Source organism: Phacochoerus africanus, chromosome 5, assembly GCF_016906955.1.
Source record: "Phacochoerus africanus isolate WHEZ1 chromosome 5, ROS_Pafr_v1, whole genome shotgun sequence".
Classification (NCBI taxonomy): domain Eukaryota; kingdom Metazoa; phylum Chordata; class Mammalia; order Artiodactyla; family Suidae; genus Phacochoerus; species Phacochoerus africanus.
The window spans coordinates 3,551,441-3,659,816 of NC_062548.1; the positions used below are offsets into that span (position 1 = coordinate 3,551,441).

The 108,376-nt window shown below is 58.4% G+C and overlaps 3 protein-coding genes and 1 long non-coding RNA gene across 7 annotated transcripts; 2 read left to right on the forward strand and 2 right to left on the reverse strand.

Annotated features, from left to right (window-relative positions):
* Positions 1-6,126: 6,126 nt before the first annotated feature.
* TTYH3 (tweety family member 3) lies at positions 6,127-33,339 on the reverse strand. Of its 2 annotated transcripts, XM_047779435.1 has the most exons (15): positions 33,030-33,339; positions 19,499-19,668; positions 19,187-19,298; positions 18,846-19,066; positions 18,445-18,540; positions 18,236-18,308; positions 17,920-17,995; positions 15,615-15,670; positions 14,836-14,928; positions 14,165-14,257; positions 13,768-13,904; positions 12,088-12,261; positions 11,557-11,632; positions 10,792-10,890; positions 6,127-9,239 (listed from the first exon to the last, which is right to left on the reverse strand). In XM_047779435.1, exons 1-14 carry the CDS (start codon positions 33,150-33,152, stop codon positions 10,822-10,824), a joined length of 1,569 nt encoding a protein of 522 aa, XP_047635391.1. In that variant the 5' UTR covers positions 33,153-33,339; the 3' UTR covers positions 6,127-9,239; positions 10,792-10,821. The 2 variants fall into 2 exon arrangements, with proteins under 2 accessions (XP_047635391.1, XP_047635390.1); XM_047779434.1 differs by lacking the exon at positions 10,792-10,890 and having other exon boundaries at positions 33,030-33,337.
* An 8,624-nt stretch (positions 33,340-41,963) lies between these two features.
* IQCE (IQ motif containing E) lies at positions 41,964-83,663 on the reverse strand. Of its 2 annotated transcripts, XM_047779436.1 has the most exons (22): positions 83,507-83,663; positions 78,711-78,758; positions 77,392-77,437; positions 74,398-74,526; positions 73,777-73,911; positions 72,534-72,604; positions 67,324-67,437; positions 67,147-67,197; positions 64,481-64,551; positions 63,048-63,120; positions 62,788-62,837; positions 60,573-60,736; positions 59,247-59,302; positions 58,090-58,289; positions 55,801-55,905; positions 54,385-54,475; positions 50,678-50,848; positions 50,286-50,309; positions 49,083-49,193; positions 48,239-48,360; positions 47,048-47,148; positions 41,964-44,404 (listed from the first exon to the last, which is right to left on the reverse strand). In XM_047779436.1, exons 1-22 carry the CDS (start codon positions 83,540-83,542, stop codon positions 44,277-44,279), a joined length of 2,097 nt encoding a protein of 698 aa, XP_047635392.1. In that variant the 5' UTR covers positions 83,543-83,663; the 3' UTR covers positions 41,964-44,276. The 2 variants fall into 2 exon arrangements, with proteins under 2 accessions (XP_047635392.1, XP_047635393.1); XM_047779437.1 differs by lacking the exon at positions 73,777-73,911.
* On the forward strand, positions 49,715-50,333 carry LOC125126997 (uncharacterized). Its single transcript, XR_007134841.1, has 2 exons — positions 49,715-49,844; positions 50,190-50,333. It is a non-coding gene; the product is annotated as an uncharacterized LOC125126997 (long non-coding RNA).
* A 2,539-nt stretch (positions 83,664-86,202) lies between the features above and the next one.
* Positions 86,203-98,900, forward strand: BRAT1 (BRCA1 associated ATM activator 1). Of its 2 annotated transcripts, XM_047779439.1 has the most exons (14): positions 86,203-86,451; positions 87,258-87,400; positions 90,779-90,936; positions 92,869-93,016; positions 93,462-93,834; positions 94,087-94,203; positions 95,195-95,286; positions 95,597-95,715; positions 95,792-95,978; positions 96,205-96,278; positions 96,976-97,078; positions 97,196-97,294; positions 97,453-97,628; positions 97,986-98,900. In XM_047779439.1, exons 2-14 carry the CDS (start codon positions 87,274-87,276, stop codon positions 98,682-98,684), a joined length of 2,472 nt encoding a protein of 823 aa, XP_047635395.1. In that variant the 5' UTR covers positions 86,203-86,451; positions 87,258-87,273; the 3' UTR covers positions 98,685-98,900. The 2 variants fall into 2 exon arrangements, with proteins under 2 accessions (XP_047635395.1, XP_047635396.1); XM_047779440.1 differs by lacking the exon at positions 92,869-93,016 and having other exon boundaries at positions 93,491-93,834.
* Positions 98,901-108,376: the final 9,476 nt, after the last annotated feature.

Sequence of the window (108,376 nt, forward strand, 5' to 3'; positions counted from 1 at the left end):
AGTCTGTGCCAGCCTGGCCCTGGAAAGCTGCCAGGGAGTCCAGCCCTTCCTGCAGGAGGACAGGGGCTGGCAGCGGCTTGGCCTGGCACCTCCTTGCCTGGCTTCTTCCCGCTCCCAAGCCCATACTCTTACCCCACTTTACAGAGGAGGAAACTGAGGCTCAGAGCGGGTGATGCCCAAGCTTGAGCCTCTGGGCTGGCGGAGAGTCCAAACGCTGAGGCCAGGGGGCCCTGGGTCCCAGGCTCACCCCACCCCCACGCCTTCGGCTCTGGACGAGGATTCGTTCTGCCCTGTTTTCTGAACCCAGCTCGAGGCCCTTTCTTCCTCAAATCCAGCCTTTGTGACAGTGGGAGTGGGGAGGGGCCGCTGGGGAATCCCCACCCCCACCCGGTGGCCGCAGGGGGCGGTGTGGGGGGGGAGCCCTCACTTCCTCTTCCTCAAACCAAGCCCACACACCACCCCCTCCTCCCTGCTCCCTCCGGCTGCCCCCCCCCCCCCAGGGGACGTGCCAGGACCCGGGGCTCCCTCTGCTCCAAGCTTAGCCCTCTCCACACGGCCCAAGGCCCAGTGGTTTGAAGAGTGCCTTCCCCTTCCTGCCCCACCCCCACCAGACACCCACACACTCAGCACCCCCAAAGGGGCGGCAGAGGGCCTCTTCCTCACTGGGGCCTGACCCGGCCAGCTTTGCATGCCCTGAGTCAGCAGCGCGGTTTCCACGGCAGTGCCCCGGAGGGGTGGGCAGTGACTGGGACCGTGGGGGAGAGGGAGTGCCCCTCGCCATCACACAGCCTGGCTCCCCCAGACTCGCCTCAGCACCCCGCTGTGTGCCAGGCTGGGTGGAGGCATGGGGGGCGTATGGCAGCAGAACTGCTGCCACCTGTGGGCAGAGGCCGTGGGCCTCCTTCCTGCCTGCCTGAGTCACAGGGGCCTCTGCCCCTGGCAGTGTGTGGACCCAGGGCCCCAGAGCCGCCCCCAGCGCCTGGCATCACCTCCCCACAGGGCTGGCGGGGCCCTGGGACACAGGTGTGACCACAGCAGGTGGAGCCCGCGTCGGAGTTGGGACCGTCGCTTGATCACAGCTGGGCCAAACCGTCCCCACACGGGGCAGGGCCAGAGCAGAGACAGCAGAGCCGAGGAGCTCACGGTGGGGTGGGGCGGAGGCCTCCATCTGAGCGAGGGGGAGCCCGGGGTGGGCAGGGGGGCATCAGGAGAGGCCCGGCCAGCAGCACCTCGACCTTTCCTCTAGCGCAGCTGAGGGAGGAGGACGTTCTGCTGCCGCAGAAGAGGAAGCAGGTCCAGGAGGCCTTACGGGAACTGGGCAGCCCCGAGCCCTCCATCCGCTGCCCTGGGTGCTGTAAGGAAGGGGGCCCTCCCCCCAGAAGATGAGTCACGGGGCAGAAGAGGTGGCCTCCCTTCTGGAGGCATGACGGGGTGGGGGCGGGGCAGCCATACCCCGTCCTCTGGTGGCATCGCCCTCCCCCCCCCCCCGGCACTCCCCCCACCCCAACACCAGGCCAGTGGCTGGCTGCACAGGGTCCTGGCTGGCTCCACGGGCTCCCCATTCCCCAGCCTGGCCTCCCAAACTGCCAGCCACTCAGGGGCTTTCAAAAATAAAAAGTAAAACTGCACCCTGGGACTGCTGGGCACGCAGCACCCCCCACCCCACCCCGCCTTGGCTTCTGTGCTACCAGGCTGGTGACGGAACAGAGGCAGAGCCAGGTCCTGGAGGAGCCAGAGCCAGCCCATTTTTTGTCTGTCAGATCCACTGGCTGGTCCTGCTGCCACCCCAGGCCCATCTGCCCGCCAGACCCCAGCCTCACCAAACATTCTTGGAGGTGACGCCTTCCCCAAGTCCTTTCTGAGCCCAGGGCTGGACACCCACAAGGCACTGGTCCACTCCTAGAAGGGGACCCCGGGACCAGGGGGCTCCTTGGCTAGGCCCCTGGAGGGTGCCCAGATTACGTCGCCACGCTGAATCTGGGGCTGAGTTGAGGCTGCCTCCTCCCCTATGCCTCCTACTGCCTCTGGCGGGGACACCCCCGTGTGACCCCCCGCAGCCCTTGTGCGCCGCCTGGTGGTTTGTCTCCCACCCTCATCCGCCTTTCTCAGGGTCTCTACCTGGGAGTCGCTGTGGGCAGGGAGGCCAGCCCTCTTTGAAGCCCCTTGCTTGCTCTTAAAGGCTCGCACCACAAATCTTTGGTATCAGCACCATTTGGTGCATGCTGTATGGTGATGGCAAAAGGCAAGCTTGAGCTGGCCACCGCAGGCCACTCCTGCCACCGTCCTGGCCCCCGACTCGGGTGTGGGGCTGGCTGCTGCTGCATCCGCCCACAGCCCACCCAGGTGGAATCCCCAGGTCCTGGCCAAGGGACCACTCACTTCCTGTTTTAACGAGGTGGTCACAGCAGAGCCTTAGAGGGGCAGCCTGCAGTCACTGGGAACTTGGTGGTAATGCAGATTCCGGGGCTGCCCCGGCTCACTGGGGGCTCCCCATGGGTCCTCTGAGAGTGTCGGTCTGGCCCTGCCCGGAATCTTCTGTCCTCCGAGGACCTGGCGCCCCCTGCCGGCCATCTGCCATCCCTGCACCTCCTGGAGATGGTCCTGCCGCGCTGACGACGCCCCTCCTCGGCCCTGGCCCGCCCCGCCTTCTCCCCCCTCCCCCCTTAACGGGATCACACCTGCCGCCCCTCCACGCAGGTACGCACAGGCGCCTCCTCCTGGTATGATGTTGACTCGACTCCTGGCTCACGGCCACTCCCACACTGCTCTAGTGACTTGGCGTCCTGACCCTGCCACACTCCTGGCGTCTGCTTCCCCAAGACCCCGCCCCCTCCACGGTCACTCCCCAAACCTTGGCCACCCCGTGGCAGCAGGAGGCCGCTCTGCCTGCATCTGCTGTTATCCAGCTCATTGCCTCCGATTTCCTGAGTCCGCTGGGCCCCTGGTCCCCTACCCCTGGAGGGCTTGTCCCCCCCGCTGTCTGAAACCCCAGGGTCTGGTCACCCGCTGCAAGTCACCGTCACCTCCCTTGGCCTCTCTCACCTCCACACCTGTAGTCTCTGACCTGCTGCTTTCAGCCTGCTGCCCACTCACCACCCACACCTGGGCGGCTGGAGGGCCTGCCTCCCCGCCTGGTGAGTCTCACCTGTGCCAGACCAAGCATCGCGGGGACCTCTGAGCAGACCCACCGTCTCTGCCCCCCACCCCCGCTCTCCCACAGCACCCCACTTCCCCTCTGATTCAGAGACCTGCCACCCCAGCCCCCGTTTGAACTGTTCTTCTCTGAAGGCGTCCAGGTCACCAAATGGCCGGTCATTTCCTAGTCCTCGTGGAACCCGGCCATCAGCAGCATCCGCTGGGGTCCCTCATCCCACCACACTGTCACAGCTCCCAGGACACCCACTGTCCTGGGCTTCCTCAGGCCTCCCTGGTCACCCCTCCACCTCTTAAACGCCAGATTGGAGGCCCCCAGCCCGGTCCTTGGCCCTGCCATCTCCTCGTCCACACTCACTCCCTGGGAGATGTCACCCAGGCTTGTGGCTTTCAACACAGGTCCAAGCCAGACTCCACCCGACTGTCTCCACCCAGTGCTCTCCCAGAATCCCAGACGCGTTCATCCCGCCACCTCTCCCGTCGGCTGCACCCCGCAGGCCTACAAGGCCTTGTGCTGGCCTGGCTACAAGACTGAAGAAAGCCTGGAGTCAGCGACACATACGGCAGTGGTGTCATGGATGGGGGAGCTTACATGTCTGCAGCAACGTCCTGGAGCGACGAGCCACCGCGGGCGTGGGCAGGACAGGGCAGTGGCACTGCTCTGCTCCAGAGAGGAAGGGGAGCCTGCCAGTCAGAGGCGGAATTGACTTCAGGTTAGCGTGCCAGTTAGCAGAGAAACCAGCAAGGCACGCCCCTCACAGCCCGCTGATAAAAACAATCAGCAGCTGGGGCCTGTGCAGGTCTGCAGGTAGGTCAGTCCTGAGCGCGGGTATGGGTGAAGCAGGTACAGGTCGGGCAGCGGATGTAGAGAGAGCAAGAGAAGAGCCATCTTGAGTGGCCTGACCATACGTCTCCAAGCCTCCCCTGGGTTATTTCAGGAACACCTCGGGCTCCACATCTCCAACACTGGACCTTCCCCAATCCCGTGTCTTTGTGACAATACCTCCCCGTCAGCTGCTCAACCCAAAGCCCACACCTACACGCAGTCTGCCAGGAAGTCCTGCTGGTGTCACTTTCCCAAGCCCAGTCCCTTTTCACTGGCCTGGGCCGCCCTCGGCTCTCACCTGCATCACTTCTGCCCCTGCTCCTGTCTCGGCTCAGCAGGCAGGGCCATCCTTTAAAGTGAGTGTTAGGTCACGTCAGTCTGCTCAGACCCTCCGTGGCCTAACCCTGAGTCAAGGTCAAAGTCCTTACAAGGCCTACAAGCCCTTGGCAGTCCCCACCCGCTGCTTCATTTCTAACCACTCTCCCCCTTGCTGCTTCCGCTCCGGTCACCTTCACCTCCCTGCTCGGACATGCTGGGCGTGTAGCTGCCTCAGGGCCTTTGCTCACTCTGCCTGGAATGCTCTTCTCAGATAGTCTCCAGATCTTCCCACAGTAGGCAGAATAATGGCCCCCAAAGATGTCCAAGGGCTAATCCCTGGGATCTATGACTTTGTCGCCTTAGGGGGCAAAAGGATTTTGTAGGTCTGAGAAAATTAAGGCTCTCAAGATGGGAAGAACATCCTGGATGACCTAGGTAGGCCCGATGCTCAGAGAGGTCCTTTAAAGAGGGAGGCAGGGAGTTCCCGTTGTGGTGCAGTGGTTAACGAATCCAGCTGGGAACCATGAGGTTGAGGGTTCCATCCCTGCCCTTGCTCAGTGGGTTAAGGATCTAGCGTTGCTGTGAGCTGTGGTGAAGGTCGCAGACGCAGCTCGGATCCCCCGTTGCCGTGGCTCTGGCATAGGCTGGTGGCTCCAGCTCCGATTCGACCCCTAGCCTGGGAACCTCCATATGCCGTGGGAGCAGCCCAAGAAATGGCAAAAAAAGACTGGAAAAAAACAAAACAAAACAAAAAAAACAGTAAAAAAAAAAAAAAAAAAGAGGGAGGCCAGGGTCAGAACAAAAATGACCTGAAGGTGCTGCGTTGCTGGCCAGGAGGATGCAGGAAGGGGCCGTTAGCCAAGGAGTGTGGCAGCCTCGAGAGGCAGGACGCCACTGTGCCTGCCCTGATATGCAGGCAGGAAGCTGAGGCCTCAGAGGGCCAGGGTCTTTGCCTCTTGGCCCCTGGCTCTCACTCCAAGCCTGGGGCTCGCTCGCCTTTTTTGGCTCCTAGGCCCAAAGGTCCCCAGTTCACTCTCTTCCCCCCATGGCACCACGGCAGCACAGAGCCCCAAACGTCTCCACCCCTGGGTGCTCAGCGTCTCCCCTTCAGAGATTACGTATCCTGGGCCCCCTTCCTCAGAAACCAGTCAAATCTGAACCACTGGACCAGGCTGCTGGCATGTGCCCAGTGCCCCTGCAATGCCACGGGAGCCTGGTGTCCTCCGCGGGGACTCACAGTCCCCTCCCCACCTGTGCACCCCGCGTGGGAGAACATGCCTCCTCCAAGCTCGCCGCCTTCAGGTCTCCCTGGGTGGTGAGTGGTAGGCCTCCCCCTCCCTAGGGTGATGTGCTGGGTTCCGTGGCCTCAGACAACACAGCCCCTTCCCGACGGGAACACCTGGGAGCGCCGGGCTGGGCTCCAGCGCAGATCACTATACGGGCTCCGCGGAGGCCCGTCGGGGGGGTGGGGGTGGCCCCGGAAGCCCGCCTCGGGGGCTCGGGGATGCCCATTCTCCCATTTGGCCTCTCTGCCCCCTCTCCTGGGCCAGGTCTGTCACCTCTCCTGGTGGCTGGAGAAGGGAGCCCTCCGCACCGCAACCCGCACCTCGTTAGGTCCCTTCGGCGCAAGCGCAGGCTGCACACCGGCCTTTTACGACGCCGCGGAGACCGTCGCTCCGCGCGCCTGCCGCCCGGCCAGGCCCCGCCCGGCTCGCCCTCCCGCGAGACCCCGCCCACCGGGGCCAACCCGGCCCTAGTGGCTCCCGGCACGTGGCCGCCCTGCCCACAGACTTGGGTGGGAGCCAAAACAATTCAGTGAAAAAGGCCTGTTCTTTAAAATTTGTTTATTTTAAAACATGAGACCCAGGCTGAATAGAAACCACAGAAATTACATTGACGAGATTTTTAGTATTTGCCAAGAAAAATAAAGGCCCCAGGGAAATAAAAATCAAACCCCAAACCCAGTTTAAAAAGAAAAAAAAAACAAAAAAACAAAAAACTCCCCCCAAAACAGAAACACAGCGACAGCACATACAGCCATGGCCCTAGAGAGGTTGGAGAATGCCTAGCGGTTCAGGCCTCAGTTCCCCGGTATGGACGCTGAATCACGTTGGAGGGGAGGGTGCAAGGGCCAGGAGGGGAACCCGTGGGGGGGGGTTGGTCTTAACAAAATTACTCGGAGAGATATATCATATTAAACAAATATAAAGTGGGGTGGCACACAACCATTATGGTTAAAGAAAAAAATCCCACACAAGAAGCCCTGGTCGCCGCCCGGCACAGCAGTTGGGGCTGCCACCCACGCACCCCTCCCGGGTGGGAGGGGGCTCTGGGGTAGGGGGGAAGGAACGGTGGAGATCGGTCTGGAATTGCATAGTGAGATGGGGTGGGCGTGGAGGGGGACATAGGGTCAGGGGAGCCTAGGGGACGCACACCCGCGCTGCAACTCCTCCTGTCCGCCTAGCCCGGCAGGGGGTCCCGGGGCCTCTCCCTCCCATCCACGTGGTCAAGGACCACCTCCCAGGATGCTGCGGGGCCTGCGGGGAGCAAGGCCCACAGGTGCAGGGGTGGGAGCAGACGTGGAGAGGTCGCCGGGACGGGGCTGGTTAGCAGAGGGCCTGAAAACTTGGAACACAAGGAAAACCGAGGGCGGATGCGCGCCCCTCCAGGGCCAAGGCCGTTCTTGCCCCCCTTTTCCTTTGTTCAGCCTCGGTGAGCGGAAGGAGCTCTGCGGAGTCACAGACAGGTGGCCACACACGCACACGAGGCACGGGGGGCTCCGAGCGGCGCGGGCCCGCAGCCCGGCTCTCACGCTATGTACATTCACATTTCGGCGGCCGCGCGGCGGGGCAGCCGCTTGTGCTTCTGAGCGCTGGCAAAGGGCTCGGCGCCCGGGCGGCACTGCCCGCGCTGTCTCTCCCCAGGCAGGAATGCTCCGCCCCGGGTGGGGGGCGGGGGCGGGGCCCAGAGACACTGGGCAGGTGGGCCGTGGCTCCGCCCCTCGCTGAGGTTTGGCCATGTGCTAGGGCTCAGACGCAGGCTGGGGGCCTGCAGGCCGACCTGGGGCACCCTCGTGTTTGCCCACGCACTCCCCTCCCGTCCCAGGCCCCAGGAGTGGGGTGGGCGTGGCCTAGTTCCAAGACCACGCCCCCGTTTGGTCCCAGCTACCAGCACAAAGAAGGGATCACGGAGGGAGGTGGCCTCTCCCAGGCCACCCCGGGGAGGGGGCGCTGCCCTGCTGCTCTGGGAGAAAGAGCCCATGTCTGTAAACTGCTGGGCCAGCGGCCGCCTGCCCCTGGGGCCTCGGCCTGGGCCCATACGTGGCTGCCGAGAGACCCTCTGCTGCCGCTGGACTGACAGGCCAGAGCCCACCCCTGGCCCCTCCACCTCAGGCTGGCTGGGCGGGCCTGGGGCTGGCAGGGGGCTTCTCATCGTGATTTGGGGGCAGCCCTACCCTCTGTGGCAGGAAACAGCAAACATTGTACACGAAGCCATAAGCACCTTGGGGAACCCTTGTTCCCACTTCACAGGTAGAGAGACTGAGGCCGCAGGGACCTCGGTCCTACAGCCCAAAGGACGTTCCTTCCTGAGGACACCGTCCCCCTGGGGTACTGCCTGCCCAGAGAGGGGTCTCCAGGCCCTTGAGCTGCCTCTCAGTCTATGACACCCCCTGGCAGTGCCCCCCGAGAAGAAACGCCTTCTCCAGCCCAACTCCCAGCTGGCTATCCTGGGCCTCGTCTCTGGCCTGGACTCGGTGTCACCCTCGCTGGCTTTGGGTCGGCCAGGGGCACTCACGGAGGCTGGAGAGAGGTTAGTGGTTAGTCCCAAGAGGGGCCACAGGGGCCGAGGGCACAGTCACAGCCAGCTCAGGTCCAGCCCCCAGGCCAGCTCTGGGACACTGTGCCTATCCGGGATGAAAGAGACCGAGAAGGGGTGGCACTCGGCCCGCAGCCCCGCCTGCCCTAGAGATGACAAGTGTAGTTAGTGCAAAAAATGAACCGGACGAAGCTGCCAAGTCTCTGGGGTGGGGGAGGAGGTTTTGGCACCAAGAAGGCGGCCAGCACTGGGTGAGCAGCCTCGGCTCAGCATGGCACCTGCTGTCTCCTGCTGCCACGGAGGGCTGGGTGCCACAGGCAGGGTGGGCGCTGAGGGAGAGAGCGATGAGGGGAGGGAAGCGGACAAAGCAGGGCCCTCCCCAGGAGGCTTCTGGCAACTGCTGCAGAGGAGCCTGGGGGCGGGGACGAGAGAAGGGGCTACAGGTGCTGCAGAGGGTGTGATGGTGCCACGAGGGGTCTCCACACGTGGGAGACGAGCAGGTGGGCGCACCCAGCTGGCCCTCCAGGTGCCCGGCAGAAAGGGGCACCGCGTTGCCTGTGAACTAAGAGGTGACACGTGGGAGCATCGCGGGAGCAGGAAAAGCGGCGGAGCTGCGGGAGGGAAGGGGGCGGGGCAGGTGGGTCCAGCCGGGGAGACTGCAGGCGTCCGCGGGGGCAGCGCGGGAGCGGCAGGGACCCAGCACCAGCACGACACATCTGGCCCAGAGCAGGGCTCTGCATACCCCCAAGTCCTCGGAGGCAGAGGGGCGTGGGCGTGGGGAGGCCGGGAGGGCCTGGGCCACGGTAGCACACCCCCATGTGTCCAGGTGTGTGACCCGAGGGGCCCCGAGCCCCCACGTCTCCATGGCAGGAGCATGCTGGGCATGTCCTCGCCCCTGCAGGAAGGGAGGAGGGGCGCGTGGCCAGAGGTGCCTGCCGCGGGCCTGGCATATGTGTGGAGGGGCCGGCAGGCGGCCACGGGTGTAAGCAGCAAGGCTGGCGCGGGGAAGAGCAGGGCGATTGGCACGTGGGGCGGGTGGCTGCCGGGCAGTCTAGTGCCCGCTGCTGCTGGAGTCAGGGCGAGGCTGGCTCGTGGCGAGGTACTTGGCTCTCATGCTGGAAGTGTACTGGAGGGAGACAAGGGGAGGCAGGCGGTCAGCGGGCACTGGGTGTGGCTGGGCACCCCCAGGGTGGGGCAGGGCAGGGCAGGACCACAGCGGACTCGCCCTGGGAGAAGCCCCCCGACAGCTGATCCGGGGCCTGGACGCCTGTGTCCTGGCTGGGGCCGGGACGGCACCGTCCCAGAGAGCCCCGTTCTCCAGGCTCAGGATGGGGCCAGCGCCCTCTCCCAGCGAGATAAGCACACCAGCCCCTACTCCCATTTCGGCACGTGGGTGTTCGCCAGGCAGAGCTCTGTCCCCAGCAAGAGCCGGGGCATGGAAGCTCCCCACTGTGTGCCCCACACGCCCAGGACCTGAAGGCCACACACAGCTGCTTCCTCCTCCCGCTGCGGGATGCTGGCCGGGTGGTCAGGAGGAGGGTGTTGGGCAAAGGTGGGGTCAAGTTGTGTCCAAAGGAGGGCCATTCGGTCCCCGAGGCCCCAGACCATCAGGGCCGCAGGTCACAGGAGTAAGGAGGCTGAATGGCCGCTCTGCCCTGCCGCCCAGGGAAAGGAGGGCCCTAGAAGCCACACGGGCCCCTCAGGGTGGGGTAATGCTGTCACCCACTCCAGCGGGAACCCAACTGTGGGCTCCTTACAGGTCTAAGGACAGAGGTGGCTGGGGGCGGGGATGGCTCGCACATCTGGGCACCCTTGTCCAAGCTGAAGCATGAAGGCCTCGCTTGGTGCACACACGTGTGCACGTGTGCTCACAAGGCACCCCTATGGAAGAGATGTGTGCTCAGGCCAGGCGGTGTGCACAGGGCCTTATGCCCACGTGGGGACAAAAGCCAAGGACTGTGCTGAGGGTCACTAGTGGGAAGGAGCCTGGCCGGCTGCCCCACAGCCACACACCCCCACCAATCCCTGGGGGCTCCAGGACCAATGGCCAGATCAGGGGGGCCCCGCGAGCTCTCCCGGAGCTCCCAGCGGGAGGAAGGCCTTGAGCACCTGTCAGTGGGCACAGAGGCGAGCTGAAGGGAAAGCAGCGGGCACTGGGAGCCAAGTCATTCCGGGGACATGCGGAGGGGGTGGGGGCGGCAGGCAGCAGCCCAGACCCCCAAGGGAGCCGAGCAGGCGCGCAGCACAGTGTCGGCACGGCTGCAGCAGCTTGCACGTTTGTCTGCAGCCCCCGTGTGCATTTTCAGACCACAGGGCGGCACCTCAAGGGCTGGGCCTGCCGGCTGCACCCCCAGGGCCCCAGCTCACCCGTGCTCTGCCTCCAACCCCAGCCACTGGGTGCAGGCATGCACAGGGACAGGGGTCTGGGTCCTCACTGGGAGGTGACCGGAGGGACAGGGGCCACCTGCTGCTGAGCCAGGGCTGAGGGGGGCACTCTGTGGAGGGGCTCCCTGCCTCTGATGTGAGGGTGACAGCCCAGGGCCCAGGTCTCTGGCTGCTGGGGGCCACAAGGCCCACACGGCTGCACGGGCACCAAGCTGGGGGAGCAGTGAGCAAAGGGTGGCATGGAGGTACGGGTGGCAGGCAGTGCAGGGCAGGGGACCCAGGTGGGTCAGTACCTGTCACTCTGAGAACACGGCCACCAGTGTTCAGGCATTGTTCATGGGCTTAAACTGCCAGCCCGTGTGGCTGCCAGAGTCCAGGGCAGCCAGATAGCGCTAGGAGGGCCCAGGGTGGGAGAGGTGCAGGAAAGAGAGAGAGAGAGAGAGGGTGGCCTCAACGCCAGGGCGAGGGCCAGGCTCAGAGAAGGCCTCAGGGACCAGACCAGAGTGCTGACAGGAGGGACAGCCTGAGTGTGACGACGGCCTGGGAGCCAGTACCGCCCAGGACTGGGGCCAGGTCCCCCCAGGCCAGCTCCGTGCTGCAGGGCACAATGTGGCTGGCAGGTGTTTCTGAAGCAAGGTGACCCTCAGCCCCTCCAGCCCTGTTCTCTGAGGCCCACCACCTCCGGGAAGCCCACCAGGGCCTCTGGCTTCTCTGCAGGCTCCTTTCCCTGTCCTTATCTCCCTGTCTCCCTCCCAAGACCCGAGGGGACACCAGGCCCAGCTGGAAGAGCCAGGCCGAGTTCAGGAAATTGAGGAAGGAAAGTAAGAGGAAGCGGGGCTGAGGTGGGAAAGAGGCCAGGGCTCCTGGAGGACCTGGAAGCTCAGCAGCCTCGTCTATGCAGGCAGATGCCTGCCCCGGCTGGGAAGACCCCCGTGGTCCCGGCACTGAAGGCTCAGGGCAGCGCACAGGACCTGCACCCCTTCAGACACAAGGCAGCAGGGGGCGCCCCCCCCCCAAGCCTCGGGGTTCCCCACTCACCCTCCTGCCCCCAGACTTACCGACGGTGGCGGGGACTCACGTCCGATGAGGGGGGTGTTCTCACAGCGGGGGTTCTGGAAATTGGCATTCTGGCTCCTGAGGGGAGAGGAGACAGGGCTGTGAGGGACCCCCGGCCGGGCCCGTGGGCTGGTTCTGGAGCCAGGCAGGTCCCAGGGTCCCCGAACCCTGCACAGCAGTGAAAGGCTCTGAGCGGGTCCGTGGCCACCACTGCCCACCATGGCATCCCGTGTCCCCAACAGAGACCCTCTACCTGCCAAAGTGGCTTCCCTGTGGCCTCAGGCCAGGAATATGGGCGCAGCCGGCACTTGATGCCAGGCCAAGGCCACCCAGCGCCCGGAGAGGCCAGACCTGCAGCCGCCTTCCCACCACCACAACCCCACTCCCTTCCTGGCCAGTCGCCCTGGGGCCACATCCGCACTCCAAGCCACACAAGCCAGGCCTGCCAGCCCCCGGAGCCCCAGGCACGCACCCCAGGGCTTGGCTCTTCGGTCCCCACCTGGGCCGCCCGCCCCACCCCCAGCACGACTCACATGTACTCAGTGACCGGGGCGTTGCTGACAGTGTGGGCAGCGGCCGGGATGCTGGTCTCGCTGCCGTAGCTGCTCCCGCAGCTGTACAGGCTGGGCATGTGGACGCGGTAGAGGCTGTCGTGCGCCTGCCGCGGCCCCGGGGCGGCCTCCTCCTCCCCCTCCTCGTCAGGGCCCCTGCGGGGAGGGACGCCCAGTACAGGTGCAGGCTCCCACCAGGGGCTCAGCTCCGGGGCAGGCACGCCTGCCTCCAGTCCTGGCTCAGTCACCTACTTATGATGGCACTGCCAGCGAGTCATCCGCCTGCGCACGGGGACCCTGACTGCCTGTGCGAAGAGGGGACGGCCCCCCTGCCCCAGGGAGCGGAAGCTGGGGTGCTCTTCGGGCCCTGCCATTCCAGCCTGCCCCCGGAGGCCCCAGCCCAGTCCTCAGGGAACCAGGAGCCAGGCCTCTGCTGCCCTCGTGGCTCATCGCGCTCCGTGTGGCCTTGACAGGACCTGGAGCTCGATTGTCCGGGCGTGAGGGTGCAGGCCAGCCGGGCCTGGGCTCCCGTCCCACCTCCCTCCCCCGGCAGCGTGACCTCGAGCACGGGGTCCCTCTGCCGTGCTCCTCGTGGTGAGATGAGCGGGGTGGCGGTAGCAAGTGCCAAGGGCTGATTCCCGGCCCCCGAGGAGCCCTTCCGTGCCGTGCTTCTCAGCCGATGCTGAGAGGAGGTACCTGTACAACCCCCATCCCACAGGCAGGGACGCCGAGCCCCGGGGGCTTAAGGGGCTTGCCTGTGGTCACCCAGTAGGTAAGGGTAGACCCAGGGTCTGAATCCAGGCCATCGGGTTCCAGGAAGGTGCTCTCAGCCACCCCTGCTCCCACCCCCTTTATCACCGCCCCCGCCGGCATCACTCCCGTCGGACCCATCATCGCCACCAGCAGCGGTCCCCGCATCACCTCCACCCCCACCCTCACCTCCACCACCCCCACCAGCGTCACTCCCGTCAGTCCTGCCACCAGCAGCAGCGTCATCTTTACTGTCACGGTCACCACCCCCACCACCACCATCGCCATCCAACAAAAAATAACGGCGCAGAAATCCAGACAGAGGGAAGCGATGGGAGCTGGGTCACTCTGCATCCAAGCTGGGCCACCAAGAAACAGCCACAGCCCAAGTGGCCTAGGGGATGTACCCCGGGGGCCCAAGCAAGGGGGCCCGGCACTGGCTGGGGAGACTGCGGCAGGGGCCACCAGGACCCCCGCTTCAAAGAGAAAGTCAGGGCAGCCCATGGGAGGCGGCTGCCACCCTGGTCACCGAGCTGAGGGAGCCACGGAGGCCAGGGCCACGGGCACTCCCTGCAGAAGCTCCACGTGCCCTGGTCAGTTGCTCTCCCCTCAACGGCCCTGCACGCCTGCACCCAGGGGTGGGGGGACGGACGAGCGCTTCTGAGCCCGGCCAGTTGGACGTACAGAGGGGTGGGGGCAGAGCCGGCACCAGGAGGCAGGGGACCGGGTTCTCCCTGTTTGCTCCCCGCCTGCGAAGCGAGGGTGCCCGTCTCGGGCCCGCCAGCCTCACAGTCACCACAGAGGCTCAGGAGGTGAGGAGGGCTCTGTCCCTGTCGCTGGACCAGGACATGCGGGGTCCCTTGTGTGCCGTGTGGCCTGGGGCAGGTTCCAGGACCTCCCTGCGCCCCTCACCTCTTCTGCTGCCAGGTGTGCGGGACGCTGCAGACGATGGAGCTGAACATGAGGGCTGTGGCGAAGGAGAACAGCGCCAGGTAGATGAGGCCCTCGACGCCGTCGTAGCAGAAGCCTGTGAGGGCCTGCACGTAGTCCTGAGGCCGGGCCCAGAGGCGGGGAGGGAGACGGGGAAGCACAGGCTGGGATGGAGCACCCCTGGCAGCCTGGACTGCCCGACTGTGGCTGCGCAGAGCCCCCCCGGCCCCCTGCTCCTTGCTGCTCCACCTGCCTCCCCCGCTCCCCCCACCCCCCCACCCCTGCTCCTCACTCCTCCACCTACCCCCCGACCCCACTGCTTCTGGCTGCTCCCTATGCCCCTCCAGCCACACGCCGGGCTCCAGGCGGCGGTTCTCACCAGATGCAGGCTGCGGCAGTCCACCAGGGCAGTGAGGTGCTGCAGGTTCACCTCCGTGCCGTTCAGCACCTCCTGGACACGCAGCAGGGGGTCCTGGGGGGCACGCACCACACAAGGTCAGCACAACACGCCCCCTGCCGTCCAGACCTCCCCCCCGCCCCCCCCCCGCGGTCTCAGCGTAGCCCCTGAGGACCCTGGGCTTGGAGGAAGGGTCCCCCTCCAGGCTGCGCGCCGGCCTCAGGGGGCTGCCAAGGCTGCAAGGATGGCGAGGAGAGTGGGCCCCACGGTGCCCGTCCGACATGGGCCTCCTGTGGTCCCTTCGCCATAAGGGGAGAAACAGCAAACGGCTGGGCTTCTCCTGACACGAGCGTGGGTCTTTTAAAGACCCATTTTAAGGAACACTCGGACACCAAGGAAGCGCTCCCAGTGTTTTAAGGGCCAAAGCATGGGCCAAACCAAGCTGAAGAGGGAGCCGGCCGCGCGGTGTGTGCGTGCGTGTCTGCGCTGCGAGACCCGCCCGAAGCCCTCTGGGCCACGAGCAAGGACGGCGAGCGGGAGAAGGGGGGCCGGGCCCCCGGGAGGAGGCAGCCTGAGCAGCGGCCGCGCCGCGCCCCGCTTTGGTGGTGACAGAGGGGATCCCCCCGGCTCCAGGGCCCCCCCAGCCCCCTCACCTTGGTGGCCGGGTCCTCCCGCGGGACGGTCCTCAGGAGCTCGGCCACGAGGTCCTGCATCTCCACCAGCGCCTTGTGGCTGCCTGACAGCTTCTGCTCCACAGAGAGGCCGGCTGACTCCAGGGGGAGCCGGGCAGCCCAGCTCCCCCTCCCCAGGTGCCCACCCTCGCACGGGGCGGGCCGTGCTGGTGCCCCCGGTTTCTGCCGGCCCGAGGAGCCTCCAGCCTGAGAGGCCACGAGCTCCAGATGGGATGGCTGTGCCCGGGCCAGAGGGGCGCCCGGTCATCTGCTCTGTGGGTCTGTGGGCCACCTCTGCTGCATGGCCTCCGGAATGACCACACCCCCCGGAGACAGCACGGGTCACCCCAAGTCGTGCTTTTAAGGCAGATAAACGGTCTGGGGACCAGAGGCCACACAGACACGCGGAATGACAGGCAGCGAGCCACACACTTTCCAACTCCACTGCGACACTACCCTCCAGGCCCTCTGCAGGGTGGACCCAGGACGCCTCCCGCAAGGCCACCCCGGGTTCCTCCCATGCCTGCCGGACAATCGGCTTGGCCCACGGAATGAAGGGGCACGAAGTGCGCCACCCCGCAAAGCTTGCGTGAGGGCTCAGGGTGCCAAGCCCAGGGCCAGCCAGCACGGTCAACAGGATGTCGGCCCACCCCCACCCCCCGATGGCTCCTGGGCCTGACGAGGTGTGAGAGTGGGCCCTGTGGGCTGCGGCTGGGGACCAGACGCCTTGCGGGGGCAGGAGCGGCCGAGCTCTCTCTCACCTGCTGGAAGGGGTTGGTGGCATAGGGCGAGCAGGTCACATAGTACTGCAGGATGTCTGCGGAGAGAGGTCAGGCGCTGAGCGACTCGGCCACGCGTGCGCCTGTGTGTGCTCGTGTCTCCACCCCACGTGGATGGGGAGTGTGTGTGAGTTTGCTTGCAGCCATGTACGCCTGTATCTGTACCTGTGCACACACACTCTGTACACGTGTGCCTGTGTCTGCACGTTCGTGTGTAGGAGCACCTGTGAACACGTGCACGGTTGTATACACGGGTGCCTGCGTGTGCATGTCTGCGTGTGCACACATGTGTACACATGTCTGTGTGAGTGTGCACAGGGGAGCAGGACGTGGGCGCAGGCCCTTCTGCTCTGGGCCGTGTCCCGAAATGTGCCCAGCCTCTGTCCTGTGGAGCAGCAGCCAGGGCACTGGGGGTGGGCAAGGGGTCAGAGGTCACCTGGACAGGCATCCGCTCACGGGCCCCAATGGGCCAAACGGTTCTTAAGCCAGAGTGTCCCCCCAAAGAGGGGGAACAGAGCCCAGAGGGTGCAGGTGCCCTGCTGGGCCCATGGAAGCAGGTGCTGACGGGGCCAGGGTTGGACAGTGGGGACGCACTCACGATTCTGACAGAACAGCTAGGAGATCAAGCTGGGCCAGAGCTGAGGGAGAAGCCTTAGACCTCGGACCCCACCCCTACCCTGGCCTGTGCTCTCTGGCCCTGGCCTGGGGGCTCCCTGGGCCCCAGTGCAGGGCGGGGGGCCAGGAGCAAGAGCTTGTGGGCCGGGCCCCTCGGCACCACATCTCGCCTGGCCCCTGAGGTCTGGGCTCCCGTGGAGCTTATGCTGGAAAACGTAAGACAGCAGCACACCCGACCGCAGCCACCTTAAATGGAGCCAGCACGCTGCCTGACCCTGACGGCCTGCGGCCGCAGGCAGAAGCTGGCACTCGCGTGGCTGGGACTGCTCAAGCTCGCTGAGGTCCCGAGTGCCCCAGGGAACAGGGCCAGGCTGATGGCACCAAGGCCAAGGGCAGTGGCGGGGACAGCCCCCTCCTGGGGCTCCTCGGGCTTAGGTACACATGGTCCCTTCAACAAAATAAGCTAAAAGCAGCTCACGCGCTCACCCCCTGCGCTTCCTCGGGCAAAGGGGACAGGGCAGCCCCACAGGGGTCGGCACTTCAACCTGCGGGGAGATCCCAGCTTTCTCTCAGGCAATGTGCAGTCCTTGGATCAGGGGAGACTGACACGCTCAGTGTCCCCCAACTTCATTGCATCCTGAGCCCCAAAGTCCACCTCCACCTGTCTGCCAGCCCCAGCCCCGCTCTGCCTCCCCCTGGGTCCAGGGCCCCTGTGACGACAGCGGCTCAGACCACAGCAGGGAGCCGGCAGCTCCTGGCTCCTCCACGCCCACCTCCTTAGAGGCCGCCAGCGGCCCCCTAGCAGCACGGCCGGCCCACTCCTCATGCTGCCGGCTCAAAGCACCGCTGTCTCCTGCCAGCGGGAATACAGCCACCTGCCCCTTCCCCCCCGGCCGCTCCAGCGGCCCAAAGCCCCGAAGAGGAAACTGAATCATGGGCCACGTCTGCCGCGGGCTTCCCACCCCGACAGCCCCCCCTAGAATAAAGCCTGAATTTCTGCCGCCTGGCCCTGCGGTCTCCCTACTCTCTCCTGTCCCGACTGCTCGGTTTGCTGTCTCGTGAGCATGCAAGTGTGTGTCTGCCTCAGGGCCTCTGCACAACCTGCACAGCCTCCCTGGATCAATTTTCTTTTCTTTCTTTCTTTTTAGGGCTGCACCAGTGGCACATGGAAGTTCCCGGGCTAGGGGGCAAATCAGAGCTGGAGCTGCTGGCCTACGCCCCAGTCACAGCAATGCCAGATCCAAGCCACATCTGCGACCTACACCACAGCTCCCGGCACTGCCGGGTCCCTAACCCACTGAGCGTGGTCAGGGCTAGAACCCGTGTCCTCAAGGATACCAGTCAGGTTTGTACTGTTGAGCCATGACAGGAACTCCCTTCCCTGACTCCACTTTCATGTCACTTCTTTAGCAGGCCACCCTGATCGCCAGCTCTGAAGCAGGTGTCACCTGCTGCCCTGCTCCCCGGCTCCCCGCCACGCCAGCCTCACGGCCTGTGCTCATCCTCCCCAGAGCCTTCTACTCACAGGACCTGCTCCCTCATGAGCTTCCTGGCCGGGGTCCTGCCGGCCCCACAACAGGACCCAGGAGGGTGGGGACACCTTGGCCTGGCCGGCTTAGGTCCCCCAAGCCTGGCCCCAGGGGCGCCAGCCGGGAAGCAACGGTAGACTCACCCCCGCTCAGCACCGAGTGCTCCTCCACCATCCTGGTCACATAGGTGTCGGGGTCCACGCAGAAGTCGCTGGAGCCCTGGGGTGGGTGTGGGCAAGGAAGGTCGGATGACCAAGCTGGGCCCCCAGACCTCTCAGCCCTCGGGGGGAAAGCCTGGTCCCCCAGGGTCTGCATTTGGCTCAGGAAGGTGGTGTGAATCTGGGGTGCTGTGTGCCCAGGATGGATGCCCAGGGAAGATGGGAGGGGAGGGGACCGTGGTGTCCCCCACGCCAGGCCTTGGTCCAGCAGTCAGGTTTCCCTGTCCTCTCGGTCACTTACCACAGACACGGCCAGCTCCAAGCCCAGGGCACCCCAGCTGATAATCAGGGCCAGGACACCCAGGAGGCAGACCCTTGGGGCAAAGAGAGCCAGCTGGTCAGCTATGACCCAAGCCACATGGGACCCGAAGACAGGAGGCTGGGACAGGGCGGACGTAGAGGACACGAGGCTCCAGGTGCGGCATCCCCTCCCCCGGCCCCCAGACTCACCCAACCAAGATGCCCTTGGAGCTGCGGATGAGGCCGACCAGTACCAGAAGACAGATGGCAACGTCGAGCAGCAGCAGGCCCAGGTAGCCCAGCCACCTGTGGGTACACCGTGCATGTGGGCCAGGCCCTGACACCCAGGCCCAGGGCAGGAGAAAGGGGTGCTGCGGCAGGCCAGGCATCAGGACCCCAGGTGCGGCAGGGCCAGACAAACAGCCCCGGATCCAGAGGGACATCCACAGGCACTTCTGGGATGGGAGACTGGCCTCAGCTCTTGCCACAGGCACCCTGACGGCCACTCCTGCTGCAGCAGCACCCCCCCACCCCCCACCCATGAGACCTCAGGCCCTGGGAGCTGACCGGCCCATTGAGAGGAGTGGGGCGGGCAGGAAAGAGGACCGCACCTGTACCAGTCGTAGAGATCCACCTGCTCAGCCAGCACCTCCAGGGACACAGCTGGGTTCCTCCAGAACGGGATGGCGGCTGCATAGCCCAGCAGCGTCTTGAGCAGGCCCTGCAGCCGCTGGACCGCCCGCAGAGGGTCGGGCCGAGTCGCCAGCTGCCTTTCCAGGCTCTGCAGGCTGGGCTCCGCCGTGAGGTTCAGGGCCGTAGCGGTATCCCACACCTGCGACAGGTTGGGGGTGGCGTCAACGGAGGCAGGGAGCCGCTCCCGCACACGCCCACCCCTCGCACACACGCGGCTTAGGAGCAGGAAGCGAGGCCCCTCTCCCACGTGGCCACTCACGCGGTCCTGGACCCCCGCCACCGTACGGTTGGCGTGGCGGAGCGAGTAGGTCGCCCGATGGATGCCGTCGCTGGTTTCCCCGTTGCCATAGAATCCCACGGCGATGCCGGCACTGGGACAGGGCGAGGCCGCATGAGGGCACAGGCCTGGCAGCCCCCGCGGGCCCCCTGCCTGCCCGGGCCCCAGCCCGCCCGGCCCGTCCCGTCTCCTCCCAGTTACGCGTCCATCAAGCCAGCCCCTTCCGCCGGGCCCCGCCCCGCCCCGCCGGCCCCGCCCCCGGCCCCGCCCGCTGGCCCCGCCCCGCGCGCTCACCTGCAGACCAGAGTGGCGATGATGACGCACCAGGCGGTGCAGCAGCAGTCGGCATCCAGGTGCTCCTCGCTTTTGCGGCGCCGGCAGCACAGCCAGAAGGAGTAGAAGAGCAGGAAGAGGAGGTCCAGGGCGAGGCAGGCCAGCGCTGCGGCCCCCAGCAGCAGCAGCGCCTAAGGGACATTGGGAAGTGGGGCTGGGGCTGTGGACTCCCGGCCCAGCTCTGCGCCCAACTCCAGGACCGGCAAATCCCACCTGCGCCTGGGACCAAGGGACACAGACTCCCACAAAACCCTCCCTCCGCCCCGGGGGACGGAGGCTCCCAACACCTGAGTGATGTGCCTGTGGTCACCCAGAGACCCTCTACCCAAACCCCACCTGGAGGGGCCAGGTGGGCAAGGCCACGGGATCGCTTCTCCGAAACCCTCCCCTCCCTCATCGACCGCCTCCCGGCCCCAGAGCCCAAGGCAGATGTTTGAACAGGGGTCTCGCACCCAGCCCTGTTGCGGAGGTGCTGGGTGGGTGGGGGCTCCTGGGCAGGGTCAGCACAGTGGCTAAGTGGCCACCCACTGGTCACGTGGCCAAGGAAGGCCCTTACTCTCCCTGCATCTCAGTTTCCTCTTTTGTGCTGACTCCCGGGGAAGAGGGAGGCGCAGTCTCAGTGAAGGCCACACCTGCTGCAGGGGCCGGCACACAGCAGGCCCCTCGGAGCTGAGACGGCTCTGGATGTGACGACTTTCGTGAGCCCTGGGCCAGCTATGCCCCAGGAGGCACCAGTGGAGGAAGTGCGCCCAGCACCCTTCTGCCACTGAGGTCAGCATCCCCCACGGGAAGCCGCTGACGTGACCCAGCAGCGACATCCGCCCTGGGCTGGGGAGCGATGGCCTGAGCCTTCATCTGTCCACAACGGCACCAAGCCAGCCTCCCCTGGGCGCCGTAGCCTGCAGTTGGCCTGGCCTAGTGCTTCATCCTCACTTCAGGGATTAGAAAACTGGCTTCAGAAGAAGTAGACACGTGCCCACGTCACGGCCCTCTGGGAACTCAGCCCGTGTCCTTTGTCAGGGTGGGTGCGGCCGCTGACACAGGGCTGCAGGGCAGCGGGCTGCCTCTGCCCATGTGCATCTCTGGGACGGGGAGTGGGGTGGGGGGCGGCGCCAGGACCAAATAAATACCACCCAGAGGTGCCCACCCACGGGGGTGCGGCCATGGGACACCCTTAGCTGCACTGCTGTGGAGGCAGTCACCTCAGAGGGACCTCGCCACGTCTTCACTCTCAGTGATGTGGCCAGGAGCCTGGGGGGGGGGGGCCCTGGCTGGGGATGGAATGCTCCAGGCACACCTGTCCCCTGCGGGGCTCCCTTGGGACCAGAGGCTCAGCCACAGAGGCACTGGGACTGCCTGATCACAGCCCCCAGCGCCCAGCAGCTGTCTCCTGGGAGACGGTTGCCAGGCAGCAGAGGCAGGATGGCACTCCCTGCCCTCCCAGGAAGGAGGCCACCGGCCCCAAAGGCCTCCTGCCCAGCCCGCCAGCCCCTGCTGATGCCACACCTGAGGCAGGGCTCGCCCCCTTCCACCTGACTAGGGTCCGCTGCCCCAGCTATGGTCCAAAGCCACACTGGTTCCCTGGGGGCTGACGTGCGGTTTGCAGGCTGGGCCTGTGCCCTCCCCCATGAGGCACAGGGTGGGGCCCCCTCTTGGGAACGGCCAGGGCACCACCATGAGGCGGGAGGGGCCGAGAGCACCCGACCACCCCGCTCACCGGCTGGGTGGGGGACGGGAGCCACCGCATCAGGTAAGGCTCCCTGGAGGCGCAGGTGCTCACATCAGAGGGGGCTCTAAGGTCACGCAGGGAGCTGGGCCAAGCCCCGGTCATGCGGGAGGCCGCTCACCCCGAGAGGCCTGGAGTGGGCCACACCCCCACGATGCCCTCCACAGCATCCGGGTGCTTAGACCCGCATCAGGGCACAAGCCGAACACCAACGACAGGGGCCACAGGCCCTGCGGGTCCCCTCCTCTCAGGTCAGAGGCAAAGGGCCGAAGAAACCACGCTGCCCGCAGGCTCCTCCCCTAAACTCTCAACCAGACCGCACCACACGCTGCCTACGTCTCGGTCGCCACGGGAGCGAGCCCCACTTGGACGCCCTGTCCCAAGGGTCTGTGTGCCTTGTCGACATGCCCCAACTCGGCCCCGTGCTGGCAGCAATGACCCTGGCCTCACTCACAGGGGGAGGCCACCGTCTGGTAGCCAGCACTTGCATTGCACCCGGGGACATCTCCTCCCCTGCCTGGGGGCCCCGGCCCCCAGCCCAGAACACAGCTTGCTTGGGGCCGATGCTTCAGTCAGTGCAGCTACACACCACATCCTCTCAAGGAATCCTTCCTGGGGCCAGGAGGCCGGGGCCCTGGGCCCACCTGGCCTGGCGCTGATGGAGGCTGGTGCGCACACACCCTGTCACCAGGACTCATTAAAGAACTGGCAGGCCTAGGCCACAGCCTAGTTGGCGCCAGGGCCACCCACTCCCGTTGCCAGATGAGAAAACAGAGGCAAGATAAGCATCACTGGCCAAGCAAGATCCTAGCGCCTGGGCGAGGCTGGGGAGGGGGCAGCTGGGCTCGTGCTTGTTTGTGTTAGATGCCAGGGCCTGGCAGGCACCCAACAGACATAGCTCCCATCCTTGGGGCCACGAGGCCTGCAGGACCCGAGCCGGGCCCCGAAAAACAGAAAAAGCGGAGCGGGCGGGAGCACCAGGGCAAGTCTGCGAGGGCACACCCTCCTCCAGCAGGTCAGGGAGCCGCGCTCTGGGCAGAGGCCAGCACAGCTGACAGTGCCCAGAAGGCGCCGTGCCAGGCCCCGGCCCCCGGGAGGTGCACGTGGATGTCCCACAGCTTTGATTTGGTTTGTTTTTTTGTTGTTGGGGTGTTATTTTTTGCCCCTTTATTGGTGTTCCTGAAAAAAACAAACCAACCATGAACCGTACCACCTTTATAATTAAAACACAAAACCAGAAACCTGTTCGTAGCTCTTTTCAGCCAGGCGTGGGAGGCTCCTGGCCTGCACCCAGCTCTGCCGCCTGAGGGCCTGCTTGCCCTGCCCTGCCGTCTCCCGCAGGCCCTGCTGCCCCTGCCGTGGGACGTGACATCCCAGCCCCTCCCGGCTGTCACGTGGGAGAAGGGCCCTGGCAGCCACAGAGACCAGGTTCGGCCCCTCCTGGTTCCTGGTGATGTTACACAGTTCCTGCCAGTGCCCGGCGCCCGGTGCCCGGGAGGGGCGGAGCCTGAGACGAGGGACACCCAGGTGTCACCCCCAGGAGAAGCGCCTGCTGCAGGGCAGAGGTGCGGGGGAGGGACGGCCCGGCTGGAGGGGAGCCAGAACCGGAGTGCTGGGCTCCAGACGCTGCTCTGCCTGGTTCCAGAATGTGAGCCAGTGACTCTAACCTCCGTGCCTGAGTGTCCCCACGGGCGCAGCAGTGCCATCACTCTTGCACGCCTCGGGGGGCTCCTGTGAGATGAAATGAACCAGCACCTGCCAAGGCTTAAAGCAGTGCCCCCGTGGGGAGCCCCGAGGGGGTGCTCCCCAGGCCAGCTCTACCCCCAGCCCCGTGGGCTGGGGACGGACGGGCGCCGGTGTCCTGGCTGCCGCAGGGGACACCAGGACGCTCACGCCCACACACGCGTATCCCCGCATTTACATACATGTTCACATGCTCACGTACCCACACACACGGATATCTCCACACACGCATGTGCGTGAAGGTGTCCCGCCGAGTTCCCAGCAGCAGTGGTAATGGTGGTGGCAGTGCTGCTCATGGGCAGGTGGGTGGCGAGCAGAGAAGGGCGCCGGGCAACTGAGGGCAGCCTCACCCGCAGGCACAGCCACCTGCCCGGGGCCCCGAAGAGCCACAGCCCTGGGGGAGGGGGGACCTCCCACCCCAGCCCTGCCTTGCGGGGCTGAGCCAAGTCACGGGCAGTCGCAAGGCTGGCCCAGCACCGGAAACGCCAGGTCCAAGGTCTTGAGAGCATGTCCTGGGGCTCAGAGAGGGGTACCTGAGGACAAGAGAACTACCTCCAGAAGCTTCCCTGGAGGCAGCGACAGGTGGAGGCCCAGGAGCCATAAGTGCCCCCTTAGCCTGATGCACAGGAGGTCAGGTGTCCGGGCAGTTGGGTTCTGCCCCCTCCACTCCCATCTGTCTACTCAGCTCCAGAAAGCCCTTCCTGACTGTGAGGTCAGGGGTCTACTTCCACCACCTATGGGCCAGGTCTGTCTGTCCCCACGCCCCTGGTGGCTGCTGGAATGGCCCCGCCAAGCCCATCCACTTAGCAGGGGTGGTGCCCCCTGGCTCTGAGACCTGGCCCACGGTGGACGCTCAGAAACACGGGCCCCTGGCTCCCTACCCCAAGTTCTGGGCCAGCCTTCTCTGGCAGGATGGCTTCTTCCTGGACGGGGCTGGCCTGAAACAGCGACCACACTGGGTTGCTGGTGGGGCCCTGGCACGGCCCCCAAGGCAGGTTGTGGGGCCTCCACCACGACTGCCTCGCTTAGACCCCCGGAGAAGTGACAGCACCCTCCTGCTTTACATGAGGAGGCTGGCACAGGGGGCACAGGGTCCTGGCCCACTGCTGCAAATAAGCAGAGCCCGTGCCCGTGCGGCTGCATGAGCCGGGCATGGGCGCCTGGCACCGGGCAGCTGCTTCCTCCTGCCCAACAGCCTGGGTGCCTGAGGCCAGGTTCCCAGAGAGCAGCTTTGCTCTGGCACTGCCGTGCTGGTCCCGCCTCTTTTCAATGGCCTGGCGTCCCCTCTGAATGGGAAATGTTTGATCAGCATCTGGGCTCTGACCAGATGGAATTTTCCACTTGTGATGGAAGTGATGTCAGCACGCGGCCGGGCAGGCGAGACGCCGGGGCCCATATCCCGACCACGGGCCCCAGTGCTGGCCACCAGCCACCTGCAGCGCTCCTCAAGCACGCATGCTCTGAGGACTCAGCACGGACACGCGTGCGTGGAGATGGGGGGACACTGGGTCCACCCACCCCTCCTGGCCCTGTGGCTGCCGTCCCTCAGCCCCGGACCACCCCATCCTTCCCAAGGCCCTGCAGCCCCGCCGTGGAGAGTATCCCCTGAGGTGGCCCCGGCTCAGCCCTGCTACAGGGGGAGCCCAGGCCAGGCCTGGAAGGAGAGGGCCACGGCGTGCCACCAATCTGCTAACAGAAGCCCGCTCCATGCAGAGGGGAGGCCATGCGTGAGCGCTCGAGGCTGCAGACCTGTCCCGTCTCGATGCGCCGCTGGCCTTCGGCTCCGTCAGCGCAGCCTGGACACGGCCTGTCAGCGCCCAGGCACATGCACCACACACAGTGCCAGCCACCAGGCAGGGAGGCCCACGCGTGACCCTGGGGCAGCACATCCACGTGCCACCTGCACAGGCGGCTCCTGCTAGGTGTCCTGGCAGCATGGGGTCCTGCGAGGGAGCATGGCACATGCGGTGGGCATGGATCCACAGACACTCTGCCTACTGGACACGCGCCCCACCCAGGAGAGTGCCACCGTGCCATTAGCAACAGACCCTGAGAGCCGGCCGCTCCACTCAGCCCCTCTGCAGCCACCGCAGCCCTCGGCCAGGCCGGGAGCTCCTCAAAGAACTTCTGATGGGGAGCGTGGGCCTACAGCCGCCTTCGACCACAACCCCAGAGGCCATATCCCAGCCGTCCCCCTGGACGGCCTACTCGTGGGAAATCACAGGTACCCAAGCCCCGGGAGATGTGGGACCAGCGGTCCAGGGGTGACTCGGGGAGGCTCCGGGGGCTTGGGGACTTCCTTGCCATCATGTGACTGGTGGGGTGGAACCCGGATCCCAGCCCAGGGGCGTGACCGCAGCCTGAGGTCCCACCACTGCCGTGAGGCGAGAGGGACCAGGGAGGCCTGCGAGCCTGCCAGGATGGGAGCCACGGGGAAGGCGGCAGCAGCTCGGTCCTGGCCTCTGCGTGCCACCTCTCGCAGGAGCCGGCCTGGCCAAGTGGCAAAGGGCAAGGCTCCAAAGAGGAGGCAAGTCCAGATTCCACCAGGGGTCTGGGGACCTCGCCACCCTGCACTCACGGAGAACAGGCCGGCTCAGCACACACGGGGCCCTCAGCCCAAGACTGACCCACGGTGTCTGTGCTCACAGCGGGCCTTGCCCTGAGCATGGGGTCCAGGGGATGGGAGGGCATGGGACCAACAAACACAGCTCCTGCCTGCTGGGCTGGCACCTCCCGCGTCCTGAGGGACCCTGGCAGCGCGACCGGGAGGGGATCAGGTCTGAGCCTGGAACCCCTGACAGCAGAGTGAGGCTCTGGTGGACAGAGCTGCGGCACGCGGGCGAGGTGGGAGGGGAAGCCATGGCCCCTGTGGGAACCCACATGTCCTGGCTGGAGCCCTGGGCCTGGGAGAAGAAACGGGGGGCAGGAGCACCGGGCTGAGTTGCTGCCATGGCTCCTGTGTCCTGGGTCCCCACTGGGAAGGACGCACAGCATGAGGCGCTGCCCACTCCCCTGGGGCTGGGCCCCTGCTTCAGCACCCGCTGTGGTCCGGCTTCACACATGGCCTCGTTGGTCCCCAAACCACCTGGCACAGGGGTGGCACCCATCCTCCAGGCCAGGGGCCACAGGCTTGAAGGGACACCTGGGACTCCCACACCAAAGTCGCAGAGGCGGGGTCTGAGCCAGCCCAGGCCCCCCTCACCTCCCGGGGCCAGGCTGGGTGGGTGCTGAGGGCCGGGGCCGAGGAGCTGAGCTGGCTGTACAGCCTGCAGCCCCCCACCCCCCTGCACTTGGCTGTGGCTCCCAGATGCCGGCCAGAAATTAAGAACAGATTTCCCATCAAGCCGGGCTTGGGTTTCACGAATTCCATGATGGTGAGCTCGTGGCCGAGCCTGGGGGAGGCAGAGCCTGCGGCCAGCGTGCAGGAGCCCAGGAGCGGCCCAGCTCTGCATTCAAGGCCCCGCCCTAAGGTCCTGGGTCCAGGCCACCAGGCTGCACACGGACACGCAGCAGCTACACCTCGCATCCTCACAGGCACGTGCCACGGTGCCCCCCAGGAATCACCGTGACAGAGGCCAGCGAGGCGGGGCTTGGGCTGAAGCCCTTGCCCTGGAGGAAAGCCATCATGGGCCACGCCCAGGCCTGTGGGCCACGTGGAAGGAGACAGAGATCCGCCACGGCTCACAGAGGGAACAGACACCAAAGCACATGGCACCGCAGCTGCCCTCGAAGCTGCAGGTGTGTCTACTTTGGCCCCAGCGCCCTAACAGGTCTCCCAGCTCGACACCCAGAAAACTCCTTCCCCAGGCCGGCTGCAAGCACCTCTTCACTGGCCACCCCTGGGGGTGCAGGCGACAGGCCTCAGATGTCACCAAGAGCCACTAGACAGGCCTGGTCACATCGCCAGGCTGAACCGGAGCCACGTCCCAGGGCCTGCCTTCACTGGGGACATGTGGCCCCAGGGGCAGAGCCCAAGCCCAGACTCTGGGGCCGCACTTCTGCAGTGCCCCTCGCAACGGTCAGGACCGCAGCCCAGAGGGCATGGCCCAGGGCAGGGGAGCCAGGCAGGGTGGCACCCCGCCTGGCACTCTCCTCGGAGACAGAAGGAAGTGGTCACTCACGCTGTGGTCACCCAGTCCCACCCCACAGCCTCGGCCAACACAAGACAGGCCCAGCCACAAAGGCTGCCTGGGGACAAAACCAAGCCTCCTTTGGCAGGCCGGCCCCTCAGAGCCCGCCTGCCCCACTGTGGGGACCCAGGCCTCAAGGGCACAGCAAGGGGGCGGCGGCCTGCGCACCTGCCCGCCTGGCACACGAAGAGCCCTGTGCAGCCCCCTCCCGCAGCCTGTGCAGCCCCCTCCTGCAGCCCGCCCAGCCCACGCAGACCCTGACTCGCCTCGGCTCCACCGCCCGGCCCACCTGGCCCTGCTCCCCAGAGGGCACACCTCCCTCTGGGGGCCTGCCCCTGGCTCTGGACAGGAACACGGGCAGCCTCGCGGCCAGCTGGCACCAAGTGCAGGCCCCATCCTGCCTGACACTGGGCTGGTGGCCTGGCCTTGACCAAGGCCCATGGCCGCCTTCGCAGCCCCGACCACGGCGTGAAGGCCACCGGCTCCCTCGGCAGATGTCCACTGAGCCTGAGCCCTGCCGGGCCGGGGGCAGACGCAATTCTGGGGGCATCTGCTAGCCCACCTCCAGCCTCCCTGGGACCTGAGCCCCCTCTGGTGGCATGTGGCTCCCTGCTCTGGGTGACAGCGCCCAGCGTGCCCATCAGAGCCTCGCCATGCTGAGGCGGCCACAGCCTGACAGTAGGGCTGGGTCCTCACCCTCCCCAAGAGCCTACAAAGCCCCCGAGAGCCACCCGCGGGCCACGTCTGTGTCCTGGTCCAGCACAGGGCTGAGGGTGGACTCCTGGCAGAGACCGGAGGCAGCCTGGGCACAGCCAAGCGCTCCTGGGGTCCTCCCGTACCCACACCCGCGCTCTGTCACGCGCCCCAATTCCTCAGGGGCCACGTGGGGCACTTTCCATGTTCATGACCCAGTCCCCGGGCTGCAGATTCAGTTCCTCTTCTCTAGACAAGGACTCAGCAGAGCTGCCTTGGAGGGTGGGGAGCCTGCTCCCCACATCCTCTGAGGCTTCCGCAACTCTGGCACCTGCCGGAGGACCCAGGAAGATCCCGACCAGATTGGGGACTGGCTCTGGGGCTGCGTCTGCAGGCGGGGGGTGCTGGGCTGGAGCTGGAGGCTGCCTGTGGCACCCGGCCCGAGGAGGCTCACTGGGCAGCGGCCTCACTTTCGCTTCTGCAGGGGCAGCGGTGCCCACCTCCCAGGGCCGCTGCGAGGTTTCCCAGGAAAATGCTTACAAAACACACAGCATGAGCCTCTGCGGGAGAGCAGCTGGAGCTCCGGGGCCAGAGCCATGGCCAGAGCCAAAACAGCTGGTGTCCCCTCCTCGAAGGTCCCCTGACAGAGCAGTACAGTGCTGGGGACAGAGCTCATCACCACATCCTCAGGCCCAAGAAAGCCAGGAGCCTCCAAAAGGCCCAACACTGGGGCCCGGTGGCGTAGACCTCACACCACGGCAGAGTTTGGTCCCAAGACCTCCCCCTCGAGGGTGTAGACCCGTGGGAGAGGCAGCCCGCAGCCACCCCTCCCCAGCCACAGGCATGCGCAGGGTCGGATTCTCCCCAGCACCGCGACACTGGCCAGAGGGCAAAAAACCAGGGCTGATTTGGCCTAGCAGGGGCTTCCCTCCCGGCACCCACAATCAATGCATGGGCCCTGCACCCCCAGAGCCCAGCGCACAGCTGCTCTCCATGCAGAGGGCGCTCTGTCACTTGCAGCCTCAGAATCCCGACTGGCGCTGTGGGATGCCGAGCACACACCGAGAACCAAGGGCCAAGGACGCGGTGCAAATTCGAGTCTTAGGTGGCACCCCTCCCCCAGGTCTAAGCACACGGATAGACTCCAGCTGGAGGGACTTCCGTCCTCCAAGCCACATGTCCCATGGACTGCACCACTTTCATAAACCACAAGAGAGGTAATAAGACGCTGTTTTTACTCGGACTGGACTTCCTTCTGACTGTGGACAGGATGACAACAGGGCAGCCTCACCCCCAGGCACGCGCTGACCCTGCTTGAGTCTCAGCAGGAAACCACGCTTTCTTCCAGGAGCCTGTTGGTCCTGTGGGTTCTGGGACCCGGGCTTCTCTCTGCCTCAGGGCCTTTGCACGTGCAGGTCCCCCACTGGGGACCCTCTTTCCCAGCGTCTCTGCACAGATACCTCAGCCGGATCTGAGGGTCTCGACGGAAACATGTGAACACTCGGGGCGCTAGTGGGAAAACAGGCCTCACACACTGGGCTGAGCTGGAAGGCGAGCTGGTTTACCGGCCAGGCTCCAGGCAAGTCCTCGCCCTCTGGGTGCTCACAGCCAGCCCACAGCCTCCCTGGCAGCACCTCCTCCAAGAAGCCGTCCCTGACTGTTGGGTTCCCGCAGGCCTTGTCCTGACCACACCACTCCCGTAGGAGGATCTGACGATGCTCCAGCCTCCCCTGAACTGGCAGAGACAGTGGGCGAGACTGAGAGACAGGGCAGAGAGAGGGAACTGACCTCTGCCTCAGGATGCCAGGAGTGTGGGAGGCTTGGGAGCGGGCGTCGGGCAGGGCTGGGAGCAGACCCTCCCGGCTGAAGCCCAGAGAGGTGGATGGACTCACCCAAGCTCACACAGGTGTGAAGCTACAAGCTACAAGCTACACTTGCACCTGCAGGGAAGGCTCTGTGACCCCCGCCCGCAGCCATGACAGCCCCGACCTTCACCGCAGAGCAAAGACTGGCCTCAGGCCACATCAGGTCGGCGGCCAGGCAACCACCAGGGAGACTCCTTCCTCCAGGGACCTGCAACCCCTCCCCTGTAAAACGAGCACCCCACTCATCAGCTGCCCCTGGCTGGGGCGCTCCTGGGAGGCGGGCAGCAGCCCAGCTCCAGGGGACAGGCAGCTAGACGAGCAGCCAGGCAGGCGGGTGGTGCGGCAGAGAGCAGACCCCAGAAGCCCCTCTGCCTCCTCCCAGCACCCGCCTGCCCACCAAGGCCATCAGGCCCCACAGAAGCACCCTCCTGCAGCCTGTCCATTCAGCAAACATCACCGGCCCCCGTGAGACACGTGTGATGGCCAGGGCACCCTCCTCTCTGGGACGAAGGCCTTGGGAATATGGGAGCCTGAGACCCTCAGTCCCAGGAGAAATCACAAGCCTGTAGGATGCAAAATCCCACCCCCAGTCTTGCAGAGGCTCCAAGCCCCCAGCACTGGGCCAGCCAGGACTCTGGGATCCTTCAGAACAGCCCCCATCAGTTCCTAAGTCCTGCGGTCACAGCCCTGCAGGGGGCTCAGGAAGCCCCTGCCCCACACGGCTGACCCTGACTCCTCGTGGGGCAGGGGCTAGAGGCCTGAAGCAGCATTCTGGCCCTACCACCCACTCCCTAAGTGACTCTGAGCCCATCTCCCCTTTGGGCCCCCGTTTGCTAATCTGCACAATGGGGACAACTGCCCTCCTCGGCCAGGCTCGTGTGAGAAAAGGCTAGTGAGAGCCCCAAACGGTGCCCCACGGCTGGGCCTGGCCCATGGCGTTCCTGGTGGGTTTCACTGGGCTCCCAGCAGTGGCTGGTGGGGGCAGGAAACAGCAAAACCCTGGTGTGCCCAGGCCGCACCACCCCCTCCTCCTGCACCCCCTCCTCCCCTCGACAGCCTAGGAAGCGGAAGCCCCCTCCCCAGCTGGGCCCAGCCCACGTGTGGGGAGAAGCCAGCCAGGCCCCTGGTGGGCGCCAGACACGGACAGGCTGCCAGGCCAAGAGGGGCGCCTCGAGTGAGGAGGGTAAGGGTCCACACACCAGGGCGATGAGGGCAACCGCCCTCCCTCCGCCCCCTCCCCGCTAGGAATGCTCCGCTGGGGAGGCAGGAGCCCCGAAACCGTTGCCGCCCCTCCAGAAAGGGAGCGCGGTGGGCGGCACAGCCAACACGGAGCGGGAGCACGGGGCCCTCGCTTCCCCACCAACCCTGCAACGACCCCCAGAACGAGGCAGTGAGGGCTCACGGAGGCTGAGCACCTGCCCACGAGCACGGGCGCGGGGGACCGGGCAGGAGGCACCCGGGTCCAGCTCACGCCACAGCCCGGAGCCAGCAGCGGAGGTGGCGGGGGATGGAGAAAGGCTGGTTGCCACACCGTGAATTATTCAGCAGCTAATTCTGCTCCTCGGAGAGGAGGCAGGAGAGAGAGTGAGTCAGAGCCTCCCGCGGCTGCGGAGGAGGTACGGTGCTCTCTCGGAGGTGGCCAGGGTCCTCCCAGCAGGCCAGGCTGAGCCGAGGGGCCTTGGCCACCACTCCCGACGCCTCCCCGGGCCACAGGCATCGGCCCCTCTCTCACCTCCCACCATGCGTCCAGGGGCCCCGGAGGGCAGAGGGAGGCAGCCGGGTCAACGGGCAGCAGGTTGTCTGTGTGGGTCACAGACGCCCTGCGGCTTCAGAACTGACAAGTGGCACAGAACTTCCTACGGGAAGGCACGCTCTCCTGTTCTGTGGAAGCAGAGCCCCGCAGACAGGTGTGGCAGAGCCACCACAGGTGAGGTTCCTGGGCCCACGGAGGAGTGGCGCTGCCCCGGCCCTGGTCAGCCCCCCGGGGCTGGGCTTCTAAAACATGGGTGTCTGGTTTTATAAGAATCTGGCTGTCCCTGGGCGTGCCTGGGCCCATCCCCTGCCCCCTCTATAATCTGCTTAGAAACAGATCAGCGGACAGCCTGTGAGGGCAGGCTCCCCTGCAGAGCTGGGGTGCCTCAGGACCTCCTCTTCCAGATAAGGGAGGCCCCGAAGGCCAGAACCCTGAATTGGTGAGGGGTGACACAGTCCATGGATACTGGACCCCAGGCTATCTTACGAGCAAAGCTGTCCCCACCCACCACCACCCACCCCAGGGCTCTGTGTTCATCACCAGAGAGAAACCCAGGGGTGTTCTAGGTGACAGGGCACCCCAGGCATGGGGCTTCTGGAATCCAGATCCCACAGCCTGGTCCCCTGCCCTATACTCCAACGGCTGTGGCTCAGGGACAGGGGTGGCCCTGAGGCTTGGCATGACCCCAGACCTAGGGCTCCGCTGGGAGACCCCGGTCACTTGGGGAGATGACGGTGAGGGTCGGTACCGCCCCCAGCCCTGCCCAGGCTCAGCCCCTTTCCAGCCTTCCAGACTGAGGCCCATCCTGCGGCCGGGCCTCCGTCCCTCGGGGCTACAGCCCGCCAGGTCTCTGGGCAGGCACCGTGTGTACATCCCACAGCCTGGCTGCCCAGGAGGGAGTCAGTACCAGCCAAGGCGGGCTGGCGTGTACCCAGACCACTCACCCCCAAAAGCATGGCAGTGAGTGGGATTCCCCGGCTGGGGGTGAAGAGCAAGGGATCCCCTCCTGGCTGCACCCAGTAGGCTCAGGCACTAGCTGTGGTCTCAGAGCCCTGGAGTTCTCTGGGTGGGGGGCTCTGCCCGGCAACACTCCAAGAGCTGCCCCTGGTTAGGGGCCCTGGCAGGCACTGACAGGTGGCAGAGGGGTCTCCATGGAGGGGAGTGACGTGGCCCCTCCTAACCCCAGAGAGGAGGGTCTCAGTGACTCCAGAGAAGGCTAGCATGTGCAGAAGGGCTGGGGGCCCTCCATGGGGGCGGGGGGCCTTCAACTGTCCAGCAGGGGAGACTCCTGACCCAGGAGATTCTCCGGAAGGAGGGCTGTGACCCACGAGGAGGAGTGGGCAGTAATCCTCAATGCAGGGTGGGGTCTTTAAATCCTCCAGGAGGACGGCCCCCCACCCTCGGGGAGGAGGGTTCAAGACCCACGGAGGAAGAGGGGGCTGGGAGTCTTTAGACCTTGAGGAAAGAGGGGGCCGTGTTCCTGGTCAGGGGGATCGTGAGCCGCCGGGAGGGGGGCCCCGACCCTCGGAATGGAGGGGCTGTGACCCGGAATCTGACCCCCAACCCAGGGGGCCCGTGTTACCTGCTGGTAGTCCGTGTCCTCGGGCCGGAACTGGCTGCTGGTGGTCTCCCAGTGCAGGTCGAAGTGGGGCAGCCGGTGCAGGAGGCTCACCCACCAGGGCGCCGCGTAGCTGACCCCGGCCATGGCGGGCGGGCCGGCCGCTGGGGCGCGCGGCCGCCGCAGGGCTCCCTGGCTGGCCTGGGGCGCGGGGATCAGGGGCCCGCCGACCCCGGCCTGGCGGCCCGCATCGCCCGCGCGCTCCTGGGCCTGGCCCGGCCCGGCTCGGCCCGGCTCGGCCCGGCTCGGCTGCACTCGGCTCCGCTCGGCCGCCCGCGCCCGCCGCCTCTTTGTTCGCCGCCGCGGCCGCCGCCGCCACCGCCGCCTCCGCGCGCCCCCGCCCACCGCCCGTCGTCCCGCCCCAGCGTCGCCATTGGTGAGTCGCTCTCCGGCTCCGCCCTTCGCACCTCGTCCCCGCCCCCGCTCCTCCGTCGGCATCCTGGGAGAAGCTCCGCCCACCAAGGCCCCTCCTCGCCCCGCCGTGGGGCGCCGGGAGGGGAAGGCTGGGAGGGCCCGCGAGCTCCTCCGCCGTTTCCAACGCAGATAGGCCGAGGGTCGGCAGCCTGCCTGCACCTGGGCGCGCGCTCTTTGGTTCAACCATTGCACGTTCCCTGAGCTTCTGCGGGGACTGCCTGGAGGGGCTGCGCTGCGCTGCCCGCCCCCCGACCCCGCCTGTAGCCACGGCTCACACTTAGACCTCAGCGCCTCGCAAGGGACCCAGTGGCCTGTCTGTAGAATAAGGGTGATTCGAAGGCAGAGCCTGGCTTGGTGACCCAGAGGTTTGTGGTCCTGAGCTCTGAGCACCAGTGTCCGCACCTGTAAAGCGCTCAGAACATCGGAGTGTGACCCAGTACAAGTGGGGGTGGAAGGTGGGGATCAATTTCCGTTTCTCCCGAGCCTTTGTGGAACGTTGCGTCTTTTGTCAAGATCTAGGAGAGAGACTGTGCTCTCTCCTGGCATCCTCGGGCCTGGAAATTCAGGCAGCTGCCAGAGAGGGCCGAGCATGTACTTCGAAGCCACATAGCCGCACTTCCTAGTGGAATATCCTCACGGCTATTATAGGGGTGGGGACTCCCCACCCCCACGACAGACAGGGGAGGCTGGAAACCCTCTGGTGCTTGGCCTCAGCACACTCCTCTCTACACAGCCCAGGGGCAATAGAGGCATCCTCTTGGCTCTGGCTTGGTATCGCCGTGGGCCGTTGTTTCTGGGCCTCCTGCATTCTGAGAAACAGGTTTCCACACCCAGGGCTATGGTGTCTGCCATGCTTGGGCTCAGCCAGCTCTGTGGCTGGGCTGGGTCCTTGCAGGCAGGGACAGCTCTGGGCCATGGCCTCCCAAGCCTGTCCATCTGCTCATCCGACTGCCCTCATTTGCCCAGTTTCCTGCGATACGTCCACGGAACCCCAGTGAGTCTCCTGCAAAGAGGCAACCACAGGACACGTGGGAAAAGTGGCCTCTGCATTGCTGTGGTTTCCACTTCCGGGTGATTCGGACACCGTCCAGCTGAGGGATAACAGCCGGGCAGCAGATTGCACAGTCACCAAGTCCTGGCTTTGCGGTGATTCCCGTGCCCCCAGCACAAGCGTGGCAGGCGTACCAGAGTCCCCATATGGAGGCCTGAGGTCCCTGAGCTCCTTTCCATGTCCCCAGAGACCTCACAGAATTGTGCATTGCCCTCTGGTAAGGCCAAACTTTATATGACGTGGTAACTCCAGTGTAAGGTGTCGAATCCTGTCCCCACCAAAGACAGGTCCAGGTCCCAAAGCTTGGTCCCTGTGACTATGATTTTATTTGGAAGTAGGGTCATTGCAGATGTGATCAAGGTAAGATTACAGAGGGCCCTGTCCAGGGGTCCCCATCCGTATGAGAGGGAAACTTGAACGTACTGCTCCGGAGATTCAGACAAGGGGAGAGAACACCATACAGACACAGAGGCAGAGCTGGGGGGTGGAGCCGGAGCCTAGAAACAACGACTGCTTGAGGTCCCGGTGTTGGTGAGAAAATCCCCGTGGAACCGAAAAGCCCCTGTAGAAGCACGCTTTCCCGGGGGTCAGGAGGACCCAGGGCTTCTGGAGTCCGACATGCGCAGCTGTTGGAGCTCAGCATCTTCACTCTTGTCTTTTAACCTGCAAAATGGGGTCCCGGTACCCAGGAGGGGAAGGGATGGAGACTGCCAGGTGGCAGGGGCAGGGCACAAGGGAGACCCGCCCTCACCCTGCCCTCCTTTTGCCTGGCACACACTAGCTGGGGCTGCAGTGGCTCTTCCTGTCTGTCCTGGGATCACTGCTGCTGGACGTTAGCCCCATTCTACAGATGGGGCAACTGAGGCCTATGGGTCAGGGGAATCACCATCCAGGCAGGGAACCCAATTCAGCCTTGTGCTGTTGGCCGCAGACCAAACAACCAGCAATACGCATCCAAGGGGCCCTAGCGGCCAGAGAAATCAGAGAGGACTCAGTCTGCAGGGCGGGCCACTGACTGGGACACCTAAGGTCATGCCCTCAATGACTGGCCGGTGACTCAGGAGGAAGCAGCTGATGGGGAAACCGCTGGTCTTGCCCCAGCTGAGGAAGCAGGCCAGACAGCGATAAGGAGCCACAGCCTCCCATCCCCCACGCTCTGGGGACCTGCAGCCGGGGAGCCCGGAAGGACCCAGCAGGGCCCAGCCCTCATGGGCAGGAAGGACCAGCGGAGGCCCCCTGAGCACCCACACCCACGATCTCGTCCAGCCCCCGGCCAGGCCGTCACATCACAGAGCGGATGTAAGGGGGTTTTCGAGGCTCAGAAATGCAGACACTTGCCCCTAATGCAAGCGGCAAACAGTTGGGCCTCAGTTTCATTTCTGTGAAATGGAACGAAAAACGGCCCCACCTCCCAGGGAGGCTGTGGGCCCAGGCTCCCTGCGGCTCCACCTTTGGGGACCATTCTTTTCTCGCACTCACCAGAGCTTCTCAGCTCCAATGCCCTGGTCTTTCATTTCTTTTTAAATTAACTACCTCCTACTCCAAGTCACAGGTCCTCTGAGCCTAGCCTTTTCATGGCTAAAAGGGGTAGAGTCCTACTTAGCTCCCAGGGATGGGTGACATATATATGGAATAACGTGACACCGCAGCGCCATTCACAACAGCCAGACGATGAGACAACCCAAAGGGCCCTCCGCCGGCGGACGGGAACAGTATTCGGCTCTAAAAAGGAATGAAACTCTGACTATGCTGACACCCTGGAGAGAGCTTGAAAACCTGGTGCACAGGGAAAGAAGCCGGTCACAAAAGGCCACCAAGGGTACGATTCTCTTCACAGGCAGGATCCAGAAGAGGCAAATCCATAGCGACCTCGGGAAGGGGATTAGCTGTTGCCAGGTGCCGGGAGAGGGCGCGGGAGGGACTGCTTCACGGGTGAGGCGTTTCCCTTCCGGGCGAGGGGAAAATTTGAAAAGAGTTATGGTGGCACACATCGTGGACATACTTAATGCCACGGAATTGCACCCTTAAAAGGGGATGAAACTGGGGGTTCCTGCGTGGCTCAGCAGGTGAAGGATCTGGAGTCGTGACCGCTGTGGCGCTGGTCACAGCTGTGGCACGGGTTGGATCCCTGGCCTGGAGACTTCCGCATGCTGCTGGTGCAACCGAAAAAAAGAAAAAGATTAAACTGGATTATGTGTATGTATTACCTTCACAAGTCCCCAAGGTGGGTTGCCGCTCCTGGGGCGCCCTGGAGGCCTCCACTCCCCAGGGAAATGGGATGCCAGCCTTTGTCGGGACTCCTTGTCCGCGTCACCAGGAGCTTGGCCCAGAAGGGCTGTGCCCTTTGCACTGAGCTTCCCCTCCCCGCCCCCCGGGTCTCTGTGAAGGAATCTCCTACCAGCCTCTCCCTGGCTCCCAGGCCTCAGAACCATGTCCAAAGTTGTCCACATGTGCTACCCCTCTCTCCAGGAGAGGGGCAAGGCCGTGACGGTGACATATCACAGCCAAGCCCTTGTTTCTGAAACACATGCCAGGGTGGTCTCAGAGAGCAGCCCTGGCAGGCACAGGCCACCCTGGCCACTGCCTCACAGCCACCAGAGACGTGGCCGCTGACACGCCCTGTTTACAGATGCGGAAACTGAGGCTTGCCCCCAGTCACCAGCCAGGATGACCTTGGCCTGGACTCTTGTGCCTCAGGCCCAGGGACCCTTCCCCCGTCCCAGACACCCCAGCTTTTCTGCAGCGTGGGGGAGGGGGGAACGTGAAGGAGCAGGGGGTCCCACCAGGCTTGCCTCCTCCTCTGCCCAGGGCTGCAGCCTGGCTCTGTGGGCACCCTTGGCTCTGCAGATGCCCTGCATCCCTGCTCTGCTGAGGGCCTGGGGGTGTGCAGGGCCCCTGATGGAGGGCTGGCTGGACATGTGCTCTCCATGTGAGGCTCCCCGCCCCGACCCCGGGGGATGCACTGAGTGCTGTCCTTTTGGCGGGGGTGGCTGGGGTGGGGGGCTGGCTTCACTGGGCTCCGGTGGGCACCAGGGGTGGGCGGCATTCGCAGAGTTCCGCCCCAGCCCATGGGGCCATTGTGTGCCCTCCCAGCTGCCAGTCCTTCCACCTTCTGAAATGCAAATCTGACCCCGTCATTCTCCTGCCAACAGCCCTTCCCTGTTCCCACGGCTCCTGGGGTGAGGGCCAAACGCCTCCGCAGAATGTGCGACACCCCCAGCCTCTGCTCCCTCCTGAGCTCCGTGCCCCCGCCTCGGCCCCAGCTGCCTTGGTGCCACTTCCATCTCTGGGGTGGGGTGGGGGGGGGGGCTGATGGTTCCCTATCGGGTAGAGGGGTGGGGCGGTGGGCAGCGTGTTCCTGACCCGGGGGCCATGGCCCCCTGCACGCCATGCCCCTGGGCCTCTCCCGCCTGGGCCTGGCGAGGAACCTCAGCCGGAGTTCAGCCCACGTGGGGCCCCACACCTGGGCAGGTGGGCTATCCGGTGGCAGAGGAGGAATTTACTCCAGGGCTACAGAGCCCAGCCTGGCTGAGAGACAGACTCACAAACAGAAGAAACACACCTTGATCTCGTGCCCCCTGCCTTTCTCCCTCCGTGCCTGGCACGCTGCAAACGTGCAGCAAATCTTAAAACACACGAGCGGGTTTTGCAAGAACACAAAGAAAGGAGAGAGGGGTCCCAACGAGTGCCTCAGCGGCGGGGCTGGCTTGGCGGGAGACCATTCCTGGCTGGGAAACAGCTTGTGTGAGGGGCCAGCTGAGGTAGGGGCTCCTGTTTCTGGAAACGGCGGCAGTGTCTGGCTGGAGAGGGGACAGCGGGCCACGCTGGGGCGTGGAGGGCATCCAGGGGGCCACGTGCAATCTAAGCGAGTCTGTTGAGTGAGGGGCAAAGGTGTATGTTTCCCAGGCTGGTGATGCAATTCGAGCTGCAGCTGCGACCGATGCCACAGCTGCAACACCACCAGATCCTTAAACCACTGCACTGGGGTGGGGATGGAACTTGGGCCACTACAGAGACTGTGCTGGATCCTTAACCTCCTGCACCACAGTGGGAACTCCTGTTTCCACTGATTCTAAACCAAGGACCACGGAGGCAGTAGGGGGAGGAGGACCAAAGGGCCTGATGCTGGAGGGAGATGAGGAACAGGGAGGAGAAGGCGGGCCATCCCACTGGGTCTATCCTCTTCTTCCCTAGTAACTGGATCTCCCATTTTTCTTGAAAGTATGCCCATCTAGAATAAAAGACATTGCTAAGCTTCCTTGTAGTTGCTTGTGCAACCAACTCTGTTCTGACCAATGGGATATGGGTGGAGCTGTCCTCAAGGGAAGACACGCCCTTTTCTTCCTTCCTTCCTGTGGGCTGGAATGTAGATGTTGTGACTGGAGCTCAAGCAGCCACTTTGGACCATGAGGTCTTGTGTTCAGGAGGGGACGAAACACTAAGAGCACAGATCTCTGAACATCATCCGTTGCCCCATACCGTACCTGCACTGCTTTCCTCGGGACTTTGGAAACTTCCAACTTGTTTGGGATGTTGTTATTTTGGGTGTTCTCACACTCCGGCCAGACCTAAGTCTAACAAACAGAAGGAGGGGCTGGAGAAGGGACTAGGCTGTAGAGGGACCAGCTGTCACCAGGCTGAGTGGGCGAGGCCCTCCAAGACGGGACGGCAGCGGAGGAGCTATTAGCAGCGGCTCCCCACCGTTTCTAGGAGCTGCCCCAGCCCACCTACCCCCGGGCTTTCTGGCTTTCATTCCCTCTACGTGGGGCCCCGGCCGGAAGGGAAAGGCTTGGGGAGGCGGACTGAATGGAAGCCCAGGAGCCCTGGCACACATCGGCCCCTCTGCTTTGAGTCCCAGGCTGTTCTGGGCTTAATTAACGAATAGCTCGGGGCACCCCCCCTCCCTGTATTCAGAAAGGACACGGCACCATGGAAACGTCCCCCAGGTCCCCTGGGCAGGCCCCGTCTAATGGGGCCACCCTTGTGGGTTGTAGCTGCCGGGCGGTTCCGGGATAATGGAAGGCGCTGGCCAAAGGCCATTAGCTGGCGCCCAAGCAAAGTGAAACAGACCCGTTCCCCATGCCCACATTCATGTTCTGAAACCAACAGCAGCTAGAAGAAGCCAGAGATTTAGATTCTGACGTTTTTTTTCCCCCATATGCCCCTGTGATTTTGAGGAATCTCATATTTAAAATCATCTTATCAGGGACTGGGGGGGGGTTACTCCCCATTGTCAGCCTTTAAAAGCTCACACGCTCCTTGCAGGCCAGGCTGGGCTCCACTTCAAAGTGTTTGGATGGAGTTCCCTTCACGGCTCAGCAGTTAACGAACCTGACTAGCATCCATGAGGGTGCAGGTTCAATCCCTGGCCTCGTTCCGTGGGTTAAGCATCCGGCGTTGCCCTGAGCTGTGGTGTAGGTGTCGCAGACGAGGCTCGGATCCTGCGTGGCTGTGGCTCTGGTGTAGGCCGGCAGCTGTAGCTCCTATTCAACCCCTGGCCTGGGAACCTCCATATGCTGCAGGTGCGGCCCTAAAAAGCAAAAAAAAAAAAAAAAGTTTGTGCACGTGTGTATGCACGTGTCCACGCGTGCGTGCCTTCCTGCCAGCTTTCCCTCTGCTGGGTGGAGGCTGGGGGCATGGCGGGTGCATATACTCTGGTCTCCTCTCAGCAGCTCCAGCTAAGACCACCTCCCGCCGCCCCCAAAGGCAACATCCCAGGACAGCAGGTGGCAGCAGGCTTGCGGCCGGGCTAAGCGTCTGAGGAACTCTGCTCACCACTGTCACAGCCTCCTCCAGGCCAACCAGCTCCTCTGAAAGCGCCGAGCCTTCCAGAGGAACCGTTCGCCAGGGATACACACAGAGATCAGGGCGCAGAGAGGGGCTCGGGCAAGTGCTGGAGCCAACACACCCGTCCCTGTAAGGGCTTCAGCCAAGTTCAAGGGCCCGGCAAGCAGCCACATGCACGCAAAGCCAGAGGTGCACCTTGCGCTACAAACCATGGGGAAACAATAGTTTTGCAGAAGTTGGGAGTTCCCATTGTGGCGCAGCAGAAGCGAATCCAACTAGGAACCATGATGTTGCGGGTTTGATCCCTGGCCTCGCTTAGTGGGTTCAGGACCCAGCGTTGCCATGAGCTGTGGTGTAGATGGCAGATGTGGCTCGGATCTGGCGTTGCTGTGGCTCTGGCATAAGCTGGTGGCCACAGCTCCGATTAGACCCCTAGACTGGAAACCTCCATATGCCATGGGTGCAGTCCTAAAAGGACAGAAAAACCAAAAAATATGCATATGTTTGCAGGTCAACTTTTTGGGGGGTCACTGGCATCTGTTTGACTCCTAATTATTTCCTCCCTGCTCCAATCCCAAATTAAGTAGCATTGGGGGAAACACCCCTCCCCCATTTCCCTTTCTTTCTTTTTTCTTTTTCATCTTACTTTTAGGGCCACACCCACAGCATGTGGAGGTTCCAGGATAGCGGTGGAATCAGAGCTGTAGCCACCGTCCCTACACCACAGCCAGAGCAATGCGGGATCTGAGCCGCGTCTGCAACCTACACCACAGCTCATGGGAACGCCGGATGCTTAATGCACTGAGCGAGGCCTGGGATCGAACCTGCATCCTCATGGATGCTAGTCAGATTCGTTTCTGCTGAGCCACGACGGGAACTCCCCCATTTCCCTTTCTTGAGCCTCAAGAAAGGGCATCAAGACAGATACCCTGAAAAACAACTTTTATTTACAAAGGCCAATAGGGAGTAGCACAGGGGGAAGACCTTATCCCTTCTGAGATTCATGTACGAGTCACGCATAAGGCGAGAACATTACTAAACACACACGTGGAAGACCAGCGAGTCCATCACCTCCGACCACGGCCACCCGATGGTTCTCATTTCAACTCCGAGATGCGCATTCTTTCAAGGAGGCTCATTCTGCAGGAGCAGCTGCCAAAAGACCCGTGGGAACTCTGGAGGTCAGCACCTGGAGAAGTCGCCCGAGACCCCTGGCAGGTTTGTGTGTCCACTCTCCCGTCCTCGGAATCTCTGAGCCACACGAGAGCAAACCCTGCTTCCAAAACCACAGGAGGGGTTTGACTTGGCCCACACGGGTTCTAATGGAATTGAAATTTTATCCTGATCTTATAGGTGCATAGGGCTTTCTGCAGAGGGTTCTTTCTTTCTTTCTTTTTAAAATGTTTAGTCTTTTCTAGGCCCGCAACTGCAGCATATGGAGGTTCCCAGGTTAGGGGTCTAATCGGAGCTGTAGCTGCCGGCCTACACCACAGCAACAAGCAACGCGGGATCCGAGCCGCATCTGCAACCTACACCACAGCTCACGGCAACGCCAGATCCTTAACCCACGGAGCGAGGCCAGGGATCAAACCCGCAACCTCATGGTTCCCAGTCGGATACATTAACCATTGAGCCATGACGGGAACTCCTGCAGAGGGTATTTATTTCTTAAAAAATGAAGCAGAGCCCTGCAGCCTCGCCCCGTAGATGGGAGCTTGGTGGCTGACCGTTTCCTGGTGCAACTGGTGTTTTTGGCTGGGATGAGCCTTCTGGTCTGTCCGGTGGGGTAGCGCCACAGAGACAGGCGCAGGGGAAGGGGCCTCTCGGCCCCAGGCCCCTCTCCCGTCCCTCCCTGTGCTGCTCCTGCAGCCGCGGGCCCTGCACGCAGGCCGGGCACCTGGCCTTCTCCAGGGAACAGATCACACAAGTGAGGGTCGCAGAGCTGCCGCAAAGGGCGTGCGACCTTGGGCATCGGACATCAGCCGAGGTCGCCGCCTCGAGGGGCGTCATCTCCCGAGGGGGCTTCAGTTCACTTTTCCCGATCGGCCCTGCCGGAGCCAACAAGCAGAGGCAGACAAATGCTCACCTGTATACTTCTCGGGGGTACCTGCTTGGAAACGTCAGGTCCACGAACCGACCTAGCCGTTCTCAGCGCTGCCTGTGGCCCGGCCCCTGCAGGTCGCAGTGCACAGGGCACTTCCCCCAGGCCCAGGCAGGGTGGCCCTGCCTGGGATCTACTGGCCGAAGGACCCAGACAGCAAGGAGGAATGCAGAAAGGCCAGTTTTTGAATGGGGGTGGGGAGGGAGAAGCGGCCCCCTGGGGACATGCAGGCCCAAGGTCATGGCCCCCTGGGTGCCTTACTGGGTGGAAGGGTGTCTACAGGCCTTGGGCTGAGCCAACAGCCCGAAGAGGAACAGACTCAGTGCAGGAGACAGGGATCAGCAAGGAACTCAGGCAAGTTAGCACTCAGGCCCGAGGGAGACGAGAGAAGAACAGACGGACCTGGCAGCTCACAGACCAAATAAAGAACAACCCCCACAAGCCTGGCCCCCCGGCCGAACTTTTTTCCGCTCCCTGTATGAAGAGCAGCTGTGTGGAGAGGCGCTGGGTGGGACCCAGCGAGACTCAGGCTGGGGGACCCCTCCCTCTCCCACAGGACAGGGCCCCCCTTCCCGGCCACGCGCCTCATGAGTGCCGAGCCAGAAGCTTCTGATCACTGTGAGGAGGGCCCGGGAGCCGCCGAAAGGACGAGTCTGAGCTGGGCTCCCTGAGTTTCAACATCAGAAGGGCCGCCGCACTGCCAGGGCTCTGGGGTCCCCCTGTGGGGGAGGGGGAGGGGTCACCCAGCGAGTGAACCATCCCTAGAGTTCAGGCCACAAGCGAGCTTTGCACCCTCGGCTCTCCCCTGTGATGCCAGCCGTCCCGGGATGCTCAGGGGACGGTCCGGCACCAGACCTGGGGTGGGGGTGGGGTCTAGGTGCCCTTAGGCTGCCACCCAAGCCTGGGCTCTTCCTTTCCACCCATCAGGAAGGGCTAACCTCAGACAGAGAACCAGAACCAGCTGCTGAAGGACCTCTGTGCCACACCCGTGGGGCTGGGCCTGCACCCAGCGAAGGTGGGGGGCCTTTCCCTCCCTTCACCCCCTGGGCCGCCCCGCAGGGGCCGTAGCACCTGCCCCTGGGCTTGGGGAACAACCTCGTGCTGCATGTTTCCAAAGCAGACCTGATGCTGCTTCTGTGATTATAATTGGGTGTTTTGTTGACTTCATCTACTCAGTGACAAAATCCATCACCAGACTCCTTGCTGGAACAGCAGCTCTCGGGGACAGTGCCCCCAGGGGTTGGGGAGGATGACGGAAGACAGATCTGTGTGGTGAGGGGCAGGAGGGGGAGCCCCAGGAACCCGAACCCGTTTGGGGACCCCGACAGCATTCATCTCGTAGCTTCTGAAACGGCCAAGTTTTGTCTCGGGGCTGCGGGGGCCCACCCACTGCAGGCCTGGGTGCTCGCCCTTCCCAAAGGCACAACTTCCAAAAAGAGTGGCTGGCTTGCCTGCCGGGCTGCAGCCAGAGCAGGTGCCAGCTGGGCGGGGGGGGGTGTCGAGGAGCGGGGGGAGGGGGGAAGGGGCACCACCATCCAGGTGAAGCTGCTCCGCCCAGTCTCGGCCAAAGGCCCCAGGAGAAGGTGTTTCTGTGGGGCTCCCTGGCGGGCCCCCCCCCCCAGTCTGTCTGGCACTAAAGACCATGGGGTGCGGACAAGGCGACCACTTTCCAAAGAGAAAGGCCTCTGGGACGCTAAACAAACAAGCAAACAGGTACAACCCAAGAGAACCCCGGGGGAGGGTTAAACGGGTGGTGTTCTTTCCCTCACTGGGTAAGTTCCTTTCCAATGGTGGTTACTTGTCCTCTAGCCTAACCTGACAGAGCACCGCCGCACCGGGGCAACGAGCAGAGGGAGGCCTAGGGCCGGGAGGCGCTTCTCTTCGCGGGCAGAGACACGGCTAAGACGATCTCGTCCGAGTCGTCGGAGTTCACTTCCTCGGCGGCAGGGGGAGGCCCTGCGGGCGGCTGCCCCGGGGGAGGGGGCTCTGTGGAAACAGAAAGGAAGCAGAGACAGGGAGGGAGGTCACAGCTCCGGAGCCACCTGACGCCGTGCCCCAACGCCAGCATCGTGACACCTGCCTCCGCCTCGAAGCTCAGCACCAGCATGCTGGCCTTTTTCCAAAAGCAAAGCACCTGCAACAGGGGAAGGCTGGCCAGCACCGAGGAGACTCAGGCCCGGGGCGGGAATTCTCCATCACGCTCCCAGCAGCGTCCGGGAGGCTGGGCCCGGGGGGCCGGCTGTGATTCGTGGGCGCCAGCTTCCTTGGGGGGACACGCGACCTTTCAGAGTGCATGCCTCCCACAGTGGGCCGGGGGCTGGGGGCCGGGCCTTGACACGCCAGCACCCAGTGACCCCCTACCAGCTTTCCAACAGTGGACTCCGCACCGCCCCCAGGCCCCGCAACGCTCTTCTCACACAACCAAACTCTCCAAATCCCATAATCAATGCTGGTTGGGATGCCACCTCCAGACCCAGCATCACCCCAAGGGGCCACGGGGACAAGAAGCAGGTCCCCGCTGGGCCTGGGGCCGGGAAGAGGGCTCTGCTCTTACTGTTTCAGAGAGTTAAAAAAAAAAAAAAAAAGAGAACCAATCACTGATTCAAGATAAAAGAGGGAAGGAAATTATGACTCTGTGCTGCTGATATTGTAACTGTGTCAGCTTTTTTTTTTTTTTCTGTTACTTTCATGAAAATTATGAAAGGGGAACCTTATGAAATTAAAAACATCAGTTTTCAAGGATAGCTTCAGTGTTTTCCCTTTAAAAACACTTCCGCAATCAGCTCCAACAAGGGCTTGATGGCCCCTTGTCACAGAGACCGGTTCCTTGTGTAGACAAGAGCTGAGGGTCTGAACACCTTTGATGGTCCCTTCTGGGCAGGAGGACGGGCTGCCCCTTTAAAATGACATGCATTTCACGAGAGCAGGAAAAGGTGGCGTAAACAGACATTTAGCCCTGCTCAGAGAATCTAAAGGTCACCAAACAGAGCGTCTGGTGAAATCAGAGTGAAACGGGTTTTTGGAGAATAATGTGCAGCCTTTGGGGAGCTGGAACGTTCTAGGGCGGCCCCTGCGCTCCCCGCAGCCGCCCGTCTTTCCTTTAAATCCCAGGGCTGCTGATCGCTCTTTGCTGGGCTTTGCAAGTGAAAGTGGAGCTTTTGGAGAGAAGAGCAAAGTTCAAAGTTCGCCAGCTCCGACAAAGCGAGAGAAGGCGGTGAATTGGAGACAGTGCAGTTTCCCACGCGGTGATGACTTCAGGTCAGAAGGGCGGTGACCCCCACACCCCCCAGGGCAGGGCGGCGGGGCTGCCAGCTTCCCGGGCCCCCACGGCCTGGGCGCTTCATCCTCAGGGGCCAGCCCCTCCCTGGCCTCGGCGCTGCTCCCTTCACTGTGGTCCTGCCCTGAAATGACAGGCCAGCCAGAGGCTCCCGCCTGCGCAGGCTCGCCCACTCACGCGTCTTCCCATCCTCACACCTTTGGTTCAGAAAAACTGCTTTCTCCTGGGGTTTCTCCTTGATCTGAAGCCCCAGTCCCTGCCCGTACCTGCCCTTCTCTGACTCCGTCTTTGCAGCCTCAGCCCTGCAAGCCCTTGCCTGCAAGGTTCTCCAGGGCCAAGTGCAACCGTGTTGAGCCTGCCCGCCACGCTCACGACCGCGCTTCCTGCTCTAGGGACAGTCCAAGAGCTCAGAACACATCTCGGGCCCTACACACACAGTCCGGGCAAGTGCAGATGGCTTCCCAGGTACCCTTTGGGGTAGGAAGGGCCTGAAGCACAGTCAGACCCACAGATGTCAGGACTGAAAGCGAAGCTCAAGGGACCTCTCTCCATGCTCCGTCTTACACGTGAGGAGTTGAGGCCCGGAGGGGCCCCCCCCCCCCCCCCCCCCCGTCCACAGTGGGCACGGCTGGACCCGGGCCACACCTGGGGTTGTGGCAGCCCTGCCCATTCCAGGGCTTCTCCACAGACTGTTACTGGATCTTAATGAAGCAGAAAAGGAAACACAAGCAAAATTTCACTTAAAACCAACAAACAGGAGAAATACTGGCGCAAGGGTGGGCAACCATCTCGCTGCAATGAGAGTGAAAATAAAACTCAGAGCCACAAAGCTCCAACTGCACGGCCTGTGGAAATGATGGCACAGGCCGCTGTCACCCACCCTGGCGCTAGGTCCAGCTTGTTGAGTGCCAGGGGGTGCCTTAGGGCCCATCTCTTTTCCCCACAACCCACGGGACAAAGGACAAAGCTGTGACAGGGAGGCTTGGCCATGGCACCTCCCGGCTGAAGCACTACTCAGCTTGCAGGGGGTTGCATGGGACAAGCTCCTTTGGCTCAAACCTTGGAAGGCCAGCGGCCCCTCATGTGAAATCCAAAATGAAATGGGGAGCTCCCGTCCCAGCACAGCGGAAATGAACCTGACTCGTACCCATGAGGTTGCAGGTTGGCTCCCTGGCCTCGCTCAGTGGGTTAAGGACCCGGCGTTGCCGTGAGCTGGGGTGTAGGTCACAGATCTAGCGTGGCTGTGGCTGTGGCCGGCAGCTGTGGCTCCAATTCGACCCCTAGCCTGGGAACCTCCATATGCTGTGGGTGCGGCCCTAAAAAACTAAAAAAAAAAAAAGAAATGAAATTACCGGGAGAAGCCTCAGGAAAGGGTGGAGCGGAGGGCTCGTCCTGCAGGGTCCATGCGGATCTCTCAGTAAACGTGGCGGTGGTAGTTCTTGGACCGGCAGCACTGGGAAAAAGAGAGAAACGAGCTGATTCTGATCTAAGTGAAGGCTACTGCTGGGCTCACTGATTTGCTAAAGGCACCTGCCCTGGGGAGGTGTCTGGCACCGCCAGCCACACGCCAGATGCGGGCTGGCTCCTGAGACAGGCTGGCTGGGAGGGGCCTGGGTGTGTCCTTTCCACCCCCTGGCCACGGCTGGCTGTGCCAGGGCCGGCCCCTGACCTGAGCTCAGCCCCTGACCCCTCCCAGGTTACATGGAGTCCAGACCCCGAGATCCTGACTCAGTCTCTTTCTTTCTCTCTTTCTTTGCTGTGCTTGGGACATGATGAAGTTCCCAGGTCAGGGACTGACCCTGCACCACAGCAGTGACGTGAGCCACAGCAGTGACAATGCCAGATCCTTAATCCACTGAGCCACCAGGGAGCTCCAGTCCGGCTCTCCTTTTGCAGAGAGAAATATGGAGACGTCACAGCAACGGGTGGCTGCCGCTTCTGCTGCACGGACCAAGCAGCAGGTGTCTGCGCGAGAGGGGGGCTGCGGCTGGAGGGCAGAGAACAGCCCCAGGGCAGGGGGAAGAGGGAAGGGAAGCCTGGCTCTGGCCCCTCCTGGACCCCTGTCCCCTGGGAGGGGCTCTCTCAGCCTCGCTGCAAATCCCACTCTGCCTGAGGGCTTCTGAACTGCTGCAGCCAGGACGCTGTCACGACTAAGCTGCGGGATACCCAGCAGGAATGGTGCCGCTGACAGTGAGGGTGTGGCTGCAGGAAGGCCTCTGATAACACCCTGAACACCTGAACACGTGTCACAGTCCTGTTTCCTTCAGGAAGGGGCAGGGCTCAGGACAGGCGGAGGAGAGCCAGTGCGCAGACGGATGGTGCCGGAACTGCGCAGGTCTCACCGGCTCCGTGTCCTCCCAGCCACAGGAGAACGGTTCTAAAAAGGCCTCGTCCCGGGGACCAGAACCTGTGGCCCACCCCACCTGTGTGGTGGGGGTGTCACTTACGTTCTGGCGTCGCGCCTGGGGCCTGGGTGCGCGCTACGGCCTGTCTGGCACTGCCCTGTGATGCAGAACAGAGAGGGGCCCGCCAGGTGCGCTTACCTGTGCCTGGCCCGTGCCAGGTGTGCCCGGAAGACAGACTGGATGATGGTAATGGCCTCTTCTTGCCCTGGGTCACCCCCGGCCTGGACGTCGGGGCTCGGGCTGAGAGGCTGTGGAGGGTTCTGTGGCACAGAGACCGCGGGGAGGACAAACCGTCTGAGGCTCTGCCACCTTCCACATGCGGCACGAACGCCGCCCTGGCCCCTCAGTCCAGGGGGGAGAGCACGGTTCCCGTTCAGGTTGCCCTCGTTACTACCGTCAGCAGTTTCCGAGGGCAGGGTGTCTCTTAGACCCCAGAGATTCTGGAAGTGTCTTTGCTATATTTTATTTTATTTTTGTCTTTTCATACCCATGGCACATGGAGGTTCCCAGGCTAGGGGCTGAATTGGAACTACAGCTGCCGGCCTACGCCACAGCCAGAGCAACGCGGGATCCGAGCCGCATCCGAGACCCACACCACAGCTCACGGCAATGCCGGATCCTTAACCCACGGAGCAAGGCCAGGGATCGAACCCACATCCTCACACATGCTAGTCGGGTTCGTTGCTGCTACGCCACAGCGGGAACCCCGCCTTGGCTGTGTTTAAGGCCGTGTCTACACTGCGAGGTGGACAGAGTGCTTGATGTTTCTCAACATCCACACCATCTGCCCTAAGCGAAACCCAGATGGAGCCACGCTAGCTGCAGCCTGGCCGGTAGGCGCTGCACAACAGGGGGCAGGCAGACCTGGGCAAGGCGGGGCATGCGGAGCCAGGGGTGCAGCACTCGACCTGGGGCTTAGACGTGAGAAGAAACGGAGAGAGGGCACCAGAACTTAGGATGCGTGCAGCCCTCTGAGGGTTACCTGGCGGGGAGGGCTTGGCACGCTGGGGGCTTCCGAGCTGCACGCTCTGCTCGACAACAGCTTCACCCGCGCTAGATGCCCCCTGAAAGCCGCCTGCAGCACCACAGCCGCCTGGCAGGAGACGAGAGAGGGGTGGGTGTCAGTGGATTAACAGGATTCCAGAGGGAAAAGCTCCAGCAGGGGAGAGGGTGACTTCCCTTCGTCCTGCACAGGCCCGGGGACGCCGCACCTCCCACGGTGAGAAACACGCCAGTCACGCCCAACCTCGGGGACAAACGGGCCCCAAGCCACCGTGAGCCAAATCTTGGAATAAATGAATTGTCTGTTAAATGCTCTTACACTGAGCCGCTGACTTTACCCTGCATTAACGCACAGTTCCGTTTTCATGTTGAGATGGTTATTCTATGTCGGGATAGTAATTCCATGCTTTCCAAGTTTGTCTTCCAAAATCAAGCGGGGTAAAGCAGAATCTCAAACTATCACCAAGGATTATTTGTCCTTCAACCTTGATCTAAAATGATTTTCTTTTATTTTTTGTCTGTCTTTTCACCCGTGGCATATGGAGGTTCCCAGGCTAGGGGTCTAATTGGACCTACAGCTGCCGGCCTCCACCACAGCCACAGCCATGCCAGATCTGAGCCTGGAGGCACTGGGGCAGCAAGTGCAAAGGCCCTGTGGCAGGAATGGCCTGGACAGTTTCAAGGATGCCAGAGATGCTCCCAAACCGAGCAAGGCTGGAGAAGGGCCCCAGGAGCGTCTCAGGTAGGGCTTTGGGGAATAACCCTGGGTTTTGTTCTGCGCGTGAGAGGGGGTCATCGTGGAGTGATGTGGTTTAACATTTAAGAATGTCAGCCTGCGGCTGTGTGGGGAAGAGGCCGTCACGGGCAGAGCAGAAGCAGGGCGGCCGGCAGCTTAGGTCTGCACCGGCAGCTCTTCGGCGTTGGCAACACACCAGCTGGCCCTCCGCTCTGCCGTGCCCTCCTTTCCCGGGGGAGCCATACCATCTCCCTCCCCCAGGATTTCCTTCCTCTCTCTCCAGTCCAGTCCTTAACTGGCTGAGCCACCAGGGAACTCCCGGCTTGTCTGTCTTAATGTCTGTCTCCCAAGGGCCCACACTTGCTTGACCCAGAACTGATGACCAAGAGAAGCCGTGGTGAAAGAACGACGGATGATGGGGTGAATTGTGAAATAAAACTTGCTCACCTCATCCAGAGCAGCCTTCTTCTTCTGAAATAAAGAGATAAACTATGAGTGACGGCGAGGATGAAGTTTTTGCAATGGGGTTCGTCGCTTGACCCTGCCCTGCCGCCGTCAACCAGCCACAGGAACGTGGAGTCGGGGCGCCCTCCCCTCACCGAGAGCCCCTCCCCAACGCCCTCCCCGTGTTCCACATGCGGCCTCCTGCCCACCCACCCACCCTGTTCCGGAATCTTCAGCTGCGTACATTCTGCCTCCCCTCCACTTTCCTACATGTCAATTGCATGTGGCGCAGAGCCTGGCAAAGGGACCCGGGAAGTATGCGAGGATGTGGGCAACAGAGGGGCCCCTGCGGCTGCACGTGTCTCCGTCTGGCCATGTGGCGTGGGGACACCCACCTGGCGCTGGTACATCTTCCACCTGCTCTGCAGGACCCTGGCGGCCGCGTCTCTTCTCCTCTCGGAGCAGGTGGTGGGAGGCCGGGGGGAGCCCCCCACACTGGTGCCCGGCTCAGCGTCTGGCTGGGAGCGGCTGGCGGTGGCTTGGGGCGGGCCAGGCTCTTCCTGGGGCTGCGAGAAATTGAAGGTGTGACAGATGAGTCAGCGGGCTGAGGAGATGGGCATCAGGCGAGGCGGCAGGATATGAGGATATTACAGGCGAAGCTTATCAGACAGGACTTTTTAATTTAGAGGGAAAAGTCCTTGTCCACAGCTCTCTGCATGCCAGACAACAAAGAAGTCTTTGGAGAAACAATATGTGCGCTAGTAAATGGGGTGAAACGTGGCTTTCGTTAACTGGAGCACCCCCAGTGAGGAGAGGGCAACGTCCCCAGCAGTGTCGCTAGAATAACGGTAACAAGCTTTCCAAGTTCAGTGACACCTGTGCATTACTGCAAGAATTATCTGCTTTTTTTGGGGGGGGGAAGGGATCCTTTTTTGGTCCTTTAGGCTTATACGGAATTACAAAAATGGGACTCGTGAGATAAAAGGCAATAGATTCGTCGCTTGGTTTTAAGGTAGAAAGAAGCAAGAACTGCTATTGTGGCCACCAAAGCGACACTCGCTTCTACCCATTTGCACTGTTCTCCTCACGTGAAGCCCGCAAGCTCAGTGCAGACACGCATTTCTCAGCGGAGGGGGCCCTCGCAGACAGAAACAGGTGCAAGCGCTACAAGTCCACACCTGGGAGACGGTGAAACCACAGCCCCGGCCCCTGGCCCGCGTGGCCTGCCCGCCGACCAGGCTGCAGTGGCCCCCCCGCACCAGCCTCCTTAGGGCGAAGAGCGCCTTCCGCCAAGAGCCCTGCCACAGCCTGGCCCTTTGACTCTGTTCCCCAAAGGCGGGCCTTGCCTTCTCCCCCCAGTCCTACTGCATCTCCAGACCTCAGCTCCCCGGAGGATTCTGGAAAAGTCCGCCACATGTGGCTGGTGCCACTGTGAGCAAGAAGGCAAAACCAGTTACTTGGACGATGAAGCGCCACTTATTCCAGCAACTCTTGGCAGACAGCTGAAAGGATTTAAAATGTGATTCACATAAAAATTCCTTGAAGCCCTGCGGAAAGCGGGCTCCCATCACCTCGTTTAAACCCACGATGAGTCACTCCCATCGCCACGCGGGGAGCCGGGTCCCCGTTTGGAGCAATGCAGAAGCCGCCCAATTAATCCCATTCTTCTTTGCCCTGAAAATGGAAATGCTTTTCAAGCAGGAAATAAAACCCAAAGCAAAACTCAACTTTTAAAATAAATAACGAGTGGAATCTTGACACCAGGCACATCCGACGCTTGCCTCCGTCAGGAGAGACGAGAGACGACAGGTGCAGCTGCTCGAGGAGCGGACCTCCGACCCGGGGGTCCCCGCGACCGCGGCCGCTGGGGCCTGCCCTGAGTTAGTGGTGCCGGTCTCCGAGGACAGAGGGGACCCTGTGGCATCGTGCCGGGTCTGTGCTAGCTGATCGGCGTGCGGGGCCGAGGGGCCAGGAGGCTCCCCCAGGCTCCTCTTCCTGGAGCCATTGGGGTCCCGTTAGCACACACGCAGGGAGTGAGTCCTGAGATGACTTTCCCTCTGTCTCCAAGCCGACAGGTTGCTGAGACAGAAGGACAGACCCGCTTTTCTTCTGTTCTCCGTGTCCACAGGGAACCCGAGCAGGCGGAAGAGTGGGAGGGACCCTCCAAACCAGATGACCCCCCGGGCAGACCGTGGCTGCCGATTCCGGGCCATGTGGCGAAGATTTGCCCCCAAGCGCTATATGATTTGGAAGGAAAGCTTTCAAAATAAGCACAAGTGTCCACATTCACCTGCGCTGGGGGCCTCCCAGGGCCCAGAGCTGCCCGAGGCACGTGGGTCCTGAGCGGGAAGGCACGTGAGCACCCCACTTGGAGAGGAGTGTTCGACGCCGCCCTGAAAGTGACGCGGGGCCTCGAGAGGACACACAGACCCGCTCTGGCTGCGACACTCCCTGGTCAGCGCCCAGGGGCCGACAGCGCGGGTGTGTGGGTACGCAGGGGTCTCCTGAAAAGGCACTGTCACGCAGAGGGGCCAGTGTCCTGGGCACAGGGACAGTGATTCTGCAGGACTCTGAACATTACCCGAGACACCGGAAAAACCACGACGGAAATGCACCGCTGTGGGTGACACGGGACGTCTACCTTACGGAGTGACAGGTTTCCACAGGCACCGGGCTGGAGCCCCGCTGTCCAGTCCACGTTTGGCCATCAGGACGTGTGGGATCAAGGGCACTGCCGACCTTCGGGGCCCCAGCCAGCACGCGCCCAGGGAACCACCTTCCTTTGGCCAAACTGGTGGAGCCGCGCTCGGTCTCCACTTGCACTCAGAGGCACGCTCGGCAGCTTCTCTAAGGTCCCTCCTGCGTCTCCTCTTTTCCCCCTTCGCTGGGGTCGAAGCGCACCGAGTGTCATGCGCTAAAAGAAGGGGCCTGGCAAGAGGACTCCAGCTGAACAAGGAAACCGTGGAAGAGCGAGGCGAGTCTAGATTAAAACAATTACTTTCAACTCCCAACTCCCAACTTCGGCCTGCCCCCTGCTCATGGCCAGGTCAGTCCCCGTCAGGCTACTGGCTACCGAAACGGCAAGCGTCTTCTGGCTAAAATGTGTGCCAGGTGAAGCTGCGCCATCCTGGGGGATTCACTGTGTTACGCACATCTTTAGCAGGGGGGGCAGGAGGGGGGCAGGAGGGGGGCAGGAGGGGGTGGCGGAGGCTGCAGCCCGGGATGCCTGTCTCAGCGAGTGCCCCCGCTGGACCCCTACCACACACTCATGTGACACACATCTCCGGGGCAAACCGCAGCCACCGGAGTTGAAAACTCCAGCTCTGAGTGTTGGGTGTTAACAGACACAAGATTACAACTGCCCTCTAGAGACTCTTTAACTGGCGGGGGCGGGGGGGGGGGATTATTGAGGAGACACACTCCAGCCACCGGAAGTCCAAGCGCAGGAGGCCCTGGGTCACCGGGGACCAGAGGCACCCTCGGTTCCAGGAGGTGCCAGGGGAGTCCCTCGTCTTCGTGTCCACGGACATGGAGGGAGCAGGGGACAGGGAGGCGGGTCTTCCGAGACACCTCCTACCTCCCACCGGCCCTGCAGAGGGGACGGCCCTCCCGCGCCCACCCTGGTCACTCAGCACCCAGCCCAGCACCCGCTGGGAGGAGAAGCCACAGTGGGCAGTTCGCCCACCAGGCCTGAGTCAATGCCAGGCTCCACAGCGTTCATTAAGCCACGGGTTCCTCACTGCATGTCCACACCTTCCCTCTGCGGCCTCCCCAAACTCCCGGTCACCGGTCACCGTCTAACGGCAGCCCAGGCCTTGGTGGCTATTTAAACTTCTTACACACTGAAAGTTCTGGGAAGAGCTTTACTCAGCAGCCTAACTGTCTACGACGTGACCGCTGGCTTGAAAAGTCGATTAACTGACAGCCAGTGGGCCCAGAACTCCAGGATGCGACAGGCACACTTCAGAGAAACCCACTGGGGTGACACAAGGAAATCGTGTGGTCAGTGCGGGAGTCAGGAAACACGCCGGGCGAACCAGAGCCGTCGCGCCTCCGCCTGGAGTCCCACCCGGCTGCATGAGAGGTAAAGCCCAGGCCGTACCTCGGGAGTCGTCTCCACGGGCCCATCTGCCTCCTGTTTCTTCCTTTCTTCCAGTTTTCGAAGCTTCTCCGTCAGTGCTTGAATCTCCTCTCTAAAGTGGGAGGGGGAAGATGACACCTTACTTGTCGCCATACTGGACGAGGTGCCTGTATGACAGTAGGGGCGGCAGTCTGCAGGACTGGCAGGGGCGCCCTCCCGGAGCGAAGGGGGGTGCCTGGCTCCACACACCAGAGACCCCTCTGGACCCCACTCCTGACAGGCCGTGTGCCTGATAAATAGGACTTGAAAGGTGAAGGAAAAATAATTCTTCACTGTATGCCTGCCATTCTGACTGACTTTACTCCTGGCCTTCTGACAAAATCTAGCCACATTTAGTCTGAAAAAAAATTTGTTTTATGCATTTTGGTGCTCTGGGTCATACTAATTATTATTAGCACTAAATATTTCTGCTCAGATTTCTAACCTACGTCTGGGGGGCATTTGCTTTTGAGATGAAATTCACAGAACACAAAACCCGCTATTTTTTTTTTTTTTTTTAGGGCCACACCTGTGACGCAGGGAGGTTCCCAGGCTAGGGGTCCAATCAGAGCTACAGTGGCGGGCCTACACCACAGCCACGGCCACATCAGATCCGAGCTGCATGTGCCACTTACACCACAGCTCACAGCAACGCCAGCTCCTTAACCCACTGAACCGAGCGAGGCCAGGGATCGAACCTGAAATCTCACGGTTCCTAGTCGGATTCGTTTCCACTGCACCACGATGGGAACTCGCCAAATCCAGGGGGTTTGGGGCAGTTACCATGTTGTGCAACGAACATCACTCTAATTCTGGGACACTTCTCTCACCCCCGAAAGAAGCCCCTCACCTGCGCCCCCCCCCCACCGGGCAACCACTCATCCGCTGTCTGTCTCTAGGAATGTGCACATTCTCGCTATTTCCAGACCCTGCATTACGCGGGCTCTTCTGCCTGCCTCTCTCACGGGGCAGCATGTTTGTGAGGCTCATCCACGGGCAGCAGGATATAGTTCGGGTTTTTAATCGACCCATCAGCTGATGGACCCTTGGGTCATCTCCACTTCCCGGCTACTGTGAACAGTGACGCCACTGACCCCTGGGCTGCGTCTGGACCGGCAGGTGCCGAGACTGTCCGGCGGATGTGCTGGCGGACGTGGGCAGCGGCGCTGACCGTGATGCCGAAGACACAAACACGGGCCTGACCACGAGGAGCCTTCCCTAGGGGTGGGATCCTTGCTCTCAAGGAACCAGCAAAGCCCTGGAAGCTTTCAGGAGAGGCGTGAGGGGATCTGCCTGGAGCTTTTCTCAGAGCCTCTCTTACAAGGAGAGCAGCTGGGCGGGGGGTGGGGGCGGCAGGAAGGGTCTGGGACGGGGTGTCCTCTGCCTCGGGCCACTCACCTCAGACCCTCCTCTCGTCCTCGTCTCTCCTTCTCACCCTCCTGCATGGTTTCCAGCTCCCGCTGCAAGTCAGCCTTGGTCTGCAGTAGCTGCTTCACTTCCAAACTGAACGAGGAACCAGAGACATCTCAGCGTTTTTAAAACGAGGCTCACAGTTACGCGGGTCATCACAGGGCAGGAAGAGATGCCAGGAAAAACAGAACGTCCTACCTCCTTTTTATTTTTTATTTTTTTTGTCTTTTTGCCTTTTCTAGGGCCACTCCCGTGGCATATGGAGGTTCCCAGGCTAGGGGTCCAATCGGAGCTGTAGCCACTACCCTACACCACAGCCAGAGCAATGCAGGATCCGAGCCGCGTCTGCAACCTACACCCCAGCGCACGGCAACGCCGGATCGTTAACCCACTGAGCAAGGGCAGGGACCGAACCCGCAACCTCATGGTTCCTGGTCGGATTCGTTAACCACTGCGCCACAACGGGAACTCCCCCACCTCCTTACTGATGACGGATGACGATGGGGGCAGGAGGGTAAAGAAAGGCCCTTCTTTGTAACTGCGGGGAGCAGACCGGAGCCCCGATGCCCAGCTCACTCAGGGATTTACCTGCTGTGTCAGGGGAGGGCTGCTGGGTAAGGTGCAGGGCTGGCTCTCTCGGGCCTCACCGTCTCATGCGGCGAGGCACTGACCCAACGGCCACACAATTAGGTCCCTTATCTGTGCTCAGAGGCGTGTTCCCAAGGGCTCTGTGGACTAGAGGGTGGCTCAGCCTGTGCTGAGGCCTCGAACACAAGGCGGTACCCAGGCACCTCCCACCAAACCGCTTCCAATGGGCTTTCCTGTGCCCCACAGGTGACATGTGGCTACGAACGTGGCCTTAAGACGTTCCACTGCTTACTGTGGGGGTGGCCTCACACGAATGAGCTACGTCACCTGAGTGTCACAGAGGAAGGGCTCAGTGAATAGAAGCTCTTATCCTGCCGTGAGATGGCTCACGAGCTAACCAGACGTGCTACGTACCGTCAAAATGACCAGCCTGAGTTTTATAAAGAACTATCCCATGAATGCACGATTAGACCTCAACTGGAGGTGAAGAAACAGGTGGAGTCGGAGTTCCCATCGTGGCTCAGTGGTTAACAAATCCACCTAGGAACCATGAGGTTTGATCCCTGGCCTTGCTCCGTGGGTTTAGGATCTGGCGTTGCCGTGAGCTGTGGTGTAGGTCGCAGATGCGGCTTGGATCTGCCATTGCTGTGGCTGTGGTGTAGGCTGACTGCTACAGCTCCGATTCAACCCCTAGCCTGGGAACCTCCATATGCCGCGGGTGCGGCCCTAGAAAAGACAATAAGACAAAAAAAAAAAAAAAACCGCAACAACCAAAACCAGGTGGAGTGTGAAGGGTTTTACTTTCTGCTGTGAACAGGAGGCAGCAGAGACAGACCCTTCTCAAATCTAAACGTGCACATGAATCACCTGGGGGTCTGAGCCAGATTCAGGAGATCGGGGCTAGCCGAGGGAACCAGCCCCGGGTGGGCGGGGCCTGAGGGCTGCCTTTCTAACCAATCCCCGGGTGGGCGGGGCTCGAGGGCTGCCTTTCTAACCAATCCCCGGGTGGGCGGGGCCTGAGGGCTGCCTCACTCATCAGCCCCCGGCTGACCCTGAGCGTGGCTTCCCAGGCCACACTCTGAGCAGCCAGGTCTGATGGGTTTCCGCTCACTCGCTTTGACAACTGCACCTAGAGAAGTCACAGGTAAACAACAGGAGGAGAAAGGAGCCTTTTAAGTGCGCTACAGCCTGAGACACTAGAGAGCAAAGAGTAAGCAAAACCTTGAGGCTTTGCCTGCCAAACGCATAGGTCACACTGCCTCCTCCACCCTCCACAGCAGCTGTGTCTTAACTGACACGTAGGCCAGATGTACTAAACACAGTCCGGAATCTTTCAACTCTTCTGCGTGAGATCGGATGGATGGCCTATGTTCTACACAAACCAAAGTAAATTCTTCCCTAAAATAAACTGGGAAATCCCTCTGGAAGTCCCTGGAAAGAGGTGTAAACGGCAGCCCACACGCTTTCATTGGTGGCCAATTCGTTTCTTTTTACCAGGAAAGCTGCCTTTATTTCACAACTACAACATGAGAAGTTTTAGAGTCACATGGAAATATGCGTGGACGACTACTCTGAGCTGAGCATTCCTTGCATGCACAGGATCGGCTTCACCCCAGCAGCAACGCCTCTCCATGGGAGCGGGACCTCTCCCGGAGGACGGAGGCCGGGCCGTTGGGCCTGACTACGTACTCTCTCTCCTGCAGCTGGGCCTGCAGGGCGCTCCGCTCGCCTTTCAGGCTCTTCACCGCCCCCCGAAGACGCTCGCTCTCCTCCTGGCGGTCCGGTCTGGGCTGCCGCTGCACCGTGGAGCTGCACGCTGAGTAAGCCGGGGGTGTTGACCTGGCCCCCTCGGAAGCGTGGCATGTGGGGCTTTCCATCGAACTTATTTTCTGGAGGCAACAGAGGCATCATTTCTTAGTTTACTCTGCCGGAAAAGAGGCGAGTCCTGGGGACAAGGGCAGGGTGCCCGGCTAGCAGTCCCCTCCTCTGGATCGGGGAGCGTGCAGACCCAGCCCAGAGGGGGCAGGGCGACCCCGTAATTACACAGAGAAGGGGGATAGGGCGGGGCGGGGGGGGGCGACTCCATGAATTGCTTCTCTTTGTGCTCCTATGCCCTCTTACTGCCCTAGGACGTCTGGGGTCTTCAGCCTCTGTGTTTTGACCCGACAGTGACCAAGACGCTGAACCCTCGAGTCTCAGGGGCGTCAGAATCCCTCCGCGCGGGGAGGCGCAGCCCTCTGCCCCCTGGACAGGCTCTGGGTGCCCTTTTTCCTAATACTGCCCACGATTTATAGAAATGGCTGAAGTTGTCTGCTTTGAAAACATGTGAAATGACTATTTTCTCCAGTCCCCCTCTAGGTTTGCTCTGCTCAGCCAAACAAATGACAGCTTTATCTGGGTATTTTACCAATACTCGAAAGGTACTGACACTTCTGACCAGTTTCAATAGAATCAGATGGATGACATTCGCAAATTCACACGGGGGAGAAGAGGAGGAAAGTAACTCTGCCGGCTGGCAAAGCGTGGACGAAAAGTTTCTCGCAATTCAGATACTGTACACGTGGTGAGAAGAACCGCCCGCCGTAAGAAGCCCACGCGTGGTTACACACCAGAGTCGGACACGGTGTGTTGTGGGATCCCCTTTGCCGTCCGTGACATGGGGACAGGGATGACACGGCCCTCAGGTCCTGTCTGGACCCGCAAGAGTCTCCTCTTGCCAGCGTGCCCCGATTGGAGACAGACGGCTGTGGGGTACACATTGCCTGTCCCCTGCCTTCAGAGACCCCGCTCCCTTCACGCAGGCAGGTCCTGAACAGGCAGGTGACACTGACAGACCCCTCACTCACTTTTTCCAGCTCTGCGATCCGCCGAAGCAGCCGCGGCTTGCTCCACTCCACGTAGCCTGCGGGAACCACGGGGGGGGGGCGGGTGAGGGACACACTTTGTACAGGTGTCCCGACTGCCCCTTCGGTCCTGACCTCCCGCCTGGAGCCTGGCCTGATGGCCTCCTCCCACCCCAAGGCTGGCCCCCAAGCTGGGAGCCCACACCCGGCAGCCCACACCCTGCAGCCCCACGGTGACGGCATCTGCTCTTTTTCACTGCAGTCAGCGACCCCAGTGGTCTCCTGATGCCTCAGGGTGACCTTGCCCCACCCTGATCCCACCCTGGCAGGCTCTGGCCCCACCAGCCATCAACACGGTTCTTCTCAAGCTCACCAGTGAGGCCACACTGCCAAACCCTAAGCTCCAGGCTCAGCCGTCCTCCTCCCGGGCCCACCAGCACAGTCTCCCAACACCTCAGTCCCCCAGCTTCCTGGGTGCTGCACTCCCAGCTGGCCACCCCACTGGGGCTCAGTCCTGGTCCCCTCCCCTCCTCTCTGCTCACTCTGGGGTCTGCCTCCCCGGGGCCACCTGTTCCCTGCCGAGGCCCCTGCCCTGACTCGCTGACACGCCCGCCCGACCTGCACTCAGCCACTGACTTCGCCCGCAGACTCTCTCTGTTCCCCGCCTCTGTCCTTCCTGCTGCTCAGATGAAGGCTGTGGCCGCCAGCCCCTCCTCTCCCCTCCAGGGTACCCCCAGTCTGTCTTCTGAGTGGCTTCAGGGCCCTCTTTCTCTGCCTGATCCCACTTTTGTCCTCATCGCCACGACTCTCGCACTGCTTTCCTGGGCTGGGCACACTGGCTGCCCCGCTGGCCCTCCAACACACCAGGCACACGCAGGGACTCTGGAGTGCCCTCCCCCTGGCCACGGGCAAGGCTGTCTTCCCCTACAGGCCTGTGCTGGGCTGTCGCCGACTCGGGGGGCCTTCCCCGATGACCCTACTCTCAAGTGCACACCGCTGCCCGCCCCCCACTGCTGCCTCCTCCTTCTCTGTTTTGCTCCAATGACCATCTGACCTGCACCTGACCTGCTGGCTTCTCTGCTTTGTGGGTTCCTTCACTGCTCCACCTCCACTGCCTGAAACAGCGCTGGGCACACAGCAGGCCCAAGTGTTTGGGACACACTGCAGAGCAGCGCTGTCCAGTGGCCAGTGGAAAAGGGCCTTGGAGGCTGGGAGCGGGCAGGGCATCTGCCCCCAGAGAGCGGGAGACTCGAGCCCTCCCCTGGTGCGCCCCCACCCCTGGTGCGTCCCCTGCCCCGCCCCTGGCCCACCCTCTAGGGAAACAGTCACCCTTTATCTTGGAGACAGTGGGGGAGTTGCTCAGCACGCGGTCCAGGTCCTCCTTGAGGCTCTGGTTCTCCTCCGTGAGCTCCTGGACACTCCGGGACAAGCTCAGGAGGGCACTGCTCATTTTCTTCTGCCTTTTAAGGCCGATTTTCTTCTCCACTGGGGGCCTAGGAGCAACAAGACCAAGCGGCTAAGGTTGGGGTTCCTAACCTGGTTTAATACACATCCTTTTTTTTTTTTTTTGGCTGTTTGCTATTTTATGGCTGCACCTGCGGCATATGGAGGTTCCCAGACTAGGGGTCTAACCGGAGCTACAGCTGCCAGCCCACACCAGAGAGCCACAGCCATGCCAGATCCGAGCTTCAACTGCGACCTATACCACAGCTCGGGGCAACACAGGATCCTTAACCCACGGAGCAAGGCCAGGGATCGAACCCGCAACCTCAGGGTTCCTAGTCGGATTCGTTTCCGCTGCGCCATGATGGGAACTCCTAATACATGTCTTAATTGAGGGCAGGCACACGTGGCCTGGGCTCCGAGTGGTTTCTGCAGGTGAAATCTGTGCAGTTGAACAGGGAATATTAACTTTGAACCTCAGATGAGCAAGCTGTGAGCCCCCCAAATAGAACTCCATTCTTGTCCCGAGAAAACCTGGGTAGCAGAATTCTGTATTCAACCGTGAGGAATGGGCTTTAAAGAGTATCACTAAGACACTCGTGGAAATTTATTCCCTCTCCGGTTCCATCGGAGTCTCGGTAAGAGCTCCGGCTTTGCCTCTTGTTCCACAGAGTCTAAGATTGACGCCCATTACTCACAGATCCTTATCTGCAAATTCACCTTCTCACTAAAATGTACTCGTAACCCCCAGATCGATGCCTGTGGCGCCTCGGAGGTGGCTCTGTGGCCACTCCTGGGTCTAAGCCAGAGAGGGCTGCTTCCGGCTGCAGGCCAGGCACTGCCCACATCTGATCTCAGACCTGTGTTATCAACAGAGTGGCTTTTGTGGCCTGTCAAGGGCAGGTTTTCACGTTCCTGTGCTCTTCATTGGGATGTCACCGCCTGAAAGGGTTCCTGCAGCGTGGTTCCTAAGTGCTAGAGGCTGTGCTGGAGGAACCCCGGGTCTTAGAGCTGCGTTCAGGTCTGAGTCAGCGCGGGTGGCCGACCGGGTCAGCCTTAATGAAGGAACAACAGACACTAAATAAGGTGCCTTTAAGCAGAAACACACCCAGAGGCCGGTTGGTGGAAATGCTGCGGCCGGAGCCTGCCAGGGACGGAGCTCCGTGCTCCCTGGGGAGCTGTGGTTCGGTACCCGCCTGATCAGGGCTCACGGACACAATCGCAGCAAATAACACGACTCGACTGGAATCCCTATCTGGCCCTTTACAGAAAGTTTGCCGACCCCCATTTTAAACTTCCGGTGGTGAGGGGAGGACGAAGGGGAGGGCCATGCGTGGCACAGCGTCGAAGCTCAGTGACATTAACGATTCACAGCAGAGGCCAGGGGCAGGGCCAGGTCTAGGATAAGGGGTCACTCCTTCTCTAATGTGTGGAGATCCTGATGTCACCTGAGAAAGGGACAGAGGATACGGGCAATCTATGAGATAAGGAAACGTGGATGCTCTCCTGATAAACTTCCCCGGTGAGATGAACTCTCTTGGGACTAAATGTCTTCCTAAAAGGATCTGCCTTGAAAAAAAGGGGGTTTTCAGAGTTCCCGTCATGGTGCAGTGGAAACGAATCTGACTAGCATCCATGAGGATGCGGGTTCGATCCCTGGCCTTGCTCAGTGGGTTAAGGATCTGGCATCGCGTGAGCTGCAGTGTAGGCCAGCGGCTGTAGCTCCGATTGGGCCCCTAGCCTGGGAACCTCCATATGCCGTGGGTGCGGCCCTAAAAGGACAAAAGACAAAAAAAGAAAAAAAAAAAGGAAAAAAGAAGATTTTCTAATTCTGGCTGGAAAACTATTAAGCAGCAGGAACAATGAGAGCCCAGAGCCCTGAACGGGCTGTTAACGGTCAGCACGTGGCAGCTGTGAGGCCGCGTCTGAACCGTCGCAGAGGGAGACACACCAGCTCTAACCACGAGCAAAACCGGCGCAGGGGCCGGATGCTGCAGAGCCAGGCCAGGGCCTGCAGGCTCCATGCAAGGAGCGTGGCGCTCTGAGGGAGGTTTAGCATGAAGACAGCACATGAAACACGGCTCCAGACAGGGGGTCATACTTCTTTCCTGTCGTTTCCGAACTCGCCAGGAGAGTCTGGAGACGATGAATCTGTAAACACCAAGTGAAAACGCACTGAACACAAAATGAGCACGAAGAAGACCTGCCTCTGAAAGCGAGCGCCAAGTTGCGGATCCGAGTTCAAGTCGTCCCCCCCCCCCCCCCGGCCCCGCCCCCGCCCCCGTGGTCCCTCCCCCCCGCCGGCCCCGCCCCCGCGCAGCCAGGCCCCCCCCCCCCCCCCCAGGGCAGGAGGGCTCGCACCTCCTCGTAGTAGGTCTCCATGGCGATCCGCATCTCCTCCAAGTTAGTGGTCTTCATGTCGGTCTGCAGCTTGCTGAAAGCCCAAGTTCAGAGTTCAGGAGCAGGGCCGGCTTCCCCGGGCAAAGCCAGAGGAAGAGTGCCTCCCAGCAGACCAGAGGAGGCCGGGCTTTGGAAGAGAGCCGGGCTGGGAAGGGAGGCCTGGGTGGCCCTCAGGGGCGGTGGCCTTGCCAAGACCGAGGAGAGAATTCCGACACCCACAGGGCCCTTCCACGCTGGACCGGCCGCTTTCCAGATGAGGTAACGGGTTCCCTAGGGATACTCTTTGCTAATAAGAGGCTGTCTTTAAAACTCGGAGTGATTAGGAAGAAAGACCTCAGGGTTAGACAGGACAAGCCATTTTTTGGGAAGGTGGGAACAATGCTTTTTTACAGCAGAGAGAATCGCTTTCTCTCCCTGTACTGTCGGTGCGATTCTCCTTGCCCCCAACATCTCACAGACTTTAGACAAAAGGTTTTAATAGAGAAACGAATGTCAAGGTAGCGTGTCCAGGATTCTGAAACACAGAAGAAATAAGCAAATAATAAAAAAATTTTAGGCTGACAATTCAGCAAGAAACCAAAGGGGGGCACATCAAGAGGATACATGGAAAAATAGAATGTGAAAACTCAGATCTCCTGGAAGTTCCTGTTGTGGCTCAGCGGTTAAGGAACCTGACTAGCATCCATGAGGACTGGAAAACTATTAAGCAGCAGGAACTCAGCAGGACTCAGTGGGTTAAGGATCTGGCGTTGCCATGGGCTGTGGTGTAGGTCGCAGATGCAGCCTGGATCCTGCATTGCTGTGGCTGTGGCTGTGGCATAGGCCAGCGGCAACAGCTCCGATTCGACCCCTAGCCTGGGAACCTCCGTATGTCACCGGTGCGGCCGTGAAAAGACAAAACAAAAACAAAAACAAAGATCTCCTTATATAAACTCAAACACAACTAGGAAAGACTCCCATTGCGATGCAGCGGCAGGAAAGGAGTCCGTGCAGGTGCACTAACCAGCCCCGGGACAGGGGCTGCAGCAAGGGAGGGGGCTGGAGGAGCTGTCCGGGCATTAAGGCTCCGATCGAGGTCCGCGAGGTTCATACTGGTCATAAGAAGGGACCCCAGAAGACAAAGGAGAGAAAGCGCCTCTTCAATGTAAGGGGAGCAAGAGAAGATGGAAGAACACTGCTCCCGAGCGACGTCTGGGAGAGGCGGCTGCTGTTCGCTTTCATGTTTTGGTAGGAAGGTGAAAGTGGCTCAGGGACGAGGAGGGGGCTGCGGGGGGAACTGAAGCTGGAGCGGAGGGCCCGAGGCGGGACGGGCGTGTGCCCGTGAGCGTGGCTGTGAACGGGCGCGCCCCTCCCGGCCGGGCCCGCCGCCCCTGCCCGCCGCCGCGTCTCCGTACTTGATCGTGTTGTCCTTCTCTTTGCACTGCTGCTCCAGCTTGAGAATCCTCTGCTTTAGCCCGTTAATCACCTGCCAAAGGGACACCACCTCATCAAGCCCGCCGTCTGCTCGGCCCGGCCGCCCCCTCCCCGGAGGTCCTGTGCCCAGGGTGGCTTGGGAGATCCCGGGTGTCCCCAACCCACTGACTCTGCAGCACCCACACGTCCTCTATCGGAGCGTGTTGGGACTCGACTGTTCCCCCTCTCAACGCTGGCGTCTCTTCCAGACTCAGCCGAGAGATGCTCCCGGCAGAGGCGCAGCCTTTCTCCAGCCACATTCCGCACCCACCGGGGAAAAGGGCCAGGACGCCACGCTCTGATTTTCCGGGAAGCCCCCTCAATCACTGGGTGCAGCGGTCACCAGGTCAACCCGCCGGTGACAAGCCAGCGCGGGCCCTCCCCTCCACGCTTCCTGCTCTGGGTTAACACCGCAGGTGGGAGAGAACGGCCTTACACTCTCGCGAGAACTTCCCTCTGCTCTCCTGGGGAGTCCAGCAGTTTTACACTGGATTTTACATTACATTGGTTATACGAGTAATACAAGAATACATTTTCTTGCTAAAAAACCAAAACGCTATAGATGCAACTATCCCCTTTGAGCTTGCCCCTCTCAACTACAGCTATCAACCTACTGTGTCTTCCCTAGATCTTATATGCACATACATAGGCATACGCAGGGAAATTCTGGCATTTTGCTGTTGTTTGCATAAACGGTACCCTCCCACACATATCCTGCAGCTTTTTTTTTTTTTTTTTCCACTCAACAAACCATCGTGGTGATCTATCCCACCTTCCAAGGTATGAACATTCCTGGAATAGTTACTTATTCTTCTATTGATACTCAGTTTGTGATCAGTTTTTGCTATGACAAAAGCCCCTCAACAGCAACCCACGGCCAGCCCTCCTGTGCACACGGGCCGGGGCTTCCTGAGGGTGGATGACAACACAGAAGGGAACAGTCACAGGACACAGCCCCTCTGACGGGGGTTTGGCAGAGGTAGCAGAGTGAAAACGGCGCACACCCTGCGGTCTAGGATTTCTGCTTTTAGTCAGTGAACACACACACACACACACGCACACACATGCACCCAGCATCAGAACAACAAAAATACAAAGAGCCTGTTCCCTCTAAAAGCATCTATTATTTATAGCCTTCTACACCCTCATCCAAATTAATGAGGGAGACATTTCTGAACATAGTTGTGCTGTTTTACATATGTCTAAAACATTTCTTTCTGAAGCTGTTTTGTGATAGCAGTATTCCAATTTGAAAGGCTTCGCCTCAATTTTCCTCCTGATGGGGCAGCTATAAATATCCTTGTGCAAACAGCTCTGGGGACTGAATTTTTTCTCGAGACATAGTCCTAAAAAGAACGTGTTTAGACAAACAACGGCACAGGGTTACAGACGGTGGCTCCTGCATGATCACACCATCCAGCGCTTCACAAAGCCTGGTTCACTCATTCTGAACCCAATGTGGCCAACACTTTTAACCTCAGTTTCCCGATTTTAAACATGGGGATTCAAGTTCCTGTTACCAAAGGAAAAAATCCAATGAGATTCTGCACATATGCAACCTATACAACTATACAGTGTTTAAGAGCTGCAAGTTATTTAAAGACTATTTTTTGTGGACATGCATGGATTCATTCTCAAGCACTTACGTATTTTACTTTGTGCTCTCTTAGGCTCAGAACTGTGCTGTAATCATTTATTCAGAGCAGACGGCGTTTATTTTCTTATTTTTTAGGCCGCGCAGGCAGGATGCAGAAATTCCCGGGCCAGGGATCGAACCCGCACACAGCAGTGACAACATTGATTCCTTAAGCACTGGGCCACCAGGGAACTCCCAGACTGCGTTTATTCTTTATGTATGAGTAGAGTTTCTGCGCACCCAGGATCAGAACTCTGTTGTATGGGTCAGTAACGGTCTTCCCCTTACCCGCTGCACTGATACACTTTCCGTGGCAGCCCGTGGGTTTCTATTATAAATTCTAACCTTACGTTATCACACCCATGCATCACATCATTAATATGATTGCGTGCTCAATCATCTCAAAATTGAATCTCTGCCAGTGTTCTTTTAGCATTTCAGATTTTTTTTTTTTTACCAAATGTGCTTCCATGACTCGTGGGAGGTTAATGAGATACGTTTTTCTCCAACTGCTGCAGTTTATTGCTACAGCATGAACCATAAAATGGCTCCGTTTCCCATACTTTTGTTTCTCCCTGTGATGTATTATTTTGTCACATCCAAGAGGGGTTTGTGTGAGTTTTAAGGACCTAATTCAATTCCTGCTTTGTTTCTGCCTTAGGTCAGTATCCCTTGCTAAGCCTGATGCATTTTTACATGTGACAGGGTAAGGCACCCGCTGCGACGACCTTTCTCTGCAATAGATTTCGCCGTAAAAGCCTACTCAGTTGCCCCCTGTCCCGGCTGAGAGCCTCCGAGCATCCTCCTGCAATCCCTCCAGCACCGTGAAGAATGCTTTTAGGGAGTCCCCAGCCCTTTCCCGATCCGTTACTCCTCCGGTGGGGGCGCTCGAGAGCAAAGGCGGCTCTGCAAAGGCTCTTTTATTCATCAGCCCTCAGCCGACTGCTCATCTGCTCTGCAGATCATACTCACCCAGCCAGCATCAGGCCTTTTCTCTGCCAGAGTCCGAACAAATTCCGGGCCCTGTGGTAAGCAGATCGAGACATGAAGACAGGTTGGGGTCGAGCCTCCCCCCATCCGTCTGCGCAGAGGGGCCGTGGCTCCCCGCGCCTGCGTCCGGGGCACCGCCATGCAGGGCCGGGGACTTACTCGGGATGGCTCCAAAAGCTGCTCTATCTGCCGGTCCTTTCTGCTGTTCTCCTCTTCTAAGCGCCGAAGCTTTGTCCTCATCAGATCCACATCACTTTTTTGCGTGTGTAATGACTGCAGGAAAGAAGGACCACACACACGATGCGCACGCGCACCGTGCACACGCAAACATCCGGGTCACACGCTGAGCTGGAGAGGCGCGTAAAAGCTGTCTGGCTCCCAGTCAGCTCTCGGTGGTGCGGTGGGTGAGGGAGGGCTGGACGTCGCAAGGGAAGCGGGGCGGGGGAGGCGGTAAACGCCCCATCAGGTGCAGGACCACCCGCGCAACGAGGAACTCTGCCCGCCACAGCCCCGACGGCACCCCTGCCGCAGACAAACCCTGCGGCGCGAAGCACTGACCGCGGCACTTCGGGAAGGTGCCGAGGGTACAGGTGCTCCTCCACGTCCGTGTGAGAAAGCGCATGTTTTCCACACCACACGGCATCAAAGCCTCATGTCCGTTTAAATTTCTCATCCTCCACTAAGACTTAGCTGGTCAGAGCAGTGGTTCCCAAACGTTTATCTGTAGATGAATTTTTCACCCATCTATAGTGTGAATTTAGAAGAAAGACTGTCGATTTTTCATAAAACTAACTTTAATCCATTTTTACAACCATCTGTTTTATGAAATGGGGTCCTTCCTATTATTTTGGACACACCCAGTCCTCCCAAGAAATGCTGATGGTATTTTTAACTTTGTGTGTGTGTGTGTGTGTGCTTTTTTTAGGGCTGCACTTGCAGCATATGGAGGTTCCCTGGCTAGGAGTCCAATCGGAGCTACAGCTGCCCGCCTACCTCGCAATCACAACCACGCTGGATTCAAGCCTCATTTGTGACCTACACCACAGCTCATGGCAATGCCGGATCCCCAACCCACTGAGCGAGGCCAGGGAATGAACCCACATCCTCGTGGATTCTAGTCAGATTCGATTCCGCTGAGCCATAAAGGGAACTCCGGTATCGTATTTTTAAAATTTATTTTCAGCGTCCTCACTTGAGAAAGCTTTTCCTAGTCTGTGAAACTGCACAGCTTGAAAGGCATGAGGTTATCGGAATACACCTGACCAAGGAGGTAAAGCACATATATGCCGAGAACTATAAAACTTTAATCAAAGAAATCAGAGAAGATGTAAAGAAATGGAAAGATATTCCATGTTCCTGGATTGGGAAAATCAATATTGTAAAAATGGCCATACTACCCAAAGCAATCTATAGATTCAATGCAATCCCTATCAAATTACCCATGCCATTTTTCACAGAACTAGAACAAACAATCCAAACATTTATATGGAACCACAAAAGACCCAGAATCGCCAAAGCAATCCTGAGAAACAAAAACCAAGCAGGAGGCATAACTCTCCCAGACTTCAAGAAATACTATAAAGCCACAGTCATCAAACCAGTGTGGTACTGGTATCAAAACAGACAGACAGACCAATGGAACCGAATAGAGAATCCGGAAATAAACCCTGACACCTATGGTCAATTAATCTTTGACAAGGGAGGCAAGGACATAAAATGGGAAAAAGAAAGTCTCTTCAGCAAGCATTGCTGGGAAACCTGGACAGCTGCATGCAAAGCAATGAAACTAGAACACACCCTCACACCATGCACAAAAATAAACTCAAAATGGCTGAAAGACTTAAATATACGACAGGACACCATCAAACTCCTAGAAGAAAACATAGGCAAAACACTCTCGGACATCAACATCATGAATATTTTCTCAGGTCAGTCTCCCAAAGCAATCGAAATTAGAGCAAAAATAAACCCATGGGACCTCATCAAACTGAAAAGCTTTTGCACAGCAAAGGAAACAAAAAGACAACTTACAGAATGGGAGAAAATAGTTTCAAATGATGCAACCGACAAGGGCTTTATCTCTAGAATATATAAACAACTTATACAACCCAGCAGCAAAAAAGCCAATCAATCAATGGAAAAATGGGCAAAACACCTGAATAGACATTTCTCCAAAGAAGATATACAGATGGCCAACAAACACATGAAAAAATGCTCAACATCGCTGGTTATAAGAGAAATGCAAATCAAAACTACCATGAGATACCACCTCACACCAGTAAGAATGGCCATCATTAATAACTCCACAAATAACAAGTGCTGGAGGGGCTGTGGAGAAAAGGGAACCCTCCTACACTGTTGGTGGGAATGTAAACTGGTACAGCCACTATGGAGAACAGTTTGGACATACCTTAGAAATCTATACATAGAACTTCCATATGACCCTGCAATCCCACTCTTGGGCATCTATCCGGACAAAACTCTACTTAAAAGAGACACGTGCACCCGCATGTTCATTGCAGCACTATTCACAAGAGCCAGGACATGGAAACAACCCAAATGTCCATCGACAGATGATTGGATTAGGAAGATGTGGTATATATACACAATGGAATATTACTCAGCCATAAAAAAGAATGACATAATGCCATTTGCAGCAACATGGATGGAACTAGAGAATCTCATCCTGAGTGAAATGAGCCAGAAAGACAAAGACAAACACCATATGATATCACTTATAACTGGAATCTAATATCCAGCACAAATGAACATCTCCTCAGAAAAGAAAATCATGGACTTGGAGAAGAGACTTGTGGCTGCCTGGTGGGAGGGGGAGGGAGTGGGAGGGATCGGGAGCTTGGGCTTATCAGACACAATTTAGAATAGATTTACAAGGAGATCCTGCTGAGTAGCATTGAGAACTTTGTCTAGATACTCATGTTGCAACAGAAGAAAGGCTGGGGGAAAAATGTAATTGTAATGTATACATGTAAGGATAACCTGACCCCCTTGCTGTACAGTGGGAAAAAAAAAAAAAAAAAAAAAGGCATGAGGTTAAAACAGTGCTCCCAGGCCTCACTCAGAAATGCCCACACCGGGTCACTGGCTTCAGCACCGGCTGCACCCGATCAGCCCGTTTTCCTGGAGACGCCCGTCTCCCTACAGTGGACTCGTGGTGCTCAAGAGTCTGAATGTCTGGACAAATCCAGCCGCCAGCACTGCAAAGACCATTTGAAGCGTGCATCCTGCTGAGGAGGCCTGGGAAGCCAGCTCCACGGCTGCAGTGGGCAGGACAGACACCTGGCCCCAGGTGCATGTTGAATGAATGAGTCAGTTAATGCACAGTCGCTGGGAAAGATTAGGAAGGCGATCACGGGAATTCTGCTTCCAGGGATGTGGAGGTGCGTGCGTGCACCCTACCCGCCCTGCTCGGCACAGCTGAAAGCCTTGGGCGCTGCATGCAAGGCAAACACAGAAGACCCCGAAAAGCGGACAGAAGGAGGCTGACGAGCTGGGGACCTCCGGACCCAGGGAACGACACGCAGGGGGTTCCGCGGTTCCCTTTGCCTCACGGATCCTGAACTGGGTGCTGGAGGAGCCAGCACCTGGACAAGCCGGTGGGCACAGACGAGAAAAGCCTCCTTTCTCTGCCAGGACAGGGGCGGCCTAACGAGGCAGAAAATGCAACACAATAACTGCTCCACCCCGGGCAAATGGTGCAGGAAACAGTTTCCAGGAGTGAGGGGCGGTGGGCTGGGGTGGCGGGGGCGGGGGGGAGTGTGACCATCACCGGCCAGCGTGAGAGGCTCTCTGCGGAGGGGACCGCTCTGTGTCTTGACTGCACTCGACTGCAGTCCTGGCTACACGAATCTGCACACGTGCTAACACAACACAGAGCTACACGCGCATTTTGTACTGAAATCCATCTCCTGGCTTTGATGTCGTACTGCAGCTGCGCAAGGAGTAGCCAGGGGAGGAGACGGGGCGAAGGATACCAGGACGCCTCTGCCCTGTGTCTGCAACCACCTGGGAATCTGTGATTATGACAAAAATCACTGTTTTTACAGATCAATCTTGTACTGTGTCAGGCGCGGTACAGAAGCCCGGGCCTGGGTTATTTGATGGAATCCTCACACCAACCCAAATAGCACCGTCATGACCCCCATTTTTCAACAGGAAACCGAGGCACTACTGGCCAGAGAAAAACTTGCCTGGGGCTCCAGCTCCCAGAGCAACAGAGCACCGGAGAGCAAACTCTCTCCTCTCTGAACTGAGCAGCCCGGGCTTACTTAGTGTGAATCAGGTCAGCGTCACGTTGCCCAGAGACCCATGTCTGGCCCCAGGAAAGCTCCTTCTGAGGGCGGTGCTGCGGCGACTGTGGGGAGCTAGGGATGCTTGGAGCTCACGGACCACAGCCTCCTGACCAAGGCAGGAGTTCCCCCTGCAGCACCCCCGGCAAGCGTTCGCCCAACATGTTGGGGCTTGCTGACTCCTCGGGCAGGACTTCCAGTGCTACGTGTGGGGGCACATCCCCCGGACCCACGGGGCAGGGCCACGTCTGCTCCGCCCGTGCACAGACTTCCGGATTCCTCACCCTGCTCCGGGCACAGCGGCCGCCAACGCCCTGCTTAACCTCTGGTGCCCAGACAGATCAGAGCCCCTGGGGTAGGGGGCGGGGGCGGGGGCAGGTCCGTGAACGACTAATGTTCGGGCAGGGAAGGACCCCCAGTCGCTTCTCCAGCGGCACGAGAGCAGGCGTGGCTACTGAAGCCCATGCGGGAGCAGCGGCGACGGTGAAGGCGAGGAGGAGGATCTAACCCGCTTCAGGGCGGTTCGTGCCTCGGTAAAAGGGGCCTCGGCCCGGGGGGAGGACGGCCCGGACGGAAATCCTGGTTTGGCCACTGGCTACCCCTGGATGGACAGCCAACCTCTCTGAGTCTCAAGAGCGCTCTCCCACGGGCGCGCGTCGAGACCCACAGAGATCAGGCGTGTGCAATGCCCTTAAGACCAGAGAATTACACTAATGCGAGGTCCCCGAGAATAAGCACACTCCTGACGCATCATCCTGCCAGGTCTCAGGCGCAAAGGGACTTTGAGGCGACCTTGGCCTGTCCCCCGTGCTCTCCCCGTGCTGGAGAAGCTGAGCACAGACTGGCCTCTGCCCACGGGCGGGGCTCCCACACAGCGGGAGGCCCTCGGCGGGCCAGCATCGCCCAGCTCCTCAGGCACCGTGCCAGGGGGGGTCAACCCAGGGGTCACCCGACAGCTCCTGCTCTTCCCAGGACACACCCCAGCGCAGGAGCACTGTCCATCCACGGTCGCCGAGGGCGCGCCCTGCTTAAGCCCACAGACGACAGGGGAAACGCTACCTTCTTCAACTCAATGATCTCGTCGTACATGTCCTCCTTCTCTCTGTAGACGGGGGTCCCGGGAACGAAACCTGGAGGAAAACACACAGGCTCTTAAAAGACCGCGAGGTCGAGACGGCTCTGGGCCACGCCTCAAGGAAAACCTGCAAGTTAATAAAACGATCCCCCCTTTTTCTTTTTAAAGGGAGAATAAACAAGAAGAGCAATGATGTTTCAACATTTTTCACCTCCTTGCCATCTTTGCCCAAAAGTAAGGAAATCCACACTGGTAGTGACAGAGAAAGAAGCAGCACGAGAAAACTAAAAGATGAGAACACAGGGCTTCATTACAGTAAAAGGAGTGAGAGAGAGAGTCAGGAGAGGTGATGTGTTTAGACCTTAAAATGCAGACAAGGAGTTCCCGTCGTGGCGCAGTGGTTAACAAATCCAACTAGGAACCATAAGGTTGTGGGTTCGATCCCTGGCCTTGCTCAGTGGGTTAAGGATCCGGCGTTGCTGTGAGCTGTGGTGTAGGTCGCAGATGTGGCTTGGATCCTGCCTTGCTGTGGCTCTGGCGTAGGCCAGTGGCTATGGCTCCGATTCCACCCCTAGCCTGGGAGCCTCCATATGCAGCAGGAGTGGCCCCCAAAATGGCAAAAATAAATAAATAAATAAATAAAATAAAATGCAAACAAACAAAAAGACAACAAAAACAGACATGCTGGTGGCACCCAGCCGTCAGCCGGGACAGCAGGCAGGGCACTCAGTTCCAAAGTGCTCCCTACCCGGTCAGGACCCTCCACGCCCTAGCCTGAGACAGAGCTGCCAGCCAGCTGGGCGGCAAGGTGACACCGCCGGCACCGTGACAAGGTCCCCCTGTGCTTCCCGTGGGGCCGACAAGAAAAGCAGCGAGAGCCGAGGGAGGAAAGACGTGCATTAGAAAGAGACAGCAAGGCAGAAACGTGAAAACCAACTCAGTCTTTCTGGCGACACTTTGGGCTTTTTATGACTCCCGTGGTTTTCATTTCTAGGACTGTTCACACAATAGACAGCAGCACAACTCTACGCTTAGGGAAGTAGGGGCCACTGAAGCCTGGGGGTGTCCCTGTCCCCATCAGGAACGGAAGGCAGGGAGGACTTTCAGGGGTCGCTGTCCGCAGGGCGCCCCAGATGTCACTCTGTCAGAAGGCACCCACGAGGCCCCAGGCTCTTCCTCTCTGCTTCTCCCCGACGGTCACGGCCACGACGCCGTCGACGTGCTCACCGTGACTGGCAGAACGCCTGAGATTTGACCTCTTCGTTCTGAGCGCTTCTGTCAGGTCGTCGGGGATGCTGCTGGGGGGGTGGGTCCATGCACGCTCCAAGGTGAGCTCTGATTTCAGGGCTGGGGTCAGGCTTCCTGGTTTGAATGTGCATGGATTTAATGTGACAGCTATGAGCAGATACAACGGAAGGCGGTGCCTCTAAGAGTCAGTCTTCAGGGCTGGAGAAAGCTTAAGGCCACCGGTGGTGCGTGAGAAACGTCCAACCACCAGCCCTCGAAATAAATAAAAACTTGATCTGTAGCATTTGCCCATTTCCCTGGTGTGAATATTCCCACCACGTCCAGTTTCCAGCTGCCAGTGTGATACCGGCCAGCCCGCCCACCTCCTAAGAGTTTCACGAGTGGTTCCCTCGAGCCAGCAGGAGCGGCTCCAACACTCCATGCCAGCAGTGCCAAGACACCACGACACCACACCACACCCTGCGTAACAGCCAGGAGGAGGCGCAATGTCTCTGAGAAGATTAAACACAGGACCGTTCAAAGCGTATTAAAAGCTCTATCTCAAGTCACCACCCGTAATGTCTCAAACTCTGCTCTTGAGCAGGGGGGGTGACCACATACCTTGCTTTGAGCTTCCCAGCCACAGCTTCTGGGGCGTCAGGGACATCCTACTCCCAAGAGGCATGCTGGCTGGCGTCCTCAGAGCTCTCCAGGAGGCCACTTTTCTCGGCTTAGAGTGATAAGGGGACTCTAAAAGGCCAATACATGGTGTTAGCGGTTCAAAGTATCAATGCACCCTCAACATAAGTGCTTTAGAAAAACCAAACGAGGAGTTCCCGTCGTGGTGCAGCAGAAACAAATCCGACGAGGAACCATGAGGTTGCGGGTTCGATCCCTTGCCTCGCTCCGTGGGTTAGATCCGGTGCTGCCATGAGCTGTGGTGTAGGTTGCAGACACGGCTGGGATCTGGCGTGGCTGTGGCTGTGGTGCAGGCCGGTGGCTACAGCTCCGATTCGACCCCTATCCTGGGAACCTCCCTATGCTGTGGGTGCAAGCTTAAAAAGACAAAAAAGAAAAAAAAAAAGACAAAACGATATAGCAAAATATTCACAAGGGCATAACAACCCCAGATGAACACATTCTAACAAAAATAAAAAATAGTTATGATATGTACACAGACTTATATTTGTTTTAACATTTTTATTATAAAGAAATAATGGGAAATTAATTTTCAAATATGAATCTAAAATTCTACCAATATTGTATCACTTAATTTCCCATTTAATTGTTTAAGACACATACGTATTTTTACACAGTTGCAGTTACAGTGAACACATAGCTTTATATCCTTTATTATTATTTTTCTCTTTTTTTTAGGCCCGCACCTGCAGCATATGAAGGTTCCCAGGCTAGGGGTTCAACAGCTCACAGCAATGCCAGATCTTCAACCCACTGAGCGAGGCCAGGGATCGAACCTGCAACCTCATGGTTCCTAGCTGGATTTGTTTCTGCTGCACCATGATGGGAACCCCTTTGTATCCTTTATTTAGAAACATCTAAAAGTTTTTATTTTTATTTTTTGGGTGGAGCATGCATCAGCTTGATGTGGGATCTCAGTTTCCAGGCCAGGGATTAAACCGGGGCCAAAGCAGTGAACGTGCTGAGTCCTAATCACTAGCCCACCAGGGAACTCCCTGTGTACTTTACACTTGACGCGGTAACTCTTTTTTCATTTTTCATGTTGCAACATAATGTGCAAGTAATAACATTTAGAACTTGATGTGAAAAAGAGCTAGAAAAAGTGAGGAAAAAAATTGGACTTTTCCTGGGCATTTTTGATTTCGTCATCAAAAAGGGGAAAAAGTTTTAAAATTTTATTTTAACTTGGAATTTTACCTCTTTAATTATATAAATATGAAGATGATGCAAATCTATGCAAAACCGAGTTAGTCATAAAACGTGCTTGTATTTCTTAAATACCAAAGACATTTATATCTGCAGAAGGTCCTGAGACTCTAACTCAACACATTTAATTTTAAAAGGGTTCTAAGATTCCCCCACGGCTTCAGAACACAGGGAACATTTCTCATTATTGTTTAGGATAAGCAGCAAAGACACATGAGACGCCGAGGCACTTCCACTGACCCAGGACAGCTTCACTTCAGGGTGTCTGGACAGCCTTCCAACCAGGCACCTACGTGCTCATTTACCAGAGCAAATTAGTCACCAGAAGAACTCACAAATGACATTTCCCCCCGCATGTATGGATTTATCAGTAAACAGAAAGAATTCCCCAACCTGCACACGTGTGGATCAAGCTGGGAAGGAAGAAGAAAGGGCGCAATAGGAGGTGGAGATCTTGGTGGCTTGATGTTGCCTTAAAAGCAGTGACCACAGGAGTTCCCGCTGTGGCACAGCAGGTGAAGAACCTGACTGCTGTGGCTTGGGTCGATGCAGAGGTGTAGGTTCAGTCCCTAGCTCGGGCCGGTGGGTTAAAGGGTCTGGCGTTGCCATAGCTGCAGCGTACATAGGTTGCAGCTGCAGCTCGGATTCAGTCCCTGCCCAGGAACGCCCGTGTGCCACAGATGCAATCATAAAATTAAAACACACACACACACACACACACACAAAGAAACAAAAACCAGTGACTACGGGAGGACCAGAAACCTCACCACCCTCCTCAGAGCGCTGTCAGGATTGAAAACCTACAAACCCATGTGCGTCCGGATTGGACATTAAAGAAAAATGTTTACTCAGTGGGCAGGATCCCCGCTGCTATGGCTGGGAAATCGGAGCAGCAGGAAGGATGCGGCCGGAGTGCGGGAAGGGGGTCCGGGGAGGGGATGCGTCCTGTCATCCCATGGTCCTACTGGGTGAGCAAGGCGCCTGGGATCCGTGCTGATGCAGGGACAGGCAGGGGCCCTGCTGCGGGGAGCACGTGGGAAGCAGAGCCACTGAGTGACAGCACGCCTCGTGGGGGCTTTTGTGCCTCGGCGGTTCTGGCCGCTCTACATTATGTGAAACACGATTCTGACATTTGCAGAAATCAAGGAGAAAGCAATTGGATTAGGAGCATTTTCCGACACTTGGAATGCCTGACTTCCAGGAAGAATGAGGAGAGACGCTCTAACATCTCCCGTAGGCGCCACCCAGACAAAAAGGACGGTCCGAGGCGAGAAGGGTTAAGACACAAGCATCACTTTGCACCATTCTCGGTTCTCGCCACAGCAGCAGGGGAACCACATCCCAAACCAAACTGCCCGAGGAGCTCTTCCCAACGCTTATCCTCACATGGCATCGAAAACGTGCTTTCTTTTCTTTGCAGGAATTTATCCTTCTAATTGTTTTGGGGGGGCTAATATGAAAGTTCAGTTGCACTCTCTGAGTGTGTCACACATGACAGTATGTTAGAAGAACACATGTATATAAGAAGTGTGCACACACACACACACACACACTCTCAAGTCAGGTGAGGCCACAGGTCTCTGAAGCAATAGGAAGCCGGTCTAGGATTTGCCCTGCTCTTCCTCCCAGCACACCAGGGAGGGGGGCTTCCAAGAACCACTCTCCCAGTTAAACTGGGAATTTGAGGGACGGGGGCCTGGTCATACTTACTCGGTGACGTGGGCGGAGGTTTGTGGAAACTCTTCCTTTTTGCTTTCTGAAAGAGAGAAGAAACGATGCAATGCAGGTTAAGCCTCCGGAGCAGCTGGAATGGGCCCAACCGCGAAGACCCGGTGTGTCCCTGAGGGGCGGGGGTGGTGGGTGGATGAACCACCCAAGCAAAGTAAGGAACTGGCACGGGGAGGCGCCACTGGTCGCCAGCGCGTCCAGCAGAGACCTAGGGAGGGGTGCCGACACAAACCCACCCGCAGGGGCCACCAGCGGCCCCCACGCAGCCCTGGAGCCCCCCCGACGTGGATTCCGCAAGAGGAGGCGGGGGAGGTGCAGCAGGACCATCTGAAAGAGAGCTCCCCCTTTGGCCGAGGCCAAATGCGGGCGTGGGGACCCACTGGCCACATGGGGTCTGAGTCTCCTCCGGGAGATGGGCTTGGACCCCCACTTCTCCCGGGGCACCCCAGACCCATGTCCTTAGGTCCCTCATCCTGGACAGCAGACCCGGGATGCTTCCCTGGAGTCCTCAGAGCGGGGGGGGGGGAACGCACGGGGGCCAGAGTCCCCCCTGCGGGGAGGTGTGCTCCCTGCTCCTCCACCGCTGCCCAGCGCAGCTTTGCAAACGAGCCCTGAGAGCTGAGAGCCGGGCTGGGGGCACCAGTCTGCCTGTGGACTCCGGACCTGCCTGCTCTCCCTCAGGCCAGCGCGGCGGCTGTCAGTGGCTTCTGACAACATCACGGAGTTCGGCCCCCTCCCCTTGGGGGTTAGGACTGCGACTGGGGCTGGGGGGGGGCAGGTGGTATAGCCCCCTACCAGGTGCAGGACAGCAAAACCTGCCCTCAGCCTTATGGACTTTGCTCAGGGCGGCTGATGTCCGGGTCAAAATTTTATTTTATTTTTTTAATTTTTATTTTTATTTATTTATTTATTTATTTACTTTGTCTTTTTGCCATTTCTTTGGGCCGCTCCCGCGGCATATGGAGGTTCCCAGGCTAGGGGGTCCAATAGGAGCTGTAGCCACCGGCCTACGCCAGAGCCACAGCAACGCGGGATCCGAGCCGCGTCTGCAACCTACACCACAGCTCGCGGCAACGCCGGATCCTTAACCCACCGAGCAAGGGCAGGGACCGAACCCGCAACCTCATGGTTCCTAGTCAGATTCGTTAACCACTGCACCACGACGGGAACTCCCGGGTCAAAATTTTAGTTATAACTGCAGTTACCCAAATGCAGGCTGGGTGATGGGCCCTGCATTGGTGGGGACACAGGTGTGTAAGGGACACAGCCCGCCTGGGGAGCTGCCTCCCCACCGCACTCACCGTCTCAGAGTCCGAGTCGAAGGTGATCGCAGACAGACTGTCATCCCCCTGGAGGAAGAGACGCAAACAGTGAAAATTTCAGCTCCCCGCCTGGCTCCATAGTCACCCGTGCAAAGGGGAAACAGCCCGGCCACACTGCGGAGGCAGAGCCCCAAACCCAACAGAAGGTTCGAAGTGGCGCAGCAGCCAGGCGGTTCCATTGAGCGCATCCAAGCTAACAGGTGGGGGACACCCAACTCTGCCGGCAGGGCCGCTCCAGGCCTGTCAGTCCAGCAACATCACGTCCACAAAACTGCCCAACGGCTGTTTTTAAAAAAATTACATTAAAAAATACATAAAAAAATTAAAAAATTACATTATAGTTGGTTTATGAGATTGTGTTAGTTTCAGGTGTACAGCAAGATAATTTGGTTATATACATATATATATATATATATATAAAGTAGGTTTTTCAGGCTCTTTTCCATTATAGGTTATTACAAGATACAGGACATATTTCCCTGTGCTCTACAGTAAATCCCAGTTGCTCATCTATTTTATAAATAGTAGTTGGTTTCTCTTCATCCCACACTCTTACTGTACCCCTCTCCCCAACAAGACGACGATAAAAGCATTTCATCTTCGCTTCGAAGCACAAGGAACGGGTGACTGCAACCTGCTGAGAATTAACCAGAGCCATCCAGGCATCCAGAAGCACATGCGTCATTCTGACCGCCGTGACCTGCCCTGGCCCAGGGACTCAAGCGAACTCTGTGCTGTCTAATGTCAGGACTAGCCTGTCGAGGAGAAAAGGGAGCTTTCCCAAGAGACCCATGTGTCCGTGTTGACTGGACACACTCAGGTTTAAATCCTAAAAGGAGAGGAAGCAGACAATGCCTTCACCATGCTGCACAGCTGATGGGCAAAGCTGGTACTGGAGGAGGACTGAGTGTCCCTCTCGTGGAGCAAGCGTGCTGCGTCTGGGGGCTGGGGGCAGGCACGTTTCAGGGGGCTGCTGCCTGCGGTGGAGCCCCAAAGTCGGGTGGAGGACTTGATCGCACTCTGGAAAGCACACGCGGCGCCTACGAGGTTAACCATCAGTGTCGTGAGCCACTATTCTGCTAGCAGCCTGAAATTTCACTGGAAACGTAAGGCCACACAAGAACAGGGACAAGGGGCAGCTGTCCTGCGGGACGCCCGGCCCGAGCGCGCCCCCTAAGCAAGGACAGTCCAGATTAAAGGTGCAGAGTGACTGCATTTGGGGAAAGGGGGGAAGGCAGTACGTTCCAAAGAAACAGAGTCTTTAAAAGGTCAGCCGCTGAATTCGATTTTTGTTGTCATTCGACAGGGGACATTTTAAGGTGTAAATAGCAAATGACAGTAACGACGAGAGGTCTAGGTCTTCATTTAACAAGGTCTATGAATACGACTTAGGAAGGGACGGCAGGGGGCTGGTATCCAAGGCACGTGGGCGATCAGGAAAGGAAGCCCCCTGCGAGTTTCGGTTCCCTGGTATCAAAGAGGATGTGCCGGCCAGTGACCAAGGTGAGTTATTGAAAACTGTATAGAAAAGTAGCAAAGCGTTCTTGAAAAGTGAAAAAAAAAAAAGGTTGGCGCTCCCTCTGTGGCGCAGCAGGGTGGGCACTGTCCTGGGAGCGCGGGGACTCAGGTCTGGGTTCCATCCCTTGCCCGGCACAGTGGACTAAGGATCCAGCATTGCCGTAGCTGCGGCTGGGATCTGATCCCCGGCCCGGGAGCTCCGTAGGCCTCGGGGCGGCCAAAAAATTAAAAAAAAAAAATCATCGAAGTAAGGTTGATTTGCAATGCTGTGCTCATTTCTGCTGTACAGGAAAGTGATTCATACATATGTATATATTCTTTTTCAGATTCTTTTCCATTATGATTTAACACAGGATATTGAATATAGTTCCCTGTGCTGTTTGGTAGAATCTTGTTTATCCACCCTCTAGGCGATAGCGGCTTCTGCTGACTCAAGGTAACCCCTAGGTAGTTGGGATAAAAGGTTTAAACAAGAAAAACTTCTGAGCAGGGAGTCAGAGGCTGCACAGGGTGGGGAAATTGACTTCACAGAGTTAGTTCAGCCAAGTCACGCACCAGATAAACAAACCACCGAGCGAAAACCACATCAACCCTGTGGGTAGGAGTTGCTCTAACAGAGGAGCGAAACTTTTTTTTTTTTTCAACGAAAAACCTATGAGACATACAGAGAAACAGCAAAGTGTGACCAAAACACAGGGAAAAGAGCAGACAGTGGAAGCTGCTTTTAAAGGGTCCAGATGATGGACTCGGTGGACGAAGGCTTCCGAGCAGCCGTTATCAGTGAACCCAAGGAAGCAGCTGTCGTGAGGCTGGAGGAGGACCCGTGAGGCAGGAGAGCACAGTGGTTACAGGCAGGAGGTCCGCAGTGGGGACACCTGAGCAGTAGAGCAGGTGACACAGAACCCTATAAGCAGTAACTTCTCTACAGATGCTCTTACCGTATTGTTCTGAAACGATGAGCCCTTTACAAGTGTTGGCTCCTTTTCTGGGCTGCGCCCATGGCCTGCAGAAGTTCCCTGGCCAGGGACCCTGTGCCACAGCAGTGATATTGCTGGGTCCTTAACCCGTTGAGCCACCAAGGAACCTGGAGGTGGCTCTTAAATCACTGGTGACCACGCCCAGGCTCCACTTCACCCCCGTGACTCTGCACTGGGGCCTTGGGAGTGCTTTCTGAAGTTCACGAGCAAGCCCAGGGGTGGCTCCACGCCAAGGGACTGGGGGTGCTGGACAGACTGGACAGTGCTGGCCCTCAAGAGGGTAGCCTGGGCGTAAATGCCCTGAGAGCCCTGTGCCACTCTCCTCCACAAGACTGAACTCCTTGAGACCAAGGCACTGGCGCTCAACTTATCTTGTGTCCTCAGAGCCTGGCATGTACAAGGGGCTTTTACCAGATGCTTCTATGGATGAGAGCATCCACGGCAGCTTTGTTTCTAATGGCACACATGTGAAAACAAAACGGTAAAAGTGAGGAAATGAATAGTTAAAATAGGGGTATCCCATTAGGCTAGAGTTTTTAAAACCCTGTTTTTGAAAATGTGTGGCTATGGGAAGATGCGAGCAGCACATTAAATGTCAAAGTGACAAAACAACATAAATACGATCTCGATTTTTAAAACGCATACGGAAAAAAAAAAGATGCACTAAAAAGGATTAGAGGGAAACACGCCAACAGATTAACTGCGGTTTCCTATAGCTAGTTAGATGACGGGTAATTGATTTTCTCTAAGGGGCATGACTAACTTTTTTTTTTTTTTTGTCTTTTTGCCTTTTCTAGGGCTGGTCCTGCGGCACATGAAGGTTCCCAGGCTAGGGGTCCAATCGGGGCTGTAGCCGCCGGCTTATGCCAGAGCCACAGCAACACGGGACCCGAGCTGCGTCTGCGACTCACACCACAGCTCACGGCAACACGGGATCCTTAAGCCACTGAGCAAGGGCAGGGACCGAACCCACAACCTCATGGTTCCTAGTCGGATTCGTTAACCACTGCGCCACGACGGGAACTCCATGACTAACTTTTATAATCACAATATGAGAAGGTACATTTTAAAGATGGAGAAGCAGTAACTGAGGCCAGCATAGACTGGCAGGCCTTGCAGACAAGCCAGGACTTGGTGCCTGGAGGGTCAAGCTGGAAGCTTCAGCAGCTCCAAGTGGACAGCGGCTCTGAGCCCTACTAGGGGTGTGCTTGGTACAGCCCTGCTGGGTACAGCCATCTCCGGGAGAAGGAAGCAAAGCCAGCTAAGTTCCTTCTGTCTGGAGCCCTGCAAAGGCTTCTCACTGAGTCCTGAATAAATTCAAACACTGTGTAAGGCCTGCAAGGCTCTCCACCGTCAGGCCCCTGCCTCCCTTCCATCCGCACTCATCCCCTCAACCAGATCCCAGCAAGCTTTCTTTCAGGCCCTGGAACCACTGTACTTTCCTACCTCAGGACCTTTGCACCTGCTGGTCCTGAGGCGCTCCGATCTTTACCAAACCGCCTCCTTCTCCTCTGTGGCATCAGAACATTTAGAACTTCTCAGAGGGGCGGATTCTGGGACCTAGTTTAAAGCAGACTCTCCAGCCCACCTCCCTGCCAAGGGCTGTTTTATTTTCTGCGCACGCCACTTCCCACTTTCTCACTTGAGGTACACGGCCTGTTTTTGCCGTGTTCTCCCCCCACTCCCACCCCCACTCAAATGTAGCTTACTCATCCACAGTGTTATCTCCAGCAGATGGCTGGCGTGCCAGAAGCCCTTGGGAAAGGAAGAGCCGAGAGCCCGCTTGCCCCGGACCGGGGGAGTGAACCTGGGCCGCACCTCCTCCAGAACGCCTTCTCGGCTTGGTGCTGGGTAGGGCCCCGCTCCCGGAGCCTGGGGCTCCTCCTTCACACCTGAGTAGTCACCCCGGCCACGTCCCCCGCTCGGGAGGCACGGGGTGGGCCGGCACTTACGCTGGGAGCTCCGTCCCCAGGCGGGCCGCGGTCGCAGGCTCGGCGCAGGCCGGGCTTCGCAGGCGCCGAGCGGCGAGGGCGCGGCGTCCGGGAGGGCTTCCTGCAAGCGGCGGCCAGCGCAGGGGCGAGCGGGGAACCAGAGGCGGCTGGAGGCTGGGCGCCGGGGACGCCCGGCCAGGCGCATGCGGGCGGGGGCCGGAGGTCCGCTCTTATGCGGTAACAATAATGTCAGCGGTCACCCAGCGGCCGCCCGCCCTGCGCCCCCATCCTCCGGCCCGCGCCCAGGCGAGGGGAGGCCGCGAGGGGGTCCGCCCGCCCTCCGTCTTACCGTCTCCGAGGCCGGGTCCCCAGTGCCCAGGGACATGGCGGCGGCGCTGCCCGATCGTCCCTCGGCGCTGCCGTCCGGTTCCGGGGCTTCGCCCGCCGCGGGGCTGCCTGCAGCCTCCCCGCCTGCCCGCGCCGAGGCCGCGACCCTGCTGCCATGGCAACCGCGCCGGCCCGCCGAGCCCCGGATGTGGCCGTCGCCCGGCAAGGGGGGCCGACAGTAGCCATGCGCTGGGACTCCAGCGGGCCGACTGGCTGTGCGCCCGTGGTGCCCGGAGGAGAGCCCGGCGGAGAGCCCGGCGGAGTTGGAACAGTGCAGCCGCCGCGCTGGACAAGGGCCTTCTGCAGTGTCCACAGTCTGCAAGCTCTGAACGCCTTGGCATTCAGAAAACCATCTATCTCCCCGACCTCATCTTTTAGACTCAAGGGTTCTGATACAGGCACAGGACCACACAAAATAATAGAATTGGTGCTCATGGTACCCAGTGGCCATCACGAAGATCTTTAGGAGCGTTGGTCTGCAAAGTTCCTTTAAGTCATTAGCGAGTATAATCTGACCTTTCTCTTCATCCGGGCCTCCAAGAGCATTGACTCTGTCCCCCTCCCCTGCCTTATTTTTCCAGCCCCTGATCTTTATTATCAAAAAGAACATCCCACCTCTAGAATGCAAGCTCTCTGGGGCAGGGCTTTGTTCACAGCTGTATCTCCATCCCCTAGAATAGGGCCTGACCCATAGCATGAGGTCCATCAATAGGTGTTTGGTGCTTGGCAAGTCATATAACTTCTCTGCACCTGTAGCCTCACATATAAAGTGGAGAAACGCGTTGTTGTGAGGCTCAAATGAGTCAATACCTCTAAAGAGCTTGGTGCAGTTGCTGGTTCCAGAGGGGGCGCAGTGTGACAGAGTTAGTACTGTTTTGTGGTGAACAGATGAATGGTCCCCACACAGGAGAGCCTGGTATGGCAGGAGGAATGTCTGGTAGGTTATTACTGCCCTCCTTCTGGCACCACCACCTATTAAGAGTCTATGACCCTCTTGGAGTTCCCGTCGTGGCTCAGTGGTTAACAAACCTGACTTGGAACCATGAGGTGGTGGGTTCGATCCCTGGCCTTGTTCAGTGGGTTAAGGATCCGGCATTGCTGTGAGCTGTGGTGTAGGTTGCAGACATGGCTCTGGTGTAGGCCAGCAGCTACAGCTCTGATTCGACCCCTAGCCTGGGAACCTCCATATGCCACGGGTGTGGCCCTAAAAAGGCAAAAAAAAAGAGTCTATGATCTTCTTTTCCTCAGTTTACTCATCTCTACAACAAAGGGGGTGAGCCACACAGTGGCCCAAGTCTATTTTCTGGGATGCAGGGTAAATTGAGCAGGTTAATGGTCAGGAGCTCAGGTTTAGTAGACTCACTGTCATCTCTGTGTCTGTGAAATGAAGACAGTTTCAGGGCTTTCGTTGGCACTGAAAGAGATTAGAGATAAAATTCAGCACAGTGCCTGGTACCTGGTAATGTTGGGGAAATGGCTTGGATCGTTGGTGCCGGAAAATGGGACACATGAACACGGGGCGATCTCAACAAGGCAGAAGGGGGCTGGTACTCAAAAAGCACAGGCTTAGAAGAAAAGCCCCTCCCTATTTATCCCTAACGCAGATGGTGGACCTGTCCTCTTCCCATTGGTCAGGTCAGGGCAGACATTCTTCTCGGTAGGCTCATTTGAAACAAATTGTTACTGGGAGAAGAGGGAAAGAGGAGGGGTGTCTCAGGAGGGCATTTCAGCCAAAACCAGAGCAAAATGGAGTCACCAGGGTTTCCTTTGATAGAAAAGACATTATGTTACTTTCCACAGTAACACCTCAAAAACCAGATACTACCAGATAACACTTTGCTGCTGGTGCAATTATTTTTATTTCTTCCGAAATTATCCACTTCACTTATTGGTGCTCCTTTGCTCTGTGAAGCCCTGTTAGCAGGCCTCTCACTTTCTTAATAACGTCCATCTGCTTCCTCCAGGTACTGTCCGTGGGGCAGGTGAGTGCTTTTAGGACTTCAACTACCCACGCACCAGTGCCTCTTGCTCCTCTCCCACTCCTGGGTTTCCACAAACCCCCAGCCCTTCCTGCATCTATTGTTTCACTTACTTTCTCTGATTTAATTACAGACGCAAATTCTCATGATTCCACTTATAACTTTTTGACTTTGCAATGGTGGGAAAGGGGACTTCGAATTTTGAATTCTGATCTTTTCCCCAGCTGGGGGTATGCGCTAGCATACATTCCTGGTGCTGGACAGAGGCGGGGAACTGCAGCTCCCCCTCAGTCATGCAATCATCAGGGTAAACAACCGGACACTTACAACCATTCCGCACCAACAACCACTCTGCTTTTCACTTTCAATACAGTATGCCACCAGTTAACATGACATAGTCAATGCTTTATCATAAAATAGGCTTCGAGTTAGATGATTTTGTCCAACTGAAGAGCGAGTGTAGGGTAAACTAGGCTAAGCCATGTACAGTGGGCTAGGTGCATTCAATGCACCTTGGCCTCTGAATGAAACCCCATGGAGCTGTACAGAGAAATCACCAGCCTACCGCCAGGCGAGGCATTGCTTTCCTTGCCAGCCCAAACACGTGGTCCCTCGGCTGCCGAGGCCACGCCCCTTCCGCCGGAAGCTCTGCCTTCCAGGCGCAAAGCCTGCTGGACGCCCGAGCGCGTCCAATGAGCGTCCAGGAGGGCGCGATGGGCAAGGGCGGCGAGTTTGGCGGTGTCCAGTCCCCCGCAGCCTGAGCTCGTTCCCCGAACCTGGGCGCTCTGGGCTTTCAGCGTGGCCTCCAGCGGCGCTTTCCCGGATCCCTTCGCCCGCCGTCCCCGTCCTCGTCCCCCCGCCCCCCACCCAGGCCCGGCCGGTGGCGCGGTCCGTGGCGGGGCCTGCGGCGGCTGAGGGGCGCGAGCAGGTGAGACGCGCGCCGGGACGAGGGTTGCGGTCGCTGTAGTGGGCTTGGCTGGGAACCGGTTCGGGGCCAGGGCGAGGGCGGGGAGCTCCGTAGGGCCCGCGTGCGCCGCCTGGCCTGGGGTCTGTGACCACCGCCGCCGCCGGCCTGGCGCCCTCAGCGGCGTTCCCAGGGAGGGCGCCTCCCGCCAGGACTTAGCCTGGGCGGGGATGGACAGACGGACACCCAGCCCAGGCAGGCCCGCTCCGGACCCTGGCAGAGTCCCACCCTGCCCACAGCCCCCCGGGCTCCCCAGTCCTCTCCCGGGCCGCGCACGCAGGTGCACTTGCCGCCCAGCTAGGAACAGACAGTGGGCAGAGTGCCTTCCCCACCGCACACGCCGCTGGCTGCAGGGTTTTCACACTGACCCTGAGAGGGACAGACTGACACTTCCAATCTGGCCTGCCCCCTACACGTGGCTGGCCCCAGAGTGTGCCCACGTCCCTCACTGGCTCACCTGCAGCCTAGGTCAGCCTCACCCTCTTCTCCTCCCACCGAAATCTAATGTTGGCCGATTTTCGTCTCCTGCGGCCTCATGGTTTACTCCAGACTCCCTTCCATCTCTGCCTCCACAATTGAGGGCTCTGCTTGCCCGTGACAATCTCCCATCCTACCCAAGCTGAGGCTTTTCATCCATCCCGGCAGCTTAGAGTTTCCACCTGAGGATTGCAGTCCCCTGGCCTGAGATGAAAGTTCTGGGTCCCGGGCAGGCCTGGGGGCTTCCCGTGACTAGGGCAGGTGGGACCTGGCTCTGACATTTCCTTTTGCAGGAACTGCAGCTTCATCATGGACCCGGAGTGCTCCCGGCTCCTCCCGGCTCTCTGCGCCGTCCTGGCAGACCCCCGGCAGCCTGTGGCAGATGATACTTGCTTGGAGAAGCTGCTGGACTGGTTTAAAACAATAACTGAAGCAGGTGAGGGTGAGGCTGCCACTGGTGACTTTCCCTAGAGGCTAGAGGGGGTAGGGCTGCCCTCTTCTGTCTCTCTGGTGGCATTCTGTCACATCTTGAAGATTCCTCCTGTATTTGGGGAACGGCAAGCTGAGCTTGAGGGGGTGATGGGGACAGCTTGAGCTGCAGGTCTCCCATTGTTCAGGCCGTGCTCCGTGGCTGCTGAGGACACAGACAAGCTTATTCTGTTGTTAGCATTGCGTTTTTCTGTTCTAAGAAATAGGTTTTTCTTTCTAATTATGCAATGCATATTTTTAAAATACAACTTGAGCAGCACAGAGGAATAAAGAGAGAAATGAAACCACTCTGAACCCTTTTATTTCCATCCAGGCTTTTTCTTTTTTTTTTTTTGTCTTTTTGCTATTTCCCTGGGCCGCTTCCACGGCATGTGGAGGTTCCCAGGCTAGGGGTCCAATCGGAGCTGCAGCCACCAGCCTACGCCAGAGCCACAGCAACGCAGGATCCGAGCTGCGTCTGCAACCTACACCACAGCTCACGGCAACGCCGGATCGTCAACCCACTGAGCAAGGGCAGGGACCAAACCCGCAACCTCATGGTTCCTAGTCGGATTCGTTAACCACTGCGCCACGACGGGAACTCCTTTTTTTTTTTTTTTTGTCTTTTCAGGCTTTTTCTTGACACGTCATAAAGAGGTAGTTTTCTATAAAAACGACATCATACCATATACATACAGACTTTCTCTCCTTCTGTCCCAGTGCGTGTTTTCCCCACGGACGCACTGGTTTTATTGACTGTTATTTGCTCTATGAATAGACCTTAATATTGTAATTAGTTCACCATCCTTTGATGTTTGTGTTTCTGATGTGTCATCATTATAAATAACGGGAGTTCTCTTGTGGTGCAGTGGGTTAAGGATCTGGCATTGTCACTGCAGCAGCTTGGGTCACTGCTCTGGTGTGGGTTTGACCTCCAAAGAACCTCCATACTGTTCTCTAGTGGCTGCACCAGTTTACATTCCCACCAGCAGGATAGAGGGTTCCTTTTTCTCCACACCCTCTCCCGCATTTGTTATTTGTAGACTTCTTAATGATTAAAAAGTATTTCTGAATAGCTTTATTTGTGATATAATTTCCATACCATGGAATTGACCCATTTATTATCTTTTTTTTTTTCTTTTTCTTTGACACTACACCTGTGGCATATTGAAGCTTCTGGGCTAGGGGTTGAATTAGAGTTGCAGCTGTGACCCATGCTGCAGTTTGTGCCAACACCAGATCCTTGAGGCACTGAGTGAGGTCAGGGATTGAACCTGTATCCTCGTGGACACTTGTCAGGTTCTAGCTGAGCCACAATGGGAACTCCAGAATTGACCCATTTAAAGTGGTTTTTAGGAGTCCCCTGGTGGTTAAGGATCCAAGCATTGTCACTGCTGTGACTTGGGTTCGATCCTTGGTCCAGAACTTCTGCATGCCAGGGGTGCGGCTAAGAAAGTGAGTATTCGTAAATTCATTGCTGGCCTACACCATGGCCACAGCAGTGCAGGATCTGAGCTGTGTCTGTGACCTACACCACAGCTCACAGCGACACTGGATCCTTAACCCACTGAGCGAGGCCAGGGATTGAAACCACATCTTCATGGATACTAGTCAGGTTCCTTACCACTGTGCCACATTGGTAACTCCCACTTTCGTCTTCTTAAAGGAAACCTGGTATCCCTTAGCCGTTCATCTGTTCCCTCCTCGCCTAGCCTGTATTTGTTTTCCTCACTATTCTCCCTGATGAAAAGAGAATAGTCTTCCTTAGTTCAAGTTTATGTCATTAAAACCGGTTATGTTTTTGCTAATCTGAATCGTTTTTGAGAGAGAAGTGAAAACCTTATACTTTAAGATTTTGCATCGACAGTTTTTCTTTGAAATTCTATCTCCCCCCTTATATATTTTGAAGGTAGATTAGGTATGTGCAAGCTTAGGCTGTCATATCTTCCAGGATTTGTGTCTTTGAGCAATGATTTGCTTGAGCCATGAGGAAAGATTTTTGCTTTAAAGTCAGTTTTGTCTGATCGCACTCTTGCTGCAGCAGCTTTTTAAAAATTAGTGTTTGCCAACTATCTTGTTACCCTTTCCTCTGGCCTTCTGTGCCGTCAGGCTTCATCGTTTCTTTCTTTTACCCTTTACTCTTGTTTAGCCTTTGATTCTTAATGTAATCTGAGCGGCTCTGTGTTCTAACACAATTTAACCTGTTGTATTTGTTGAGCTTACTCTTCTACATGAACCTATTTTCACCACAGACTTTTGAAAAATTTCCCATGCCTCGTCATTGCTGCTTTGATCTCCTTTTCTGCCCTCCACGGCACTGACGAAGCTTGTGTTTTTTTCAGTCTGTCTTCTTCTGGTTTTGAAGTTAATGGTTACTCTGAGAAACTGGATTTAAAAGATTGAAAGTCAGTTGGACTCTCTGTTCCAACAACGTGAGGATCCTCGAGCGCTTTTGTTTACCTCCAGTCTTCCACGGTTGGTTTCCTGGTATTTTGATTCTCTTTCATTTCAAACTCCTTCAAAAGTTAACTTTTTTTTTTTTTTTTTTTTGGCTTTTTAGGGCTGCACCTGTGGCATATGGAAGTTCCTAGGCTAGGGGTGGAATTGGAGCTACAGCTGCCGGCCTCCACCATGGCAGCACGGAATCCTGTGACCCACTGAGTGAGTCCAGGGATCGAACCTGCATCCTCCGGAACACCAGTCGGATTCGTTTCGGCTGCGCCACAGGAGGAACGCCTGATGTCAGAGCTTTTTCAGACTTGCCCGCATGTTTACTGGTGTCTTTGCTTGTTGCTTCTCTCTCTGCTTCACTCTGTCTTTTTTCCTCCTCACTGAACTATGGTGCTTTTGCAAAGACCTCTCCGTGGAACCTCTCCCAGGCTTGCTGCAAATTGCCTTTCCCCCCCTGGCGCTTTTGATCAGCAGTGCAGTTGCATGTGGGCATTTCAGACGCTGTGTCTGGACGAGAATGCCTGTTGCGCTGTGTTGCCTGCTTTCCAGTTCTCGGTTTAAGAAAAAAGGATCCACGGGAGAGGTGGAAATTGTCTCCTGCTTTGATTTGCATTTCTTTCTCCCAACCAGTGGGTCAGAACATCCTTTCAGGTTTGCTGGCCATCTGTGTCTGCTGTCCACGTCCCTTGGCTGTGGCTGCGGTGTTGGCTTTCTGCTTTGTCCCTCCTCGTTGAATTAAGTTATGGAGCCTTTGCTGCAGTTGTTGCAGATATTGCCTCCCAGTTGGCCTTCGTCTGACAGCCCGAGAGAAGGTCTGGGAGTCGCCAGAATGGCCCCTTAGGGAGGTGCACCCTGTGCCCCTGGTGACACGCTTCCCAACTGGGCCTGTCTCCAGGGTCCAGTCTCCTGGTGCTACGGGAAAATCCCTGCCTGGTGGAGCTGCTGTTCCACGTGCTGCTGAAACCTCAGGACCTGAGTCCCAGAGTCCTCTCCTTCTCACTCCGCCTCGCAGGCATGTTCGCAGCCCAGGAAGACTGCTTCCAGTACCTTCAGGTGAGCCTGGGCCTCCCTCCCGAGGGACACCCCACCTCCTCCTCTTGCAGGTACACAGAGCAGTGGCGGCTGTCCTGACCCCCACGTCCCTGAAACTTGCTTCATCCTCTTGTCTTGCGTGCGTGTCCTGCAAGGCTTTTATTCCTGACTGTGAGCCGCCTGTGAAAAACTTGCCAGGAGTGGAGTTGGGGTGAAGGGCGAGCTTTATGGAGTAAGACGGAGCAGGGCTCGGCTTGGCTCAGACGCTGCCCTTGGCAGATACATCTCAGTTCAGCGGTGCAGGCTCCAGGCTCCAGGAGCCCAGCCTGGCACCAGCTCACCGAGGGACAGACGTCCCCGGATGTTGTGCCCTGAAGTGCGCTGGAGGAAATGACCTCACGTATGAGAATCCAGCCGCACCTGTGGTGTTTGGCCGTGTGTAAATCACCTCTGAGTTGCCAGAGTCCTGTTCACATGGTCTTGGCCAGTCAGCAGCTTAGGAGTCGCATCTCTCTTTCCCGGATGAAGACACGGTGACGGCTCAGCGGAGGAACCCACACAACTGGCAGAGCTGCCGCTGGCCGCTGAGGCGTGGCGCTGCAGAGTGAGCCGTCACACCGCCGGCTGCTCTCAGCAGAAACCCTCAGTCCCGGGCAGATGGCTTTTCCCAGCGCCACTGTGTCCTGGGCGCGTCCCTGTTCCCGTCCCTGCCTCTCCACGTCCTCCTCCTCTCCAAGGCTGGCCATGGCCCTAGAGGCTCGGAAGGCCGCAGACTGGCCCCTGCGTGGGGGGATGCGGGACACAGGCAGGTTCGGGGCTCAGAGTCTCTGGCCGCTTGGCTCTCCGTCCTGTTCCCTTTGCACCTGCCCCTTCACAGAGCCCGGGGGGTCCGGCAGCCCCAGGGGCCCCCTCATCAGCCCGTTGCTCAGCACCGGCCCCGTCTGCAGTAGATGCTGTCTGGGCAGGGGACCCGGGGACAGACTCCTCGGGGCAGGGGCTGAGCCTTTGTGCCCTCCCACTGGCTACCAGCTGCCCCCAGAAGGGGCTGTGCCTTTTGGGGACCATTCAGCTGTTGGGAGAGCCCATAGAGGGCCCGCCCTGGGAGCTGCCAGCAGCAGCAACACCCCCCAAGGCCTTAAGGCCACTGTGGAGTTAGACTCAGCCTCGAGTGAGTGGAAACATGTCTGCAAGGCCCCTGGTCCTCCCCCTGGAGTCGGGGGTCATTGGAGGATTCCTGTCCCTCAAGGGCGGGGGCCGGCATTTTGATTGTCAAGATAGACAGGGCTCAGAGTTAGTAACTACACCGGGGCCTCCGTTGCTAAGAGGCGGGTCTGCCACCTCCGGTGTTGCCACCTCACGGTGAACAGGAATCTCTTGCACGTGGCAGGACATGAGGACGAGGCACATTGTACTGCGGACGTCCCTAAACGGGGGCGGGTTGAGTCGGGGTCAGCCGGGGGCGGGGCTCGCGGCTGGGGTGTACGGGGGTTGAGCAGGTGTATGTGGGAGGTGGGCCAGACTCGTGGGGTGTGCTGAGGGATCGAGGGTGGGGGACCCCACATGCCAGGTGCAAGAGCCCAGCGGGCTCTGGAGACTTTGGGGGCCCTTGGGCACAGGCTGTCGTGGTCAGAGGGGCCTCCTCGGTGCTGAGGTGGGCGGCATTTTGGGGGAGGGTTTCTAAGGTGAACTGCGACAGGGTCGACCAGACTCTGTGTCCAACCCAGTTCTTCGCCTGAGGTTCTCTTCCTTGGACGGCAGCGTCGGCGGTGCTGCAGCTGCCATCGCTGGCACTTTGTGGCCACCTGCCACCTCCCAGAAGCACAGCTGCCCATAGGCCCTTGGTGTCGGCAGCTCACAAGAAGGTTCCCCCAAAGAGGTGCTTCACCCGCCTGAACAGCAGAAACGCCGGCTCGGGAACGTGCTCAGATCGCCCCTTGCCTCTCTGATTCCCAGCAGGGGGAGTTGCTGCCCAGGCTGTTTGGGGAGGCGGGCCCCCTGGGAGGAGCGGCCTGGACGGCCCCGACCGTGCGCAGCGGCTGGATCCAGGGCCTGCGCTCCCTGGCGCAGCACCCTCGCGCCCTGCCCTTCCTTGCCGACTGTGGTGAGTGCCGTCTGCCCTGCCTTCGCCCCTGCTCTGCTCGTGGTGTGCCCGGTGCTGTGTGACTCCGGGGGGGGGGTCTGCCCCCAGCTGGGCCTCTTCCCCGATGGCGGCAGTGGCCACAGTGTCACAGGGCCATTGTGAGGAGCACGCGGGGTAACCAGGGCTCGGAGGCCCCTCACCCCTGTATGTGGGTCAGACCTAGCGGCAGGGGTGGCTCTGAAGCGGACGAGAAACAATCAAAGGTGGCCGGGGCTCTAAAGCGCCTCGCCCTGCGGACCCTCGGCTCTGGTTCCTTAGCCTCTGACACCGCCTCTGCCGTGGGCGGTGCTCCAGCTCAGTGCACGAGGTTCTGCAGTCCAGGGTTTGATCCGCTCAGTGGCTGCCGTGTCCCCGCTGCCTTCCGTGGGCTGTTCCAGCTGAGCCGTGCCCGTTGTCCCCTCCCCAGGTGCCGTTGACACCATCTTCTCCCTGCAGGGAGATTCCAGCCTGTTTGTGGCCTCGGCAGCCGGGCAGCTCCTGGTGCACCTCCTGGACTTGGCGATGCGCGCCCCGCCCCGGGGACACCCCGGCCCGCAGGTGTGTGACGGGCCAGCATGCGCCCAGAAGATCGTGTGTCACCTCGAAGCCTCCCTGCGCTCCGCAGCCGCCCCGCAGCTCACGCAGGCCCTGAATGTCCTGACCACCACGTTCGGGCACTGCCACGGCCTTTGGACGCCGGGCCTTTGGGCGCGGCTGAGCCCTCTTGTGGTGCACCTGCTCGAGAAAGACCCCGTCCCAGCCTCGCACGCGCTCGTGGACCTCCTCCTCAGCGTGGCCCGGTCAGGCCCCGGGGGGCACCTGCCGGGGCGGGCAGGAGTGGGGGGGGTCCCTTGTTTTCCTTGGCAAGTCTTAGGGCAGCTGTTACACCTGCGTCCAGACCTCAGTGGCCCCCCCAAGAATGCTGCCTCGAGTAGAGGAAGCACCGTGGGGTCTGAAAGCTCACATGCCTGGGAAGGGCCTTCTGTCTCGCCGTGGTGCCGTGGGGCCGGGGTGGAGGAATAACCCTCTCTTCCTGGGGCGCTCCTCTGCAGGTCTCCTGTGCTGAGTTCTGAGAGTGGCCCGTGGGAGACTTTGGCGCTGACTCTGAGCCGCTTGAGCCCGATACAAGCAGGGCCTCTGGCTTTGGGGATCCTGAAGCTGCAGGACTGGTAAGAATTGGGGTTCATGTGTGGGGGCAGACAGAGGTCAGAGAACTTCAGGGGAGCTCCCAGCACCAGAGATCAGTCCGAGGCAGCCGTCGGGGGTGTGGCTGGGCAGCGTGTGGGTATCACGGAGGTGTCGGTACAGGCTTCGGCCTCTCTGTTCTCTCTGGCGATGGAGTAACTTCTCCTTAGGCTTCCCAGGGATAAGAGAGGCTCTTGGAGCAGCTCTGCTCAGAGCAGGGCTGGGCTCGTACCCAGGACCTGCCCAGCTGCCTTCTACCCCCCTCCCTAGTGGCCTCAGCTTGTGGATCCCGGGCCACTCTGGCGTGCCCGCCCCTGGGGTGGGTACTAGGGGTTGTGGGACGAGGAGGGGGACCCAGTAGACAGGAGTGGCAGGACGGCTTCCCAGATGTGCGCCCAGCCTGGAAGACTGTGCGGGGTCTGGAGAGGTGGGAAGGAGGGGGGAGTCGTTCCAGGGGACTGGGGCTGGTCCTGTCGGCCCAGGTCGGGGTGAAGGGGGGCACAGAACCCCCCCCCCCCCGCAACAGGGCACTAGGGGTGCAGTGCAAGAGACCTCTGGGCCCAGGGTCTCCGGATGTTCAGAGAGAGGGAGGCCCGGGAGGCTGGCTTGGAAGGAGAGCGCCTGCCAGCTTAGTCTCCCATCCACCCGGGCCCAAGCACACGGGCGGGACTGTTCCAGACCCCAGGAGAGATTGTCTCAGCGGGGCGTGCTCCCAGCAGGTGGGGCCTCCCGTCCCCTTGGCCCTGAGCAGCCACTGCCCAGGGGAGGCGGTGTGGCCAGGCCTTCCCAGGGCTCCCGAGGCCTGGGGGTGCTTTCCAGCAGCTCCGGGGGAGCCCCGTGCCAGTGGCGCGAGTGCTGGTCACGCAGCTTGCAGGGAAGCATTTCTCAAGGGGGGTGTCCGGATCTCCCGCCCACCCCTTGCTGCAGACTTGCTGGGGATATCGGGGGCAGTGCTCACTGGTCCCCTGTCCTCAGCCCACAGACCTTGAGGACCCAGGCCTCTGGCGTCCTCCTCCAGCCCCTGGCCTGTGTCCTGAAAGCTGCTGCGCAGGGCCCCGGACGCCCAGGTAGGCTGCTGGGGAAGGGGGGCAGGTGCAGGAAGGCAGGACCGTGGGGGCCTGAGTGCATCCTTGGCGCCGGCGCAGGCTGATGGGAGCAGGGTACCTGGCTTGCCGCCCTACTGAAGAGCAGGTAGCTGCAGTGTAGGCTGTCATCCCAGGTGTGACTGCTACTCCTGTTACCACCCTGGAATTACTAGGGCAGCACTGCCCCCTGTGGGCACATCTAGGGTAGCCCCCTCCTGTGAATCAGTGACCAGGCTGCAGCAGTCACACAGCAGGTGCCCGCTTAAAGGAGCTGTTTCTGGCCGACCTCCAGGCTTGCCAGATGGGGCCGCAGGCGACTCAGTGACAGTGGACACGCTTTTCTCCTCCAAGTCGGCCTGTGTGGGTCTCCTGTGCTGTGCTCTGGCCCACCTGGAGCTGCTGCAGCTGCTGGTAGGTGTGGCCCTGGCCTGTGTCTACGCTGGCAGTGGGACTTGCAGCCTGCGCTGACCCTCCCTCCCTACTCCAGCCCCAGTGCCCCTCGCCCTGGCCCCAGGAGGCCCTGCTTGAGGCTGTGGTGACAGTACTGCGGTTCTGCAACGGCTCAGCAGTCCCCGCCTCTGACCTGGGGGGCCACCTCTGTGCCATCTTGGTGGGCTGTGTCCGAGTCCAGCGAGCGGCCTTGGATTTCCTGGGGACGCTGTCTCAGAGGGCGGGTAAGTGACAGTGCTTCCTCTTGCACAGCTCAGGGGCCGGGTGAGCCCTGCAGCTGCCCGGAGACGTCCCGAGACTGCTCTCCCTGGCATCTCTTCTGGGGCCAGGGCTGGGCTCCGGCTGACCCATGGCTTCTGTCCCCCGCTTCCCTTGGATTGACACCCGCCTGGGCTGGGGAGGCCCCAGGGCTAGGAGGCAGGGTGCTTCATCTACACGCATGTGTCTCAGGCCCCCGAGAGCTGGTGACGCAGGTTTCTGCTGTCCTCCTGGAGTACCTTTCGGGCCCTGACTCCAGCCCCATGGTAGGTGCATGGGGTGCAGGGCAGAGGGGAGTGGGGAGGAGGGCGGCAGAGGTGGGGGCAGCCTCGGTGGGCTCCTCGGGCCGGAATTGCTTCTTAAAATGAGTTTCCAGGAGCGCGTGGCTGCCCGGGGTTCAGCCCAGGGCTTGGAGCTGGTGGAGGTTGGGTGCGGGGCTGCCGGGCTGTGGAAAGCAGGGAGGGGGCCCGGCCTTACAGGGAACGCTCCACGGGGGACGTGAACCAGAACCGGTGCCCCCCCCCCCCCCCCCCCGCCGCCTTGGCGTCCCGACTCTCGTTGTTGGCCTTTCCCCTGAACCTCCCGTTCTCATAGCCCTGGGTTGAGTCGTGCTCTACGGGTGGAGCATTAGCAGCACGTGCACCGGGCAGGCAGTGGGGAGATAGCATGACAAGCCTGGTGGATTCCCAGGGGCTTTTTAGGTTGTTTCTCATGTCTTGCTGCAGAGATTTCCTGTCCCCAGTATCGGGGGGTCCTTATGGGAACTGCCCCCTCTTCTTTCTCTTGTCTTGGCTCCCAGTCTGCCACTTCCAGGTTTCTGTCTCTTGAAAATGAAGCCCTCTCCCATGTACCCCATCCTCGCCTTAAACCCAGAGCAGGGGCAGGGGCACAGGGTGTGGGTGGGGTGGGCGGTCAGCTCCGTCCTCCTGGCCCTGCAGCCCTGCCCTGCCCTGCCCACTCCAGGTTCTGAAGAAGGCCTTCCAGGCCTCACTCAGGTGGCTCCTGAGCTCACCCAAGACCCCCGGCTGCTGCGATCTGGACCCCCACGCCCAGCAGTTCCTCAGAGGTAATCCGGGCCCCTCCTGGGGAAAACAGGGAGGCCCGGGGCTGGAGGTGACCGGGGCTGGACGGGGAGGCAGGTGAGTGTGGCTCGGGCCCCTCTGAACTGCCCCGCCTTCTCCAGAGCTGCTCCCTGTGCTGCAGAAGCGCCTGTGCAGCCCCTGCTGGGAGGTGAGGGACTCAGGCCTTGAGTTCCTGACCCAGATGGCCAGACACTGGGGTGGTGAGTGCAGGGTGTCGGGTGGGGCTGGGGGGTGGGTGGGAGGGCTGGCCTGGCCTTGGAGTAGTTGGGAACTCGGACCACCTAGGCGGCCTTTGGGGGACGAGAGGCTGTGGCCTCAGCTCTTGCTCACAGCTGGTTGCGGCTGCTTGGACCCCCAGGGCAGGCTGGCTTCAGACAGGTGCTCCTTGCTTCCGAGGTGCCCAGGCTCACCAGGCAGCTCCTGCGAGACCCCGAGAGTTACGTCCGTGCAAGCGCAGTGACCGCCACAGGGCAGCTGTCTAGCTGGGGGCTGCATGCTGCCCCCACCGGCCCTGAGCACCCAGGGCTCCAGCAGGTAGGAGGCAGAGGGTCCCATGGTCATGCAGCCCACATCTGGCCACTGTCCTGGTACCCAGGGTGGAATGGGTCTGCTGCCAGCTGTGGTCACTCTGGGGCTGGGGCTCTTTGGGGCACGTTCCCTGAATCTCCACTCAGCCTCCTAGCACCCCTGTCCCTTGGACATGGTCACCCCCACTTGACAGATGAGCACGTAGGGGGCCGAAGGGCACGTCGCCTGCGGGAGGCGGAGCGGACCGAGCCCCAGACCTGCACGACAGCGAGGTCTCCCCGGTTCTCCCTGCTGCAGCCCGAAGCCATCAGCAGGAGCTCCGCCTCCCCGGCCCCCTCCCACCCCCCGTGCTCTCTCTTCCAGAAGAGCCTCCTGTCGGAGCTCCTGCACGTCCTCTCCACAGACTCGGAGGGCTTCCCCCGGAGGGCCGTCATGCAGGTCTTCACCGAGTGGCTGAGGGACGGCCACGCTGACGTGGCTGAGGACCCAGAGCAGTTTGTGGCCAGAGTGCTCCAGGCCGCGAGCAGGGACCTGGACTGGGAGGTCCGGGCCCAGGGCCTCGAGCTGGCGCTGGTGTTCCTGGAGCAGCTGCTGGGCCAGCCCGGCGTCCGCTGTCCCTACGCCGTGGCCCTGCCCAAGGCAGCCCCACCTGGCACGCTGGCCCAGGCCTTGCAGGCACTCTGCCGACTGCAGCTCTTCGAGTTCGCCTTCCGTGCCTTGTTCGACTGTGACCGACCTGTGGCGCAGAAGTCCTGTGACCTCCTCCTCTTCCTGAAGGCCAAGGCCGCTTCCTACGGAACCCCACAGGAGGAACGGGGCAGCCCCGACGTGTCCTCCGTGGAAGCCACGCTGCAGAAGTGGCAGGCAGGGGAGCACGGACACCCCCTGGGGGACCTGGAGCCCGCGGCTGTCATGGCCGTGCTCAGGTCCATGGACTTGGAGGGCCTTCAGGACACACTGGCCGAGAGCAGTGACCACGTGGAGAGGAGCCCCCAGTCGCTCCTGCAGGACATGCTGGCCACCGTGGGCGTCCTGGGGGAGAATGAGGCCGACTGCTACTGAGCAGCCTGGTGGCAACCTCCCCAGGACCCTGCTGCTGCACCACGTGCCATCCTCGGGCCCTGCCGTCCTGAGGGCTCCATCCTGGCCCGGCTGCACAAGGGACCCCCAGGGAAGCGGGACCAGGCGAGCCCAGCAAGGTCAGAGAGTCCCACGTTTTGGTGTGTATTGAGGAAGTGGCTTACTTTTTACTCAAAATAAATGTCATTTGCCAGCGTCGCTGGGTCAGCACAGTGTTCTAAGACTGCCCAGGGGTAGCCCCAGGCCCGGGGTGGTGGTGGTGGGGCGGCGGGGGCGCACAGGGTGAAGCATCTGGGAGGAGCCCTCTGCGCAACGGCCTCGAGCTTCGTGGGCACGAGGGCAGGTCCCTCTGCTTGGGCCCCTCGGTGCCTCGGGGACACCCAGGGTCAGAGAGCAACGTGACTGGCCTTGGTCTCTGGCCCCCGAGGATCGTCTCCCCAGGTCCCACCACGCCAGGTTTTCCGTCTCTGAACCCCAGGGTCACCCCGACCTCGTGGCAGTTCACCAGTCACTGTCTCTGCTGACCAGGCGGGCGGTCACTGGTGGTGACATCAGGGGAGCTGAGCTCCAGGCTGGTCCTCGGGGGCCAGCAGGTGAGACACCAGTCCCAGCTCTGCTGTCTCCCGGCCGTGTGTGTCGATTCCTTTTGAACCTGTTTCCTCATCTGCCAAAGGGGGATTTTACTATTTACTTCCCAGAGTAAGTGTCTCAGTGTTTGGAAGCATCTCGCGCCAAGAAGAAATCTCAAGAGAAACTTAAAAATAGTTTGAACTGAATGAAAATGAAATTATATTACAACATATAAAAATTTGTGAGGTGCAGCAGAAGCAGTGCCCAGAGAGATATTTATAGCACTGAACGCGTATGTGAGAAAAGAAGAGACATCTAAAACCAGTAAACTTCCACCATAGGAAACTGGATGAAGAAGAGCAAACTCCACCCAAAGTAAGCACAAGAAAACAAATAGTGAAAATTAGAGCAGAAATCAGTGAAATTGAAAAGTCCGTAGAGGAAACCTTGTAAGCCAAAAACGGGTTTTTTGAAGAGATCGATAAAATCAGCAGGCCTCTAGCCAGCTGGGAAAAGGACACAAATGCCTAGCGTCAGAATGAGGAGGGGACATCCCTTCCGACCCCCGGCAGCTGAAAGGGTAATGATGCTGAGCGACCCTGCCCACAAAGTTGACGATGTGGCCGAGGTGAACCAGTTCCTTGAAAGGCGCAGCCTGCCAAAGCGCCCCTGGAAGAAATAGACCTGAGTAGGCCTGCGTCTGTAAGAGAAATTGCATCAATAGTTAACAACCTTCCAAAAAAGCTCCAGGCCCGGATGGGTTCATCGGCGAATTCCGCGGAACATTTAAGGAAGAAAGGTTACCAGTCCTCTGCCATCTTCCGGGAGGCAGAAGCGGAGGGGACACTTCCTAACTCATTCTCTGAGGCCAGCACGACCCTAACACCGGAACCAGCAAACGTCCAAGAAAACCAGGGACCAATACCTCTCATGATCATAGAGGCAGAAGGCCTTAAGATGCCAGCAGATGTAATCCGACAATGCATAGAAAGAAGAAAAAGGTTATACACCAAGATCAAGTGGGGTTTATCTCATACATGCAAGGCTGGTTCAGCATTTGAAAATCGAAGCGATCCGTGATGAGGCGAAAAGAGAAATCACACGATCATACAATAGACGCAGGAAAGGCCTTTGGCAAAACCTACTGTTATCCCCAGTTTTAAGAGCGGGCTGAGAGGTGAAGGCCTCACAGCTTCTGGAAAGCCTGCGTCCTTTCTGGCATCAGAGGAGCTTCTTGGAGAGATGTGTACAGAGGGAGCCCATGTTTTCAGTGGATACTGTCTTGTTGCACCTGAGGCGCATGGAAGTTCTCGGGCTAAGAAGCCCATCCGAGCTGGAGCTGCGACCTATGCCACAGCTGCGGCGATGCTGGATCCTTAACCTGCTGTGCCACCTGGGGAACTCTGCAGTGGATGTTTTTTAAAATGTTTCCTGTTGTCTTTGTTTTTTCTGTCATTTTACTGCCGTGTGTATATATAGCTGAGAATTTCTTTTTCATTGTTCTTGGGGTTCACTGAGATGCTTGAATCTGGAATTGGTGTTTTTCGTTGGTTTTGGCAAATTCTCGGCCACTCTCCTTCCAAATGCTGTTTCTGACCCGTATTTTCCCTTTCTCCCTCCCCCCTTTTCTTTTTCTCTCCTCCTCCATCTCCAGTATATATCTGAGCCCTTTCCTTTGCATCTTTAATCTCACTTCAGTATTTCCCATCTTTTGATTTTTGTTATATTTTATTTGTGCTTTTAAAAATTTTGTTGCCACTTTACATAGCTTCCTGCTCTGTGCTGATATCTTCAAGCTCGTATTTCACCGCTTTAAACCTAACCGGCTCAGTCGTTTTATAATCCCTGTCTGTATTCGTTATAGTAACACTGGCTGCTTATCAAACAGACCTCAAAATTTCATAGCTTAAACTAGCAGACGAGTTTGTTTATTCAGCACAGAGCAGTGTACTGCTTATCAAACAGACCTCAAAATTTCATAGCTTAAACTAGCAGACGAGTTTGTTTATTCAGCACAGAGCAGTGTACTGCAGGTGTCTCTTAATCGGGCAGCTTTCCTCCAGGTGGTGAAATGTGGACCCAGGTCCCCCCATTCTGGTGCCTTCTCATCGTCCACCTATGGTTCCTAAGGGTTTGGGTCCAGGCCAGGCATCCAGAAAGGAGAGGATCAGATAGGGGAGGGTGTTTTGGGCGAGTCCCAGAAGGTGCACGTGTTAGACCTACGTCGTTTGGCCCAGGCCTCAGCCATATGGCCGTGCCTAACTACGAGGGACTCTGGGGACTGCAGTGAGGCCGAGTGCATGGGGGCCACTGACCCGGCGTCTGCTGCCCTGTGCCTGCGCACGGTTCCAGGACCTGGAGCCTGTACGGGTCTGCTCACAGCCTGTTGTTTTCACAGGTTTTTAGTCATCTTTACATGTGTGGTGATCACTGGCTTCAAAAATGTACACGTGAGGATTCTTGGAAGCCTAGGGCGAAGGGGCCCCCTTCCATCCAGATTCACTGCTCGGACTTCTCCACACGGCCCGGTTTGCCTAGCCCTGCGTCTCAGGTCAGTGCAAGGGCAGGGCTGTGGCTCCGAGTTCTCAGGAACTTCTTTTCATTTTGATTTTTCTCCTCTTAGCACCAGGTCTGTCTTCCCTGCGGTTCCCCGAGATTCGGGGCAGGATGGAGGGGACAGGCTTAATTCTGATTTATTCCTGCCCTGAGTGCCGAGCCCTTCAGATCTTCAGTTTATTTTGGTTTTTTTTGAAGTACAGTTGATTTACAATATTGTATTCGTTTTAGGCGTGCAACCTAGGGAGTCAGTATTTTTGTAAATTACGCTCCACGTAAAGTTGCTATCAAGTGCTGGCTATGTTCTTGGTGCTGGACGATGTATCCTTGTAGCTGGCTGACTTTATACCTCGGAAGTACCTCTTCCGCCCTCCCTCGTCTGGTCCCTCCCTCCTTTCCCTCTCCCCACCAGTAACCACTAGTTTGGTCTCTGAATCTGTGCGTCGTTTTGTTTTGTCACATTCACTCGTTCATTTTTTTCGTGTTTCTTTCGATCCCACGTATACGGGGGAACTTACAGTGTTTGTCTTTCTCTGTCTGACGTATTTAAGCGTGAGCCCCTCCAGGTTTCCAGTGGGAAAATGCAGTTCTTTTGATGGCTGAGCAACATGCCATCGTGTGCACACCACATCTTTATTCCTCTCTTGATGGACACTTGAGTTGCTGCTACATCTTGGCTCGTAAATAGTGCTGATATGAACATGGGGGTGCATGTGTCTCTGTGAATTAATGTTTTCACTTTTTCTGACTATATACTTAGGAGTGTAATCACTGGGCCATAGGATAGTTCTGTTATTAACTTTATGAGAAACCTGCATGCTGTTTTCCATAGTGGCTGCACCAGTTTACATTCCCACCAACAGTGTACAAGGGTTCCCTTTTCTCCATAATCTTGTCAACACTTGTTACTTAGAGACTTTTTGATGGTGGCCACTCTGAGACGCAGAAGGTGATACCTCATTGCGGTGGTGACTTGCATTTCTTTGAGTAGCGATGTTGAGCATCTTTTCACATGCCTTTTGGCCATCTGTACGTCATCTTTGGGAAAAAATGTCTAATATTTAGGTCTTTTGCTCATTTTTAAAATCAGTCTTTTTTGATACTGAATTGTATGGGTTAGTTTGTATATTTTTGTATTAACCCCTTTATTGGTTAATATTTGCAAATATTTATTAGCTCTTTATTGGTTAATATTTGCAAATATTTTCTCCCTTATGTTAGGTTGTCTCTTCATCTTATTGATGATTTCCTTGGCTGTGCAAAAGCTTTTAAGCTTAATTACATTCCATTTGTTAATTTTTGCTTTTGTTTCCTTTGCCTTAGCAGACAGATCCCAAAAGAGTTTTGCTATGGTTTATGTCAAAGAGTGTTCTGCCTGTGTTTTCCTCAAGGAGTTTTATGGGTTCTAGTCTTTCATTAGGTCTTTAACCCATTTTGATTTTATTTTTGCACATGGGGAGTTCCCTTGCGGTGCAGCAGGTTCAGGATCTGGTGTCACTGCAGTGGCTCAGGTCGATGCTGTGGTGTGGGTTCAGTCCTTCCTTGATCCAGGAACTTCCACATGTTGTGGGCATGGCCAAGAAGGTGTTGAACATAAAAATATTTTTGTATATGATGTGAGAAAATGTTGTGATCTCAGCTTTTTACATGGAGCTGTCCAGTCTTCCCAGCACCACCTATTGAAGAGACTTTCTTTTCTTCTTTTTATATTCTTGCCTCCTTTGTTGTAGATTAATTGACCATAAGGGCATGGGTTTATTTCTGGGCTCTCTAGTCTGTTCCATTGATATAAATAGCTGTATTTATCCTGTACCGTACTTTTCTTTACTGTAGCTTTGTGGTATAGTCTGAAATCAGGGAGTGTGATACCTCCAGTTTTGTTCTTTTTTTCCCCAAGATTGCTTTGCCTATTTGGGGTCGTTTGTGGTTCCATGTAAATTTTAGGGTTATTTGTTTCAGTTGTGTGAAAAATGTCATAGGTATTTTGATAGAGAGTGCATCAAATCTATAGATTGCTTTGGGTATTATGGACATTTTAACGATGTTAATTATCCTAATCCATGAGTATGGGATAGCTTTCCATTTCTTTGTATCCTCTTCCGTTTCCTTCATCAGTTGTTTAATGGTTTCCAGAGTATAGGTCTTTCACTTCCTTGGTTAAGTTTATTCTTAAATATTTTATTCTTTTTGTTGCGGTTAAATGAGATTGTTTTCTTGCTTTCCCTTCCTGGTAGTTCATTATTAGTGTATAGAAAAGCAACAGATTTCTGTATATTAATTTTGTATCCTGCAATTGCTGAGTTAATTTACTCTTAGTAGTTTATTTATTTATTTATTTTTGTCTTTTTTGCTATATCTTGGGCTGCTCCCTCGGCATATGGAGGTTCCCAGGCTAGGGGTCAAATCGAGCTTAGCTACTGGCCTATGCCAGAGCCACAGCAATGCTGGGTCCGAGCCGCGTCTGCAGCCTACACCACAGCTCACGGCAACGCTGGATTGTCAACCCACTGAGCAAGGGCAGGGACCGAACCTGCGACCTCATGGTTCCTAGTCGGATTCGTTAACCACTGTGCCACAATGGGAACTCCAACTCTTAGTAGTTTTTTGATGTTTTCTGTATATAGTGTCCTGTCATTTGCAAGTAGTGACAGTTTTACTTTTTTCCGTTCCAATTTGGAGCCTTTTATTACTTTCATTTTTTGCTTTTTAGGGCTACACCCTCAGCATGTGGAATTTCCCAGGCTAGGGGTTGAATTGGAGCTGCAGCTGCCAGCCTATGCTGCAGCAGCAGCAACCCAGGATCCAAGCTGTGCCTGCAACATACACCACAGGTCACAGTGATGCCGGATTGTTAACCCACCAAGCAAGGCTGAGGATTGAACCCGCATCCTCATGGATACTAGTGGGTTTGTATTGCTGAGCCACAATGGGAACTCTCGCCATTTATTATTTTTCTTGTCTGATTGATGTGGCTGGGACTTCCAATACTATGCTGAATAGAAGTGGCAAGAATGGGCATCCTTGTTCCTAGCTTTAGAGAAAAAGCTTTCAATTTTCACTGTTGAGTATGTTAGCTGTGGGTGTGCCATAAATGGCCTTTAATATGTTGAGATATGTTCCTCTATACCAACTTCGACGAGAGTTTGTGAATGGATGTTGAATTTTGTCTTATCTTTTTCTGTATCTATTAAGGTGATCATGTGAATCATACCTTCCTTTTGTTAATGTGGTCACAAATCATTGATTGATTTGTAGATGTTAAACCATCCTTGTATCCCTGAAATAAAACCCACTTGATCATAGAGTATGATACTTTTTATATATTGTTGAATTCAGTTTGCTAATATTTTGTTGAAGATTTTTGCATGAATATTCATAAGAGATTTATTGACCTGTAGTTTTCTTTTTTCTTTCTTTCTTTTTTTTTTTCTTTTGTTGTACTGTCTTTAGTTTTGGTATAAGGATAGTGGTAACTTCCTAGAATAAATTTGGGAGTGTTCCCTTCTCTTCAGTCTTTTGGAATGGTTTGAGAAGGACAGATGTTAGCTCTTTATATGTTTGGTAGAATTCCCTTGTGATGTTGTCTGGTCCTGGACTTGAATTTTTTGGGAGTTTTTAATTACAAATTCAATTTCATTACTAGCGATTGAGCTATTCAGCTTGTCTGTCTCTTCCTGATTCAGTCTTGGAAGGCTGTACATTTCTAGAAAGTTTTCTTTTTCTTTATGCTGATTTGTTGGCATATGACTGTAGTATTCACTTAAAGAGTTACATCTCTGTGATACTGGTTGTTACTTCTCTTTCGTCTCTTTTGTTTATTTGGATTCTCTCTTTTTTTTCTTTATGAACCTGGCTAAAGGCTTTTCAGTTTTGTTTATCTTTTCAAAAAACCAAAGCTTGGGTTCATTGATATTTTCTATTGTTTTTTAATCTCTATTTATTTCCTCTCTGCTCTTTATTTCCTTCCTTCTGCTGACTTCGGGCTTTGTTTGTTCTTTTTCTAATTTATTTAATTATTTAATTACTCAATGAATTTATCACATCTGTAGTTGTATAATGATCATCACTACCCAGTTTCACAGGATTTCCATCTTGTAGTTCATTTAGATGTCAGGTTAGGTTATTAGAGTTTTTTTGTTTCTTGAGGTGGGCCTGTATAGATAGCTATCAACTTCTCTCTTAGAACTGCTTTTACTGCATCCCATAGATTTTGGAAAGTTGTTTTTATTTTCTTTTGTCTTGAGGCAGTTTCCTACCTCTCTGATTTCTTCATTGATCCATAGGTTTTGGGGGGGTTTTTTTAGTAGCATATTGTTTAGTCTCCATGCGTTTGTGTTTTTCCCATTTTTTTTCCTCTAATTGATGACTAGTTTCATATTGTTATGAGAAAAAAATGCTTGATATAATTTCTTCCCTCTTAAATTTGTTAAGTCTTGTTTTGTGGCCTAGCTTGTGATCTATCCTGAAGAACATTCCATGTGCACTTGGAAAGAATGCATATTCTGTTGTTTTTGGATGGAATGTCCTGTAGGTATCTACTAAGTCCAACTGATCTCACATGTCATTTAAAACCACTGTTTCCTTATAGATTTTCTGTCTGGATGATCTGTCCCTTGATGTCAGTGGTGTTAACTACTATTGTATTGTCAGTTTTTCTTTTTATGTCTGTTAATAGTTGCTTTATATATTTAGGTGCTCCTAAATTAGGTGCATATATGTTAAAGAAAGTTAAATCTTTTTTTTTGTATTGGGCCCTTTAACATTATATAATACCCTTCTTTGTCGTTTGTTAAAGACTTTGTCTTAGGTCTGCTTTGTCTGATATAATTATTGCCCCACCTTTCTTTTTTTTTTTTTGTCTTTTGTCTTTTTTGTTGTTGTTGCTGTTGTTGTTGTTGCTATTTCTTGGGCCACTCCCACGGCATATGGAGGTTCCCAGGCTAGGGGTTGAATTGGAGCTGTAGCCACTGGCCTACGCCAGAGCCACAGCAAAGCGGGATCTGAGCCGCGTCTGCATGCCCCACCTTTCTTATTTCCATTTGCATGAAATCTTTTTCCATCCCCTCACTTTGAGTCTGTATATGTCTTTAGCTCTGAAATGAGTCTGTTGTAAGTAGCATTTAGAAGAGTCTTGTTTTTTTAAAAAATCCAGTCAGCCACTCTGTGTCTTTTGATTAGAGCATTTAGTCCATTGATATTTAAAGTGATTATTGATAGAATATACTTATTGCCATTTTGTTACTTGTTTTCAGATTGTTTTTGTAGCACATCTTTGGTTTTTTGTTTTATTTTTTTTCCCCTCTTCTTTTAGTTTCTTGCCTTGGGTTTTGATGATTTTCTTTGGTGGTATGCTTGTGTTCCTTTCTTTCTAGTTTTTGTGTATCTGCTGTAGGTTTTGATTTGTAGTTGCCATGGGGTCATATTTGTTGACCTATAACTTTACTTGTTTTAAAGAGGCAGTCACTAAAGTTCAAACACATTCTAAAAGACCTATTTTTTAATCCCCTCCTTCATGTTTTGTGTGGGGTTTTTTTGTTTTTTCTTTTTAGGGCCACACCTGTGGCATGTGGAAGTTTGCAGGCTAGGGGTCAAATTGGAGCTTCAGCTGCTGGCCTACAGCACAGCCACAGCAGTGTGGAATCCAGACGACCTACACCACAGCTCATGGCAATGTCAGATCCTTAATCCACTGAGTGAGGCCAGGGTTTGAACTCACATCCTCATGGATACTGGTTGGGTTCATTACCACTGAGCCACAGTGGGGACTCCCAGGTTTTGTGGGTTTTTTTGTTTTGTTTTGTTTTGTTTGCCTTTTAGGGCTTCACCCATGGCATCTGGAAGTTCCCAGGCTAGGGGTCAAGTCAGAGCTACAGTTGCCGGTCTACACCACAGACCCAGCAACGCAGGATATAAGCCATGTCTATGACCTTCACCACAGCTCACAGCAACGCCAGATCCTTAACCCACTGAGTGAGGCCAGGGATCGAACCTGCATCCTCGTGGTTACTAGCTGGTTTCCTTTCCACTGTGTCACACCAGGAACTCCTTGTTTTGTGTCCCTTAACTGTTCATTGTAGTTGAAGTTGATTTTATAACTTTTTGTCTTTTCATCTTCATGCTCTTTTATTTCATTGGTTGATCCGCTGTCTTTACTATGTATTTACCTTTACTAGTGGGATTTTCTTCCCCTTGTAGATTCTTACTTGTTGCAGCCTTTCCTTTTCCACTTACAGAAGACCCATTAACATTTCTTTTAATTAGCATCTCTTTTTAATTTTCACTTTTCTGAGGTGTTCACTACTTCCCCTTGCATCCCGAATGGTAATCTTGCTATAGGCGGAGTATCCTAGGTTGGAGGTGTTTCCCTTTCAGCACCTTGAATATATCATGACACTCCCTTCTGGGCTGCAGAGTCTCTGCAGAAATACCAGCTGATGGCCTTGTGGGGATTCCCTTGTATGCGACTCCTTGGATCTCTCTTGCTGCCTTTAGATTCTTTCTTTCTTTCTTTCCTTCCTTTCCTTTCCTTTCCTTTCCTTTCCTTTCCT

Coding starts and splice junctions, on each gene's coding strand:
- BRAT1 (XM_047779439.1), top strand. CDS start 87,274: ATGGACCCGGAGTGCTCCCGGCTCCTCCCGGCTCTCTGCGCCGTCCTG. Junction 90,937..92,868: donor ACTGCTTCCAGTACCTTCAG/GTGAGCCTGGGC, acceptor TCTGATTCCCAG/CAGGGGGAGTTGCTGCCCAG. Junction 94,204..95,194: donor ATCCTGAAGCTGCAGGACTG/GTAAGAATTGGG, acceptor CCCTGTCCTCAG/CCCACAGACCTTGAGGACCC.
- TTYH3 (XM_047779434.1), bottom strand. CDS start 33,152: ATGGCCGGGGTCAGCTACGCGGCGCCCTGGTGGGTGAGCCTCCTGCAC. Junction 18,541..18,845: donor GATCTCTACGACTGGTACAG/GTGCGGTCCTCT, acceptor GTGTACCCACAG/GTGGCTGGGCTACCTGGGCC. Junction 15,671..17,919: donor GCACTCGGTGCTGAGCGGGG/GTGAGTCTACCG, acceptor CTCTCTCCGCAG/ACATCCTGCAGTACTATGTG.
- IQCE (XM_047779436.1), bottom strand. CDS start 83,542: ATGTCCCTGGGCACTGGGGACCCGGCCTCGGAGACG. Junction 78,759..83,506: donor GGGACCCGGCCTCGGAGACG/GTAAGACGGAGG, acceptor CTCTTCCTCCAG/GGGGATGACAGTCTGTCTGC. Junction 47,149..48,238: donor CTGGCACGGGCCAGGCACAG/GTAAGCGCACCT, acceptor TCTTTTTCCCAG/TGCTGCCGGTCCAAGAACTA.